The sequence below is a fragment of the Ascaphus truei genome, chromosome 2, assembly GCF_040206685.1.
Source record: "Ascaphus truei isolate aAscTru1 chromosome 2, aAscTru1.hap1, whole genome shotgun sequence".
Taxonomy (NCBI): domain Eukaryota; kingdom Metazoa; phylum Chordata; class Amphibia; order Anura; family Ascaphidae; genus Ascaphus; species Ascaphus truei.
In genome coordinates, this window is record NC_134484.1 from 101,954,327 (window position 1) to 102,098,505 (window position 144,179).

Below are 144,179 nucleotides of genomic sequence, written 5' to 3' on the forward strand. Positions count from 1 at the left end.
GAAAACACGTTTTCTTCTTAGAACTGATTATGTATAGATAGTGTTGTTGATTGCCATAAAATCAGTATACAGTATACGCTTTACCTAGAATTAGAGATAGTAGAACAACTATGGAATAGACCAAGATGTGTGCTGCTGTTCTCTGCTCATAACGAAAGGCCTATATGAAGCCTGTATATGAAGCTTTGCCTCTGCGAAATAAATACTGGAACTGCAAAAAAACTTGTCTTCAGATACTTTATGCAAAATTACTGACAGAAAGGATCTACATTTTCACATGGTCACCTGTCAAATTACACAACAGTTGTGTAATACATTTAGGGGCCTGATATTTTCCGAATAACATGCAGGTTGTTTACATTTATCATTCTAATTCATGGAACTGTAAATTGTGAATGTTCACGAAATGTTGGAGAATGTTATAGAAAATAACAATTTCTTAGTTGCACAATTATGATATACTGTAAATGAAAATATCTGCTAAATATCTTTGAGTTATCCCAATATTAACTAAACGCATTATACTTACCATATTTAATTTCATCAAAGTGTACATGATTCTGCAATAGCTTAGCTTGCAATGTTCCCCAATAGTCTTAAATAAATCCATGCCCCAAATTAAACATACATATAGGGGCCTATGCAGTAACTTGCGAGAAGGCTGAATTTGGCTGTTTTATTGCGAGATTGGCATGTAGTATGCAGTTGATGCCGGTATGTGTGCGAGTTAACTGAAAAACGGCATATGCAATTGTTGCCGGAAATCAAGCGCCGGCGGGGTGGCGAGAATGGCTATTTCGCCATATTAAGCAGCACTCAGAATTCAGTAGATGCCGAGTAAGATCTCGGGGGTGCGCGGGAGAAACTCCTTGCGAGAAAAGCGCCAAAAAGCTGCGGCAATACAAGAAGGCACCAACAAGCAGGCGAGAGCCGAAAATTTCAGCTGCTAGTGACATTGTTGTGTCATTGTACTGTTGCTGCTGGCAGCGCAGCTTCAATTGTATTACATGTCATTCAGAACCTGTTACATGTGTTGTTTATAATAAAATACATTATTAATGTTAGCCAAAGGTGTCTGTCTTGTGAATGACAAGAAGCAGGTATGTTCCTAAAACTATCTATTGAGGGACAGCGCTATGAAAGCCTTGCTAATGTCACTAGCAGCAAGAAACACAGTGAGTAACAGAATGTAAGGTCAAACTATCATGAGGTGATTTTTTCATGTTCAAAAGTTGCCGCCAAATTCTCCTTCAATACAGATACATGACGTAATCCCCCTCTTGCTGCATGCACGGGTTACTGTATACACAGCAACTCACTGAAATGTACTGTAAGCTTTGCAACAGAGTCCAACACACAGACACAAATGTACATGAAATGTTACAAGACACATGCACACATGTATCACCTCTTCATATGTCAAAGAACAGAAGACACAACTGTAGCACTGCACCAGGTATGTTTCTAAAAGTATCTAATTAGGGACAGCAGTAAAAGGTTTGCTAATGTCAGTAACAGCAAGACAGTCACTGCCGTGAGTAACTGAATGCTTTAAGCAAGAAGGAGGTTTTTTTATTTATGTGCAGAGGTTGACGCCACATTCAAGTGAAATACGGATACATGCAGTCATCCGCCACTGACTGCAGGAACGCGGAGCGCTGCGCCTTGTACTCGCAACATGTGCAACTCGCCAATTTCCCTCACAATCGCCATTTACTGCATTTAGCGGCAAATTCCCGGCAAACACAGGAGATTTAACCGCGCTGCCGACACACACATATCGCAAATTGCTGCATAGGCCCCATAGTATCTATTATTGACAAATAATTACCATAAGATAGTTTTTTAATTATGATCTGATCAATTTTACCCAAACTCAGCATGTCCTCCTTCAGGAAGAAGGGATGTCATTTATTGAGGAGGAGCTAAAGAGCTCATTGTAGAGACTTGCTCAACTTTCGATGCCACCGTTCTCTGAAACTGTATTAAAGCAGCAGTTTACCCCAAATTGAGTCGGAAGAAACGCGTAGGGATATCTGGCAGTGAGCCTACAGTGACAGGGCAGCTCCCAGCACCAGCGTGAGGAGGCAAGGACTTGCCTGAAGATTTTTTTCCGGTTTCAAGTGTGAGAAGAAAGGCTAAATGGCGGCTGCATGTGGAGATTGAGTGCTCACAAACACCAAGGATTACTCCCCTGGAGACAGCAGCTGACAGCAACATCCTTTTTGGAGCCAATACTGACACTCACACACAAAGAAGAGACCGAGGAGTCCTCAGTTGGTGCATGGGCAGGTCCCATAACATGCTTTATTTTATCAGACAAATTGTAAGTGTGCATTTGTCTTGTCCATGAGATATTAAAACTTTGTTCATCTGATTTTACACAAGGATCGGGCGCTTCTTTTCTCTTTTTCTCTAATATATATATATATATATATATATATATATATATATATCTTACCTGAATCAGCATCAGTGGTCCCCGAACATCCAGGTCCCTTCTGGTACCCCAGATATTTGTAGTTTTTAGTGCCAGCTTTGGTGACGTTTCAGCTTTTCTATGGCCCACCGGGCCGAGCTCTGATCCCACAGCCATATGTGTCCCACTGGAACTGGGGGAGTCCCCAGACTTCACATGTCTATAGACAGCTCAGAGGGACTCCCCGCTTCAGGTACAATAAAATAAAAAGTAAAAAACAGAAAATAGGCAGAATGGTATGCTGCTTTAAAGCAAGCCCATGGCAGCTAAAATTATTAAAGCAGTAGGCCAGTGTTTTTTTTAACCTTTTGTGATTGAGGAACCCAATAATTATATTGTGAAATTCTGAGGAACCCCAACCCTCTCTAATAGCGCATCTGAGATCAGATGCATTGTAAGGAGCCCCAACCCTCTCTAATAGCACGTCTGAGATCAGATGCATTGTAAGGAACCCCAACCCTCTCTAATAGCGCGTCTGAGATCAGATGCATTGTAAGGAACCCCAACCCTCACTAATAGCACGTATGAGATCAGATGCATTGTAAGGAACCCCAACCCTCTCTAATAGTGTGTCTGAGATCAGATGCATTGTATGGAACCCAAACCCTCACTAATAGCACGTATGAGATCAGATGCATTGTAAGGAACTCCAACCCTCTCTAATAGCGTCTGAGATTAGATGCATTGTAAAGAACCCCAACGCTCTCTAAAAGCGCATCTGAGATCAGATGTATTGTAAGGAACCCCAACCCTCTCTAATAGCGCATCTGAGATCAGACGCATTGTAAGGAACCCCAACCCGCTCTAATAGCGCATCTGAAATCAGATGCATTGTAAATTCTTCTGTATTTGGTACAATTTTCAAGTGACCTGAAAATTGCAGGGAATCTTTAGAGATGCTGAGGGAACCCTAGTGCTAGGTAACCAGTTTAAAATGTAAAAATCAGTAGAGAGGGGTTTATAAATAATAGTTTACTTGAGAACGACATACAGTATATCGCTTTTCACAGCTATGCACTGTGACTGACAAACCCAGCATATTTTCCCACCAGCTGGCAATAGAGTTAGAAAATGCCAACACAATGATAATCTCACAACTGAACGACTGAGGCATCAATAGTTTTTGGAAAGTCCCAGTTCTTATTTTTCTTCCAGTGATGCTTTTTTAGATCTCAATGTTACCACAACAATATTTTTAGACTCCAGGGGACATGCAGGTACAATTGAATACAAAGGCAATAATATTTTTTTTCTACAACTTTAAGTGTGACCACGGTCATTATAACATGCCTTCCTTAATTTAAAAATTAAAAATGAATACTTATATACATACATTATGTTACATGGATTTATCCCTGTTTAAATAAAACAGCCTCTGAGCTCTGAGAATCCAACAGAGAGGTAGTTGATTGCAGCCACTCAATTAACTTGTTTCCACCTGGACTAATGAGAGCTCTTTAAAAAGCCGCATTTGAGACACAGGAGAGAGATTCCTTAGCTCACATTTGGGCTGACAGAAGGAGAACAGAGAAGCCTGCACACAGACACTGTCTTGAGCACAAAGGCTGTGCTGAGATCAAGACATCCAGACACCCAGAGACCACAGAGGGTCCAGGAACCTGCCAGAGACTGATATGGAGGGCCACCTGCTTAAGGTAGCTCCTGAGACTTTGGGGTGATAGGCTGGTAACGGGAATATCCCTCCAGTCCTGCGGATGGGTCTAGGGAAGTAAGTTATCCCTTACAAAGGGATAGGGGTTTGTTATTTTGTTGTCTTTTGTATGTTTTGCCTGGATAAAGGATATAATTTCACCCAAATCGGTCTCCATTATATGAACTTCTGCACATATCTCTTACACAGTACATCATTTTTTAATTAATGTCGTTAAACAGAATCCTTGCCTGCATCTTACGATATTTGGCAATGGGCTAAAGCAAGTCATGGGGACCTGTGGAAGAGTTAATATACTCATTCAATATAAGCAAGATTGTTCAAGCGGATTTAGTAAAACAATTTAAGGTTATCTATGATCTTAAAAAAAGAAATGAATAAATGACCAAAAAATTGCATAGTTATTTACAATTGCGTTGTTTATTATATACTTACCGAGCAGCTTACTTAGATATTTCAAAGCTTATATCATCTCTCTTTTACATAGAGACCAAAGATGTAATTTAGTCATTACATTTGTTACAACTATAGCTTCTTCTTGCTCTCCAGATACTGTATGTAACAAAATATAACAATTCTGAATTTCTACATAAAATGGGCAAAGTGTTTCAAACTACAGTAAATATGTAAAACAAATTTGTGAAAATGATTGTTTGGTGATTATACACATAACTCATGTGATGGTGATGGAACAGAGGGAAAATAAAGGTCAAAGAAATAAATGAAAACGTTTGGACCATAGAAATAACAATTCCAGATGCGAAAAATGAGACAAGAAGATAGTGGGTGGTTTAGTAGAGACCAGGGAGGTTCAGAAGCATATTATAGATATTACAACAATCAATTACTTCCAAATATGTAATAAACTACTTTAATGCACAAGGCTGCTCTCCCTTACACCTCCTAGACACTTTGTTGGAACCTGAACAAATCTGTCTGGATTATTGGTAGTATTCCAGTTTTATATTACCTTGATTAAACCAGACACAAAATAAGTTATGGTGAATAAAAACAGGACAAAATCCTCCCCCATACATTGTACAGCAAATAGAAATATCACTTGTGAGCACATTCACATGTCTCAGACAGGTCCACAAACCTGCCTTTCCCCGTTATCTCTTAGCATACAATGCTTCCACTGCAGCCAAGGATTCTGGGTAATGACATGCATATGAGTACTCACATTGTCAATTTTTGCTTCTTGTCAATTTAATCATGGTTAAACTTATGCCTGACATATTACACAACTTTTCCAGCACAGCCTGGGTTAAAGAAGAGCATATCCAGTACACCTACTCACAGAGAGCTGTTTTGACCTTTTGGGTCTTACCATAACTTATTTTGTCTGGTTGTAGCCACTACAGAGCCAGAACCAAACATCACACTGATGAGGCCCAAAAGGGTGAAACAGCTGTCTGTGAGTAGGTTTACTGGCTATGCACTTCTTTATTTTGTGCCTACAATTAACAAGGCAACATGATACACATTTCTTGTTTTGCGCACGTACAGCATTCAATTTGACAGTCACTCGTTTCCTAGCTCAGTGTAGGAATGTGCAGAGCATTTTGTCAGTTTCCAGAAAAATATGTGCTCACTTTAGCCGATTATTCCCAGCAAACTCAAACCCCAACACCCACCACATCTCATATCTATAGCTATAGCTATATCTATATCTATCTCATATATATATATATATATATATATATATATATATATATATTTCAAAAGGAGTGCTACTGAGTGTGGCAAATGTTACAACAAAAGACAGAGGGGGGGTTTGAGCTTGCTGGGAATGTATGTGTTACTTCTATTTCTAACTGGCAACAATTGTTTGGAGGTAGATGGCCCATCCTCCCAGAGCTCACCCCTCCCCACCTGTTTAACTTGGGAGTTTTTTTCATTTTTGCTATATAGACAGGACCTACTATGGTTGTTCCCCCTCATACAGAGGTAAAAGGGAAGGTTCACAGTGTAGTGTTAGGACCTCAAATTTGGTTATACCTTGATGTTGGTATGCAGGCTTGTGACGCTTTGGCCAAAGGGTTTAACTAAAAAACCAAAATAATATTATTATTATTATTGAAGTATTTAACTTTATACTTATTACCAGATACCCTATTTCCTCGATTGTAAGACGCCATCGATTCTAAGACGCACCCTTGATTTAATAAAAAAAAATTGGGGAAAAAAAATCCCACTATATTAAATGTGCAAAAAATTTTTGTTTATTTTTTAACTAGCAAGGTCACATGACACTTCAATAACCAATGGGGAGAGAGAGGCAGACACAGAATGGGGAGCGACAGGCAGAATGGGGGGAGAGAGAAAATGGAGAGAATGGGAAGGAAGGTGGGAGAGAAAGGGACGGAAGGGGCGGGGGAGAGAATGGGAGGGTCGGGGGGAGAGAATGGGAGGGAAGGGGGGGACAGAACGGGAGGGAAGGGGGGGACAGAACAGGAGGGAAGGAGGGGAAAGAATGGGAGGGAAGGGGGGGAGAGAATGGGAGGGAAGGGAGGGGGATAGTGGGAGGGAAGTGTAACGGATCAAGGGACACGCGCCTCTCAGCGGGTCCCCATCACCTCTGGCCCCACGGCGGTTCTCTGCCCCGGTTCCCCGCTCACTCAGCCTCCTACCTGTCCCGCTCCCACGCCGAGCCATTCCTCCGCGGCGCACGCTGCATCCGCACGCACACGACCGGGGCACACGCACGGCAGCCTTACAAAGGGCGCAGGCACCCGATCCTCTTATCAGCCCATCCGCGCCGCTGGCGTCGCCCCCCATCGGTTGCAGGCAATTACCAGAAATCACACCCCTGTCTCCCTCCCTGCTCACCTGGACCTATCCCTGCGATCACCCAGTCAGGCCTCCACTCCACCCCTTGCTACCATTGGCCCGCCTTCCCTTTATAACTCCAGTCTGCCCTCTCAGGCCTCGCTCTGCATAGCTTCTCTGTGGCTCCTGTGTGCAGTGTCTTGCCAAGCTCTGTTCTCTGGTACAGCTCTTGTTCCTGTCCCTGCCCCTGTTTGGATACCCTTGGATTGATCTCGGCTCTGTTTGACTACATGTACCTCTCTACCCCTGGACTCTGCTTTGGACCTCACTACGCTGCTTTCTCCTGCCCCTGACCCTTGGCTCTTGGACATTACCCTGCGACTTCTGGCAACCCGGACTCAGCAAATATATCGTTAACCCTTTTCTCACCAGGCCCGGCAACGCATCTTACCACACTCCGGGCACGCCCTCACTGCTGTGGGTGCGTGTTATACCCTTACCCACCCCAGTACTGGGGACTGGCCAGGTCTGCGGGCATATAGGCATTACATTATGCAGAGCCCAACAAATGCAGACCCCCCTGAGGTGGGCCAAGGTGTCACTATGGATCACTGGCAATTTTTAAGCGACCAAGTTACCGCTGTGGCGCAAAAACTTTCTACACTCTCCCAGCGGGAATCTCCAGCTGCACCGTCCCCTCTGGCCCCATTACCTATGGGTAACTTGGAACCACGTATTCCACCTCCCAACCGGTATGCCGGAGACCCCCTTGCTTGCCGGGGATTCTTGAACCAGTGTTATGTCCAGTTCAAGATGTCCCCATCTCGGTTTCCCTCAGGTCGTTCTAAGGTGGCCTATGTCTATGCCCTGCTCACTGGTGACGCGCTCGCTTGGGCTTCTCCCCTCTGGGAACACCGATCTGACCTAACCCAAGATTACCCCAAGTTCCGGCGACAATTTCAGCTGGTCTTTGACACACCAGCACGTAGAGAGACTGTCGCTTCTTCCTTGTTCCATCTCTCCCAGGGCCGCAGGCCGGCTGCAAGATATGCGGTGGAGTTCCGCACCATCGCTGCAGAAACCCAGTGGAACGATGAGGCTCTTGCCGCGGCATACTGGCAGGGTTTGTCCGAATACCTCAAGGATGACCTCGCAGCTCATGTTCGACCCTCATCTCTAGAGGATCTCATTGCCCTCAGCATCCAGATGGACCAGCGCATTCAACAGCGACGCCACGAGCGCCAGCGCCCTCGTTTACTGTCTCCCTTGCCTGTTTCTCCTAGGTCTCCTCCCTTGGCTCTTCCTGCGTTGGATGCCCCCGAACCAATGCAAATCGGTAGCCAACAGCTTCGGGCCACTGAGAGGACACGCCGTCGAGACGAGGGTCTCTGCTTCTACTGCGGCTCCCCGGAACACCAACTACGTCACTGCCGCCTGAAACCGGGAAACGAGAACGCCCAGTAAAGGTAAAGGGGCTTCTACTGGGTACCATTTCTCCTTGCCCCTCTTCCCCCAAAGTGCTACCGAAGTGAATCCTTCTCCCCATCACTCTTGTGGGTCCTAATGTTAAGGTAGAGGTTGAAGCCTTCATCGACTCTGGGTCTGTTGGCAATTTTTTGGATCACAACTATGCCTGCAACAATCTAATCCCGTTAGTCAAGAAGAAGTCACCCATCGGCCTGGAGGCCATCGACGGGCGACTGCTTCAGCCAGCCTTCATTATTTGGGAATCTATTCCCCTTACCATGACCACCGCGGATGGTCATACTGAACTCATCATCTTCTATGTCTTTCGCTCCCCTACTGTCCAGGTCATTTTGGGACTGCCATGGCTCCAGCTTCACAACCCATGTATTGATTGGACCAACGAACTACCGATCCAGTGGGCTCCTACCTTGGAGAAGACGGTCACTCCTCCCGTTATCGTGCTCGCTGGTCTCAACACCACCATTCTTTCTCTCTCTTCCCTGCCAGAGATATACCACGACTTTTCGGATGTCTTTAACAAGACTCAGACTGAAGTTCTTCCACCTCATTGTTCGTACGACTGCCCCATCTAATTAATTCCTGGAACCATACTCCCCAAGTCTAAATCATATCCCTTATCTATGCCCGAGACCGAGGCTATGGCGACCTACATCCAGGAGAATCTTAAGAAAGGGTTTATTCGGAATTCCACCTCCCCCGCCGGGGCAGGTTTCTTCTTCGTGAAAAAGAAGGATGGCTCTTTAACACCCTGTATCGACTTTCGTGGGTTTAACAAGATTACAGTGAAAAAACGGTATCCTCTTCCTCTAATTTCGGAACTCTTTGACCGGCTCCAGGAAGCCTCTATATTTTCCAAACTCGACCTCAGAGGAGCATACAATCTCATTCGAATACGAGACGATGACGACTGGAAAACTGCATTTAACACGCGTTCGGGTCATTATGAATACCTAGGGATGCCGTTCAGCCTCTGCAATGCCCCTGCCGTCTTCCAAGAGTTTATGAATGATATCTTCCGGGACATTCTGGGAATTTTCGTCATCGTATATTTAGACGATATCCTCATTTTCTCCAAGAACCTGGAAGAACACATTCGTCACACCAGGGTGGTTCTCTTTCAGCTTCGTGCTAACTGCCTCTTTGCGAAGATGGAGAAACGTCTCTTCCACCAATCTTACACAGCCTTCCTTGGCTATATAATCCCCGAATGAGATTTCACCATGGATCCTGGAAATTGAAGTCTGTTCTGGATTGGCCGCTGCCGAATTCCATAAAAGCCGTTCAGCATTTCCTTGGTTTCTCTAACTACTATCGAAAATTCATCCGTAATTTCTCCACTATCGCTTTACCCATTACGGCTCTGACAAAAAAAGGTGCTGATCCTACAGCATGGTCCTCTGAAGCCATCAAAGCCTTTGAGTTCCTCAAAAAAGGGCTTTCGTCTCCGCTCCCATCTTTCGGCATCCGGATACATCCCTTCCTTTCACCCTGGAGGTAGACGCTTCTGATGTTTGAGCTGGGGCAGTACTCTCACAAAGATCTTCTCCACAGGAAAAACTCTATCCATGCGGATTCTTTTCCAGGAAATTCTCTTCGGCCGAGAGAAATTATGAAGTCGGGAACCGTGAACTTTTGGCTATAAAATTAGCTCTACAGGAGTGGAGACATCCCCTCGAGGGTACCAAAGAGCCAGTAGCCATTCTCACCGATCACAAAAACTTATTATATATTGAGGGGGCTCGTCGTCTAGGATCCCGTCAAGCACGTTGGGCACTGTTTTTCTTTCGTTTCAATTACACGATTTCTTATATTCCCGGTACTAAGAATATCAAGGCCGATGCTCTTTCTCGCCAATTCTCTACGGAGGAAGGATCTAACAAATCTTCTGAGACGATTCTTCCCGCGAAACTTATTATTTCTGCTAATAATTTTGATATCCTGGATGAGATCAATAAAGCCGAGGCTCATATCCCTAGGAGATTTAAGGTGCCAGAAGGATGTCTGTACGCTGCTCCACATTTTCGCCACAAGATCCTAGAGTGGGTGCATTCTTTGAGATCTGCTGGTCATCCAGGCTTCAAGAGAACAGTGGATCTTATTAAACAGAACTTTTGGTGGCCTAAAATGAATAAGGACATTTTTGATTTCACCAGAGCTTGTCCAGTCTGTGCTCAGAGCAAGTCCGCCCGACACCAACCTGCTGGCCTCCTCCTGCCTCTTCCTATTCCGGAACGGCTTGCAAGCATATTTCCACGGACTTTATTGTGGAACTTCCAAATTCCCAGGGGATGAATACGATCCTCGTGGTAGTGGACAGGTTTTCTAAGCACACACACTTTATACCCCTCAAGGGTCTCCCCAATTCAGCTACCTTGGCTGACATTTTTTCTAAAGAAATTTTCAGGTTACACAGCGTGCCACTTTCCATTGTTTCTGACAAAGGTACTCAATTCATCTCTAAGTTTTGGCGAGCGTTCTCTCAAAGACATCGCATTTCCCTTCTCTTCTCCTCGGGTTACCACCCGCAAACCAATGGCCAGATGGAGAGAATGAATCAGACCTTGGAGCAGTATCTCAGATGCTTTGTGTCAGAATCTCAAGACAATTGGGTGGACCTATTATACCCTGGGTGGAGTTCGCTATTAATTCACTGAAGAATGAGTCCACGCAAGAGTCGCATTTCTTCATTAACTATGGGTACCATCCCAGCAGTCTTCCCCTCTCCTCCCTCCCCTCTGGTGTTCCTGCAGCAGATACTCACGTATCCAATCTACAAAATTCTTGGAAAAAGAAGAGCCTTGCAAGGGTCCATCCAAAAACAAAAGACGCAGCAGATCGGCGACGTCAGGTGGGCCCAGTATACAAACCTGGAGTCAGAGTTTGGCTATCTTCAAGAAATATCAAGCTCAAAACTCCTTCCCAGAAGCTGGCTCCTAGATTCTTGGGTACCTTCAAGGACCTCAAATGGATCAACCCGGTAGCGTTTCGACTTTCGCTCCCTCCAACCATGAAGATACCCTCTGTGTTTCACGTGTCCCTTCTGAAACCCTTTGTCCAAAATATACACTTTCCGGACTGTCCTCGGAGACCTAATTCCGTCACAATACAAGGACAACAGGAATACGAAGTTCAGTCCATTCTTGATTCACTTTGGTCCAGGGGCAGACTTCAGTTCCTCGTTCATTGGAAGGGATATGGCCCGGAGGAACGCTCCTGGGTACCTTGTCATCATATTCATGCTCCAGCTCTTCTCAAACAATTTCGTTGGAAATTTCCAAAGAAACCTTGGGAGGATCGTTCGGAGTCCAATCCCCAAGGGGGGGGGGGGATACTGCAACGGTTCAGGGGACACGCGCCTCTCAGCGGGTCCCCATCACCTCTGGCCCCACGGCAGCTCTCTGCCCCTTTTCCCCGCTCCCTCAGCCTCCTACCTGTCCCGCTCCCATGCCGAGCCGTTCCCCCGCGGCGCACGCCGCATCCGCACGCACGCGACCGGGGCGCACGCATGGCAGCATTACAGAGGGTGCTTGCACCCGATCCTCTTATCAGCCCATCCGCGCCGCTGGCGTCGCCCCCCATCAGTTGCAGGCAATTACCAGAAATCACACCCCTGTCTCCCTCCCTGCTCATCTGGACCTATCCCTGCGATCACCCAGACAGGCCTCCACTCCACCCCTTGCTACCATTGGCCCGCCTTCCCTTTATAACTCCAGTCTGTCCTCTCAGTCCTCGTTCTGCATAGCTTCTCTGTGGCTCCTGTGTGCAGTGTCTTGCCAAGCTCTGTTCTCTGGTACAGCTCTTGTTCCTGTCCCTGCCCCTGTTTGGATACCCTTGGATTGATCTCGGCTCTGTTTGACTACGTGTACCTCTCTACCCCTGGACTCTGCTTTGGACCTCACTACGCTGCTTTCTCCTGCCCCTGACCCTTGGCTCTTGGACATTACCCTGCGACTTCTGGCACCCCGGACTCAGCAAGTATATCGTTAACCCTTTTCTCACCAGGCTCGGCAACGCATCTTACCACACTCCGGGCACGCCCTCACTGCTGTGGGTGCATGTTATACCCTTACCCACCTCAGTACTGGGGACTGGCCAGGTCTGCGGGCATACAGGCGTTACAGGAAGGGGGGGAGAGTGGGAGGGAAGGGAGGGGAGAGAATGGGAGGGAAGGGAGGGAAGGGGGGGGAGAATGGAAGGGGAGGGGAGAGAATGGGAGGGAAGGGAGGGAAGGGGGGGGGGAGAATGGAAGGGGAGGGGAGAGAATGGGGGGGAGGGAAGGCAGGAGGAAGGAAGGTGGGGGAGAGGATGGGGGGGGGCACACACAGACCAGAGAGAGACAGAAATGGCAGGGGCAGTGGCAGTGTGGGGGGGATTTTTCTTAACCCTTTTGCTGTCAGAGCAGCCAGCATGAGATTTCAAAGCCGTGAAAGAGGGGAGAATGAGAGAGCAGTAAGAACAGGATGGGTAGGAAGGTGTCCTGGTTAAATAAACACACTAGCCATTTACATTTAGTGGCCCTTATGATGTTACCAAGTACCTTTTTATTCCTGTACTCATTGCTTTCCTTAAAGTAAAAAGAACATGTTCTAACAATCTCCTATCTTGCTTTTGCTAGCAGAGAGAGACACACACAGACACACAGACACACACACACACACACACACACACACACACACACACACACACACACACACAGAGACACACACATACAGAGAGAGACACATACAGAGAGAGACACACGGAGAGAGAGACACACAGAGAGTGACAAACACATACAGAGACACACAGAGAGAGACACACAAACACATCCAGAGAGACACAGCTACCTCTGCACCTCCTGCATTTCACACAGGGATTCGGGAAGGGGGGCTCCGGGGCAATGTTGATGTGCCCTTACAGACATTTCCGATCCCTCTGCACCTCATGGGAAGGGGAGGAAAGGGGGGTGATCGCAGCCATGTGCTGTTCATGCACACTGTGAATATACTGGCCGGCATCTGCAGCAGCGCCCCCTAGTGGATGTTTTTTAAATACATTGATTCTAAAACGCAGACCTATTTCAGCCATGTGAAAATAGGAGAAAAAGTGTGTCTTAGAATCGAGGAAATACGGTATATATATATATATATATATATATATATATATATATATATATATATATATATATATATATATATGTATGTATGTATGTATGTATGTATGTATGTATGTATGTATGTATGTATGTATGTATGTATGTATGTATGTATGTATGTATGTATGTATATATATATATATATATATATATATATATATATATATATATATATATATATATAGGTTTTTTCATTTTGCTGTATGGACAGAACCTACTTTGGATATTCCACATCATACAGACGTAAAAGGGATTAAGGGGTTAACCCACTACCCACCCAGGAGGTCTAACCACCCTCCCTAGACAACTACCACCACCCTCCACCCATTCATTGGTACAGTGGGTACATCATGGTCATATAATATGGGCATGATTTACCACTATAACAATAAATGGTGAAGCAAACAAACAACAGGCCCAAAATAGAACACATTACAAAGAAAACTAAACACATTACAAATGCCAATAAACAAATTGATTGGCACAGTGGGTACATCATGCCCATATAATATGGGCATGATTTAACACTATCGCAGTCAATGGTCAATCTAAAAAGTAAACAACCACCAACAATATCCAATGTAATCAAAACAATTACCAAATAAACAACAATAAACAAGTAAACACAACAAAATTACCAGCAACCAATCAATAGTGACACTAAAATCAGCTCCCACATTAGTGCATTTTTTTCTCGTACTTTAAAAAACGGCCTGCACTTCTTAATGAAGTCCCCATCTGTCTCGTAGATAATCCGCCCTTCCCCCTTCTTGTCTTCCTCTTATAGGGGTGTGTGTAAAAAGGCCCGGATCTTCTAAAAAATGATGGGGTCTATCTCGTTGTGGTAGTGGGAGGGGAAGAAGTGATGTGGTATTAGTAGTATATGTTGTTTCAGATCTACTAGTGCTGGGTTCTGCTTCCAAATCACTAGCAGATGTTTCCCAATCACTTGAAGAGTCTCTGTCCTGTTGTGGTTTGTTAACTAGGTGACGTGTTCTATATTTAAAGATATTACTGTCTCTAAAATCTACAAAATCTCTTAGATATTTTTTGTGTTTCCGATCTTTAATATCCTTTGTCAATTTGTCTATATTTGTTTTTAGTTTCTTTTCCAAAGTTTCAAATTCTGGATTTTCTTGCCAGATATTGAGATCTTTGAGCAGTGTCTTTTTCTTTTTGAACTGTCTCTAGTTTGTTTGACTCAAACTCTATCAGCAATGTCATCAGTTGTGCTGAGCAATCTAATAATATCTTTTCCCAACTTGCAATAAACTTAGATTAAAGACATAATAGCACACCAGCGCCACCTATCATTACTGCAGAGTACTGCGACCAATGCTAAAACTCAATTTTTTCCGGCCACGGCGCACTCGCGAGTCAGTGGCGATCACCTTGCAAAACGTAAATAATTACAGCAGATTTAGATGCAAAAAGATTTGCCGGCTTGGATTGCTTCTATAAGTTGTCCATCAGCCTTCCCTTTTTAATACTTCATTCAATCTCCTTCACTAAAGGAAGGCAAAAAACTGTACACGGAAAATTGTTTTAACATCTTTAGATCTTAAGGCAAACTAATCAGCTGGTACACACAGAACACTTTCAGTTCGCATTTTGACAATTGTGAAAAGTCAATATGAATATGTATGTCATTATGAATCACCTGTTGGTGCAGTTAAATATCCAATTTTCATAAGATGTTTTTGTTCTTATACAAAAAAATGTTAATGTTGCTTCCTTTTTTTTACTTAATATTTCTTCAAAATCTGACAATTGGCCATAGGAAAAATATTATCTATCTCAACTGGCTTTTCCATTAGGCTTAGTGTAAGGGTTAGGATCAAATCTGTTATAATGTTAATGTCTGTGTGTGGCCTTTCTATCTTAGAATAGCTTATGCAATGTTATGAGTATTATTTATATTGTTATTTTTAAATATACTGTTATTATTGTGTAATGAACTGAAAAAAATATTTGCAATAATTTCCAAATAAAATGGCTAAACATGTAAACTTGAAATAAATGTACACTACATATATCCACATACTCATTTTTCTTGATGGGGTCAACTATCAATATATATCCTAACATCAGGAAAACATATTTGTCTCCTAATGTACAGTATTGTTGTAGCCATTCTATAGAATTTGTGTTCCAATTAGAAAAGACAGTTTAAACAGATGGTTTCAATTCCAACGTAATCTACCTCTCAAGTATCAAATAGCCAACTCATTTAAAACATCAGGAGCTCACCCCTTTCAGTGTCCTTTACAAACATTTCCAAGTAAAGCCATTTTATGGGCCCTATGAGACTGCAATGAAAAAACTAATGAATTTCTGGGAAATCAATAGGAAGTGCCTAAATAAGGATTCATAGAAATAGACACAGACTACACTATTATCACATTAAACAGAACGTTATTGATCTAGTTAACGTACTACAGCTGTGTTTTGATCTACCTGTTGGGCCACATGCTGGCATATAACTGTAATCAAATAATTATACTGTATCACCTAAAGTCACCTGCCAACATTGCACAAATACACATGGATAGATACTCGGAACCCTGTTTACCCTGCTTTTTTTTAACTTGTTGATTATTGACCTTGAGGTTGGCATAGAAAGCAAAGTCTCCATCTTTGCTGATGACATTACATTGTGTAAGGTAGTAAGCTCAGAACAGGGTTTAATTTCTCTCCAGAAGAACTTGGATAGCCTGGCAATTTGGGCAGGTAAATGGCAGATGAGGTTTAATACAGATAAATGTAAGGTTATACATTTGTGAAACAATAATAAATAGGCGACTTACAAATGAAATGGGGCAAAATTAGGAGAATCCTTGATGGAGAAGGATTTAGGAGTGCTTATAGACAGCAGGCTTAGCAATAGTGCCCAATGTCATGCAGTAGCTGCAAAGACAAAGAAGATCTTATCTTGCATTAAACAGGCAATGGATGGAAGGGAAGTAAACATAATTATGCCCCTTTATAAAGCATTAGTAAGACAACACCTTGAATATGGAGTACAATTTTGGCCACCATTCCTTAGAAAATACATTATGGAACTAGAGAGAGAGCAGAGAAAAGCCACCAAATTAATAAAGGGGATGGACAATCTAACATGAGGAGAGGTTAGCTAAATTAGATTTATTTACATTAGAAAAGATGCGGATATGTAGAGGGGATATGTAACTATATACAAATATAGTGGGGCACAGTACAAGGAGCTTTCAAAGGAACTATTAATCCCAAGGGCAGGACAAAGGACTCGGGGTCATCCCTTAAGGTTGGAGGAAAGGAGATTTCACCAACAACAAAGGAAAGGGTTCTTTACAGTAAGGGCAGTTAAAATATGGAATTCATTACCCATGGAGACTGTGGTGGCAGATACAAAAGATATCTTCAAAAAAAGGTTGGACATCTTTTTAGAAAGGAAAAGTATACAGGGATATACCAAATAAGTAAACATGGGCAAAGCATTTGGCCCCAAGGAGGCATGCATGGGAGAAAGGGAGACGGATTGGGATAAGCAGGTTGAGGGCCCAGCGGTCCTCAAGAGGAAAAAAGCAGCTGAGGCAAATGCTGTCCCCCTGACGAAGTGACTTCCGTCACGAAACACGTAGGGTGGTTATATTTGTACTTGTGGACTTGGACTGCAATAGCTCATCAATCTATAGAGCTGTCATTCGAGTGCCAAGAGCTATATTGGCTGTATTGGCTTCCAGGACCTTTTTGGCGTCTACGCGCTGTTCTGTGACGTCATCCGCTACCGGGTGATCAGCGGGTCTGTGAGCGCAGCAGCAGTGCCTGTCTGATCAGCACGGAGCTCCGGAGGACTCGTGAGACGTTCCCCTAGAGGTTCATACCTGAGGATGAAGGACACACATTTTATCGGCCTGTTATTTCAGCAAAGCTGTAAGAAGGATTCCAATTTTAACCCTACCGGATGCAATTGTTCTATCCATGCCACAAGCTACTATTTATAATTGTTTGTCATTTTTATTTATATTTACATTATTTTATTAAATTGTAATAACTATTAGGTTATTCTTTGTATGTGTTTGAAGTTTATTTTTTAGGGTTACACTATGATTTTTCTCCTTGTCTTTTTAAAGTGAAACTTCTTTAGTGGCACCTAGTCAATTTTAATGGAACAAAAATCCTTCATGAAGACGAAAATGTGAAACGGAAATGATGTCACGTAATGGCCGCCGTTCCCCCCACACGCCCGATGTCACATGCGGCGATAGCCGCCGGCGCCGCTCCTAACGGACGCCGCTCCCCCGACACACCCACTGACATATGTGGCGGCGGCGATAGACGCCGGCGCCGCTCCTAATGGCCGCCGTTCCCCCCACACGGCCACTGACATGCCACGCGTGCGCAGTAGTGATGGCGGCACAAGAGGCTGTTGGTGTGATGTAATTGTTGCCAGTAGAGACTGTTGGCTCGTGCACACACAGACCTGGGAGTTGGATGGATGCGCATGCGCAGATGTGACCGCTGGGTCCCTCATGCGCTAATGCGTCCATCGATACCAGCCAGAAAGCTATCTGTGCGAGCATGTGCACAATCGGCCGTTGCTGCGAGGCAGCGCATGTGCAGAGTCGCCCGCAGCATCCACTACATACGCCGAGACACCCGGCACATCCAACGCATGCACAGAGGCATGACCCTCCCCCTTTACATTCGCAGAGATGACCGTATCCTCATGCGCAGAAGAATACTCAGCCCAGTGCACAAGCGGGAGGTCTCTGGCGTGCATGCGCAGAGGCCTGTGGAGCTTGGCAGCATGTTGCGCATGGGCATCAGCAGCACCACAGGGGAAGAGGACATGGAGCGCTGACCACCCACCCACACCCCCTGTGTCACACACAGTCACAAGTCACACAGACACAGTCACATGCATACACACACATACACACATATACACACAGTCACACACACACACACACACACACACACACACACACACACACACACACACACACACACACAGTCACACACACACACACACAGACACACACACAAGGAATTCACAGTTATGCGCGGAAATAAAATTACGTTCAAAATAATCTCAAAAAAATGATCTCAAAAATAAAAATGGCTTAGACTAACACAGAAAGAGTGCGTGAGTATCGTGCTCGAACTAGAGCTACGAAAACACACATAGAAGTTTCACTTACTATGCGCATGCACAGCACACACAGCTTTTTTTTTGTTTTTTATGTCTGTCTGTCTGTGCTATGAGACATCAGTCAAGATCCTTCCAAGTACTGTTTGGTATCCGTGATTGAATCTCCAACTGGTCAGATTATATTCACTGTGTTATTTTATTATAGGCGCCAGCTGTTTGTTTTTTAATGAATGAAATCTGAAATACTATAAGAATGTCTCAGCCAATCCGGAGATAAGATTCTAATCGCCAGAACAGCAGCGGCAAATTTGAATGTACCCAAAGATGCTCAAGGAGAAATAGCAGCGAGTCGGCCAAGTTCTGAGAATTGAACGTAGCGGTCGCGGCTGGGATTTCAAGCTGAAAATAGTTCCAGGACATTTGGAGCTACTGTAGGTCGAGGTCAAGTTATTTCAACTCCTCCAAAGCAATGTAGAAAAGAAGAAGCACACACAAGGCTAATGGAGAGTTAAAGAAACTTCAAGCTGTATTAAATTATCAGAGCTAATGAACAGGTAACGTTTCAGGACTCAAGGTCCTTTCCTCAGACCCAACACCTCCGGAGCAGATCCAGCGGTGGCATCAGGAACTTCATGCCGATTTGAGTTCCAGGATATTTCTGGACGAGTCCAAGTCAACCAAAGACTTTATTATATGTTCTACTTAAGCTAGGAAAGTCTACTTTTCAGCCCCGGACCCCTAGTAAGTGTGTTCTTCTCACACACTGTTTCATTGTGCTTAGCCTACTTTAAGTGAACAAATGACAATTTATTTTACCAACTTGTTTTGCTCAGTGTTATGATCCTGGTATAAAAGGTGTAAATGCCTGGTCTCCCGTGACAAATGCACAGATTCTGGATTCAGCCAATAACTTGCACACTCTGAGTCAGTAAACAGTCTTAGGCCCCGGACATGTTTGCGGTGTGCTTGCGGAAGCATGCTGACGCACGCTCCCGCTCAGCACTGAGCCCCTACAGCCGCAATTAGAGCGGCTTTAGTAGGGGCTCACCTGCGCTTCCGCGTGCTTGCGGAAGCGCAGGTCTTGGGGGAATTTAAAATTCCCCCGCTTGTCGGTGAGACAGCCGGTCACGTGAGCGGTTCACCCAATGAGGGCGAACCAGCTCCATGACGTCACTGGCCCGCCCCCTGCCAGTGACGCGCCCGCCCCCGGACCGCCCCCTGACGGCTGCTGAGAGCGCTTGCGGTAAGCAACCGCAAGGCCAGGGAAAGCACCCGCTTTCCCTGCGCCTAAGCGCCTCAGCACGCCAGCAGGGACCATGGACTCGGCCTTAGAAATGTAATCAAAATGGGATTTTACTTAGCTTTGGTTATGTTCTCGGTTACAGCTTGCACAGCTAAACAGCATACGACAGGAAAAATGCTCCAAACACCCGGGGAAGCCCCAATCAGTTTAGTCTGGTCCCGAGACAAGCAAGATGAATTCTTGGCCAGGGCACCTGCATGGTCCATGGAGAATCTTCTTGAGCTATCCCCAGCCTAGGCTGTTATTTATAGCATTTTTTGTTAGGCTTCCTCCAATCTGTAAAGAAAAAGGAAAACAATACAGACCGGCGCCTTAAAGTCCAAATGGGAGATATAAAGTTCAATTGATGATTGGAATGATCAATGAATGTAGATCTGGTCAAGTGGACAGCTGGTTCCTCGGTATCAGAGGTGTTAGGACATGCAGGGGAGACAAGAAGATATGATCATAGTGCAACACTGTATGAAAATAACATATAACACATACACTTAAACAAACAGACACACACAACACTGAACAACACTAAACAATAGGCTGACTAATAATAACGATAGTTTAATGATCACAATAAAATAGCAGATGATTGGTGACGAGCAGATCAGGGATCCAGTGTGTAAAAACTGGAATCCTACTTACAGCAGGTCCCTAGGATATGCGCAGGTGAGGATAGTCTGAGTGTCCGACAACGATGTTGGTGGTCGCGTGCCACGTGCAAGTGCCTGCAGGGGCTGCCTTGGCTGGCTGCCAAAGATGGCGCCGTTTCCTTCTGCTCCTCGTGGCGTCCTTCGTTTGCGCCCGGAAGTACGTCACAGCGGGCGGGACGGGACACCAGGTAACACTTGCCGATACCAACTCCTGAACACTGCGGGCGGGACGGGACACCAGGTAACACTTGCCGATACCAACTCCTGAACACTGCGGCTCCAGGGACTGTTTGAATGGTCTGCTCCTCTACCAGTGCTGCTAATAAATGATTTCTCAATGGCCCAACGCATTTCGTGCGCATGCGCACTTCTTCAGGGGGTAAATGAGCACAGTCCATGATGACTTTAAATACAGACAGAGCGCTCCTCATTGGTTAAAAGAAGCGTCCCTCACAATTCATTCAGACAAGCTGTGATTGGATATATTGCCTGTCAATCATGTCCTGTGTATAAGTCAGCCTAAACATACAACTAGACAACATGTAAAAAATAACAAACATATACAGTACACCATAAAAACACTTAAAATTATTACTGATCATGCCTATTACAGCTTATTAATCAGAATCTAACCAATATTATATACACTTAGTGACATTTATAATGCATATTTTCATAGTGATGTGAACTCATTTGCACGCTATTGGCTTTTAAGATTGCAGCAGATAATATTGCTGGAGAACCCATTATTATAAGAGTATGTTAAAAATAGAAATATATTATATAAAAATATAAAAAAATATACATATATATTACAATTTATTAAATATAACTTAAATTTTTTTTTAATTCAAACATCTTATATAAAAATGTTTATATTAAAAATGATTCTAAAATAATCATCTTAAAATCACTTTAAAAAGACGCCTAGATCGAAATCAATGTTGAGACCGTTAGGTGATAGTGTCTTTCATTCGTAGATCCAGTAGGCTTCACGCCTACTGATCTGCTTCAATAGATTGCCACCTCTCCAATTGTTTTGCACAATTTCTATGGCTTGACATTTTAGACCCATTGGATTCCTATTATGATGGATATTAAAATGGTGTGACACACTGTGTGTATTGAGACCTCTTTTTATGTTATAAATATGTTCATACACTCTTCTTTTATAACATCTTCCAGTTCTACCCACATATTGCAGTCCACACGGGCACTGCAATAGAAATTACAAATGAGGAATCACAGTTAATTGATGTTTTGATGTTATAAATTTTATCTGTAACATTAGATTGGAAGGTGTCAGTGGTACTACTGAATGAACAAGCCATACATTTGGTGCATTTAAATAAAACCTTTCTATTGCTATTAATTTTGGAATTAGAATTGTCTAATGGACAACTAGGTGCTAGACGCCAAACATCAAGATGCGTCTAGCACCTAGTTGTCCATTAGACAATTCTAATTCCAAAATTAATAGCAATAGAAAGGTTTTTTGAAGTGAAACTTCCTTAGTGGCACCTCATTCAAACTAGGGCAAAAAAGAATTGTGGAGACAGAAATGAAACGGATGTGACGTCAGTGCTGGCAGTTGAGGCCGGGCTGTGTTCTGGCTCAGCCCGACCCCAACACTGACATCAAACCCGCTCCACAAATCAGATGCGGCGGCGGCGGCGATAGCCGCCGGCGCCGCTCCTAATGGCCCCCGCTCCCCCCACACGGCCGCAGACATATGCGGCGGTGGCGGCGATAGCCGCCGCCGCCGCTCCTAACGCTACTATACGTCCCAGTGACGTCAGGCGCTGGTGGGGGAACTCCGTCAGCTGTCTGAAGCTGCTCCGGTCCCACCGCTGTTATTCCTCTTATGTCAGAAGCATACAGACTCCTCTGTCACCCTGCAAGTCCCCCTGCCCCCGGAGCAAACACTCATGGCCCCGGCTTTGCACTCCTCTGTCACCCTGCAAGTCCCCCTGCCCCCGGAGCAAACACTCATGGCCCCGGCTTTGCACTCCTCTGTCACCCTGCAAGTCCCCCTGCCCCCGGAGCAAACACACTCAAACACACTGACACAAACAAACACACATAATTACATACACATACCTCCGCAGGTGGGCTTGCTGCCACAGGATACACGGGCTGGAGAGTCCTCTGCCGCGGGGCTGGACACTCCTCTGCCGCCGGGCGGGAGACTCCTCTGCGGCGCCGTTCCCCGCCCACTGCCATGCCGCGCGCCACGCATGCGCAGAAGCGGCTGGCAGCGGCGCCTGGGAATAGGGTGGTTTGAGCGCGCCGCCGGGGGGGGGGGGTGGGGAAGGGGGGAGCTTGAGCGCGCCGCCGGGGGGGGAGCTTGAGCGCGCCGCCGGGTTGTGGGGAAGGGGGGAGCTTGAGCGCGCCGCCGGGTTGTGGGGAAGGGGGGAGCTTGAGCGCGCCGCCGGGTTGTGGGGAAGGGGGGAGCTTGAGCGCGCCGCCGGGTTGTGGGGAAGGGGAGCTTGAGCGCGCCACCGGGTTGTGGGGAAGGGGGGAGCTTGAGCGTGCCGCCGGGGGGTGGGGAAGGGGGGAGCTTGAGCGCGCCGCCGGGGGGTGGGGGGGTATCTGCTCACAAGACTTAGACTGAGCCCCCCGGGTCCGCAGCTCCGTCGGGGGTGGGGGGAGTCAGGAGAGAGGGGGCAGGACACAGACAGAGAGACATACGGTACACACAGAGAGATACACATACACTGACAGACACACACACACTGACAGACACACACACACTGACAGACACGCACACACTGACATACACACATTGACTGACACACACATTGACTGACACACACACACTTACTCTGACGCACACACACACACTGACTGACACACACACACTTACTCTGACGCACGCGCACACACTCTGACGCACGCGCACGCACGCGCACACACTGACGCACGCACGCGCACACTCTGACACACACTGACACACGCACGCACACCCCAGTGATGTACCGAACACCGCCCCTGAATGATGTGCCTATTCCTTCCCCCCCACTGTGAGCTCCCCCACCCGCTCAACATTCATGATGCTGGTACTGCTGCCAATAAACACATACACACACACACTGACGCATGCACACTTTGACGCACGCGCACGCACACTGACTGTCACACATACGCACGCACACTGACTGACACACATACACTCACTGACCGACACAGAGAGACATTCACACAACACAGAGAGAGAGAGACATACACTCACACACACACACACACACACACTGACGCATGCACACTTTGACGCACGCGCACGCACACTGACTGTCACACATACGCACACTGACTGACACACATACGCACGCACACTGACTGACACACATACACTCACTGACCGACACAGAGAGACATTCACACAACACAGAGAGAGAGAGACATACACTCACACACACACACACACACACACACACACACACACACACACACACACACAAAATGACTGACACAAATACACACACTGACCGGTACAGATACATACACTGACCGGCACAGATACATACACTGACTGACACACACACACACAAACAAACACATACATACTCACTGACTGACACACTGACACATGTGTGCCGAGCACGCGCGTTATAAGTCAATTTCTGTGACAAAAGTCAATGAAGTTTCACTTACTATGCGCGTGCACAGCACACACAGCTTTTTTTTAAATGCACCAAATGTATGGCTTGTTCATTCAGTAGTACCACTGACACCTTCCAATCTAATGTTACAGATAAAATTTATAACATCAAAACATCAATTAACTGTGATTCCTCATTTGTAATCTATCTATTGCAGTGCCCGCGTGGACTGCAATATGTGGGTAGAACTGGAAGATGTTATAAAAGAAGAGTGTATGAACATATTTATAACATAAAAAGAGGTCTCAATACACACAGTGTGTCACACCATTTTAATATCCATCATAATAGGAATCCAATGGGTCTAAAATGTCAAGCCATAGAAATTGTGCAAAACAATTGGAGAGGTGGCAATCTATTGAAGCAGATCAGTAGGCGTGAAGCCTACTGGATCTACGAATGAAAGACACTATCACCTAACGGTCTCAACATTGATTTCGATCTAGGCGTCTTTTTAAAGTGATTTTAAGATGATTATTTTAGAATCATTTTTAATATAAACATTTTTATATAAGATGTTTGAATTAAAAAAAAATTTAAGTTATATTTAATAAATTGTAATATATATGTATATTTTTTTATATTTTTATATAATATATTTCTATTTTTAACATACTCTTATAATAATGGGTTCTCCAGCAATATTATCTGCTGCAATCTTAAAAGCCAATAGCGTGCAAATGAGTTCACATCACTATGAAAATATGCATTATAAATGTCACTAAGTGTATATAATATTGGTTAGATTCTGATTAATAAGCTGTAATAGGCATGATCAGTAATAATTTTAAGTGTTTTTATGGTGTATATGTTTGTTATTTTTTACATGTTGTCTAGTTGTATGTTTAGGCTGACTTATACACAGGACATGATTGACAGGCAATATATCCAATCACAGCTTGTCTGAATGAATTGTGAGGGACGCTTCTTTTAACCAATGAGGAGCGCTCTGTCTGTATTTAAAGTCATCATGGACTGTGCTCATTTACCCCCTGAAGAAGTGTGCATGCGCACGAAATGCGTTGGGCCATTGAGAAATCATTTATTAGCAGCACTGGTAGATGAGCAGACCATTCAAACAGTCCCTGGAGCCGCAGTGTTCAGGAGTTGGTATCGGCAAGTGTTACCTGGTGTCCCGTCTCGCCCGCAGTGTTCAGGAGTTGGTATCGGCAAGTGTTACCTGGTGTCCCGTCCCGCCCGCTGTGACGTACTTCCGGGCGCAAACGAAGGACGCCACGAGGAGCAGAAGGAAACGGCGCCATCTTTGGCAGCCAGCCAAGGCAGTCCCTGCAGGCACTTGCACGTGGCACGCGACCACCAACATCGTTGTCGGACACTCAGACTATCCTCACCTGCGCATATCCTAGGGACCTGCTGTAAGTAGGATTCCAGTTTTTACACACTGGATCCCTGATCTGCTCGTCACCAGTCATCTGCTATTTTATTGTGATCATTAAACTATCGTTATTATTAGTCAGCCTATTGTTTAGTGTTGTTCAGTGTTGTGTGTGTCTGTTTGTTTAAGTGTATGTGTTATATGTTATTTTCATACAGTGTTGCACTATGATCATATCTTCTTGTCTCCCCTGCATGTCCTAACACCTCTGATACCGAGGAACCAGCTGTCCACTTGACCAGATCTACATTCATTGATCATTCCAATCATCAATTGAACTTTATATCTCCCATTTGGACTTTAAGGCGCCGGTCTGTATTGTTTTCCTTGTTTTCACTAACTGTGTTTGGGTTAGTTTTTCCTGGCAGCCTGTTCACATTGTTCACTTTAATTATTCTCTACCACGTTGTTGTTGTTATTATTCGCACTGTTATCATTTGTATTGCAATTGTACACACTTTTATTTTTATTTTTATTTTTTAGCGCTAAAACACACCATCCTTTTTTTCATTCTTCCTCCAATCAGTGCTGAGTGTTGTAGCAAATGCATACTTAAACTGATGAGTCACACTTCCATTATAATAAACAAATCTATATATGGTAGCAAACACGTGAGAAGAGAGAGTTCTGCTTACCCGAAGCACATGTTATGGCATACTTAAGCTAATGAGTGGTACTTTCCCATACATGGCTAGTCACAAATTCATAGATATATGCAAAAAAAGTGACCTTAAATGATCACCCTAACCTGTAAAACCGAACTCTATTGCAAACTTTTTTGCTAGAATTTTGATAAAACTGTACAAAATGTGCCGTAAAGATGTTGCCAAGACTTTTCCAAATATTTAATCTATGTTTCCATATGATTTTTTTTGCATCTTAAACAACAAAGCTCAGCTGGAGGTATATACAGTAACAGTTATCTTCCATGTAGTTCAGATGTACAATTGCACTGAGAAAGAGGTGAGGTGAACAGGATTAAAAATAAATAAACCCCTGATTGTTTGACAATTTATAATAAAGTGTCAATTAATTTATACTGTCTTGTATTGTACATGTTTGCATTTTTGTCAGTTACAGTCAGACACTTTATTTTTCCAATGCACAATTATATGCCAGGGAAGGTTTAATGATAAAAACACAGAACAGCAACATTTATGCAGATAAGACAACTGTAAAAGATTGCACCATTTTATACATCAAAATAAAACATCCATCAAACTTCCTTCACAGAATGAGAGCACGCCACCAATAATGCTGGATACAAATGTTAGCCGCTTGAAAATTAGCTTGTAAGAAGAACATTATGTCAAGATTGTATGATGTTTAGAACTACTGTACCCATACATAGTTTATGACAAAATTACTCAAACTGTGTCTTACTTTTACACTTTGGGTTATGTTCTCTCATGACGGAAGGTTAAAAGAAAGAAAAGAAAAACCTACTGATGAATGAGAGAGGTGTTAGGGCACATATATTGTAAACTTCCATCCTTAATGAAAAATCACCTAAATCATTGAGTCTGATTTAAAGATATATTTAAGGCAAAATAACAAATTAGCACACATTCCATTCTGCTGAATTGACTTTGGATTTTATCTTCAATAATAATCATACAGCTCTATGTAGGAGCAAACTTAACTATGGTTAAACATTAGCAACTGATGTCGTTACAAAAAATATTATTTTCACTACTTTATGAAGTTATTTTGAAATAATTGTAAGCATGTAAATTGGGAGTAGCTTTAGTAACATTGTCTTCTGTTATTTGTTGGTTACTTCATGTAAATGATCAACTCTGCCTCATCCCTTGTTATCTGTAAATCTGATTATTTTATCATTCAGGTGGAAGCAACAATATATACAATAATCCTAAATGGGAAATCAGGGCTGGCTGGGAATATTGTGGGGCCCGGTGCAGAGATGTGGTGCAGGGCCTCTTACCTTATTCTTCACCATGTCTTCCTGCAAGGTCCCTCATCATGGCACCACGTTGTCAAATGGGGTCGCATTGCCGTGACAACGGTACGTCACGTGACATCGTGTGATGGCGCTGGGGCCCTGTTGCTATGGCATCACATGACGTCCGGTTGTCATAGCTAAGCGACGCCATATGACGTCGTGGCACCATGATGAGGGATCCTGCAGGAAGAGATGGTGAAGGAGAAGGTAAGAGAGTCACCGAGGCCCCAAGCTCTCCCCCGGCAATCAGTTACATTTTTTGTGGAAGAGCGCGGGGCCTCTGTAACTTCGGGGCTCGGTTCAGTGGCAGCGATGGCCCCCCCATCAAGCTGGCACTGGGACTGCACCTTTAAAGTGGTCTGGAGAATACAATTTAGTTATAAGACGCAAATGTAAAATAACTATTGACATTGCTTACTAATGTTGCCTATGGAAATACTATTTTTTCCAACTGAAACTGCCTTTATTATGCTTCGTAAGGAATGTCCTTGATATTCACTAGTTTATGAGTCTGTTTGGTAAGTACGGTAACTTTCTCCAATCAGTTGTGTTTTCTCATTTGCATTTGTCGGCTGCAGTACAATTGGGGTATATCCATCTGAAACAAGAGTACAACCATCAGTTTAAAAACATGTAACACATTAATAGTATTCTGTTTAAACATGTGAAAAATGCAAACAGTATACATTGTTTTGGTTGATAGAACTCAGCTTTAATAAGCTACTTAAAGTAAACATAAGATGTAAGTGAATATTTGTGCACCAAAAAGCATCACACCTGGCAAATAATTTAGCTAATGCAGCTACTAGAATGGCTACTATTGGGATGTAGCTGGAAAAATTTATTTACATGGTACTATTAACAAATTTAGGATTAACAAATATTCTACTAAATTCTTGTAGAATTAATTTTTTTGCAATGGAAAATAAACATGGTTATTTTAGTGTATATAACCTTGGGGGTGAGCATGCTGCTGATGTGGGCAGATTCAGATTACCTAATCGACCAGCTCTTGCTTATCACCCAATGACATCACACAAAAGGGAGCAGCCAGTGGAAACCAAACCCCTTCCAGGTATAACTTGAAACAATGAGAGATTGTCCCTTTAAATAAAAAAACAGAATCTGCTCCTATTGGGATTTCCAGCACATGAATGAGCCGGTGCACATGGAATGAGACTTACCATTGATCAGAAATAGACAGATGCTGATCACTCAGATCAGATGCTGGACTCTGAACAACAACTTTACAACTGTGAGAACTTTACTTTCTAAAAGCTGTGATTCTTTGAACTCTTCCTATCCTCCAATTACTGGGAAGTCTCTCCTCCTGTATCTCACTATGCCCTCCCTATTGCTTTTTCTGTTTACTGTTTCCTCACTCCTTTGTGAATGTCTCTGTTCTCTCCAACTTCCCCACTCCCCACTGCACCATTATTTATACACCTCTCTCCCAACAACTTCTTTACCCCACAATAAAAAACACCCACACAAATCCTCTATTCACACCCTCTATATACTCCTTCCTGCTGCTGGGGATCTCCCCTAAGCCTGAAGCCAGACATACACACCTGATTTCACCCACGCCTCCCTGCCATCTCTTCCCCTGTAAATGGTGTTAGCCTTTTCATTTTACACTGACTAACCTGAAAACACGCCCCACAAATCAAGCATCCCAATAGCCTGCACTCATGGCTATTGTCCCACAGTCACTTATACCACCCATTGTGGCCAAGCACACCCATCTACAGCACTTATTCCCTCACCTGCTGTCTCTGTAAGTTTCCCCTCAAATCTCTTAGATTGTAAGCTCTTCGAGGCAGGGATTTCCTTTCCCATTGTCTGATTTCGCTGCACTTATTGTATTTTAAAAATTCCCTGTACTGTATTCTTTGTGAAGCTCTGAGTACACTTTTGGTGCTATATAATTAAAGACATATGTAGCCCTGGTTAGAAATTGGGCTATATGTCTTTCCTCCTACTGGTATAAGCCCTGGTAAGGGCAGGCTGCCAGTAGTTATCATGGGTTTCCCCCACTTCAAGCCCTGCCCTGAGTGGTGGATGTAGGCCACCTGACTATGTGTCGAAGGCAAGAGACACAGGGGAGGGGCCTGCCAAAGTCATAAAGGGCAGTGCACAGCCTATTTAGTCTGTCTGTCTGTCTGTTCAGTTCTATTAGAGTGCGTGACTAGTTAGCAGTGCATGGAGTGCACAGCTGGAGGAGGAGATTCTGCGGCCTATGATTAGAGCTGCTAGAAATATAGTGCGCTATAGGTGGACCAATACCTCTCACACTGTTTAGGGGGTGAGGGACGAGCTAGCCCCACCCTGGGTGCCCGTAGTGGCAGGGAACCAAGATACCATCCTGAGGGAGAGCAGTTTGGAGGAGAAAGACAATCTGTACCTGACTGGGATCCTGCTGTTATCCCTGCTGCTGCTGTGACATTAAAGAGCTGCTGCTGCTTTTAAGAGACTGTGAGAAACTTGAATCTCTCATCCCTGAGTGGGGGACTCTCTGGAAGGATTCCACCCCTCATCCTTGGGGCTTACCAGAGATGGAGGCGTTGCACCATTAAATGAGACAGAGGCATTCACCCCAGTAACCTGGTCCTGTCTTCCCCCATACCATCGCGGGAGTATCAGACCCTCCTGTTGCCAGCAGGTACGCACCACACCTATACACGTAGCCAGACCCTAGTACAGAGGGGGGGCCCAATCTGCGATTGGCCCCGGGAAGAGGGGCTACATTGGAGGCGCTGCTGAGATCAAACAGGACAGGTTTTCAGCAAAGCAGAGCTGGAAGCTTTAAGTACACCTTCCACGCAAGTGCTGCAGAAAGTAGGGTGCAATTGCATATCAGGGGTAGTCAGGAGAGTATGACCTCTCGCACAGTACGCCCTGGTTGCCCTAAGAGGGTGTTGTAAATTTGGGTGCATGGCTATAGCTGTTCTAGTCCCTTGAGGCAGATAGTGTGAGGCAACTGGGGGGGGGGGTAGCCTGTTAACTAGTCCAGGGACCATGGCCCAGGGTCTGCACTATGAGTGGCCAAAAGTCCTAGACGCCCAGTACTTAGGAGATGCCTAGTACCCTAAACACACCACAGAGTACTTGTAGGAACCGTCAGCGAGTGCGGTGTACCAAGAAGGGGTTCTGCCTAGCCTGGGGTATGCCATATGTCATATTTGTGGGTTAAAGCACCAGAGAGCATTAGAGAGAACAGTCTGTGTCTAGGAACGTGTTGCACAGTAGACACTGAGAGTAGCGCTATTGTGGGCTCTGTGGGCTCATTAAAGATGGCGGCCGGAGATACATGTGCTCTGTGGGGCATGGAGGAGGTTAAAATGGCGACAGCAGCGTCATTCAATACCACACGAGTTGCATCCGATCCAAAATGGCGGTTCCCGCCGAGCCTAGATCGCGCACGTGCTGCGTGCAAACAGGCTGTGAGAGAAATGTGGTGAGAGATGTTCAGGGGTTTGGCGCCAAACCCAGATCCCCAGCAGACAGAGCGGCGCGAAAGCCGAAAGCATGCCCATCTGTGCAGTGACTGGCCAACAGACAAAGCCACGTCACGCAGAGCGAGAGAGTGCCCCTCCTCTTGTTTCCACCAGAGGGAGGGGGCACAACAAGAGCCAATCAGAGTTGTCCTCTCCAGAGAAAGGAGGGACAGGAAGTGAGAGCAAGGAACTTCACTTCAGTTTGACTATTGAAGGAGAAGGAGCGAAGAGCGAGCTGAACTACTCAACCCCCGCGCAAAAGATGGCTGATCTCAGTGTGACCACGTATCAGTTTCCAGGAGGCTTTCTGGTTTTGGAGGTTGATGGGCAAGAATATCTTCGGTGCCTGTGTGTACACTGCAGGACACCCGGAGCGGCCCCGAACTCGACCGCACGATGCCCCCAGTGCGGCACGTTCTATTTGTGGCCCGTCAAGCCATGGCCTATGCTGAAGACACCGCGAGGTGCTTCCCCAGGCACACAGACCGAGGTGGCGGAAGTGGAGGAGAAGGCTACCCTAGTTCCCTATGTCACCTCTGAGGTGGGGGCCGAGGCCAAGCCAACACTAGATATCCCGGCGGCGGAGAGCGCGACCACAGTGGAGGTACCGGAGTGGGCCCGTTTCGTACCACTACCCACTGGCGGTGCCGCAAGAGCTCAAGGTGACTCCCAAGTGGAGGAACCGTTAAAGTCGTCTTCGGAGGAAGGAGATGGCCTATCATCGGTTGCGATGCGCCTACCGGCGAACCACCCCAGCTGTAATAAAGATGGCATTCCACTTACTGGCAAGAAGGAGCAGACGAGTCTGGAGACCCCCCGACAACGAGCGCTGGTGCGGCCTGAGCCGCGTAGATGTCCCCCGGCCAGGTCGACTCCCAGTGCGAGATGGCTCCGGAGGAACCTACAAGCCTCAGCTGGCAGCGGAGCGGTAAGGAGACGCCTCCACCCCCTTACTCCCGCCAGGCGAAGACGGAACCTGCAGAAAGAGAAAGGCTTGCGGCCTACCTGCCCATCCGCGAGCCGGATGGTCCACCACCGCCCCTTCCGGTCCTCGACGCACTTCCGGTGCGAGACCACGGAGCGGATTGAGATTCCGCGGCCACCAGCGATGACGTCACTTCCGGGTCCACCTGGCGCCGAGGCCCGGAAGCTTTGTTCTCTTCAAGGAGAGCGGGAATGGAGGTAGTGTTCGAGACACTCAAGGCCCAAGTCGCCAAAAGAGGAGCGCGAAGCGCGGCGGTAAGGGCAAGTCATAAGATGACCACCGGTCGTGGCATTGCCCGACTCAGAGACACTTTGCAGGACATTGCTGATCCCCTGGTCACCATCCCTAGCGCCATTGCCCCGGCCACTGCCCCTGCCCCGTCACGTGTCATGTCACCGGGTCCTAGTGGGGATAGGCTGGAAAAGACGCCCAAATATTCCAAGGATTGGGGGGATTGGGAACTCAGTGATGAAGGGTCTGATGGGGAGATACCATATTCTAGTGTGATACGTTTGTCTAACCCTGTTGCATTTTCTCCTGTACCTAGAGGTAGGGCCCGAGGGTCCCAGACAACTGCTCAAGCGGGTCCTGTGAGTCGGGTAGTGCATAAAATGAATCCCACGATCTACACCAATATGATACGAGGTGGACACAAAGGCTCACCCTCTACTGAGGCCGTGACGTCAGGTGTGTCCTCACAGACGGAATCTGACACAGATATGAAGGTAGTATCCGGATACGAGCACCAAGATAAGTGGTGGGCACTGCTGTTCACAGGGTACCACAAGGGTATGGACCATACCCGGTTTTTGCTTATCAAAAACAGTACAGTGGATCATTGGTGGGCTGTAGGCACCTTTTCTCCCCAGGAGGTTGCTGATGAACTAGATAAGAGATACAGGGAGATTGAGCAGAAGATAATAATTCCCAAAGGCCCCGCCGTTTTGTATGATGATGTTGACCCAGAAGAGCCTCAGTTTTGGATACTGCCAAGCAGGGCAGGAGACCGAAGGTTGACAAAGCTAAGTAGAGCAGACAGGGCCATAGTGGCCAGGTACAAGCAATCCCATGGCTACGAATTTCCCTATGTACCTGAGCCAATTATGCAGGAAATAGAGGAGCAGAGAGATACCTGGCTCCGAGAAGCTGTGATGGAGTACCTACGGACTAAGTTTGGTAGGGCGCCTATTACAATGAGGATAGAGTATGCGATGTCATAAGAGCATGGCTTACCGGGCGAAGCATTTACATGAATAGTGTGGTGTAGGCCGGAGTATGGGTCGGTACAGCCCTATTACATTAATGTTATAGACCACAATGGGCGGGAAATTAGGAAACCTGACCCTCGTCATTATTATTAGTTGGGTCCTCCATGTTGGGAGGTACCTCATTATTGATTCGCCATCTGGGTGGACAGTCTGCTGTGTACACTAATTAACTTGTGTTTGTAATCCACAGATTGTTCGCCTGCAGGATGGTACGTAAATTAGGTCCAAGTGGGGACCATTGGATTCCACCTGAGGGAGAGTGTAGCCCTGGTAAGAAATTGGGCTATATGTCTTTCCTCCTACTGGTATAAGCCCTGGTAAGGGCAGGCTGCCAGTAGTTATCATGGGTTTCCCCCACTTCAAGCCCTACCCTCAGTGGTGGAGGTAGGCCACCTGACTCTGTGTCTAAGGCAAGAGACACAGGGGAGGGGCCTGCCAAAGTCATAAAGGGCAGTGCGCAGCCTATTTAGTCTGTCTGTCTGTTCAGTTCTGTTAGCGTGTGTGACTAGTTAGAAGTGCATGGAGTGCACATCTGGAGAAGGAGATTCTGCGGCCTATGATTAGAGCTGCTAGAAATATTGTGAGCTATAGGTGGACCAATACCTCTCATCCTGTTTAGGGGGTGAGGGAAGATCTAGCCCCACCCTGGGTGCCCGTGGCCTGGGGTGGTGGCAGGGAACCAAGATACCATCCTGAGGGAGAGCAGTTTGGAGGAGAAAGACTTAAATCAGGTAAACAGAGTTAACCCATCAGGTGCATCAGAAAATGGCATAGCAGCCGCTGCGTATGTATAATTGCTGTCATGAGGTAAGTAAGAACACAGTGTCAAATGGTATATGTACTCTCTCTTTGCAACTGGCCCAGCCTTGGGCACCAAATGTATTGCTCTGGTACAACTCACTGTTATGCAGACTGTGTCTCCAAATGAACCGCGTTGCACCGCCAACCCTCCCGCAACTGCACCGTCGCGGAGGGCGGTCACATGACCGGCGGTGATGTCATCCAAGAACGCTGCAGCTGCCCGGCGTGCTATCCGGCAATGAAGTACAGGAAATCTCTCCAACAGGAGACAGGAGCTGAGCACAGCCGTAAAGCCAAAGAGGACAGCTAAGGTGGTGACTAAAAAAGTTTATTGAACAACAGTATGCTGCTGATGGATCCTCTAACGTTTCAGCCCTCAGGCCTTTGTCAAAGAGTGATCCATCAGTAGTGAAAGTATCATACATATAGGCAGTGTAAACACAAACACCTCTACAAGATACTAATGAGCATCAGGTGAGGTGGGTAACAAGCCTATCCAGTCTTAAGCAAACCAGTTAAAATCAATATCAACTAGCGAGACATATATAAACTATATACAGTCCTAAGACATAGTATGAATAAACATAAAAATATAGATGAAGAACTGGTCCATATTAAAAACAATAAATGTAGCAGATATACTGATATCATATATAAATGACTGATTGAATGGGACATCCACATGGAGGATAAAATATCAATAAGCAACAACATGCACTTGATTGGTGGCATTAAGGTTAATGGCAATAAACCCTGAATGAAGTGGGAAACGGGGAAGGGGAAAAGGGAGGAAGAGGAGGGGGGGGGAGAGGGAGGGGAAGGTATGGGGGGGGAGGGGAAGGGAAGGGGGGAATGGGTGGGGGGTGTCAGAGAAGGATAAGCAAGTGGGGGGGCTGAAAACATATTAATCAAAAAGAAAATGCTTTAATTCCCACTCCACATTTAACCCATTGGGTTGTAAGGTGTTCAGGGAGAAAATCCACTGCATCTCCATTTTATTTAGACGATTTAATCTGTTGCCCCCTCTAATATATGGAGGAATATGCAAAATGCCATTGAATCTAAAATTCTGTAACCCACCAGAAGAACAGAGAGTAAAATGTTTGGATACAGGATGTAAAAGATCCTCCTTAATTAATAAGTATCTTGTACAGGTGTTTGTGTTTACACTGCCTATATGTATGTTACTTTCACTACTGATGGATCACTCTTTGACAAAGGCCTGAGGGCTGAAACGTTAGAGGATCCATCAGCAGCATACTGTTGTTCAATAAACTTTTTTAGTCACCACCTTAGCTGTCCTCTTTTGCTTTACGGCTGTGCTCCGCTCCTGTCTCCTTTTGGAGAGATTTCCTGGAGGAGAAAGACAATCTGTACCTGACTGCGATCCTGCTGTTATCCCTGCTGCTGCTGTGACAATAAAGAGCTGCTGCTGCTTTTAAGAGACTGTGTGAGACTGGAATCTCTTGTCCCTGAAGGAAGGATTCCACCCCTCATCCTTGGGGCTTACCAGAGATGGAGGCGTTGCACCATTAAATGAGACGGAGGCATTCACCCCAGTAACCTGGTCCTGTCATCCCCCATACCATCGCAGGAGTCTCAGGCCCTCCTGTTGCCAGCAGGTATGCACCACACCTATACACGTAGCCAGACCCTAGTACAGAGGGGGGGGGGGACCCAATCTGCGATTGGCCCCGGGAAGAGGGGCTACACATACAATACAATACACTCATCACCTCTGTTTCGAGGACGAATACTTCCAAGGGGTTAAAACTGTTATAGACCTATAAATAGTCCCCTAAATGTGCCCTACAACACTTTAGTTTTTGGATGAACAAGGCCACAGCTTTATTTAATATATTAGGCTTAAATTATTCGATTCATTAATCATAACTCCACTGCCAGGCTGTCCGACTGCCCAACCATAGTACAGGGTCTAACGGCATAGCCGTGACTCATTACTCGTGACTCCCGCTGCTACCATTCAATGATCGCAGAATTACCAACGAGCCCCACAGAGGGCATACACCTCCTAACCAACCTCCTTATTCCTGGGCTCCCTGCCTGCAGGGGTGGGCTAGCCTGGAGGGAGGAGGACAATTGCCCCCACCCCGCACTTAGCTGCTCTTCTGGGCTGGTCCTTTCTGAAGCCAGTCCTGTTGGTTCCTGCAGGCGAGTTTGTGAAGGTCAGTTAATGTGTGTTGGTCAACTCAGTTTGTGTATTAGTCTTTGTGTGTGTGTCTGAATCAGTGCTATTAAACACGTGTGGGAAGTGTGAGTCTGTGCTGGTCAATGTATGTCTGTGCTGGTGAGTGTATGTCTGTGAGTATGTTCTGTTCAGTCTGTGCCTGTGAGTGTGTGCTGGTCAGTGTATGCCTACGATTCTGTGCTGGTCAGTGTGTGCCTGTGAGTCTGTGCTGCTCAGTGTGTGCATGTGAGTATGTGCTGGTCAGCGCATGCCTGTCAGTGTGTGTCTCTGAGTCTGTGCTGGCCAGTGTATGCCTGTGAGTCGGTGCTGGTCAGTGTGTGTCTGTGCAGGTCAGTGTGAGTCTGTGCTGGTCAGTGTATATCTTTGAGTCAATGCTTGACAGTGTATGTCTGAGTCTGTGCTCATCATTGTGTGTGTCTGCTGGTCTGTGTGTTCTGTGAGTCTGTGCTGGTCAGTGTGTCCTGTGAGTCTTTGCTGGTCAGTGTATGTTATTGGGTCAGTGTGTGTCTGTGCTGGTCAGTGTGTGAGAATTTATTCTGGACAGTGTGAGTCTGCTAGTCAGTATGTGTGAGAATTTGTTCTGGTCAGTCTGTGTGTGTGCTTGTCAGTATGTATGAGAATTAGTTCTGGTCAGTGTGAGTCTGTGCTTGTCAGTGTGTGAGAGTTTGTTCTGGTCAGTCTGTTTGTGTGCTGTGCAGGCCGGTGTCTGTGCGTGTTTCTGCAGGTCAGTGTGTGTTTTGTGGAATTCATTAGGTGTGCGTATAGGGAAAGTATGTGGGGTGTGTATATTATTATGTGATTAGTTGTTTGCATGGGGTGAATGTATCAGTTGTGTGCGTGTTCTTTGTGTTTACAGTGCCTAAATATTCTGTTGATGTGTGTGGGGGTCAGTGGCTGCCTGGTTTTTGGGACGGTAGGGTACATTTGACCCAGTTATTAAAAATCTGCCTGCCAGCCCCTGCCTGCCCGCCAGGTCAACCCCAACAGCTGTCACAACAACCACCCAACCGTAATAACAAAACTTTTACTATAAATGTACAGCTCAACCCCCTTATAACGCTGTGCTTGGAGTCCAAAGAATCACATTGCGTTATAAGCGGATCGCGTTAGAAATAATGTACAATTGTATGTATTGTACAATAAAGTATTTAAGACACCAATAATCGTGTTATAAAGTGTTCATAAATACGAAAATTGGGAGCCACGCTTACATCGCGTTATAAGCGGATTCGCGTTGTAACGGATCGCGTTATAACGGGGTTGAGCTGTATATAGATTTTGTCTTTTTATATAAATGTAAACACAGAACATAAAAAGTGAACAGCACAATACAATACCCAAGCAATAACAGAGGGGTGGGGGGGGTGGGCATCTTCCACTTTGATGGGGCCATGTTGTTAGAGGCCCCTCCCCATCACTACCTCCCTTAAACCTGCCCGCCAGCATTAACCCCTTCCTTACTAAACCCTGCAACATATAGTTTTAAAAATTTGGGGGTTGGAGGGGGGGCGGGCAGAAGATCAGATCACTCGCCTTGAGCCCCCTGCCTAAGTGCATGGGTCAGCTTTATTAATGGAACAGAGTGGGACTATACGCTCAGATTATATTTGACTTTTTATTGTGTGTTAATATTAGTGCTTAAAAGTATTACGATCCCTTCCATAAAATGTGCATCGCATGTATAAAAGTTATGTGACTTCATACATATAATGCATAATTTATTGGTTGAACTTAATTTTGCCGCATTGTGTCATGTTGAATACCCGATTTTCAATTAAAACAGAATTATGTGCATTTTTTATTTAGTACTAGTGGTAGTAAATTTGAATTATTAGTGTAATATTTGTAATACCATTTTGGGAAAATAATACCTCTTGCTAACCTATATAATAAAACATCTGTGCTGCATCAAATACATTATTGGTGTATACATAGCAATTAAAGTCTGTACTCCTACTATAAGGAAACTTTTAATTATTTCCGACAGGATGATTTTGATGTATGTTCTAGATTTTTTTTAATACATAACACACATTTGTGCGCCAAGCGCATTCCAGTTCTGTGCACCAACACATTTGACTAAAATCGTTTTTGAAGCTTAAAGCACCTATGCCTTTGGGGGGAAAAAATGGTTTCTGCCCCAGGTGGGATGCAGGGGGGAACCGCGTTAATTTCCGGGAGGCTCTTCTCCCCGAGATACATGTAAAGTTGCTGCCGGTATCTGTTTAAAGGTTCCACATCACACGGGCCAATAGGAAGCTGCAAGGCATGATGTCACGGTTTCCTATTGGCCCCCGAGACGTGGGACCTTTAAACCGCCATATTGTCTGCCCAGTCGATATATGTGTCTCGTGAAGCAGGGGGTCCCAGAGCTCAAATCAATGCAGCTCAGCTCTGGAGACCCCTGCTTCAAACATAGTAAAAAATACAAAACCCAAGAGGTAATTGTTTGTTAAAGGAGCATTCCTACAAGTCAGCTAGTTGAATTTCTTAGGGGCCTCTGAATCGGAAAGTTTGTGTCCATTAAGTATTTTGTCTACCCTTATCCCAAACTGTTTCTGAGATCCAATAAGGATAAGGGGAGGTGGGAATGGGGAACTCTGGCTGTAGAAGTGCTTGCTGAACACACGTCACATAAAAGGGAGGAGCCAGGGAAACCCTCCCAAATCTAACGTTAAAAAATAAATAAAAAATACTTATAGATGTCCGATTTGAGTAATACATGTATCAATCACCCAGATCAGACCCCCTTAAATCTTTTGGTGCCAAAGGGGCCATGGCAGAAGAGTGCCACACCCCCTCTGGCAAATCCAGTCACGTGACTACATCTCAGAGATTACTTTATATGGAAGAGGAGTCACCCTGCATGTCAGAACGCGATCCCCCCTGGAAAACGAGCACAAAACGACATGCCTATGTCCTGGGCCACCTTAACGGTTAAACATTTCACTGGAAATAGTTTACTTTGGTCCTAGAAAGGGTTGCCCCTTTATTGGATCATCCCTTTTGCAGACAAGAAGTGACTTGCAGTGGACATTAAATTACTTTATTTCATATAGCTTTTTTCTCCCAATGGGACTTACAGCGCTTCACAATTACAGTATAGCACTGCGGTATGCAGCACATAGGAATTTTTACAGACCAGCTCCTGCCCAGAGGAGCTTACAATCTATTTTTTTGGTGCCTGAGGCACAGGGAGATAAAGTGACTTGCCCAAGGTCACAAGGAGCTGACAAGGGGGAACTGAACAAGGGCCCCCTGATTTAAATTCAGTGTTATTGTTTACAGAGTTAGTGTCGTTACTCACTAAGCCACTCCATTAGAAGTTACATTTTAAAAAAATTATACAGCTGTAATCTTACCTCTCCAATTATTTATTCTATGTTTCTCAAAGTCCAAAATAATCTGTTACAAAATCATGTAACTATTGTTTGTTTTTTTTATACTGTAGCTCAAATTTTATTAAAGTTTTTCGTCATTAAGTAATCCAGCTTTACATATTCATTTGCATCACAGCAATAATTCAAATAATAAACACATACAGTATGTATATAAAAGAAAATGTGAACCTAAATCAGGAATGGTGGTAAGGGTAGGGGGAAGGGGGTGGATAGTCCAGACTTCCACCTCCTCATTCCCTGAATCCAGCTTCATTTCCTCCGAAGTACTTGAGTATGTCTCCCACGTGGCCAGCCTCATCGACCTCCATCGAACTTGCTGCTCTAGGCCTCTTTAAGGATATTCCCCGTCCTATCTTTTTATTTTTCCAAGTTAATGTTAAGTCAGCGGAGAACGTGTTTCCCAAACTATCATTGCAGGATTGTGGGTCCATTGACTGCTGGGATGGCTGTTTGTGCTAGCCGTATAATCCAGACTTTTAGAAATTTAGCGCCAGTATCATTAACCAAACTCGTTAACTTTTCCATCTGGCATACAAACCAAATTATATTCCTAATTGTGGGAATGGTTGGAATTTCTGCTGTTTCCATAGTGCTGTGATCGCACACCTCGTCGCAGTTGCAAAATGCGCTATTAGTTTACCTAAAAGCCTCTGTGGCCAATCTTTAATTTGCTCCCATATGGGAGACACCCGAGGGCAGGACCACAGCATATGTAAAAGATCTGCCTCATCTCCACACTGTTTTGGGAACAATGGGGAGTGTCCTGGAACGTATTTAGATAGTTTCTGTGGGGAGAGGTAACACCTCATTAATACTTTATATGTGTTCTCCCTTAACATTGTACATATTGAACTTATAGCCGCAGCAATAATTATTTTGTTCCATTCCTCTTCATCTAGCGTTTCCCCTAGGTCCTGTTCCCACCGTGATATTTATGGCTTAGTTTCTTTGAGTGTGCTACTCCTGAACAGACCACCTCTCCATATAGTCGAGATATGAGTCCCCTAGATTCTGTTTTTAATATACAGAGTTTCTCAAAATTTGTCAATTTGGGTCGGGGCGGAAATTTGTTAGAAAATGCTCTAATGTGGAGGAATCTAAAAAATTCTGTATGCCGGATGTCTTTTTCTGACTTAATTTGTTCAAATATTTTTATGCTGTTTCTCCCTTCCAGATAAGTAAGTCTAAAAACACCTTTCTGTTTCCAAATTAGAAAATCTAAGCTGTTTAAACCTGGAGCGAAGTCTGGATTCCCATATATTGGAGTCATTAATGAATTCTTTGTCGTCTGTGAGCATCTTTTTTAATGCATGGCATTCCTGGAAGAATTGAGGGCACAGTGAAGTTAAAACAGCAGTCCAAGCTGCCAAATATATCCAGTCACTCTTTATAACTACTGTATTCATCAAATTGTAAAGGATACTTTTCTTAACCTCAGTGTGCAATGACTAAGAAGTGTTTTGTGAGACATTCTGAAAATACATATGACAGGGCCTATGTACTGTATGGACTATCTGCTTGCCATCAAGTCTTTGGCAATTGTTAAATTGTTAAGTACTGTAAAGTTTTTTGTTCACTAGAGAAAAATAAGTTACTTCCATCTAACAGCAGGGAGCGAGACAGCTTTGTGACCCCTCCGTCTGGGAATATACAGATGCAGCGGCCGTTATTCGAACATTTCACGTGTTGTATACCTCAGAATACCCATGTCATGTCGTGTGATTTCTTCCAACCTTACCGCCTTAAGACGCGTGTTGACTCGTTTTTATCGAGTGAAAAAAATGGCATTTTAGTGTTCTGGTTTTTAAACACCTGCAAATTGGCACAGTAGCACAGTACTGTACACATTAGGCCGAGTCCATAGAAGGACAGGCCGCGCTGAGCCGTGCGGACGCTCCGCGCTGAGCCCCTGCATCCTCAATGAGGATGCCTTGAGATGGGGCTCACGCGAGCGTCCGCAGGCGTGCTGAGGCGCTGGATTTTTCAGCCGACAGTCAAGCTGTTTTTCAGAGCGCTGTCGGCTGAAAACATCCAATCAGCGCGGAGTAGCGTCAACGTTACGGCGCCGTGACGTCGGTGCCAAGACGTTGACGTCGGTGCGTCGCGGGCGATTGGCCCAGCGACGTCACTGCCCCGCCTCCCTCAGTCTCCCCCCGCCTCCGATCGCGCCCGCTGCTCCGGGCATGAAATCGCGCAGATTTCAGCAGGCGAGCCTCAGCGTCAGCACGCCTCAGCTCTGCTACCCCCTCTATGGCCCCAGCCTTACAATTCACTCATTTCTGCCATGGATACACGAAGAATTGCACCCAAAGAAACAGAATCCATGAAATTCAAACAAATCAACCGCGGTAAACACAGGTGTGCCTGGTGTGATTGGTGGCGTGAATGCCGCATGGAATACAGCAGAGCACACGAAAACGGCTCCGTGAAATGTTCGAACAACGGCCGCTGCCTCTGTACTGCTGGTTCTAACGGTATCACGTTTTCAGGGATACTGATCAGACATTTAAACAAGCTAACGCCTGTACGTATATTAATACATTGCATCAGTGACGCGTATATATTGCATACCCTTGCTGTTATCACATGCATTTTTGCTAACGTGTAGTAGACCAGCATGTTATACTAGCTAGACACTCGTCTCATTATATGGCTCAGCTGACATTGTTATTATAAGTCTCTTGTACAGTACTAAATATTTGTACATGGATTACACTGCATAACAAGCACGTGATTGCAGATTCTAGGCATTCCAGAGACCAAACTATCAGCGGCTAACTGCTATCCGTACCATACAATACCCTTACCGATCGGGGTTAATTTGGGCTTATAGGGGTTAAATTTGGTATATGTCCGTTATTAGCTCTCCTTTATTTTAAATGATTTTATATGTGTGTTTTTTTCGTTGTTATCATATACCTGATAAAAGATTTTAAACGTGATACCGGAGTGGCTATATGGGATACAGTTATCTCACGGATTGAATGTTTCCGGCCACAATACCAGATGTATTAATATGGTTAATATTGAGTGCAGTCAGGTGTCTTTTTTGGTTGATTCTCTCAAACTTTTTCTGCATATATTGACATATCCCTTGTGCACCTATTAACCTCTACTGTCTAAAATAGTATTAGGTGAGCAATAGGTACCCTTCTTGTATAAACATCTCATCCAATTAGATTATAAGCTCTTCGGAGCAGGGACTCCTCTTCCTAAATGTTACTTTATTTCACCATTGTTCTGTTTTTCATTATCACTAAAAACCTGCAAGCAAAATAGCTCATAATCATACGCTTATCATGCATTCATAGTAAATAGAGTGTTAAATGGGTGATAATATTTGTTGTGTGTTTTTCAGTAAGCCAAATATTATCGTGTATTTAACAACTTTTAATGATTCCAGTCTTTTTAGTGGGTTAGGCGACTCGATAAAACTACCTTTACCCATCCAGTTGAGTTAACAGTGTTTCTTCTATGTTATATCCCTGCTTTGGCTGAATGATTTTATTATGTTTTAATTTATCTCCTAGAGACTTACATTTTACCTTTAAGTAAATAATTCTGCCGATATTCTGGTGGGCATTATTGTCCTTGACACAAACCTATCCTCAGGAAACCCCAACCACACCAGGTTTTAAGGATAACCCATGCAATTTCTGACAGGTAAATGCACCTAATTTGTATATGAATAGAAGGATGGGTGTTTGCCTCACAAACCTGATGTGACCAAGGGGTCCATGAGGAGAGGTTTGGGAACCACTGCTGCACAACGATTGGCTTGCACAGTCTTTTTACATGTCAAATATGTCATATGGCAAAAAAGCACAGAATCCTTTGGTTACCCAAGAAGTCCCGGTCGTGGCTCCTAAATCTAGATGAGAGGAGCTGTAAAGCACAAAAATGCTTGAAAACTCAAAATGACATCACAGAAATAATCTGATCGGTAGTAACTGGCAAGGAAACCTGGGTATTTTAGCTACTCTTAACCATTTCACTGCCAGAATGATGAAAAGGGTTAGAATGCGTTGTGCATGCCCTTCTAAAAATAAATTCACTTTTTTTTTTACACCACCTGATTCCATGTCTGTCCTGATCTGCTCCTCCAAGTCCTCTGGGGACACATAGCATTCATAATCTTCTCCTCCTGCTGATTTGGGTTTACACTTTCCAAAGCAGCAGTTACAGCAGCAGCAAAGGCAGCAGCAAAAGTAACAGCCAGTCAAGAGTCCACAGATAGCAAACAAACCCTAAACAAGAGACAAGGTATATACTGTAACATCATCACAAAACATTGTAACTTGGTATACTTTGCACTTGTAAATTGTAGCATCAGTTGTGTTCATTCATTAAGCAAACAAAAGAACGTTTATGAACAATATTATATACAGTATGTAACGGTATTTCTGGCCCGGCCTGACCCACCCAATCTCACATTGGCCCCTGTGGTCTAACCGGACCCCATTACAGTGTAGATATGCCTGATGGTGCACCTGTTGGCTACAGGACTCCTGAGTCTCCCGCATGATGGTGTGTGGGGAGGACCCGTCCAGACAGGCAGCTGAGGTAGTGTGCTGAGTCTCACCTAGTTCCAGTGCAGCGCCTCCACCTCACCAGGGTCCCTGCGTCCGCAAGGGGATGATCCTGGCGAGGAACTCCTCCATGGTGCTCCTCTCTGTACACTCATTCCAGATAGATACACGAGAGGGTTTCTGGCTGAACTCATCTTTATTGACACGGCAGGGCAACTGCCCTCCACAAGGAGTATCTTCAGCCGCTCATCTCGCCAGTGCTCCCTTTTGATAGGTATATCACCTAGATCAGGGATTCACTATTCCCGCAGGAATCACTGTCCTGTGCCAGGTCCCTGGACACAGCCTCCCATGGAGTTACTATAACATAACTGACACTCTGATAGAACTTGAACTCCTTCCTCAGCTCTGACAAGAGCTGGAACTCCTTTCTCAGCAGAACAACTAGCAACTCAGGTAGAACTTTCCAGCAACTAACTTTAGAACACAGTGCTGTGCCTTATGTAAGCTTCTGAGGCTGACACACCTCTGACATCACTAACCATGGAGTCAGAGCATGTGACCAGTCCCAGCCATACACAGAGCACCCCACCAGGGTGTGAGGGAAAACCTCCATGATTACTGCTGGCATGCCCACACTTACCAGGCCTTACTGCCAGCAGGAGAGATGACTGTAGGCATTTTACATGACCGCTACATTCTCCCCCTGGTGAATCCCATCGTCCTCGCTGGGACCTAAATTTGCATACCTCTTTCCAGGAAGCACTGCAACACAAAACATAATTAACATCACACAAATTTTCTCATAATGCAGTACAAATGAATACAGTACATATCTCCATCATAAACATTACAGATACATCCTAACATAGATGTATAACAACCAGGGTTTCTCCCTTATGGAGTATCCATTAGTGGTACTACCATACCCTCTTACGGTGGCTTGCGCACAGCATGGTCCACGGGTCTTAAAGCAGCAATGCTGTAACCCTCTGTGCGACACTTCTCATGTAACCCGCCAGGATCCCAATCTTTCTCCCCTGATCCTGCCTCCTCATCAGTGCCATATCCCCTATCCTCACCAGTGGAACCCATTTTAAACTCAATTTCTCCTTCCATGAGGGGTTCAGGGACATACAGGTACTCCAACCTGTGGGGCGCTTTGTACTTAGCTATAATAGCCCTCTCGGCCCGGCTGCTCCTAGTCAGCTCTGCGTTCCCTGCCCTCCCTGGCAACACCCATGACAGGGGCTCGTCTGTGTCCACAGGGTCAGATAATATCCCAGGCCCCATAGGCTCTATATTATGCTGACCTATCTGAAACCATCGTTCCTGCATCTTCCTCTTCTTCTGGGCCGGTGTAAATTCCCCCACCGCCCACCATCGGGTCTCCTTACATTCCTCAGACCCCCACTCTAGTGAGTTCCCTTCCTCTGCATTCCCCCAAGAAGATATCCCCGCGGTTCTTTCCGAGCGAGGCTTGGACCATAGGTATGATCCCGGTACCTTTTCCTCTGCCGAATCGGTTACATTAGGTACCCACCGGGCCATTGATGCCATACCCAGTTGCCCTCCACCCCTGGAACCCCCCTCGGAAGCATAACTGTTCAGTCTCTCCCCAGTCCGTTCCTCACCGGTTCCCTGGGACCCTCCCGACATTCCCAAACTGGACGTGGACCCACGGGAAAAGGTGACTGGGACAGGGGCTTTATCTAGGGCACGGGTTTGGGCGCAGGGACAGGTAATAGGCATCCGCGGGGTTCCGACCCGCTCTCTGCCTTCGGATAGTCCCGTATCATTGTGCGGACGTGCCGCTGGTTGGGCCTCACCCGTCTCAGCTCTCCTCGCAGCCTGCCAGCTCTGTGTTGACACAGGTGATCGGGAAGCACTGCACGATCGCCGAGGCGTTGTGGTTCTCTCTCTGGTCGTTCCGCTACCTCCGCCGGAAGTGACGTCATCACCGGAACCGGATACTCCGCCATCTTGCGATGGATCCCCAAGCGGGATCTCTTCCTCCACAACGACATCCGCCGCCGGAAGTGATGGGTCTGCTCTCCGCTCCGCTCGGGCCTGGGCTAGGCCTTCCTCCGCCGTTGCCACCACCGGCGCCTGGGAAGGGTAAGGATGTATCTCACCACTCCGTCGGCTCGGGATGGAATCCTCTCCTCCTTCCGCGCTGCAAGTCACCACGGCCGTGGGACTCCGCCTCTCGGGTTGATTCTGCACCGACGACACGAGACTCTGCTCCGCCGCGACACAGGTAAGTGCCGGTTCTTTTCCAGCACCGCTGAAGTGGTCCGCCGGTAGGCGCATCACCACCGTCGTTAGGATCGCTTGTTCCTCTTTCGAGGAGCCGAACTCCGACTCTGGGAGTGGCACTCCCGCAGGGGACCGACGGTGAGGTTCCGGGTTCTCACCACGGTTGTAGACCCCTTTCTCTTCAGGCTCCGTTCTGCTCGTTAGGAGCGATCCCCATTCTCCGGGATCAACTGGTTCGGTGCAGGCCGCACGCGGGGCTTCAGCCGTCAGCATGGCTGTGTCCGCCCCCGCCTTGACTACCAGGGAGCCTCCTGGCAATAAATAGGGATATACCCCAATGTCCATCTCGCTCTTTGTTGTGCTGGTTACGGGAGACACTTTGCACAAGGGTCTCTCCTGTTCACCAGCTCGCAACTGTGGGACAGGAAGCTCACACCCAGCTCCTCCCTCAGACAACTCGATCACAAAAGTACACCTCCACCTCAGTGGCCTTAATACAATCCTGGTGGGCGCGGTCTGCGTTTTCGCGCCAGTTTCCTCCTCAGAGCTGGAGTCTTTTCCCGCGGCTAGTTCCCGCCTTCTCCTTGCAGCAGCTTTTTGTGCAAGGTACCCTTCTTTTTTGTAAATCACCTCCGCGGCCGGAACTACTTTTTGTAGTGGCGCCGTCTGGATATCAGTCCCTGGGCCCAGTGGGTGCATTCCCACAGGCCATAGTTGATAGTCACTCCCCCTGGTAGAAATCAGGGGAGGGTCCCATAAACTCAACGGTTGACTCAGCACAGGGGCTGAATTAGTCACTGTCCATTCCGGCGCAGCCATAGCTTTCGCGCCATGCCCCCCATCAGGGCGGGGCTCTGCTGTTCGCGCCATTCCCGGCCAGCTCTGTGCAAGTCCTGCAGCAGCCATTTTTTCTGCGCCTGGCCCATGCGGTTTCCCTAGCAAGCGGGAACCGCCATTTTGGTTGACTTTTGAGCCCACAAAGTCCATCTGTTTGCTCTCCTCACGGGGTTCTCCCCCAATTATTGCAATGTCCTCACACTCTTCAAAGGTGGCCCCTCGCTGTCCCAGGCAGGATAAAAATGGGGCAGCCACGGCCTTTGCTCCGCTCCAGAGCAAACTCGTTAAGGACAATTCAGCGACAGTCTGCTCTTCAGTGGGTTGCACGCCACGGGTGCCCTCCCCATCAGACTCTGTCCGCCATTTTACGTTCTCCGCGCCACGCGGATCCTCCACTCTCTCATAACAGTTGTCGTACATGAGGCTCCACTCTGCGGGGCAGCCACCACACCGGTACAATAAAGATTAGCTCAGATGCACCACCACATGTGTACCTTATCTAGGTGTGACCCAGTGTTGCACTACCTCAGGCTAGGCTCACTCTCTCAGTGTCTGCTGTGACTCCTTCCTCCCAGTCTGTGCTCCCTACGGTGAGTGTCTGGAATGGCTAGGTACTCTGGCTGGCTCTGCCATGCAGTACTTGGGGCGTCTACCTGTCTTGGTCAGCCTAGCGCAGACCCTCTCCAGGACTCCTGACCAAGTTAACAGGCTGTCCCTTCTGGCATCCTACCAACTAGCACTGCCTCAAGGTGACTCGGTCAGCTATAGCCCGCTCCAGACCCCTCACTCCCTTCAGGCCCCTAGGTTGTCCCTGCGAACTGACAATATCCCGTCAGCCCCCTGACCACCCCTAGGTCCGTCCCTACTCAGCACAAAGTGGCAGCAGACACTCTCCCTGTTTCCAAGTGACCTAGCTAAAAGCCTGTCCTGTTGACGGATCTGATCTCAGCAGCTCGCCTCCAAATGTAACGGTATTTCTGGCCCGGCCTGACCCACCCAATCTCACATTGGCCCCTGTGGTCTAACCGGACCCCATTACAGTGTAGATATGCCTGATGGTGCACCTGTTGGCTACAGGACTCCTGAGTCTCCCGCATGATGGTGTGTGGGGAGGACCCGTCCAGACAGGCAGCTGAGGTAGTGTGCTGAGTCTCACCTAGTTCCAGTGCAGCGCCTCCACCTCACCAGGGTCCCTGCGTCCGCAAGGGGATGATCCTGGCGAGGAACTCCTCCGTGGTGCTCCTCTCTGTACACTCATTCCAGATAGATACACGAGAGGGTTTCTGGCTGAACTCATCTTTATTGACACGGCAGGGCAACTGCCCTCCACAAGGAGTATCTTCAGCCGCTCATCTCGCCAGTGCTCCCTTTTGATAGGTATATCACCTAGATCAGGGATTCACTATTCCCGCAGGAATCACTGTCCTGTGCCAGGTCCCTGGACACAGCCTCCCATGGAGTTACTATAACATAACTGACACTCTGATAGAACTTGAACTCCTTCCTCAGCTCTGACAAGAGCTGGAACTCCTTTCTCAGCAGAACAACTAGCAACTCAGGTAGAACTTTCCAGCAACTAACTTTAGAACACAGTGCTGTGCCTTATGTAAGCTTCTGAGGCTGACACACCTCTGACATCACTAACCATGGAGTCAGAGCATGTGACCAGTCCCAGCCATACACAGAGCACCCCACCAGGGTGTGAGGGAAAACCTCCATGATTACTGCTGGCATGCCCACACTTACCAGGCCTTACTGCCAGCAGGAGAGATGACTGTAGGCATTTTACATGACCGCTACAAGTATATATACTGTATATACAAGATCATCAACTTAATACCTTCTTACAGACAGAATCGAGGACCACTGTAAAGTCGGACCTGGAAGTATTACTGGGATACGAACAGTATTAATGCTGTTAAATAAGGCACAGTTATTAATCTACTACAGTTCTTTAAAGTGATTTTATAATAATCCCCAGTTCATTATGCCCCTTGTGGGTGACATTCAAGTATCCTTAGTTCTTTTGCTTCTACAGTATGAAGACCAGCTTCTTACTACTTACATTCTAAGCTCTTTAGGGCAGGGACTCCTTTTCCTAATGTTACCTTTATGTCTCAAGCGCTTATTCCCATTATGTGTTATATTATTATGTCATGTGTATTACTCCTGGGAAGCGCTATGTACTGTACACTACATGGATGGAGTGAAAGGAGTAATCACTTATTTGATTGATTTTGCATAGCTTTAGCTAGCTGTGGAACAAGTGGATAATGGGCCCTAGTGGCAAAAGAATGATTGGTCCCTGCTGTTTCATCCACATCCATTCTGGATCCCTGCAGTCTCCCTCTGGCTCATCAACCATAGAGTGCCAGTGTAACACTATGGATTCTGGAGTATGGTGGAGCGAGGAGGAAGAACCCAATTTAGTAGTTTCTCCAGTTGTATACTGGTACAGGTAGTCCTCGCTTATCCAACATAATGCGTCCCGCAAACCCCTGTCGGATAGCAGATTGTCGGAAAGCGGGACCAGATTGTTGGAATCGCCGGTGGCGATTTCCATCAGATACGTGAAATTTGCGGTGGATAATGTATTTTTTTTATTGCATTTGCCGCCGTTGGAAAATGCGTCCGACGGAAAGTGAAACGTCATAAAGCGAGGACTACCTGTGAATATCCCCTCAAAATAACTTAATGAGAGATTCCTATGCTAAAAAAGAAGCACACCTGAGGTACCCTGGGAGATATGCAAATTATATGTAGCGCACTTTCCCCCACCCCCTGGGAGATATGGTGGCTAGTGTGTGTGCGCTGCTTTACCTGCATCTCACAGGAGGCCTGAGCCTCCACTGCTGGGAGCCTGGGGTGCACCTGAATCATCTCTTGGTAGTGCCTCTACCTGTACAGGATCCTACTGTGTGGGATAACCCCATGCAATAAACACACTCAATGGTAAAAGTAACAGTTTACTGCATGAATGAAATAATGAACATATATATATAATATACCATATGTATATATATATATACCATAATACTGAGTTAAGTTATGGTGAGTAAAAAAAGTGACAAAAACCCTCCACAGGAAAGCAAATATGCAAATACAACTGTATGCTCATCTGCATGTCTTAGGCAGGTTTGCAATGGGGAAAGGCGGGGTTGCAGACCTGCCTAAGACATGCAGATGAGCATACAGTTGTATTTGCATATATATATATATAAAACCACAACCACCCGGTCACGCACGACCGTACCCTCCATCACCCTTCGTGTCCCACACTTGATATGCAGTCCCCAAAGTACTTAGGGCCCTTGGGCACCCAACCACCCTGGTGTCCAGAAGAAGCCACCCACCCCAGTGTGTGAGACAGTGCTGCCCCACTAAGGTGTATAGTTGGTGCACTTGATGAGATGAGGTTGCTAGGTGGTCCCACACCCGGTAACGCCATGGCAGGAGAAAGGATCTACTGATCCAGCGACGGTTGTGGTCAGTGATGAGTCCGCTTCCGCGTTGGGTGATATCCAGCTGGAGGGTCCCATACTGAAGACAGTCTCTTATAAGTAGCTGCTGGTCTGGTCCCAGACCAATGTAGGCCAGGATGCAGCTGCGTCCTGTCTGTGTCCCTATGCTGGTTCCAAAGGGGCAGTATCCCTAACGGATGGGCCTGTCCCTGCAGCAACCACAAGCTGTAATGAGTCGGGCCTAGATGGGGCCTTAGGGCTTCTCTGGCCTAGTACAGGGGTCACTGACACCCTGCACACGCAACCTACCCTGACCTTGTCCAAGCTTCAACTGGCGTGACTGCAGCTTGCGAAAATGTATCTATCTCCCCCTGCAGAGGAAGTTGCAGCCCTATTGGCTGTTGCGCGGCATGTGACTGCAGCCCCTGGGGCTGCTGGGGGTTGTAGTTCCCCATGTGGAGCCTATTTCCCTATTGGCTGCCGCTACTGCTGCTCTGTGCATGCGTGCGCAACTTAAGATGGCGGCCCCCGCTAGCTGGGTGTGTCGCGAAGCTCCAATCGACCGGCTCGCCTCTGTATGCCGTTTTGTTCTCCAATGCAACTACAACATACATCACTGCGAAATGCTCAAAGAACTAGATTGGTCATCACTTGAGTCTTGGCGCAAAGTTCATATTTCCTGTCTTGCCTTCAAATACTTTCTGGGCAAGCTTCCCACCTATCTGAACAAGCTCCTCACCCCTACCACATGCAGCACTTATCATCTGAGATCTGACTCCAAAAGACTGTTCATGGTCCTAAGGCTCAACAAAGTATCTGGCCGCTCCTCCTTCTCTTACCGTGCACCCCAAAACTGGAACAACCTACCAGAGACTCTCACATCCACCACCAGTTTAAGTTCTTTCAAAACTAAGGCTGTCTCACATTTTAATCTGGTCTGTTACTGTTCCATACGCCTATAATATATGTATATAAAGTATACCTTGTTCACTGATGTAACTGTATTTGTAACCTTGTATTCTTTGTCATCTTAACTCTATGCCCAGGATATACTTGAAAATGAGTGGTAACTCTCAATGTATTACTTCCTGGTAAAACATTTGATAAATAAATTAAAATACAGTATACAATAAAATACAAATTAAAATAATAAATGTTTCACTTACCTCTGCCAGGATGAAGGCCATCCTCCTCCTCCTCTATTTCAGCAACATGAAATAAAGGGCCTGGTGTGTTGGAGGTAGAGGGTGTGGGTGAAGGGGTAGTTGCCCCAGGATGGGTGGTTAGGCCTACCGCTAAGGTAATGAAGGGGTTAACCCCTCCCACTACCCACACGAGAGGCCTGACCACCCACCCGGGGCAACTTTCCCCTTCACCCACCTCCTTACCCCTAACAACCTCCCCCCCCGCAAAGGAATGGTCAAATGCCCTAGCAACTAAATATTGCAAATTGCGCTTTTGCCCATTCAAATACAATATACAGTACAGTAAAGTACAAATTAATTTAATAAATGTTTTACTTACGCCTGCCAGGATGAAGGCATCCTCCTCCTCTTCTTCACCAACATGGAAGGGCCAACACCCAACACCCAACCAATAAACACCAGCAACCCCTAAGTTACCTTAGTAGTTACTACCGCTAAGTTAATTAAGGGGTTACTGGTGTTTTAATGCGGTGGGTGAAGGGTGTACTGTAGTTGCCCCGGGTGGGTGGTTAAGGCTCTCGGGAGGGTTGCTGGATAGGTTAACCACTCCTTCTATACACCGGGAGATGAATGGAAACAGAGGATACCTCCGAGTTACCCAGATCAGCCCAGCATGCTAAGCGGTCACTCACATATGGCCATGTGAATGGTATTTATTTATTTATTTATATAATTCTCCAACATTTACCCCCAACGATTCACCCATCGTTTGCCACCAACCTCGGCCATCTTTCTATCTTATGGTTAGATATGGAAGGTACGCAGAAATCCTGTGGCAGAAAGAAGTGGAAGTTCAACGAGCTACAGAGCATCATATACCCTGCTACAGATATACAGTACAAGCCACTCGCACATGGCCATGTGAGTGTTATTATTATTATTTTTATTATTATTATTATAATTTATTAATTTATTATTTTCATAAAATTTATTATTTTATAGCCTTCCATCTGGAGGTTAAAGCCTTGTACTTTCTTGTACTGTAATTTGTTCTTGTACTATAATTTGCAAAAGCTCTGCGACAGTCCACCCTCCAGGGGATTCCATCAACACCTTTCTCTTGTGTTCAACCACCTCAACTCCAAGTCCAATTACTGGGATCTTGAGTTTTCTGCACAGTCTCAGGCAAGGAGCAATGTCAATGACATTCAGAAGTGCACAATTCAGGCAACAGCATAGGTATTGGTACATAGTACATGTATTAAAACCTGTGATATTTTTCACTTTAATGGTTTCTTACCTTTGCCCACCAGCTTGACAACATGAAGTACGCATTAACATTTTCTTCTCCAAACTGTTCCGCCACATATAATCCCAGTGAACCATATTTGTCATAAATATTCCTCTTTGACAAGTCATTCAGTATTGTATGAGCATTGTTGATCTCTTTGAAGTTTTCGGCAGCGTGGGGATTATCTGGATTTTTGTCTGGATGATGTTTTAGAGCCAATTTTCTTTAATAAATCAAGAAACAAAGACACAAAGGAGTTGTGATTGAATGTTAAATAAAACTGGTATAACTTAAACAAATTCCTTACTTACATGTTTGATTAGATAGAGTGGAATGAAGGAAAAAAAGAAACTATAGTTATTGTGGAAGTTTATTTTATAAACAACATTAAAAAAATAACTATTCCATTCTATTTATGTAGCTAGGGGCATACATGTGAGTTTGTGCACAATTTTATGTGTGTAAATATAGACCCATATTTATTAAGCTGTCTTTTGCTATGACACCTTCCTGCACTGAAAGACTCCTTATAGCCCATTGTCATCAATCTGGAACAATCTGGCCCCCTGCAGCTACCGGGCCCGGGACACATGTCCCGGCTCTCCCCCCTGTCGGCGGCCCTGGTAGGATTAATCTATATGGCAGTGTGTGGAAGTGCCAGAAAAATATATTGGTAAAATGAGATGACAACTTAAACATAGGGTTCTAGAACATATTGGTTCCATCAGAAATAACTTGGATCATCCCATCACAATACACGTTAATGAATGCCATAATGGAGATACCAACACACTCCATTTTTTTGGTATTGACCATTACTCCCCTGGTGCGAGAAAGGGTGACTGGGACACATAACTTCTCAAAAAAGTCACTTTGGATCTATACTCTACAAACCTTGCCACCGAGAGGACTCAATTAAGGTTTTATTTGTACTCCTTTCATTTAGATACTATATCCCCTTTAAATGTAAAGGGGTGACTAGACAATGCCATTCGACAATTGAATTAATCTCACTAACATCCCAACTACTGTTCATGGATTTGGTTATTTCTTTGACAATATATGTCTCCCTAGGGCCTTTTTGCTATACGCCCTATATAAGGTGTAGGGATCCACTGTTAAGATTAGATCCGATACTTATCCCTTCGTTTCATCTATTATTTTATTTACCTGCCATCAGACAGCTATATTAACCTTGGACATATATATATTCATCCGTCACTTTCTGAGAAGAGCACATTTTTTTCTGCAGATATAGCTCATTAGTAGCCTCACTCCCTTTCCACGTACGGGCTATTAGTTCAAGTCCAACGGGGCTGACAGATCATTACTATTGTATGGTGAAAACATTCTTGAAAAACAATCTACATTTTTGAAAGTGTTAAAATACATATTTGAATAATTTTGTTTGCATATCAAAATAGACTAATACGCACTTGGCTTTATTAAAGTTGGAAAATACATTTGCATATTTAGCATTCTGAATAACAAATCTACTGAAAACAATTTGAAATATGGGATGAGACATGAAATAAATTAACGCGTACAAAAATAAAGATTTGTAAATGAATAAGCCCTTTTGCACAGATGCACCTATATCATCCAAATTAATTCCAAATTAGACAGTGTGCTGTAAGAAATACCACATTCATTAACAATGATGGGGTTTATAATAAATGATAAGAGAATTTGGTACCAAACTACTGAAAACTATTTTGGTGATATTTTTAGATATTGTAACAACAAATTTACAAGTATTAACATATATTAATTAAAGCTATCAGAAGGGATGAATCATTTCATCTTGCAAACAGTTTCAACAATTCAGTTCACCAATAATTCCCGCTGACACCTACTTAATTCATAAGTGCTTTTTAATTTCCTCATAATTACTAATAATGATGGGGAAACACTTTTGTCAGTTTAACAGACATTGCTATGTAAATATTCTTTATTTGCCTCTTATATAAAACGGAATTTTCCTCACATTGTGTTATTCTGGGACAGCTTTCATCTTCTGGACTAAACGAGGCATTTTCAGTCATATAAAACATTTAGAAGGAAACTTTTATATATAAAGTGTGGGACCAGTTAAGGAAGCAAAATGTACTATGCCATGTCAAAAATAAAAATGAAGTTCTGGCTCCTTTCAAGATTAATTTGTCTCATTGCATCAAGAAGTAAGGATGAGATTCTCGGTGAGTAAGTAAGTGGCAGACTGCAGGATCAAGTAGGATAATCAGATAATTGCATGTCAGTAGGAACAGGCAGGTTCTTTTTGTAGATTAGCACATTTCTGAAGAATATTATGGCACAAGTAGAGATGTCATCAGCAGACGGCAAAACTAATAACGCATTCAGCTAATGTCGAAAGGATATGCTAGTCTCATGGTATGTGTACCAAAAAAAACAACAACCTATATTTTAATATCAGAAAAGCATTTTTTGTGGGCAGGTCTACAAAGGACAGAATGCCTTCTAACTATGGTTGGAAGAGGGTTTTTTTCGGTGGAAGCAGTGTTTGAGAGTGGAGGTATGAGAATCAAACTTAAGGCCTGTTGTTTCTTATGTACCAAAATGCTACCTTGAGAACTTTTGATATGTATAGCCCCCTTATCCCAGTCCCATTATCTACCAGGTGGAACAGTGTGTCTTTACCAGGTTGGTCCTGCCTATTGAAGATTCAAGGGTCACTCAGTGCTTAAACCTCTCTATTCTTGCTCCAGAGGGGAAATGTCACTTCCCTCTAACCTCCCAAGTGGCAGAAAAAAACAATAACAGTTGTAAGTGTGGAAGAAGACCTGGGGATATATGTGGAGGCGCATTAAGGTTTTAATGCCAGGGCAGGATATGTGTTGTGGCTGAGTTTAGTGTTTCCTTTTTATTTATAGGTATGTTATATGATTTAGAATTCATGTTTATGGTAATGTTTTGGGTTATGATTGACCTTAAAATTAAGAGTTAAAAAATAATTTTATGGATAATATGTCAAAATGTTTCATCAAGTAATATTTACTCACAATACTCCTAAAAAATCAATAATTATAAATATTTTATTTCTAATGTAATGTATTATATATTTAGCAGGGGTTTTAATTTGAAAGCACATACTGTACTGTATGCTTGTACTAGAATGGCAGCATTTAATGTAATATACTGTTAGAGATCTACTGTACCTTACTGACTCAATAACCTTTATTCTATTTGCTATGAAAAAGTCATCCCATTCCTTGGGTACTCATCAATGTTCCTTAGCAAAGGTATAGCGGCTTTACAGCATATTGAATATGGGCAAGTAAGGCAGTGATTATTGTGCAGGTGCGTGCAACGGAGAGCAAGGAATCTCGCGCGCCTGTCACCCGGGCGTCCGTGAACTCTGATGGGGAGGCAATGGGGAGGCATGGCCATAATGTCACAAGGCTGGTTCGCCCTCATTGGCTGAACCGCTCATGTAACGTGGCCGTTGCGCAAAAAAACCCGAAATAATTTGTCTCTCAAAATTCTGCCCCGCGGTCGCACTTCCTCCAGCCTGATAGAGGTATTGTATTTTGTTCGCACCGCGCGCGCCGTCGGACCCTATAAATCCAGCCTAAGAGTGCAAAGGCAAAAGGAAAGCTATTTGTTCAATAGTCTGTGCTGCCACTTCCCTGTGCTGAAGACGATCAGCTCCATTGAAATGGGGACTAAAATCCTGTTTACGTATTCACTAAGGTCAGGAGTCAAAGCTATCATGCACAAATTGGCGATACATGCCATTAAAGTCAATGGCAGACATCACCAATTCTGCCGCGATAACACATCTTGCTTTGATGACTCACGACCATTAGGTTTTATGACGTGGAGTTTTCTGTGCCAGTACTCGACTAGATGTTTCTGGAAAAAGCTATGGCAGGTGTATGAAAAACCATAATTTAAAAAGTATAATGCATATTGTTCTTCTGTTAAAAAGCCATCATACTGTACGGGGATCAACACTGGATAACAGTGAAGCAATCAAAATATTCAGTTTTAATATATATATATATATATAAAAATTATATATATGTAACGGGTATTCCCTCCCCCCCCCCCCAATCGCAGATCTGATGTGGGTGCAAGGAACATACGGTGTTACCATAGGTGTGGTGCATTACCTGTTGGCTCGCAGGAGGGCTGAGCTTCCACCACAGGGAACCTGGGGCAATTATACTAGGGGTAACCACTTACTCAATTCAGCGCCTCCACCTGCGATGGCTCCCACCAGAGGGGGAGTGGTTCCTCGCAGGACAATCAATAATAACATACACGGTGAGGTATAATAACTAAAGACTTTACTAACATGCAAACAACATATCACGGCAGTACCACAATATAACCTGTGTCCCTCTCTAGAGGAGACACCTACTGCGTCGCGCAGGACGCTTCCCCAACACCAGGTGATCCCACCCAGTGTCCAAAGAACCCCACCCAATGTCCCGCACTCTTGGAGAGAACGTGGGTGACTGCGCAGTCACAGTTACACTAAGGGGCCCGTTGGTGCACTTATGACTGTATGGTACCTGCCGAGCACTCCGGTACTCGGATCAGCAACTGGCTTCGCAAAGGGTCAGACGTGTGATGAATCCGTCTGATCCTCCAACCGAACTCCTTTGTACGCAGACCGCCAGGGCGGTCTCACTCTGGAACAGTCTCTGCGGACCCCAACGTGGGTCCGAACCGCTTCACAGGAACCGCAGCGTCCGCTGAGCCCTAACTAACACTTGGTACTAACGTGACAGGAACCCTAACCTAGGGCCTGTCCCTGTGGTACCGCAACCTAAAGTGGCTTTGGGGAAAACTCCTAGGGGCCTAACAGGGGTTAATAACCTGCCCCACTCCCTTAGCTCTTCCCAGCCTGACTATGCTCAATAACACTTAACGAGTCCCAGTGCCTACAGCAGCAAGCTGTAGCTCACTGGATGCTGCAGCCAACGTGCTGCGCAACAAGGTGCCTGCCTGTCATTCCTCACAGCACTAACAGCCGTGACTTTGACAAGGCAGCACTCTACACTAAGGGCAGCGTCCCTATCTTGGGCCTCCCTAAGCATTTACCCACTAAGCTAGTGGGGAGTTGGGGCCTACCTGGGGTGTGGGTACCTATACGGGGCAGGAGCTGCACTCGCTCCCCGCACCCTTCCTTCCCTCACAGCTCCCTGACTCCAACTCTTTGTAACCTTCCTTTCCCAGCTCCCACTAATGTAAGTGGCAGGGTCCCTAACCTGAGGGCTGCCCCTGGCAACACTCACCTTACTGGGGCCCTTATCTCGGGCCCTGGGGGTGCTGGCCTAGTACAGGGAGTCCCCGACTCCTGTACCCTACCTCCTTCCCTGGGCTGCTCCGGTCTCTGACTGAACTAACGTGCTCTAAGCCCGCCAAATGTATCCACTTGCTCCAGGACAATCCTTCAGCCCTATTGGCTCCTATGAGGCACCTGATGCCTCCCTCGCTATGCTCCATGGGAGTTGTAGTCCCATAGAGCCTATCCTGGCATTGGGGCCGCGTGCGCACTTGCCCTGCGCATGCGCGAGTCTTTGGGGGCCGCCTCAACCTTTCCCTACTCTGCTCTGGCACTCGCGCGACTCTCCCTGACTCTGGGGTTCCTCCCGCGCCTGCGCGATCACGGCGCATGCGCGAGTGGCTAGGCAATGGCGGCGCCCTCTTCGCCGGCTGCCGGGACCTTAGAGACGCGACCGCGGCCTTAGCGACGGCCCGATCGCGTCCCTGGCAACCAGCCCGCTCGCGGAGAAGAGGCGCTGCTCCCTCCTTGGCCCCCACCCTCCGGAATGGCCGTCGGGTCTGCCGCTGGCCTCTGGCAGTACCCGACATCAGTCCTGGCCATGGAGGCTCCCTGGGAGGTCGCAGGGGGCAACAGGTGACCTGGCTACATATATATATATATATATATATATATATATATTTTAAAAAATTATATATATATATTTGCGACACATACTGTATAAACAGATGTACCAGAATACATTTGTATTTAAACATATTTTTAGAAAAAAAGTTATAGGCAAAAATATATTTTTTATTTTGCTCTTTAAAGCAGCAAAACATGTAGCACAGGGCGATTTTCTTTCTTTTCTTTTACCTACAGGTTTAAAGCAGGGAATCTGTGTTAATTTCAACTTTAGGGACCCCAGATTCCAGAGAATGTAACCTCCGTAGGGCTGCCGGTACCTCTGCAGCCAGGGAACTTGTGTGCCTAACTAAATGGCGGCTTAAATGTCCCGTTTCAGATTGGCTAAGACAGAGGTACGCAGGTCATTTGACGCCCATTGCCATGGAGACGCTGCGTCAACTGACGCTGTGGGAGGCCACAATGGGGTGCAACACTGTGGCAGAGCAGGCAGGAGGGGCACACTGCAGGAAATTTGTGCACCCTTTGGCTAAAATATACTCCATTGCAACTTCCTATTGGCCTGCTAGACATTTAAACTCCACAGTGATACTGGCACCCCTATGAAGGTAAGTATTTCTGGAAGCAGGGGGTCCCCGGAGCTGAAATTAACACCCGTCTGCTTCAATCCTGTAAAAAAACAAATGTAAATAAATAATCATGCAGTACTAAATGTTTTGCTCTTTTAGCGTAGCAATCCCCAACAAAAGGAAGTATTGGGATTTTTTTTAACCTTGTTTGACCTGCGCCACACAAAGCTCTGGAAACCACCCAAGACAGCCAAGATATGTAATATATTACTTTTCCCAATACTTGTGTAACACAGCCCCCCCCCCCCTCTCTGTGGGATGTACTACTGGTTACTGCTGTTTGTGGTGCTTGCATACCTGTGAGGGTCCAGGAGAGCTGAGCAGTCCGCGATGTGGTGGGGAACAGGACAGGCTTTTGGTGATCTTTAGTCTTCACTCATGGGTGTCAGAGCCTCCAGCTCCAGTGGGCTCCAGGATTCCCAGAGACAGTCCCCACCAGAACAGACTTCTGTCACACCCCTGCCCAATAGGCTGTAGACTCAGGCAGGGATATATAAAACAAAAGCCTTTATTTGGGAAGTCATTGCAGATGGTATACAGAGGATGCAGATGGATGTCAGAGGGTCCCAGGCTTCTGGATGGTGCTGGGCTCTCTGATAGTCTTGAGGCCTCTGATCTCTCTTTTACCAGCCAGCCCAGGAGGGAATGACTGGCATGTCTCTCTCCCAGCCGGGATGAGCCACATACACATCCTCTCCCAATTAGTGTGGAAGAAGACTCCCTATAATTTGGTATTTCCTCTCTGATACTACAGAAGGGAAGGACACTAGGTCTGTACCATGATTGGCTGTACACAGACTCTAAGTCACCACCACTTCCGTCACTCAGTGTCAGCATGAAGGGGGGGGGGTCAATGCCCCTAGGATAGCCTGCCACAGCCTGTAGCTATCAGGGCTTACATGACAGGAGGCAGAGAGGCAGTCTGGACAGTTATGCTACACTCTCCCCTGGGTGGAAAATTCCATGTCCTTACTGGAACAAATTTGATGCACCATCCATCACTCTGGAGCCTGCAAGATAATAACAGGTTACTCATATGATGGTACAACATAACCTGAAGAAATATATGGACTGCAGGGACCCAAATCAACCACTGAGTACAGCGATGATATACTACTTCTTCCAACATGAAGAATAAGGATTACTACTTGTAATATTTGGGATAGGGCTTTTTGATTACCTGTCCCTCAAAATCCTTTACCCACACAAAATATACCTTAGGGGCACCAGCCTCCTGTCGCACTTCTACCCGGTCCATAAGAATACAGGTCCCTATCATCCATTTCCCCATGATGGTACATTTGAGAGACTCGGTGATGAACTCCTTCATACTGGTTTTGGCCCTAAGATTGGCCAGCACGGCTTGCTTGAGCCAATCATGCCTATTCTCCTCTATCTCCTGCATGATCGGCTCGGGCACATAGAGGAAATTGTACCCATGAGACTGACGGTACCGGTTTCTTATTGCCCTGTCAGCTCGACTAAGTCTTAGTATCTTGCGGCCATCTCCCTGGCCAGGTAAGACCCAAAACTTAGGTTCATCAGGGTCCACCTCCTGGTATAGAATAGAGGGGGCCTTAGGGACTCTTACTCCAAAATGTATTTCTCCTAGCCATTGACGTATGGCTTCAGCTGTATCCTTTGGGGAGTAGTGGCCCTCTCCCCACCAGTGATCCACTATAGGACCATCTACCAGCAAGAACTTGGTTCTATCCATGCTGGTGACAAAGCCATGGAACATGTCCCACCACTTAAGGGGTTAGCCGGACATTGGTTCAGGCCTGGGACTACTTAGCCTGGTGAACACCTGGGAAGATACTCCAGAAGTATTAGACTGCTGAGATAGTGACCTGGAAGACTCCCTGAAAGACCTGAGAGCTCCCTGAGATGTAAGCCTTTTGACACAGCTACACATAGGTATATCACCCTCAGATTCATCAGAGTTACTATCCTCCCTCCCAAAAGACCAATCCAGTATATCAGGGGATAACCCAGGGGACACATTATCACTTGGGAACCTGGATAGTACAAATGTGGAGGTGGTAGGATCAATGGTAGTGGCCTGGGCTGGGACAGGAGTGGGCAGGGCAGATGACTGGGGCTTAGCAACGTCCATGACCCATCCATGTAATGTGGGCTTACCCCTAACCCAAGGAGGTGGTATTGGGGCGGCATCAGGGATCCGGTGACCCCTTCCATTGCATTGGACCACATAGCAGAGGGCATCGGCAGGTAACAGTCCCGGGCTCACCACTGTTAGAGCCAGCGTCAGCTCAGTGGACTCAGAAGGCTCCACGGATGCCATCTTGATGACATCAGTCTTCAGCGGCAGTCTCGGGAGGCTGCCAGGCAGCCTCGAGTTCGGTGGCGGTGATGACGCCACATACGGTTGAACCGGAAGTTCATCACACCGCGGCACACTGAACAAGACCCCGTCTGGCTCCTTGTTCAGGTAGGCCACACTGGATCCTGTTGGGGGTAAGCGGCAGGAGTCTCACCATACAAAGGTATGGGATGGCTTCTGGCTCCACAGTTCCGCTACCGACTGCGCCTTCACCGCTCCGGCGTCCTCCTCGGGCATGGGGCTCCTCCGGGGCTCCGGATGGACCACAGTCTTCTGGATATACACCTCAGGAACGGGACTCCGCCGGCGACTGTAGGTAGGTGATGGTCTTTCCTCCGCAGGACTTTGACAGCTGGGCGCATCTTTTTCTGGGGCAGGAGAGGACGCCTCAACCAGGCCGCGATGTCGAGGGCATCTCACCCTCCCTGGAAACTATTGGCATGGGGCTTGCTGGCCCCCTTGCCACCAGGGGAGGCACACCCAACACCCCCGGGATAGTCGACTCACCCTTCTGGTCATCAGGCACAGTTGATACCCGTTCCGGTCCTGGAACCATCAGCAACGGGAACGTGGGAGTTATCTCTGACACCAGACCACGGCTGCATCTGGGCACGCTGGTTAGGGTAGAAGGGCCTATGACATCCTCCAAGGCATAAAGGTCAGGGTAGACCAGAGTAGATGAAGCGGCAGGCCCAGCAACAGGGGCCGCAGTAGGATGTACCGTAGGGGCCTCACCGGCCGGTGTGGAGGCCCGATCAATTGGCACAAACATGGCGGGAGCCTCAGGGCTGGCAGGCCGCATGAAAAAAGGTGCCACAGTGTTGGCACCACGTATGAAGGCTGACATGGCCTCCGGGTAGCTGGCAGTGCGGACAAACGCACCGCAAGTGGGTTACAGATACTTTGTCTAAGCGCTTTTTAATCTTTGAATACAGGGCAGTTTTAATAAAGATTTAACTAAATACTCTATTTTTGAAAGCTTTGCAGTATCAGAACATGAAATGTTGTAGCTTTGTCCAATTGTTTAACTGATTTTAACTTTTATTTAAAAAACTTATTGGGTTTTCAAATTATAAATGGGGAGGGGGGTACAGAAAACAAGAGAGGATAAGGGGGTCAATCATTTCCATATGGCAATTTATTGACAGACATACTTAATAACATACAGCGTTATAGTTCCAAAAATAGTACCTAGATCAACATACACACCTTAGTGCTATTGTCCAGCTATCCAGTTTGATTTTGCTCCCAATATGTCACCCAGGGATCCCAAATTGTCAAGAATCTGTTGTATCTGTCCTGAATTAAACTATCAAGTTTTTCCATGATCATTATGTAGTTTAAAACCAGAGACAGAACATAAACGTGTTAAATGTTAAACTAAAAGACCATTTTATTTAATATATATCTATACATATATATTTAGGCACTGTACCGTGTATGAGTTTCACTGGATGTGCACTGAGCTCTGTCTGTGTTTTATGTTCTGTCTCTGGTTTTAAATATGTATTGCCATGCTCAGTAGCACTCCTCTGTGACACTTATATGCTTATATATATGTTGTGGTTATTTTGGGGGTTCAATATGAGCTTGTAGTTGTCCTGTATGTTTTACAATTCTTGTTCAGTTAGTCTTAGCTGATTGGAGGGTGGCAACCTCCTACCTAATTTAAGCTCACCCCCTCCCACATTTAAATGGTTAAAAGCTCACTCCATAGCATCTCCCACTCTCAGGGGAACTTGCTTGCTTGCAGTTTGATTGTGACAAATCTAATACAGAGTGCTTTTCCTGGTAATGTACAGGTTAATAAAAGCGTCATTCAGACTTAGAACTATGCAACTAATTTTGACAGATTTATTATAAATCATTCTTCCTGGTAATGCACAGGTTATTAAGAAATTATATTAGTGTTAGGGACCCTTGAGATGTGGTCTGCCGTGTAGTGGCTCAGGGGCTTACAACAATTTGGCCAAAATGTTAAACTAAAAGACCATTTTATTTAATAGATATCTATACACAGTGTTCGACAAATCACCCAAAAATCTACTCGCCCAACCAAAAAATCTACTCGCCACCTAGTCCCGCCCCCAACCCCGCCCCCAACCCTAGTCCCGCCCCCCAACCCCGCTTTAAAATAAAATATATAAATAAAATACATTTAATAAATTCCTAGTCAGAACAACATTCATTTTTGACATAAATGTATTTATTGTATTACATTATACTACAATTAGTCCTTGTTACGTGTGTGTGTGCGCGTAAATTTCAGATCTAGAAATAAAAGCCAGGTGTGAATGACTAGTTTCCTGAACCCCTTAACCAGTGTCTGGACGTCCCCGCTTCACAATATCTAAAGCAGTAATCCCGCCTGGGATCTTACCTGATCCGCAGTCCCTCAATGTCCAGGTACCTCATTCCCGCAATGTTTTACATTGGAGGGGATGTGTTCCCTACCTGTCTTCTGGGTTAGGGAGGGTTCCGATGTCTTCCGTGTGAAGCTTGAGTCAGATCTGGAAGACAGCAGTATAGGTTATTTCGGTGTAGTATAGGGCAAGTAAGATATATAGGGTAAATAAGAGATCCAGAGTGTGGGGGGGTTAGAGAGAGAGAGGGAGAGAGAGTGGGGGGGAGAGAGAGAGAGAGAGAGAGTGTGTGGGGGGGGAGAGAGAGAGTGTGTGGGGGGGGAGAGAGAGAGTGTGGGGGGGAAAGAGAGAGTGGGGGGAGAGAGAGAAGAGAGAGAGAGAGTGGGGGGAGCGAGAGAGAGAGTGGGGGGGGAGAGAGAGAGTGGGGGGGGAGAGAGAGAGTGGGGGGAGAGAGAGAGAGAGTGGGGGGAGAGAGAGAGAGAGAGAGTGGGGGGAGAGAGAGAGAGAGAGAGTGGGGGGAGAGAGAGAGAGAGTGGGGGGAGAGAGAGAGAGTGGGGGGAGAGAGAGTGGGGGGAGAGAGAGAGAGTGGGGGGAGAGAGAGTGGGGGAGAGAGAGAGAGAGTGGGGGGGGAGAGAGAGAGAGTGGGGGGGAGAGAGGGTGTGGGGGAGAGAGAGTGGGGGGGAGAGAGAGAGTGTGGGGGGAGAGACACAGAGGGGAGAAACGGTGGGTGACACACACAGAGGGTGGGTGATACACAGAGAGAGGGTGACTGACTGACTGGTGGGGTGACTGACGGGGGGGGGTGACTGACGGGGGGGTGAATGATTGGGGGGGTGGTGACTGATTGGGGGGTATCTCTGGTGTCACACACATACACTTGCTCCCATACACATGCTCCCATACACATACACACATACACTTGCTCCCATACACATACACACATACACTTGCTCCCATACACATACACACATACACTTGCTCCCATACACATACACACATACACTTGCTCCCATACACATGCTCACACACACATGCTCACACACACATGCACACACACATACACACACACACACACACACACACGGGGGGGGGGGGGAAGGAAAGGCCGCGACCAGCTCCACCACCACGCTCCTCCCCCACCCACCCGCGCCCATCTCCCGCTCGTGGGGGGGGGGGGCAGGCCGACACCCTCCCCCCATACCTCACGCGGGCATATTGGAAGCTTTGGGGAGGCAGGGCGGGTGGGAGGCACGTGGCGAGGTATCCCCCAGGGGACAGTCAGCCCCGCAGTGGCCGTCACTAACCTGCTCCCCTCGCCGGCATGTCTTCACAGTGCGCGGCCAAGCAGCTTTGCAGACTGCTTCTTCCCCCCAGCCCGCGGCGGCATGAAGCTAGCTGGCGAGGAGGCGGCAGGGTAGGTGGGAGTCACGTGGTGAGGGCCGAGGGCCGAGCCCCCCCGCACACCAACCGGGCTGCCAGCAGTGGGGACCTCCCGCCCCGGGCAGCGATCGGTGGATCGAGGGGGAAGGGGACAGGAGCAGGGCACAGGAGGAGGGGAAGGAAACAGGAGCAGGGGAATGGAGGAGGGGAAGGGGACAGGAGCAGAAGAAGGGGACAGGAGGAGGGGACAGGAGGAGGGGAAGGGGACAGGAGCAGGGGACGGGGACAGGAGGAGGGGACAGGAGAGCTGCCGCGGTGGGGAGTAGGGAGCTATGTAGGGACCAGGGGGATCGCAGGGAAGGAGCAGAGGGGCCGCAGCATGGCGAGTACTTACTGTACTCTTGATGTCCGGGCAGAAAGAATGGCCGCTCGTTGGGGGCGGGCTCATATAGAGCCTGTCCGCGCGCCCACAAAGCCTGGGAGCGCGCGCCAATCAGCAGTCAGGTAGGGAGTTTTTTTTTTTGGTTTTTTTTACAGCGCGAGCAGGGAAAATTTGAGCGCGAAAGGGGGAAATTTAAAAAAAAAACACGTGTGCTGCTTGCGCCAATAGTTACTCGCCCGGGGGTTAAATCTACCCGCCTCGGGCGAGTAAATGTATAGGATTGTCGAACACTGTCTATACATATATATTTAGGCACTGTACCGTGTATGAGTTTCACTGGATGTGCATTGAGCTCTGTCTGTGTTTTATGTTCTGTCTCTGGTTTTAAATATATATTGCCATGCTCAGTAGCACTCGTCTGTGACACTTATATGCTTATATATATATATGTTGTGGTTATTTTGGGGGTTCAATATGAGCTTGTAGGTGTCCTGTATGTTTTACAATTCTTGTTCAGTTAGTCTTAGCTGATTGGAGGGTGGTAACCTCCTACCTAATTTAAGCTCACCCCCTCCCACATTTAAATGGCTAAAGGTAGTGGCTCAGGGGCTTACAACAATTTGGCCTAAATGTTAAACTAAAAGACCATTTTATTTAATAGATATCTATACATATATATTTAGGCACTGTACCGTGTATGAGTTTCACTGGATGTGCACTGAGCTCTGTCTGTGTTTTATGTTCTGTCTCTGGTTATAAATATATATTGCCATGCTCAGTAGCACTCCTCTGTGACACTTATATGCTTATATATATATATATATATATATGTTGCGGTTATTTTGGAGGTTCAATATGAGCTTGTAGGTGTCCTGTATGTTTCATTATGTAGTTTACCTTGTGTGCAACTACTGTGATAGTCGGGGGTTCAGTTTGTTTCCTGTGTCCTGCAATCACTGCTTTGGCTGCCAACAGAATCTGAGTTATCAAAAGATCTACATTTCTTTCCAAATCCTCCACCGGCCTCAGTATCAGCACTGTTTCTATGTTCCATGGCCGATCTAGCCCCGTTACTTTTTTGATCATCCTTCTGACCTTACCCCAGAATAATACAATCTTGGGACATGTCCACCAAATATGTTTAAATGTGACTATTTGGCCACAATTACGCCAGCACAGAGGGGAAGCTGTTTGGAAAAATTAGTGGAGGAGGGCAGGGGTGTAGTTCCATCAATGTAGGAATTTGAGATTGATTACTCCAACTGCTGAGCATCTAGATCAGTGTTTTTCAACGAAGGTTCCTAGGGCATCCCTAAAGGGTTCCCTGCAATTTACTGGTCATTTGAAAATTGTATCTAATACAGAAGAATTTACAATGCATCTGATCACAGAGTTACTATTAGGGAGCGTTGGGGATTCCTCAGAATTACACTTGGGGTTCCTTAACGAAAAAAAGGTTGGAATTCACTGATCTAGATGATCTGGCTATTCTATCATAAATATCTTCCCAATCTCTGTCCTCCAAGGGGTTGCCTATATCTTTTTCCCACTCTAATACATTTTTATTTGTTTGTAGTTTGGCGTTTGATAATAGGATTTGGTAGATTTGAGCAATTGTGCCTTTATGATTTTCTCTGGCCCTGTATAGATTCTCAAAGGCGGTTAAAGGTCTATTTATACTTCCTTTTGTCTGGATCGAGGAGACACAGGGACCTATTCACAAAGAAGTGATAAAATCAGTGCTTTTGCGTATGACTATGCATTTTTTTTATCACGCTATAAGACATGAAGCCAAAAGCGGGATTCACTAAAAAGTAAAGGCCATTTTTTTTAAGGCCGATAAAAAAAATGCATTATCGTCCGACCTGTTTTTTGTTTCAGTGCCATCGTGCTATAAATTCTATAGCACGACAGCTGCTAGAAAAAAATTAAGCCTGTAAGAGCTGCATTGAGACGCTGCGTCTTCATGCACGGCTCTTACAGGCGATTGTGCCTCTGGGATCCCCTACTTCCCGAGATACAGGCCCCGATATGGGGTGCCAGCATCCCATGTGCTTTAAATCTCCCGCGTCACTTGACCGGGGGATTTAAATCCTTCAGTGGGATACCGGCACCTCATAATGGGGCCTTTATATCGGGAAGTAGGGGTCCCCGAGGTGAAACCAATGCGGTTCAGCTCAGGAGAAACCCTGCTCATGTACAGGTGCGCCGACGAGTATTCTAAAACTTGCCATGGAAAATCTGGGGCAATCACCAACAATACCCCAGTAATGCTGCAACATTTTCTATGACATTTGTGCAGAAAAACTAATGGCCCATCGGATTAACACAGCAGGGGTCCTAGGCAGTCCCATTCAGAAATTTCACTGAAATGTTGGCAGCATTACCTGGATATTGCCCCAGAATTTCCAAGGCAAGTTTTAGAATACTCGTGGTCGCACCTGTACACTAATATCAAAACCCAATAACAATTTTTACAAATCATTACCGTAGCGGATATCCGCTATGGTAATGAAGCAGCTTTAATTTAATTTTTATTAATAGTGTGCAGGAGCAGGGGGTCTCCTGAGATGAACCGCATTGATTTCAGCCTCGGGAATCCCCTGCTTCCCGAGTTACAGGCCCTAGCATGGGATGCCGGTATCTCCTCCGGTATCTAAATCCCCTGGTCACGTGACGTGGATGATTTAAAAATCGCGGGGATACCAGCACCCGATGCCCCATGCCAGGGCTTGTAACTCAGGAAGCAGGGGGTCCCTGAGGCAGAAATCAAAGCGGTTCAGCCCAGGAGACCCCCTGCTCCCGCACACTATTAATAATATTTACATTAAAGCAGCTCCATCACCTTAGCGGATAGCTGCAAAGGCAATGAAGGGGTTAAGACACAATAGTAGGTTCATTGGATGCAATTGCCCCCAATAAACATTGCAATATGTACTACCCACCAATACACAACCCACCCCCTGTGCCCCCAACAACCCTTACACCCCCCTAACACACATGAAAGCAATTTTTTGTTTTTATGCACAGGAATGATACCAGAGGCTGGTGGGATGTTTGGGGGCACTCGGGTGGTCCCTGCAGGTGTCCTCGGGTGGTTCCCATGGGTGCCAGGGGTCTTCGGGTGGTCCCCGTGAGTGTCCGGGGGTCCCCGCTGGCCTGCGTTACCAATCCTGTGCCTAAAAAAAAAATATGCATACATTCAAATAAATACATCCTCTCCACCCCCAATACATACAGTACAGTAATGGGCAAAATTACTATACAGTAATAGTGCATTTGCACATTTAAAATAAAACATTAACCAGCAGAAATAAAGTAAATAGAACTTGCACTTACCTCTGCCAGCCTACATGATGAAGGCCGTCCTCATCCTCATCACTGTCCACGTTCACTGTTGCCAGCAAGAATACAATAAAAAATACAATCTAATGGTCACTAATCTAATGGTCCTTTAATCACCTTAGCAGTTAGTAACTTCTAAAGTAATTAAGGGGTTTAGCCATCCTCCCCCACTACCCACCCAGGAGGCAGAACCTCCCTCCCAGGCAACTACCCCCAACCTCCACCCATTCATTTGTACAGTGCGTACTTCATGCCCATATAATATGGGCATGATTTAACACTACAGCAATAAATGGTAAAGCTAAAAAAAAGGCCCAAAATAAAACACGTTACATAGAAAAATAAACACATTACAAATGCCAATAAACCAATTGATTGGCACAGTGGGTACATCATGCCCATATAATTTGGGCATGATTTAGCACTATAGCAGCCAATGATCAACCTAAAAAATAAACAACCACCAACAATATCCAATGCAATCAAAACAATCACCAAATAAACAACAATAAACAAGTAAACACCACAAAATTAAAAGCAATCAATTAAGCAACTACCAAATCAACACCAGAATTAACCATTACAACAACAACAAAAATCAATAAATAAAAGAAAACTCAAAATAAATACCATTATTAAAAAGCAAAAGACTAAAAATAAACCATAATTAAAATGCAAACAACAAAAAAGTAACAGAAATAAACAATTGAAAAGACCACAAAAATTCCCATCATTAAAAATCAAAACACAAAATATATAGCAGAAATATTTCAAAGTAAAGAGCCAAAATACATTTAAAAGAAATAAAAGCAAGCATTTGCCAAAATAGTATTGCTTTTTACTGTATGTATTGTGATGCCCACACCACGTTGCAGTCTTTTTTATCCAGATCAAAGGCAGGGAAACATAGTTTTGGTGCACAGGAGGGTTTATTTGCCAGGTACAAAGCAGGAACATGTTTAACTTATAACATAAAACAGAAACAAAAACCTAACTCCTTTTCAGAGTTCTGACTAACACAGCTTAGTCCCTAACTAACAGTGGGGGAAACAAAGCTCTTTCCCCACTTTAGACACTGTACCTGCAGCTTCCCTTTGCAGTATCTCACAGGGCTGTCTGTGTGTGTGCCTTCAGATCAGCCCAGCAGCAGCCCAGGAAGCTGTCTGTGCTGCCTTTTAACCTTGAAGCTCATTAATTAGGGCTCAAGTGAGAGTGAAGGGAACACACCCTGGAAGGTGCTGGTTCTATGTACCTCCCCTCAAACACCTTTTGCTTCAATATATCACATATCCCCCCCCTTTGCTCAATCGTTATCGGGTGAGCACTTGAAAATAGGGAGGTGTATACTCGGGACAATGCATCAGCATTTCCATGTTTGGAGCCTGGCCTGTGTTCAACTGTGAACTGGAACCCCTGGAGACTCAAAAACCAGCGGGTTACACGAGCATTCTTTTCCTTATTTTGTTGCATGTACTTTAAGGTTGCATGGTCCGTTATTAGGGTAAATTGTCTCACTAACAAATAATATTTTAGAGTCTCTAATGCCCATTTGATGGCCAAGCCCTCTTTCTCAACTACGGCATATCTCTTCTCATGGACAGTTAGCTTTCGGCTGATATATATGATGGGGTGTTCCTCCGTTCTGACTCTTTGTGACAGGACCGCTCCTATCCCTACATTGGAAGCGTCACACTGAACCTGAAAGTCCCTGGTGAAGTCCGGGGTGATCAGTACGGGATGAGCACATAAGGCGTCTTTTAAGCTTTGGAAAGCTTTCTCCGCCTGGTCAGACCACTTCACCATGACCGAACTCTTCCCTTTCGTTAGGTCGGACAGAGGGGTTGAGAGGGTGGCAAAGTCTGCTATAAACGACGGTAGTAACCGGCCAGGCAGAGGAAGGCTTTAACCTGTTTCTTGGTTACTGGTCTCGGCCACTCCCTAATTGTCTTCAGCTTTGCCACCTGCGGTTTCACAAGCCCTCTACCAACCGTATACCCTAAGTACTTGGTTTCTTCTAAACCGATGGCATACTTAGCAGGGTTTGCCGTCAGACCCACTTCCTCCAGGGAGTCTAGCACTGCCTGTACTATTTCCAGGTGAGAGTCCCAGTCATTACTGTGAATGACCACATCATCCAGGTAGCTCGCGGCATAGTCTGTATGGGACTTCAACACCAGGTCCATTAATCTCTGAAAGGTTGCTGGAGCCCCATGTAGACCGAAGGGTAGGACCTTACATTGGTATAGTCCGCCTGTGTGGAAAATGCCATTTTTTCTTTAGTAGCCTGTGTTAGAGGTACCTGCCAATACCCCTTAGTCAGATCAAGGGTAGTTAAGTATCAGGCATCACCTACCCGGTCTATCAGTTCGTCCACTCGTGGCATAGGGTATGTATCAAATTTGGAGACTGTATTTAGTTTCCTAAAATCATTACAGAACCTGATCGAGCCATCCGGTTTCGGAACCAACACGATAGGGCTCGACCAGTTACTGAATGATTCCTCGATTACGTTGAGGTCCAACATTTTCTGTACCTCCTCTTTAACGGCCTGTCACCTAGCCTCAGGTAATCTATAGGGCTTAAGATGTATGACCTTCCTAGGTTCTGAATGGATGTCATGCTCAATAACCGAGGTTCTCCCGGGTACAGGGAAGAATACTCGGGCATTGCGCACAAGAAACTCCTTTACCTCTTGTTGTCAGCAATTTTCACCTCAGGAACAGATGGTTCCCTAGATGGTACAGTCCGAACTACAGTAACCAACGCTTCCCTCTCTTTCCAGGGCTTTAAGAGATTCACATGATACAACTGTTCTGGCTTCCTCCTCCTGGGCTGTCTAACTCTATAATTTACCTCTCCTACTCTTTCTAGGACTTCGTAGGGTCCCCGCCTGGTGGCCAAAAATTTACATTCTACTGTAGGTACCAGCACTAACACTTTATCTCCCGGCCCAAACACCCTAAGTCTGGCATTCCGGTTATAAGAGTTCTGTTGTGAACTCTGGGCTTGCTGCATGTGTTGTCGCACAATCGGCAACACTGCTGCAATGCGATCCTGCATCTGGGAAATATGCTCGATTATGCTAAGGTGGGGTGTTGACTCTATTTCCCAGGTCTCTTTTAGCATATCAAGTATACCTCGTGGGTGTCTCCTATACAACAACTCAAAAGGGAAGTAACCTGTAGATGCCTGAGGAACTTCTCTTACGTCAAACAATAAATACGGTAAGAGAAAATCCCAGTTTTTACCATCTTGGTCTATAGCCTTCTGTAACATATGTTTAAGAGTCTTGTTAAACCGCTCCACTAGGCCGTCAGTTTGCGGGTGATAGACCGAGGTGTGTAAATGTTTGATATTCAACAACCTGCATAGCTCTTTCGTAACCCGGGACATAAAAGGGGTTCCTTGGTCTGTTAATATTTCCTTGGGGATCCCGACCCGAGTAAACAACATTCATTCTTTGGCTATGCCTTTAGCGGATGTATTCCGGAGGGGAACCACTTCCGGATATCTTGTGGCATAGTCTACAATGACTAGAATGTGCTGATGGCCCCATGCTGACTTTGGTAATGGGCCTACCAGATCCATTCCGATACGTTCAAAAGGAACTTCAATAATGGGCAAGGGTATTAACGGACTACGGAACGATTTTACTGGTGAGGTCATTTGACACTCTGGACATGTCTCACAATAACGTTCTACGTCTTTGTGTAGACCAGGCCAGTAAAATCGCGCCTTTATTCTATCAGTGGTTTTCTTTACCCCTAGGTGTCCTCCCAGGATATGGCTATGGGCCAGGTCCATTACCTGACTTCTAAAGGGCTTTGGCACCAGTAGCTGCTCAAACCTATCAGGGTCTTCTATTTCTACACTATAGACTAAGTCATTGTTGTAGACAAAGTAGGGTGGTGATGGCGTAACCTCAGGGTTAACTGGTACCCCATTTATGCTCACTACTTTGGCTTTGGCGTTTACTAGCGTCAAATCGTCTAGTTGGGCAGAGGCAAACTTTACGGGAGCAACCTGTAAATCCTAAAAATCTAGTTCTGGGGGGGTCCTCAACCTCAGGTCCTTCACCTGCCATAACCTCTAACAGAGAACCAGGGTCTACTGCATCTGGAACCTCAGACCTCAAGGGCACATCCTGAACACAATCAGACTTCCTTTCCCACAGTTCCCAAAACCACGGGAAATCCTGACCCACTAGTACCTCATACATCAAATTCGGCACTACCCTGACCTGATGATGTACTGGGCCGATGGGGTTTTCTATGTACACTCGTGCAACCGGGTAAGTGCGATCATCCCCAAGGATACATGTTACCTGTAAGGAGACCCCTGGTAGAAACCAAGACTGGACTAGACGTGCAGCGAACAATATAACTGTACTACCAGTGTCAAGCATTGCACTTACAGGTATCCCATCTATTTTGACTTCACACATCCTATTCCTCTCTAAATGACCTTTCTCTATAACAGTCTGCTTAACAGCAAGAACCCCGCCCGAAAAATACCCCACAGAAATGTTACATTGCATCCTTGATAAAGAACGCTGTGACGTTCGAAACGCGTTGGATGGGTCTCATGACACTTTAAAGTGCCCTTTTATTCATTTTTGACTTTGGGTCCTTCCTGCTCCATTTGGCTTGTGCGCTCCGTTCATCGTTTTCACTTCTGGTATATCATCATTGGAAGCAGCACAGCCTGTCAACCACACCAAGGATATGTGAGTACTTGCCATCATTCAGGGGAACCTGCCAATGAGACTGATTGTGGGTGGGCTTGCACTACCCACCATCTGTCTTCAGGAGGATAGTACCCATTTGGTTATTATACATTACCATCATTATTACTCATTACAAATACCTTTGGAATGAAGTGGTCTTGGCTATATTATATTTAGTTTTTCTTGGCATTGGAGCGCTTTTGCCAATTTTTCTATCTTCCACATTGCATTCGGTCAAGATTCATAGGGCAAACTGCTGCCACATGTCCAAGTTCATGACGTTTATAGCACTCAGTGTACTTCCCAAAACTGGGTCGGGGTTTTTTCTGCATTCTATTGGAATGAGTGGGGCTAGAGTCCCTTCTATGGGTTGTGGGATTTCCACCTCCTTTATGGGAGTCTATGAGTCCCTGTGGCTCACTAGGCCAAGGAACAGTCTTACCGGACTTCCTTATGTGCGGGGACCTGCGACCGGGAAACTCGTCGGGACTTGAATCCCGGGCCATCTCCTCAGCAGCAAAGTGGCGTTCCACTAAAGCGACCAACTGCTCTGCGCTTTGGGGGTCATTCTGGCTGACCCACTTCTGGACGGTGCGAGGAAGACCCCGCAGGAACCAGTCTATGACGACCCTTTCGACGACGGCGGTGGCTGTACATTCGTCAGGCTGGAGCCATTTCTGCACAAAGTGGATGAGGTCGTAGAGTTGGGAGCGCGGAGCCTTTTCTGCATCGTAACGCCAGGAGTGGAATCGCTGGGCCCGAACTGCGACAGTGACACCTAGCCGTGCCATAATCTCAGCCTTCAGGGTTTCATAGTTTTTCGCCTGCTCTGGCTCCAAGTCATAATAGGCCTTCTGCGAGTCCCCCACCAGGAAAGGAGCAATTATTCCAGCCCACTGCTCAACTGGCCACCCTTCGCGTACTGAGGTGCGCTCGAAAATTGACAGGTACGCCTCAACGTCATTGTCCATCGTAATTTTCTGAATAAGGTGCGATTTTACCTAGTTAGCGACCTGAGGGGCCACGCTAGTCTGGGCCGTAATTTTCTCCCCCGAGACTCGGAGCTCCTGGTGTAGGCAAAGTTGCGCCTCGTGTTGCTCTTCTTTTAGCGTCTGATGTAGGGACAGCGCCATCTGCTGTACTAACGCCACAGTACTTTCAGTTTGTGACTTTGTCATCTGTTGTAAGCTCTCATTATTGGATTTTGACATCTCCTGCAAACCCCGCAATAGGATAGCAGCATTTTCTGTTTGCATGTACTGGAGCGAGGTTAGAAATGCCCGCATTCTCCACCAATTGTGATGTCCACACCCCATTGCAGTCTCTTTTATCCAGATCAAAGGCAGGGAAACGTAGTGTTGATGCACAGGAGAGTTTATTTGCCAGGTACAAAGCAGGAACAGGGTTAACTTATAACATAAAACAGAAACAAAAACCTAACTCCTTTTCAGAGTTCTGACTAACACAGCTTAGTCCCTAACTAACAGTTGAGGAAACTAAGCACTTTCCCCACTTTAGACACTGTACCTGCAGCTTCCCTTTGCAGTATCTCACAGGGCTGTCTGTGTGTGTGCCTTCAGATCAGCACAGCAGCAGCCCAGGAAGCTGTCTGTGCTGCCTTTTAACTTTAAGCTCATTAATTAGGGCTCAGGTGAGAGTGAAGGGAACACACCCTGGAAGGTGCTGGGTCCTATGTACCTCCCCTCAAACACCCTTTGCTTCAATATATCACAGTATGTATAGCCCTAAAGGGGCATACATAAATACATTGGCAATAAATGGGAAATAAAACAATTACAATAAAAAATATACAATGAAAAAACATGTAAAAGAAAACATACATTCAATGTTTTTTCTTACCTTTAGATGTCGTCACCCTCCGATTCCCGTGGTCTCAGCAAGTTCTGTTCCAAAACAGCAACGGGCCTCAGGAACAGTCCAAAGTCCTTTTCTTCTTTCTTTATCTTCGTCTGTTAAGTGTAATCAATTTGGGGGTTCTTCTTCTTCTTAGAAAATTCAGGTAAATCGATTACAATCTCTACAATTTTACAATCTCTACTTGGCCAAAATGTTTTTGCTGGCAAAGTAATGCATATGGGCTGAATTTTTTCCCTGCATTTTTCTATGGCCTTGTTAGGAACATCTAACCCAAATCTCCCTGTTAGATTGATCGGAACTATGAAAGATGATCTGGTAGTATGGCAGACATTTCTGTCTAGGTACAATGGGAAATCAGCTTGGCATATGGAATCTCAATCTAATGTTCAATTGGAAATGTTAACTGACGCATCTGCCAGTTGTGGTTTTGAGGCCTACATTAAGGGATAGTGATGTGGGCTGCTTTGTGGTTTCATTCAGGGTTAGCACGTAACATGACTTTGCTGGAGATTTCCCCCAGAATGGTTGTGGTTGAAGTTTGGGGGAATTTACTTAAGGGTAGACATGTAGTCTTCTGGTCAGAGCGTGGTTCAAGCGATTAACATGCATTCAGCAAATCCCCCTCCTAGAATGATTTGCGGCACCACTTAGTTCTGCCCTGCCTGGATTATAATATAGGGTTTGGGGCAAATCATGTCAAAAACTTAATCGCTGACCCTTTATCTTGTTTACAGTTTGATTTTTCAGGGAGCTTGGTGCCCGGGCACAGATGTATATTCTGCATCTCCTTCCTTCCTTTGGAATCTCATAGGTGAAGGGTTGGTGAATTGCTTAACCATTGCATAGACCCTTCCACTTGGTCGGCATATTTGCACGCCTGGCAGGAATGGAGCTCTTTAAGGGGCTAGTTTAATATTTCTGGTGTTAGGCAATTGGTTTGTGAGTAATTATTTATTTTATTGTACATATCAGTCAGCTCTTAACCGACACTTATTTGGCATTTCCTTATTTTGCAAGTTGTATAGGGAATGGGATGTTATTTAGGATTTTACAATTAAGAAGTTAGTTAAGGAGTTAAAAAAGGCTAGTTTTTTTTTAATTAGTATACCCTGCTACTACAACTAATTTTGTAGGAATACATAAAATTATGAGTGCAATTATTACAATCGTTTTCTTTCTCCTTTTTGCATCACAATACTATTGAGTCCATGTACTGCCTAAACTAAGAGGCTTATAATTTACTGTCTATTTAGATCTAGAGCTAGACCATTTTTTGCTACTTTGCTGTGCCTGCTTACATTGACCTAAAGTGCTTTATATGTTTGAAAATATCTTGTTAAACCACGATGTTTGATGTAGAATGAAAAAAACGACAGAGTGCAGATGTGTTTGTGTGTTCTACAGCAGGGGTGCGGAAACTTTTTTCTTTGCGCCCCCCTGCTGGCTCTCCCCCCCTGCTCGCACCCCCCCCCCCCATACCTGGTTTCAAGCGTCAAATGACGCAGCGACGCATCAACGAAGCCGACTGAATCATTGTAATTGAAGTTGCAAGGGCCTCGCACGGTCCCCCGGCATTTAATTTAAATGCTTTGTGGAAGAGAGTGGGGCCTCTACAACCGTCGCGCCCCCCCCCCCCAGTTTGCGCACAATTGTTCTGCAGTATTATTTATATGGATAATTCAAAGTGAATCAATTACTAAATGCTTTAATTAGAACAAATTATCTTGACTGAATATTCCTGATGTTATTTAAGTTTGATATATGACGTAGTTCAAATTGCTTGTAGTATATTGGTCCTAGAGAATGTAGATTTGTTGCGATACTTTTTATGGAACCAACATTTCTTCATAGTTATCAGAAATGTTTTTACTGCTCTAATACCTTACTTTGGGGGCACAATTATTTTCTCTAACAAAGTATAACAAATTATATGTATTGGTTTTCTTTCATCTTTAATTTAGTCAAACTATATTTTTATCCCAAGAGGCAAAAACACAAACAAATCTTTATTCTGTGGGTTATAGCTGTCCTTTAAGAAATGACCATCCTGCTGGCTCTCACTCCAGCCATTTTGTATTGTACTGTTATAGGGTAAACAGAATTATATTTGGTAAGGCATATTTTGGGGTGTAACTTGAGGGGAACTGAGCTTATTTTGTAGTCCTGACAACTTTTACAGGTGTAAAATATTAGGTCCCTAAAGATCTCACAAACTGTTTCTCAGACAAATGCTAGATGTATAGTAGTGCAAGCATATACAGTAGCAGCTTGAGGTGATATTCACGATCTTCGCAATATCAGCTTTCTTGTTTACACCAACCTCAGAAAAATATGAATACTTGATTACTGGCCCAACCTTCTGTCCTTCTCCTGACTCCTGCCAAATATTCATATGTAGCCTTTGGCTGAACACGGTCCAGTCTGACAGGAAACAGGTTCATCTTCAGATGACTGCCTTGAGGTGACTTTACTGTGCCATGCATTTTCCCTAAAGTAATGATGGCATAGCCCATAAATGGTGTTCCTAAAATGGGATATGCTTCTTGTGATACAGTCAAAAATATGAATATTAATATTTTGAAAACTTTTAGTGCCAGAGGATCTGCAATGCAGTATTTCGCTCCCTGCACCTTTAAAGGGATCAATGTAACATCAACCAGATTCTCTGATAATTGCAGTACATGTTACACATATTTATTCCTACTGTTTCTGTATAACTCCCATCATCACATTAGATTGTAATGAACAAATTTCCCTTTATTCTTGTACTCACAAGTATGTTGATTCTTACGACATCTTACTTAATATGCAGTATAATTTCCTATATTTTAATTATCTACATTTTTCTATAGTAAAGTACTGTACATGATTGGCACCATATACAGTATTAAAAAATAATAATAAATAGGTCTAGAAAATATTGACGCATTTCTAGCTATTTAAGTCTCATGGAAGAATTCTTCTTAGGCTCAGGCATTACTCATGCTGCCAGTCTAGGTGTGCCATTTATACTCCTATAACATATATTATTATAACATATATTTAAGTAATAATCCCCTCAGAACAGGGCATTACTGGCCAATAATGCCCTGGCTGGAAGAGTTGAAGGCCCGAGGCGAAGCCGAGGGACTTTAACTCAGTCATGGACTTATTGGCCAGTAATGCCCTGTTCTGTGGGATTTATTACTATTATAGGCTAAATGTAGGGTTATTTTTATTTTATTTTTTAATTTTTCATAAAAAAGATACATTTTTTAGTCATATTGATTTTTATCAGCATGAATGTCTACATTCTTATGCTTTTACTGCAAGTTTATTAAAAGGAAATTGTACATACACACAGCCCCCTCTACACACACACACACAGCCCCCTCTACACACACACACACACAGCCCCCTCTACACACACACACACACACACACAGCCCCCTCTACGCGCGCACACACACACACACACACACACACACACACACACACACACACACACACACACACACACACTGCAACCCCCCCTCTATATACACACACACACTCCCCCTATACACTGTGCTGCCCCACTCCTCTACACCTACAAAAAACACTGCAGCCCTCCACCCTCTGCACTCACAAAACACACACAGCAGCCCCCCTCTACACCCACAAACACACAAAACTCAGAAACACACTACAGACACACACACATACCAAAACACACTCTACAGCCCTCCTCCACCACCTCCACCCACTGACACACACACACACACACACTGCAGCCCCCTCTACACCCACAAAATACACTGCAGACACACACACACCAAAACACACTCTGCAGCCCTCCTCCACCATCTACACCCACTGACACACACACACACACACACACACACACACACACACACACACACACACACACACACACACACACACACACACACACACTGCAGCCCCCTCTACACCAACAAGACACTGCAGACACACACACCAACAAAACAGACTGCTGCCCCCTCTACATCCATAAAACACACACCAGCAGCCCCCCATCTACACCCACTGCAGCCCCCATGTAAACCCACACACTGCAGACACACACACAAAACACTCTGCACCCCTCCTCCAGCCACACAACACACACACTGACGACACACACAGTGCAGCCCTCCCTCTACACCCACAAAACACACACTGCAGAGATACACAAATCAACAAAACAGACTCTGCCACCTCTACATTCACAAAACACACACCAGCAGCCCCCTCCCTACACCAACTGCAGCCCCCTGTGAACCCACACACTGCAGACACACACACCAACAAAACACTCTGCACCGCTCCTCCACCCAGAAAACACACACTGAAGACACCAACAAGACTCTGCTGGCCCCCTTTACACCCAAAAAACACACAACAGACACACACCTTTCTCCTCACTCCTTTGCGGAGCTCTCTGTAGCCAGGGTGGGGGAGGAGTCAGTTGCTTTCTGTCCAATCACCTCCCCCTGTCTAAGAGCTAATTTCACTCTTTGTAAATGAAAACTGAAAGCTGATTGGCTGAAAAACTTGGCATGGTGCCAAAAATTCCGGGCCATTACTGATTGGATAATGCCCGGAATTTTAACCAATCAGAGAGCAGGGATTTCAATAATGCCTGGAATTTACCAGCTTTAGCCTATAATTTCTCTTACTGTGCATGGAATGTCTTTTATATAATGTATAACCCTGCTCACTTAATGTAGCAATGTATTTGTAACCATGTCTCTTTCATCATAACTGTGCCCAGGACAAACTTGAAAACGAGAGGTAACTCTCAATGTATTACTTCCCGGTAAAAGATTTTCTAAATACAATAAATACATGTATGACCTCCCTCTTTTCTCTTTATCAATTTTTTTCTTTGTTTATCTCTCTGTCTTACCTTTCTCGCATACTTTGTAATTCCTGTGTCCAATGCTAACCAGTGAGGATACAACTACTGTCATTGGAGGCATCTATATGCAGGAAATGTGATACTGTATCTATCATCAAAATAACCATTTGCATATATTGAGGCATGTGATAGATTGGTTATATAAATGAAGTTTGAAACATTTAGGAAGAGTGAACAAATTCATTATAGTTCATTAGAATCCTGTCTGTTAAGGAAAGCATGAGCTTACAGTGCTAACTTCAACAACCATTCACTTGCTCTAGAACTACACACAGAACACGCTCTCGTAGAAAAGGAGATTGCTCTAAAGAGCTTTACCCTACCAGATGCCAGCGATCCCCTGCCCCCAGGACCCTAGAGATATAAAACGTAGGGAAACCGTGCGGGGGAGGATAGGGAAAGATAAAAAGGGATAATAAAAATGAGAGAGGAGAGAGAAGAGAGAAGAGGAGAGAGAAGAGAGCCACTGAGCCTCACCACCACCCATAAGGGTGTTTATAAATGAATGTGACAGAGAAACCAGACATTTACTGTAGTGTTTTCACATGTGAAACTACAATATTCATGATAGAAAACCTTCATTTAAATTCAATACTAAAAGCAAAATCTTTACTAAGCAAAATATCAAATGAGCAAAGAAGTCTATTACCTCACAGGTGTTTCGTAATGTAGTGTCATGGCAAAAATTATGAATTATTTAAATGAAGTAGCTTTGGCTTTTTGTGTATTAGTGTTTCATTCCATACTAATAATTAGAATTTGCATTTATATAAGAAATTCCATCTAAAGAGGATTCCAATTTGCTTTTCAATCAGAAGTCTTTACAACCTCCCTTTTCTGCAGTGAATAGATCAGCTACCAAAGGGATGGCTGGACAGCAGGATTCCAAGAGAGAGGGAACAATACTGTAGCTTCCTTTGTACTGTAGTTCATTGGACAGGAGAAATACTATGCACAGGAGAACTTTTCCATGCTGTTAGCCGGTGTGCTAACTCCAGTCCTCAAGGGTTACCGATAGGTTAGGTTTTAAGGATATCCCTGCTTTAGCACAGGTGGCTCAATCTTTGACTGAACCACTGATTGAGCTACCTTTGCTGAAGTAGCGATATCCTGAAAACCTGACCTGCTGGTAGCCGTTGCGGACTGGAGTTGGCTAACCCTGCCTTACAGCACGGAATAGTTCTCCTGTGCATAGTCGAAGACAGCCACTGATTTAGCCACCTGTGCTGAAGCAGGGATATTCTGAAAACTTGACCAGTTGGTAGCCTTAAGGGCTGAAGTTTACCACCCCTGCTCTAAGCCATATGGAGTGTAGTACAGATCTACAATCTATTAAATCTAGTGTCAGCATGTGATCTATGCTTACTATGAAGATATTTAAGGAATTGTTTATAGATGTTTACTACTATAATATGTCAAGTTATAAATAAACTATAAATAAATGATATAGCGCATGTTTTGTAATGTTGGGAATGTTTTGTTCTCCCTCCAGCAGAGGTAAATGAGAATTTTCACAGGTAGTGTTAGGACACTGATGTCTGCTCATTTGTATCTTGTAATGTGTAGATTTGCATTTTCCTGAGATTGAGGATTTACATGCGGATTAATTAATTTATGCCTGTTTAAGGGACCTCATTTGTAAGGTTTAAATATTTGTGTGCTTTACTCAGAGATATTAATCCTGGTAGTTGACAGTACACCAGGGTTAGTTGACTTTAGTATACAGCATGTATTATTTGACTTCGGTCTTCTTGCTGATTTTTTGAGGGATGTTTAGGGGAGGGAAATTACCACAGACTATTTTAGTTTGTGGGAACGGGCCTAAGGAAGGGGAATCTTTTTCCACGAAACGGTCGTTGCCCCCCTATAATATATCACCTTTACCTTACCGTATGTTATACGTCACCCGTGTTTTTCTCTTTTTTGTCTACTGCTTTTTCTTTTCCCCCTATGGTTGTTATTCCCCACTTTTTTTTCCCTCACCGCCCTCCCTCTCCAGACTTGTGATTTTTTGTGTAGCCCTCCTTTTTCATGTTAGGCTCCCTCCTAGCCTATAATAGGGTTGGCTTATGTTATCCATTTATTGTTTCAATACATTACTGTTAGTTTTCTATTGATGTCTTTAACTCTGTAAAAATGCTTCTAGGTGTGAGTCGCCTCCCGCATCGACACCACCGTTGTGGCGTCACCCCATTATTGGCTTAGGAAGATACAATATATCTGGGAACGTAGACATTATATCAGGCTATTATGCTGCAGTCATTTGTTAGCTGACCTACCATAGCAAACACAGACAATTTACTATACTAATATTGTGTCATTGAAACAACTTCCACTTAAATGTGTTGTTTACTTATAATAGCCACATTAGTATCTACCATGCCTGTGTGGCCTGAGATATATTAGTGACTTATGTGTTTATAGCCATCCTATACCAGTTGCAAATCTCCATCTGATATTTATTTCCCATTGATTTAGCATGATGATATATTTTGCTTCTGTGTGGATATATCTTTGACTACCGTATTAGCGATAATATCTAGAGACATTATTTGGTATTATCCAATACTGTAGTGTTAATCTCTAAGTCGCCTATCCCGGGGCCTTTTAATAATCACTGTATATATTTTACCACATGCGTCGTTGTTTAGTATCAATTAATAAAATGTTATTATTTTCCATATTATGTTAAGGATATTTTGGTACTCTTAGGGCCTCATGCAGAGAGCAGCGCTATTTAAAATTGGAGAGGGGAATAAAAAGAAGCTTTAATGGAGAGTTTTTTTCTCCATATGCAGAAAGGTCCGAAAACTGCATTTAGAATCCTTTCTGCATATGGAGAGTTTCAACCAGCGATATGAGCGCTGTTGAAACGTGTTGAAAAAACAACGCGTTTTTTTTTTTCTCCCCTACCGGCCGCCGAGCTCCAGCTTCATGCCAAATTTTTTTGGCGGAGGTAAATACAGAGTATTTCTCTCCATGTTATTAGCGCGATCAGCCACTAGATGGCGATCGCGCCTTTCTGAATAGGGATATTTTTTCAACAGGGGAGATTTAGGTTCTCGCCGGTAGAAAGGCGAGTTTAAAAAAAAAAAAAAAAAAATGGCGCGTTTTCTCTAGCTCGCCATTTTCACCTGTTTTTTGCGCGATTTTCGCGGGAAAATGGCGAGATTTCAAATAGCGCTGCTCTCTGCATGAGGCCCTTAGTCGTTTTTTCCTAATTTTTTTTTGCTATTTGAGCATGACTTATTAAATTGCTATATTGAGAATATTAGGATTCTATGACTTACTAAGTCTGATAAGATAATTTTCACACCTGAGTGCAGTTGTGAGAGCGAACAAGTGCAAATTCTTCTATTTTGCACTTTATGGGTTATAGATATGAAATACTGTATATCACAATTCATAGTGCTTAGTTAAAAATATACACCTTGTAAAACGCAAATAATGAATAACCATTCATTGGAAAGTATTATTAAAAGTGATATTAAGATAGTTGAAGCGATAGAGGGAGTGATCTGCATGAAGACAGAGATTATTAGGGATACAATGACCACATGATGCAAGGTGCACATAGATAACGTATCGCTCGTACACCCCCAAATAGATGAAGGCCCCTATATCTATGTCCACATTTAGACCCAATGGTGTCAGAGTTTAAGTCAATATATCCAAAAGGTCACACCACGGAGTTCCCCAGTTGAACAGCCCTGAGGACAGGCGAATGCTGTATCCCACAAGAGGAGGGGGACGTCTGTACATCAGAGACATATTTGGATACTGACTCACACTTGGCCGTGTGAGTGCATTTGTATTAGTCCTTTATCCCCATCCCATTGAGGCTTACACATCGACTTTTCCAGCACATTAGTACTGTTATGTATTATTAATTGTAATTTTATTTTTTGCGCTCCGAGGACTCTTTTCCTATTGTTTACGAGGATCACAGGAGGATGTTCCATTGGATCGAGCTGCAACAATTGTCGGGCCAATATTGTACAATTTGTTTTATATGTTTAATAGACTAACTGTCAGACACTTTTTCTTTGACATACCATAGAGGGTAGCGCCTCACCTGTATGACAACCAGCTGTGTTGTAGCATATACAATAAAGTATTGATGTAATAGCACCTCCCGAGGTCAGTGTGAACAAAACACCTGAAGGTGCGAGAATGGAGGATAGAATGTGTTTATTGTGTAATGAGCCCGGCTCCACAAGACAGTGTCCCTTCTGGAATGAACGTTGCTATGTGGCCCCCAAAAGAGAGCAGTATCAGAAATGTTTATGGTTTAGGGAGCCTGGTCACACGGGACAGTGTGTCCCTTCAGGCCTTATGATGATGAGGATGACCCCCTATGTGGCCACAGGAAAAGAGCAGCATCAGCAGCAAGAGGAAAACAAATTTCCAGCGAGCCAAGCAACTGCGGCAGCAAGCAACTCACTGTGGATGCAAGAAAAATGCAGAAGCTTTTAACAATGAGTGTGTGCTCAGCACCACTGATGCATCAAGAGTCTTTCAAGTGTAGCCCCATCTGGATTTCCCCTCGGTTTCCCGGTCCCCTCGCTTACCTCCGTTACAGCGGCGGACCTTGCTGGCAGTCAGAGAGGTTGAGGCGGCGGATGGAGAGGTGAGCCGGTTGGCGGGAGCTTTGCAGCGCACCCGGCTACCGGGGCCACTATCTTGAATTAAGTGCGCATGCGCAGAACGATTCCATGCACGGTGGCCATTATAGCGCTTTGCGCATGCGCAGAAGGGAACACCGTGGCGGCCATTACCCATAGAGGTCCGCAAGGGAACTACAACCCCCATGATGCCATGGGGCATAGCACCACATGATCTGTGGCAGCCAATAGGGCTACAGTTTCCCTTGCAGGGGGAGATTGATACATTTGGTGTGTCTGGGAACACACCAGTCAGAAGAGGGACCTCTGAGGAGCAGGTAGGAAGTGCTCCCCTGGACTAGGCCAGAACTTCCCCCTTAGGCCCCAGCTAGGCCCCGACTCACTGTAGCTTGTGGCTGCTATAGGGAAAGCCTGTAGTCAGGGATCTTTCCCCACTAGCGCTCTATAGTCGTGTATAGCACCGGTGAGACGCCACGCGGTGACTGCGGCCTGTGGTCAGGGACCAGACCAGTGACGCGGTAAAGACGGTAGGGTGATATTATCCACACCGGAATTCACCCCCACATGGAGGTGGACGCTATCACGGATGACAACGTTGGAGCAGACGGATCCTCCAAGTTATTCTGCAACACCCGGGTGCTGGAGCCCCGGGCAGGTACCTAACCAAGTGCACTAACACTCCACGGGATTGTGCTATCTCCAACACTTTGGGTGGGCCTTGACATTGGGGATGGACATCAGGGAATTGGTGCCTGGCACCCAATGTACTCTGGGGACACACTGTTGGTTTCAGGTTGGGGTCTATATTACTGTGTGGTACAGGTTACCAATATTATTGTGTGCAGTAAAGGTTGTTAGCATATATTTGTGTGCGTGTTAATTAGTATTGTTCCTGTAAGAACATTATCGCACCCCGTTGGGATCCCTTGCAGGTGGAGGTGCTGTCACCTGACGAATCAGGTACACCCCAGGCCCCTAGCGGCGGAGGTTTAGGCCTTCTGTGAGCCACAGGTAACGCACAAAACACACAGTAGCCACCACATCTTCTATAGTTCTTGGGGGGAAAGTGTGCTACACAAGGTAAAGAGGAAGAAAGAGAAAAAGCAAATAATGTTTCGACTTACAGAGGAAATTGCAGAAACATTTAACATTGTTGTTATTGCCACATCTTCAGCAACTTTACTTGCTAACATAAATTCCACTTCTACTGGTTAGCAATGCGGTGCCATCTGTTTGAGTCCCATTTTGAACACTGTGACGGCTTCAGACAGATGTACAAGAAAGAGGGTTAGCTAATACCTTAAACAAATTATTTATCCAGCAGTAAAATACCAGGCAAATAAAAGCTAATTATAGGAGAGACGTTTATGTGCCCAGTGGAGCTGTTAAACAGTGGTTTTTAATTTAGCTATGCTTTGTCTGCTGTTGTCGTTGCTATTCTCATTAAGCTTCCTTATAAATCTTAGTGTATCAAGCAACTAAGGAATATGAATGTGTCAATTAGTCCAATGTGAAAACCTGGCTTAGCATGCTGATACTCTAATCAGTAACTATATATATATATATATATATATATATATGTATGTGTGTATGTATATATGTGTGTATGTATGTGTGTATGTGTATATATATATATATTTATATTATTTTAAAAGTGTGGCAAGTGGCGTGTTGAATTTTAATGGGTGAAAATACTATTAAATACTATGTAGCTGAATAAACATGGTTTCTTGTTAAAAATATATATATATATTTTTTAAATTAAGCACATTTATAAAATAATAAGGAAGCTTCTATTACTGATGAGTATTAGCCTCATGCATTAGCTTAACTGACCCAAAAGAAACATTCATTAAAAACTATACACGAACATTGTGAAATAAAAAAACACACATTTTTTTCTCGCTAATATCATTTGAAAAAGTGCCTCTTGAAATGTATGTGTCTGATGTTGAGGAATAATCGACGAAATATTTTGGATGGTGTGAGGATATAAAAAGGCATCTTGTTAAATATACCAAGAGAGAATAGTAAATGATGAGCTTTATAATAGTTGTGCTCTTGTTGCCGCATTCATATTGTACACATTGCTGTGCATAATTACATTTACATTGTAGTAAGAAGTATGTTAGAAGATACCAACGGAAGACCATACCAGTGAAAGATTTAAACCAGTAAAGGTTTACATGAGCTAGCAATATAGAGAAGCATGGATCAGAAAGCACCACTCAGATCAAATAAATAGGAAATAAAGTATAGCTATCAGTGCACAAAGACGATGGGAAGCCCCCAATTCCAGAAAAGTATAAATCAATAAAGAAAGGTGTCACTGGACAAAGGACTCCACTGGAATCCAAAAAAGGAAAGAATAAGTTGTAATTAGAAAAAATACATTATTTTAATATATACACAGTTATAGCATATGAGGAGTGGATAGGCCAATCAGGTCTAATTGTGGTAAGCAATCCCAAGCAGAATGTGACTCTTACCATAGTCAGGTAGGACAAATAGATAAATACTTATGTATGTATGTCTTTATTTATATAGGGCCATTAATATACATAGCGCTTCAAAGTAGGAATGCACGTGACAATCATATAAATAACAGACCACTCCAGTAGAGACACGAACAAGTAAATGTGCAAAAATAGACAAAATAAAAAAAAGGAGGGAGGGGAGAAACGAACGGGAGTTGTGAAAATGAAGTGAAAATACAGGGAAGGCAAGTGAAAAGACAGACAACAAGAATAATTTAGCCACAACCAAAAAGGAGGTAAAAAACATAAGGGCTTTGAAAACTAAGTGAAAAAAGGGGGCAATGTTTCTGGGGAAAAAAACCTTCTGGCATGTTCCCACACGCCCCTATGGGACCGTGGTACTTGCCTTTCTGATCAAATTCGCAAAAATCTTTATTTCTGGTAAAAAGAAAAAAACACTTCAGAAAGTCCACCTGCAAAGCATCAAGCAGTCAGGAATGGAGTACGTACTGCAGCCTTTCTCCTCGGCACGGATTATAATGATCCATGTCGTCTGATATCCTCCAATTACTCCTCATGCCCATACCGGTCTTCAGAATAACCCCACTTCTCCCTAAGAATCATTTCTCTGCATTGCTTCTGTTAGTCTCGTTTGGATTTCACCTTGTTCTCTTGTGTACTTCAGGTTTTGACCCGGCTTGGCTTTCGACTCTCTCTCTGGCTCTAGACCCCGGCTCCCTCCTCACTACGCAGTCTCCCTTGTCCCTTGATCCCGGCTTGTACCTCGACCTCCCGGACCTCTGGTATCCTCGACCCCTGGCTACAACTACCAACACGATTCTTCTATCTCCGGATTCTGCAAGTACCTTTGTTTCTATAACTAAAGTCTCCTGGCCTGGCTACGCAATCTACCACATTCCGGACACGCTTCCTCTGCTGCGGGTGTGTGTTACTATACGTCCCACCTCAGTAAAGGGATGGGTCTGGTCTGCGGGCAGCACTACCGTGACACTGTCTGATTAGCCAGATGGAGACTGGTTAATTGTCTTTAGCTGCAATTAACCAGCTCCCTGCTGGATTCCTCAGACCAATACAGGCTTTCTATAGAAGCAGAAGTATAAAATGTAATCGAGCGCTCCAATATACTGGATAAATAGAGACTATAAATTGTAAAATACACACTAAACAATGTGATATGTAAGTGAACAAATTTTAAAGTGAACTCAGGTGAACAAATTCTAAAGTGCAATTAAACTTATTAAGTGAACAATCTAAACCAAATCAAACACCATCAATAGTGCAAGTGATACATGTGAAAAAAATATGTAAAGCAGCTCTAGATAAACCCTCTGTAGACTGTCTTGTTTTCTTCCAGATGAGGGGAGTGCAAAGTGTTCATAGCGTAAGAAAAACTATAGAACAAAATACTGCGACCAATGAGGTAAAGTGAGTTTCTAAGTGAATATACTGTAATGTCAATTCACTCACAAATTTCCTCTTGAATTAGAGCACGTTAGAGTCTCAATCTCTCTCTAACTGGAGCCAGGATAGGAATGGACATCAATAAGGTCTCCCCCAAAACAGTATAGGTGATACGCTTGTGTGGCTCAAGGATATATAAAGAAAACTCTCATGGTGTGGTATATTCCAAATGTATTGTACATCACAGGATATGAAGGTATTAATACACTCACATTTGAACATGTGAACCGGGCATTGTATGAGTGATGAGGATTTCGTCTCTGGCGTCGCAATCTCTTTCACGCGTCTCTCTTCCGGGTCACTTTCGGTGACGGCTCGAGTATGGGCGGAAGTGGTAGGGACGCGCAGATACCGCTTGCCAGGACTCTTCGTCTCATTGTCAGCATTGCATGGATAGGTTCTACACGTTTCACTCACGGCTTCCTCAGGAATCATATCCTATCTGTTCCAAGCTTGATATTTATAGGCTACTAGCTCTTTGTATTGCATTGTATTGTATGTCTTTATTTATATAGAGCCATAAATGTACATAGCGCTTCACATTAGTAATACATGATGTAATCATATAAATATCAAATAATATAAATAACAGGTCATGGGAATAAGTGCTTCAGACATTAAAAGTAACATTAAGGAAGAGGAGTCCCTACTCCGAGGAGCTTACAATCTAATTGGTAGGTAGGGGAACATATAGAGACAGTAGGAGGGAATTCTAGTAAGTGTGTCTGCAGGGGAGCAAGCTTTATGTATCATGTGTCCAGGATTATCCAGTGCTATTCATATGCTTCTTTAAGAAAATGTGTCTTAAGTGGGTCTTAAAGGTGGATAGAGAGGGTGCTAGTTGGGTATTGAGGGGAAGGGCATTCCAGAGGTGCGGGGCAGAAAGTGAGAAAGGTTTAAGGCGGGAGAGAGCTTTAGATACAAAGGGGGTAGAAAGAATCCATTCTTGAGAAGAATGCAAGGGTCGGGATGGTGCATAACGAAAAATTAGGGCTGAGATGTAAGGAGGGGCAGAAGAGTGTAAAGCTTTAAAAGTGAGGAGAAGAATGGAGTGTGAGATGCGGGATTTGATCGGAAGCCAGGAGAGGGATTTCAGGAGGGGAGACACTAAGACAGATTTAGGAAAGAGTAGAGTGATTCTGGTAGCAGCGTTTAGGATAGATTGTAGGGGAGACAGGTGAGAGGCAGGAAGGCCGGACAACAGGTGGTTGCAGTAGTCGAGACGGGAGAGAATGAGGGCCTGAGTCAGAGTTTTAGCAGACGAGTAACAGAGGAAAGGGCGTATCTTTGTGATATTGCGGAGGAAAAAGCGACAAGTTTTAGAAATGTTTTGAATGTGAGAGGAGAATGAGAGAGAGGAATCGAGTGTGACCCCTAGGCAGCGTGCTTGGGCTACTGGGTGAATGATCGTATTTCCAACAGTAATGTGGAAGGAGGTAGTAGGGCCAGGTTTGGGAGGAAGTATAAGGAGCTCTGTTTTTGTTAGGATGTCATGTTAAGATTCAGTCGGCGGATTGCCATCCAGGATGATATTCCAGAGAGGCATTCAGAAACTTTGGTCTGTATAGCAGGTGTAAGGTCAGGGGTTGAAAGGTAAATTTGTGTGTCGTCAGCATAGAGGTGATATTTAAACCCAAAAGATGTGATTAGGTCACCTAGAGAGAGTGTGTAAAGAGAAAAGAGAAAGGGTCCCAGCACAGAGCCCTGGGGTACCCCCACAGAGAGATCAATAGAGGAGGAGGCGGTGTTAGCAAGAGAGACACTGAAAGTACGATGGGAGAGGTAAGAGGAGATCCAGGATAGAGCTTTGTTACGAATACCATTACTCTTTGGAGTAATTGGCTTAGGACGATGTTCAATCAGTCTCAATTAGTCAGAACTGTGCATATGCATGTATAAATAGGCAATACTAGCTGTATGCTGTAGTTAAACATGTCACTCATAACATAGTGGCATTCCAAAATGAGGGCTATCATATAAATGAGGGCTTTCTGTATGAATAGGCAATCGTTTATATGATAGCCCTCATTTTGGAAAAGGGGGTAGTTGCCACAGGGTGGGTGGTTAGGCCTTGGGTTGGAAGTGTGAGGGGTTAACTGTTTCACTTCCATAGTGGCTACTACCGCTAAGGTAATGAAGGGGTTAACCCTCCCGCAACCTGCCCGGTAGGCCTAAACACCCACCCTGGGGCAATTACCCCCTTCACTCACCCCCTCTGCCCCAATAAACTTAGTAGACTGCCTTAACCCCTTCATTGCTTTAGTGGTTAGCTAAGGTATTTTATTTTAATATTACAGTATTGTAGCAGAGGGTCTCTGGAGCTGAACCGCATTGATTGGAGGTCCGGGGACCCCCTGCTTCCATAGTTACAGGTCCCGTTATGGGGTGCCGGTATCCTTCTGGTTTGTTTAAATCCCCTAATCACGTGGTCCGTGATATGGGAGAATTTAAACATGGCCACCGGGATACCGGCACCCCATAACAGGACCTGTAACTCAGGAAGTAGGGGGTCCCTGGACCTGAAATCAATGTGGTTCCGCTCCGGAGACCCCCTGCTACAATACTGTAATATTAAAATTAAATAAAACCCCCATGATTGCCTGTTAGAGGCGTGCAAGTAGAGTGACTGATTCAGTCTCTCTCTTACTGCGCGCCTCTTACAGACAGGTAGAACCCAGTAGGATTCACACAGCAGGGACCTCCGCTGTGTTAGTCTGCTGGGCCATTAGTCTGCTGCGGTCCACCTCGCGAGGTATTGTGGCATTTTGCGGTTTTTATCTCGAGATGTGGTTGAATCTTGGTGGCTGCATCTGTATATGGTGTGACCAGGTTGCAACATTTATTCTGCCCAGATAATGGGGCAAAATGTTGGCCACGACCCTGGGTATAAAAGGAGGGGATCCACCATTTTGTATTCAGACCCCAGGAAGGATCTCATTAACATCAGGGAAGACCCCAATTATCAGGAAGATACCTGTACCATCTAGGAGGATTCCTGGGAGGTCTCCAGGCTCTTCTAACCTTTGCTAGGGCAAAGTTCCCCATGTAAGGGGATGGTGGGGGAGGGGGGCCGGGCGTTATGGAACAGTGATCCAGTAAGCCTACTCTACAGTAGGGAGTAGATCCCCATCTTAGGGGTTTCAAGAGGAAAGTCCTAGAGGGGTCTGCTAGGAGTTTCAATGGGTAATTCCCTGATCTGTCCTGGGCCGGCAAGAGGCTCTCAGGGAGAGTGAGCACTACAAATCTCATAGTAAGAGGAAACTGGACTCCAGAGTCCTAGAGTGCTGAAAACCAGTTCTGTTTGTGATGCCTAAGGCTGCGATTATCGTGTCAGTGATGACGCGTGGGTCTGCAGACCTCTTCTCTATGAGGCCGCCCATAGAACGCTCGACAAAGCGCCACCGCAATTCTCAGCCAGGCAAGCAAGTCTGTGTTTGCCGTGCCACGGCCGGGCCACGTGCGCGGTTCAGCGAATGGGGTTGAACCGCTCACGTGACCTCACGGCCATGCCTCCTCCACGCATCCCCACCGCGCGTGACATTGTAATTGCATTGTGCATGTTGCGTCACTCGCTCCGTCGTGTGCGCGCGGCCACTATAAAACACAGCCTAAGTTTGCTGTTCTAATAAATCCAAGTTAAAAGTTCCTTGTGCCCTCTTTATTCATCCCCACTCCTCATACAAGCCAGCACGGATCCAGCTGCTCTGAGAGGATCCTAAAACCTGTCCTGTTGACAACATCAGGTGAGTCGCTGAGCACTGACATCAATGTAAGCAGGTCCCAAAACTGTTTAAAGCTACAGATACTGTTACCAACACTCCCTTTTCCCTATACACTCTATCGGTCATGCTGGGGTGGGATAGGGGTGTTACAATAGGATATGAAATGACAACATTTTTGGCAAATTAAGAAATTATAATAATCATAGAGAATATTTCAATTAAAATCTGTCTTCATTATCTTTTCTTAGGCCACACAAGTTCTTACAATAAATATAGACAAGCCAAAATAATCCCTATGAAGCTATCTGTAATTAAATATGACTCGTGCTAAAATAGGCATTCATTAGTAATTCGTTTCCTGACAGCCACAGTGGTTAAACTTAATGAACAGACTGATCATTTAATAACTTAGTTGCTGCTACAGTTTCCCATTTAAGCTACATATGCCATCTCTGGCTTCCTTGTAACCCATTCAGGGTTGCTGTTAATTGTTGGTATTTGTTAGTTAGGTAAATATTTATATACAGTATACTATATAGTGTCTCTGTGTGCCGAGTGTTGGGTTATTCTTTGCCTCTGCTTTTTTAACCATTTGTAAGCAGTGCTGGAAAGAAGCCATTCATATAATTCTCTCTCATAAAGCACATATTATCAGAGTTTTCAATAAATAGGCACATTTATGGTAATGTCAGACCATTTCCAAATTGTTGCCCCAGGTATCAAACTGAGTCATCTCCAGGTTGATTTTTTTTTTAAAGAAAAAAGTTACATTTATCTTGCATTGGAAATACATTTTTTTTTTAATTGAAGAAGTGTAGAAATACAGTAAGAGCTTTCAGAACTACACATGATATCAAGTCTACATTTTAAACATCAGTATCACTTCTGTCCAATGGCATCATCAGAATTTGAAGGGACGGGAAGATACAGTACATACCTGTAAGATTTTTTAATTTCATCATGAGTTGCTCCTTTTTCTAGACCAAGAGTTTGATATAAAGCTTCACCTGAAGTTGACAAAGAACGTTGTCTGTGTTCAGCCATCTTCTTAGAATTCTAAAAAGCTGGAATAGGACAGGACAGATCACACCCACCTTCACAATAACAAACACTAATTCATTTCTAAGAACAACGTATGATATACAGTGTATGGCTTGGATTCAGTAAACTGTAATGCAGGGTATTGCACCCTGATCTGACATGCAAATCAATAGCAGTTAATGTAGGATCTGGGTATGACTCATGCAACTTGTTCTGTCCTTCATTTTGTTCTCCAGAGCCCCAACCACCTTAAACTTATTTTCAATTGTCGCCTCTACTGCAGTCCATTAACATATTTGTCTGGTACCTACAGTACAATCCTATTTACACCTTAATCGAATCTGGATAGAGTTCTCATTTCTCCACATATCTTGTCATCTCTTACTAGTATTGTCTTCATGGTTTCACCCACACATTAAAACCTACAGAATGCTGATATCCTGATAACAGAAGAGATACAGAAAACTGGATGATGAAGGTATTCACAAAATGGATTATATTTTTGCTGACATGGATTTTTCTGAGGATATGAAGAAATTGATATTAGATCTTTTGAAGGTTATTTTGTATGATAGCCATTTCCTATTCTGAAAAGCAAACCTACGTAAATAAAAAAATTAACGTGGTAGACAAAAAAGATCTAACATGATCATGTTATCTTGTTAAATAAGCTCCAATGCTCTGGAATAGAGGAACATGCTTTAAATTAGTTTCATTCCTACCTATCAGGTAGATCCCAACATGTGTCTATCTCTTGCACTAACTCCAACACCTTGAATGTCCCCTGTGGTGTCCCATAAGGCTCTGTTCTGGGGCCCCTACTCTTTTCAGTCTTTATTAATGATCTAACTACAGCTTGTAAGGGAGCTTCAATGCACATGTATGCGGATGACACAATCTTATACTGTATGCACACAGCCCTAGCCTCTCTGACCTTGGAAACATGCTTCAATCTGATTTTTCAAAATTTGAAAAATGGATTTCCCCAAACAAACTGTTTGTAAACACTGACAAGACTGTAACAATGGTATTTGGGACCAAGGCAACATTTCTAAAGCTACCAATGATGGAGCTTCAGATCAGGACAAACTCTAATACCATCCTTGCCCCTGTCACTAGCATTACATTTGGGCATATGGTTTGACTCCCATTTAAAATTTGGGTTGTACATTGATACCCTGACATCCAAAAGCTATGCCAAACGTACATTAAAGGAACAAATCCTTCCTAAGTCCGCTGGTCCAAGAGCGAATCAATCAGAAGATGCTAATGCCAATTATACACTATGGGGACATAGAATATGGTACAGCACCCAAAACTCACCTTAGCAAACTAGACACCCTCTACAACACAATATGCAACTTTGTCCTGTAATGTAACTACTACACACACCACTGCGAAATGCTCAAAGAACTAGATTGGTTATCACTTGAGTCTATGCGCAAAGTTCATTTTTCCTGTTTTGCCTTCAAATACTTTCTGGGCAAATTACCTACCTATCTGAACAAGCTCCTCACCCATCCCACACACAGCACTTATTACCTGAGATCTGTCCCAAGATTCAACCAAGTATCCGGCCACTCCTCCTCTTACTGTGCACCTCACAACTGGAACAATCTAGCTGAGACTCTCACTGCCGCCACCAGTCTAAGTTCTTTCCAAACTAAAGCTATCTTACATTTTAGTCTGGTCTGTAACTGTTACATATGCCCATAACATATATTATCTTTAACTGTTCATAAAATGTCTGTAAATATAATGTATAACCCTGTTCATTTAATTTAACCATGCATTGTTATCGGAACTGTGCCCAGGACATACTTGAAAACGAGAGGTAACTCAATGTATTACTTCCTGGTAAAACATTTTATATATACATAAACATTGCACCATCGGTTTTATGGATAGTTTAAGAAAACCGTGCCGGAAGTAGAGGTGAATCATTGCTGATGATTTCTCTGCATGTAGAGCGAGGTGACTTACTGTAATTGTTGACTTTCGTCAACAGATTGAAAAAAAAAATACACAACCTACCCTATGGTTCACTCTGGACTATGGCAGGTGTGGACTAAGAAGCTTTTAATGTGAAAAAAATGGAATAATGAAATACTGGGGAGAGATATCTACAGAAACTCTACAGAACCACAAAGTCTCTTAATAGAAGATAGCTTTCTTCCTACAGGAACAATGAACTGACTTTGTATTGTATTGTATGTCTTTATTTATATACCGCCATTAGTGTACATAGCGCTTCACAGTTCTGGTAAGTGCGTCTGCAGGGGGCCAAGCATTATGTATCGTGTTTAGAATATCCACAGTGCTATTCATATGCTTCTTTAAGCAAGTGTGTCTTAAGGTGGGTCTTAAAGGTGGATAGAGAGGGTGCTAGTCGGGTACTGAGGGGAAGGGCATCCCAGAGGTGTGGGGCAGTCAGTGAAAAAGGTTTAAGGCGGGAGAGGGCTTTAGATACAAAGGGGGTAGAAAGAAGACATCCTTGAGAAGAACGCAAGAGTCTGGATGGTGCATACCGAGAAATTAGGGATGAGATGTAAGGAGGGGCAGAAGAATGTAAAGCTTTAAAAGTGAGGAGAAGAGAAAAGGATGCGCATGCGCGGCTGGTTGAGGATGGCTGCATAGACACACAGCTCCTCCAACCGCCGGCACAATAAAGCAATTAAACAATAGCAAAACCAGCATTTTTGAGAAAAAAAACATAGCGACGGCTGCCTAAACCCTTCCCAGTTAAGATAATAAACCCCAAAAAAGGATGGCAGCTACAAGACAAAAGACTCGACGAAAGTCAGATGTCAGGGCCTACTTCACCGGCCAAAGCAAGGCAGGGACTGCAGAGATGTCAGCAGTATCTGACTCAGACTCAGCCCAGGATGCAGAGGGCTCCAGAGCGGCTGCAGAACAAACAAAAGTCATCAAAAAAGAAATATCAAGACTATTAATTGATCTCAAATCTTTCTTCAGAGGAGAGGTGGAGGGGCTCAGACATGATCTGGTACAGATAGGGACGAGGACCAACGACCTGGAGGAGCGCATGGACGTTAGCTCAACTGCCCACAAGGAGACAAACTCCCGGGTACAAGCGTTGGAACAGAGAGTGGCAGAGTTGGAAGCCAGACAAGAGGACGGGGAGAATAGAGATCGAAGAAATAACCTCAGAGTGAGGGGGATCCCAGAAGAAATTCTGGACCCAGAAGCTTTACTCTCCCGCTGGATGGCCTCAATATTACCAGGCAGCCCGGCCTCAGACTTTAGGATGGACAGATGCCATAGGGCCTTACGATCCAGACCCGTGCCCTCCAACCCCCCTAGGGATGTGATCCTCCGGCTCCACTACTTCTCTGTCAAAGAAGAGGTGAGCAGAATAGCCCGTGCCACCCCACACATTACCTTCGAGGGGATTACCCTGTTGATCTTCCAGGATCTGTCCCCGCTGACACTGGCCAGACGGAGAGCTGTGGGGCACATAACTAAGGCCCTAAGGGACAATGAGGTGCGCTACCGTTGGGCATTCCCATTCGCCCTAGTAGCCATCAAAAACGGCAGACCGCAGGTGCTCAAGCACCCCTCAGAAGGGGCAGCCTTCCTTAAAAAACTGGGTGTGCGGGGACCACAGGACAATGGAGCGGAGGGAGCCCAGCAGGGGAAGAGGACGGACTCCCCGACAGGAAAGCAGGGCACCTCTCCCACGCCGGAGAGGAGAATCAGCAAGGAGGGGGGCAGAGGGAAAAGCCCGTAAAGGAGAGACTCTATAAAGTTCAAGAGCTGCAGTTGCGCCCGTTGCGCAGTTTAAACACACCCTGCCACACAGGCTACACCAGACATCCCCCTACCGTGAGACTGCCGAGGTTCCGGAGTTGTCCCGAGTCCAAAGATGACGGCATTCAGCAGATGGCCGCAGCGCATGGGTCCCCAAAATGGCGGATATGCACCTAATGGTGAGGAAGAAGGACGGAAGGGCGCGAGATCTCCAATGGCGGCGGGGGTTTCGGCGGGAAGATCTGCTCTGCCGGATGGACCCGCCCAGGGAGCCTCCCCCGATCCAGCCCTCTCGTCTCGGCAGTCCACCGCAGAATGAGATCAACACGCCCACACCGGTGATGTCATGGATCCCGCTATCACGAGAGTTGGAGGAGAGGCGCGGCGAAGAGCCCGGGCGGACGCCAGGATGACGTCAGATGCGAGGCGACCGGCTGGGAGTACAGCGATCTCCTCTGGCGGGGGCACGCGAGCTCCTCCGCCGGGGAGGCGATCACAGGACAGGCGGAGTCCCGCAGAAAAGACTCAGCGGTGCAGAAGGAGGTTGCCTGGCCGCTCGAGGAGGGGACATGCCCGGGCGGGAGGGGGGAGGGGGGGGGAAGAGGTAGCACAGGCCCCCATCAGGGACAGGAGACAAAGGGGGGAAGACAGCATAGACAAGCCTAATAGCCATAAACAAAGCAGAGTACAGGGGCAAAGTATCATGTACAGAGTAAGTATAGCATAGAGTAGATAGCGGACAAAAGAACATGAGTGAGAACATAGGGGTACTGGAGCGGCGCAAGCGGAGGTCTCCCAGGAGAGATAACAGAAATGCGGCAACGAGGGACCCGGCAGGATCCTAGAGGGAGGGGGGGAGAGGGAGAGCACCCGAGCCCGGAAGCAGGGAGGAATGCATGAGGGGAGGTAGAAACGGTCAGCGGTTAAAAGGGCAGGCAAAGAACAGGGTGGGAAGTTGTAGTTACAGTTTTAGATAAAAGGGAAGAGCTCATGATTCGAGCTCAAGGTAGTTAAACGCTTAAGTTTGGATTAATAAGAGTTAATAAAATAGATAGAAGAGAAGTTAGTTGTTAGGTTTTGTAACGCACAGAGCGGCCGGCGGGGAGGGGGGCAGCCACCACTCTTCCTGCAGGCATGTGCGTCTTCGCCAGGAGGGGGGTCATATCCCACCTACCTGGTTCTGACCCAGAGATCTGTGGCGAGTTCTGGAAGCCACAGAGAGGGACCAAGGGGGAGGAGGGTCCAGGGAGAAAATCTCTCCTCCGGGCATTGAACCCGAGGTCTTTTCAGACCAATACGGTTCTCATGATGTATTTAGGTGTTTTATGTGTGTATTCCCCCCTCATGTTTTTTCCCTTTCCTTCTCCAGTCCCAACAGGCGGTGGGTTGAATAGGCGCTTCTGGAGTCTACACCACAGAGTCCATGAACAGAACATGTCCAGGGTCAGGGGTAAGATCAGACCGGCTTACATTCTAGGTCCACACAGACACTACTACATAAAATGGAGGTAATTTTCATCTCGCAAAACGCCAAAGGGCTCAACAGTCCACGTAAGCGGAGAGTCGCTTTCACTGAATTCAAGAGGAGAGGGGCTGACGTGGTCTTCCTACAGGAGACTCACTTCAGCTCGCGTAATAATCCGAAATTTCTTGACTCTAGCTTTCGTAAGTTCTTTTTAGCATCAGGGGCAGAGAAAAAGAAAGGTGTAGCTATCCTATTCCAAAATCACACCCCCTTCCAGGTTGAAAAGATTAAAAGGGACCCAAAGGGAAGGTATCTGGTGCTGGTCGGGCTCCTTAAGCAGGTCAGAATGACATTAGCGTGTATATACGCTCCAAACGAAGGTCAGCTAGACTTCTACAACACATTCTTCCAGAAGCTGCAGGTATGGGCTGAGGGACAAATAATTCTAGGGGGCGACTTTAACACAGTCATGAATGCAAAGGTAGACAGATCTACGTCCCAAAAAAATAATAAGAAAGAAGGGAATAGCTCATTACTGAAAGGCCTTAAACAGACTAGCCTGGTGGACATATGGAGAGAGCAGCACCAGGGAGACCGCAGTTATTCGTTCTACTCCCACCCACATGACAGCTACAGTAGGATTGACCACTTCTTTGTATCGGGCAGAATGGTCCCACAAATTTCCGACACAAGCATACATGATATTACTTGGTCGGACCATGCATCGGTAGAGCTAAGATGCACCCAATTGAGTAATGCCAGCCCGGGAGCAAACTGGAAGCTAAATGAATCAATAATCAAAATCCCGGAGACCCAAAACAAAGTGAAATCTGAAATATCAGAGTATTTCCGGATAAATAGTGGCAGTGTAGAATCCCAATCACTGTTATGGGAGGCTCATAAGGCCACGATTAGGGGGGTTTTAATCGGTATAGCGGCAAATAGGAAAAAGAAAAAGGAAGCCAAATTAGCCCAGCTTTATCACAGGTTACATGAGCTCTCTACTCTACATAACCAGATAGGTAGAGATGTTGATCTGAGGGAGTTGAAGGATGTTAGAATTCAGCTAAACCTCCTCCTTACTTCCCGAGCGGAGAAAGACATGAGTTGGACACAGAGGAAGTTCTATGAGAAAGCTAACAAACCGGACACTATGCTAGCCACCAGACTCCGTAATAGGAAACCAAATTTTAACATTCATTCTATTACGACCGCAGGAGGCCAGAGTTCCTCAAACCCTAAAGTCATAGTAGGGGAGTTTGCGAAATTCTACGAACAGCTGTATAATGGAGAGAAGGTAGTTCACAATGCTAGGACAAGTAGTAATCTACAGAAATTCCTAGCAGACGCAGCCTTGCCACAAGTAAACAGAAAGGAGCGAGAGGCTCTGCAACGAGACTTCACAAGGGAAGAACTAGAGGCGGTTGTAAAAAACTTAAAAGCATCAAAAGCCCCAGGCCCGGATGGGTTCTCCAATCTGTATTACAAAAAATTTATCGGAGTCTTAGCTCCACACATGCTCCAGCTGTTTAATGGAGTATTAGCAGGAGAGCCCTTTCCGGGACAGATGCTCCAGGCGTCAATCTCGGTAATTCATAAAGAGGACAAGGATCCCACTAGCTGCCAAAGTTACCGGCCAATATCATTAATTAACACAGATGTAAAAATCTACGCTAAATTGCTGGCCAATAGATTAAATGTAATCCTGCCGGGGCTCATCCACCCGGATCAAGTTGGCTTCATTAGAGGTACTGCTGCGGCCAAGTTTATTCGAGCATTTGCCCGTTCTTGGCCGCAGCAGTAGCCTGGCGCGCGCCCGAGTGTGACGGGCGCGCGCCGAAGCAGCGGAAGAGCGCCCTCCGATCGGGGCGCTCTCCCTACCGCTGCCGGGTCCGCCGGGTCCCCCGGAACCCCCTGCCGCTGTCCCGCGATCGCGGGACACCAGGGCTCCCTCGGGGAGCCCCTGGACGCGCGTGCAGGGGGCGCACGCTCCCGAAGGCACGCCGAGGGGCGGCCACTAGCAAGCCGGGAAATCTCCCGGCTTGCGGTACCGACCACACTGCAATAAAGTGTGTCGGTACTGTAGACAAGCGGCCGACAACACTAGAAGAATTGTTGATATAATAGATTTCATGGGAGCCAACGAGATTCGGGGTGTGGCCCTAAGCTTAGACGCGGAAAAGGCCTTTGACAGGATTGATTGGCCATACCTGGAGTCCACGCTTGGCGCATTTGGGTTTGGAGGCAAATTCCAACAGGCTGTCAAAGCACTATATACGGCACCATCAGCCAGAGTAGTTCACCAGGGATTCCCCTCGGAACTATTCCCAATTAAAAGTGGGACGAGGCAGGGATGTCCGCTTTCGCCCCTGCTATTCGCCTTATGCATCGAACCACTCGCAGCATAAATTCGGAGTAACGCTGATATCGCTGGGGTACAGATCCATTCGCAGGAGCACAAAGTGGCTCTGTACGCGGATGATATCATTCTAACCCTTGCCAAGCCGCTTATCTCGCTGCCTAATCTGTTCGAGCTTCTAGAGCGTTTTGCCCAGATCTCTGGCTTCAAAATAAATCAAACTAAATCAGAGGCCTTAAGCCTACACCTGCCAAGAGAAATGGAGAAGTTGATAGAACTCAACTTTGAGTTCAGATGGCGTCCATCCGCCATGAAATACCTAGGAGTGCAGATCACAAAAAAGGCGAGCTCCTTATATTCGGCGAACTATCCCAGACTGCTGAGGACTCTCAAAAAAGAGCTGCAGGAATGGAAGGCATATGGTATTTCTTGGTTGGGGAGGATCTATAGTGTCAAGATGAACATCCTTCCCCGAATTCTATACCTGTTCCAAACTCTCCCGGTTGCCGTGGTTAGAGCAGACATTGCAGGGCTCCAAAAGGCTATTTCCCAATTTATTTGGAAAGATAAAAAACCACGGATTAAAGGGAAAATTATGCAAAAATCCAAGGAAGCTGGTGGCCTGGCAGTCCCGAGCGTCTTATCCTACTATAAAGCGGCACAATTGTGTCAAATCACGCAGTGGCATGGGGACCCGGGGCTCAGGAGGTGGGTGGCACTGGAGAAGGAGGTGTGCGCCCCGCTTGAGCTCAGGGACCTAATCTGGTACCCGAGGACACGGGTGAAGGATAAGCTCATCCCACTATCCTCTGTGCTCAACTCACTCTCGGTCTGGGAGGCTTCTAAAAGTAGCTGCTCTCTGACCTCCAAACACACACTGATGGCTCCTTTATTTGGCAATCCGGACTTTGCTCCTGGGCTGGCGGAAAAATGCTTCCCGCGCTGGCGGCAATTAGGGATTAGTCGGTTGAAGGACCTGGAGGTTAAAGGCAAGATCAAATCTTTTGAACTATTACAGTCAGAAACGGGCGTACCTAACACTGATTTTATGAGGTACCTCCAGGTCCGGGCATTTTATAACGCACACCCGGTGAGACCACCGCTGACCAAATTCGAACAGCTCTGCGTGCGCGGAGCCGACACGCAGGGACTAATCTCTGCGTTGTACAGAGAGGTGGTGAATACTGACTCAGACAGGACAGTCAAACCCAGTTTTATGACACAATGGGAAGAGGATCTCCAGACACAATTAGAGGACGAGGACTGGGCTGCGGTGTTCAAAGCTGCGGCCTCGAGCTCCATATGCACGACATTGAAGGAGAACTCATATAAGGTATTATTAAGGTGGTATCTCACCCCAATCAGATTAGCTAAATTTGTCCGGGGGGCTTCCCCGCTCTGCCCCAGGCGGTGCGGGGAACAGGGGGATCTGGTGCACATGCTGTGGTCTTGCCCAAGATTAGTGCCGGTCTGGACCCAGATCCGCGATTGGCTGCAGAGGATCTTTTTAGGGCTCACAATACAGCTGGACCCGTGGCTATTTTTATTAGGTAAACCTACAAACGAGGTATCTAGATCGGGTAACAAGCTGATAGCACATTTTGCTACCGCTATGAGGTGCGAGACCGCAGCACTGTGGAATCAGAATGCAATTCCGTCTATTGATAAAATTAGAAACAGAATTTGGTTCATTTGTAGAATGGAGAAGTTAACGAGTTTAGTTAACGACTCAGCCGATAAATTTGAGAAAGTATGGTCATTATGGCTTGCCCAGACTGATATTCAGGGGATGAATGAGGCCACAATATGGCTCTGATAGAGATAGATGGGTTCTCCTTGGATGTTGGGTTGGGAGTCGGACGGGACGATCGGACAGTAGGGCTCCCCCCGAGGTACAGTGGTGAAGAGATTCACCGACTCATGAAATCCTGATGTGTTCCGGATCTGAGCTCCTCTGAGAGGCGAACTGGAGCAGAACAAAGGCAGCAATGGTGAAAGACCCCGGCGAAACGTGGAATCAGCGCTACTACCAGGCCGCTCCCCCCCCACCCCTACCCCCCCCTCCCCCTCTTTTTCCTTGTCCTTAGATGTTGTCAGTCTGTCTGCGTCCTGTCCTGCGGTCCCCCCAATGTTCGTCCGTTACTTGTAAAGTTTCCCTGTAAGTTAGGTGTATACCTGATACAATTGACAACATCCTGCATTCTTTGACGTGTATGCACAAAAAACTAATAAAAACAATGTTTAAAAAAAAAAAAAAAATGAGGAGAAGAATGGAGTGTGAGATGTGGGATTTGATCGGAAGCCAGGAGAAGGATTTCATGAGGGGAGATGCTGAGACAGATCTAGGAAAGAGTAGAGTGATTCTGGCAGCAGCATTTAGGATAGATTGTAGGGGAGACAGGTGAGAGGCAGGAAGGCCGGACAGCAGGAGGTTACAGTAATCAAGACGGGAGAGAATGAGGGCCTGAGTCAGAGTTTTAGCAGTCGAGCAACAGAGGAAAGGGCGTATCTTTGTTATATTGCGGAGGAAAAAGCGACAGGTTTTAGAAATGTTTTGAATGTGAGGGGCGAATGTGAGAAAGGAGTCGAGTGTGACCCCTAGGCAGCGTGCTTGGGCTACTGGGTGAATGATCGTAGTTCCAACAGTAATGTGGAAGGAGGTAGTAGGGCTAGGTTTGGGAGGAAGTATGAGGAGCATGGGCGTCCGCAGGGAGGGCAAGGGGGGGCGCTTGCCCCCCCCCCCCCCTGGATCACTCGCAGTCCTGGCCGTGCCCAATGAAGTCTCAAAAACAATTCCCCTGCCGGACTCCCCCCCCCCCCAACCTGATTGGCTGGCGCTTTGCCAGGATTTTTTTTTTTTGGCTCGCAGCCAGGCTCTGAGCTGTGAAGCCGCCATTTCTTCTAGAGCAGGTAAGCAATGTCCCATGTCCTCCCATGCTTCTCCCCTGGCCTCCTTTGGCCCCCTCACTGGTCTCCCCTGGTCCCCCCATGGTCTCCCCTGGTCCCCCCCACGGCCTCCCCTGGTCCCCCCACGCCCTCCCCTGGTCCCCCACGGCCTCCCCTGGTCCCCCCACGGCCTCCCCTGGTCCCCCCAAGACCTCCCCTGGTCCCACCATGGCCTCCAGAGGTCCACCCACGGCCTCCAGAGGTCCCCCCACGGCCTCCCCTGGTCCCCCCACAGCCTCCAGAGGTCCCCCCACGGCCTCCAGAGGTCTCCCCATGGCCTCCCCTGGTCCCCCCACGGCCTCCCCTGGTCCCCCCACGGCCTCCCCTGGTCCCCCCACGGCCTCCCCTGGTCCACCCACGGCCTCCCCTGGTCCCCCCACGGCCTCCCCTGGTCCCCCCAAGACCTCCCCTGGTCCCCCCATGGCCTCCCCTGGTCCCCCCACGGCCTCCCCTGGTCCCCCCAAGACCTCCCCTGGTCCCCCCACGGCCTCCCCTGGTCCCCCCAAGATCTCCCCTGGTCCGCCGACGACCTCTCCTGGACCTCCTCTGGCCCCCCACAGCCTCCCCTGGACCTCCCCCTATGTCTCCCCTGGTCTCCCCCCCTGTCTCCCTCTCTCTGTCACCCTGCCTTGCACTCTCTGTCACCCTGCCTCGTGCTCTCTGTCACCCTGCCTCGCTCTCTCTGTCACCCTGCCTCGCTCTCTCTGTCACCCTGCCTCGCTCTCTCTGTCACCCTGCCTTGCTCTCTCTGTCACCCTGCCTCGCTCTCTCTGTCACCCTGCCTCGCGCTCTCTGTCACCCTGCCTCGCTCTCTCTGTCACCCTGACTCCCTCTCTCTGTCATGCTGCCTCGCTCTCTCTGTCACCCTGCCTCACTCTCTCTGTCATCCTGCCTCGCTCTCTCTGTCACCCTGCCTCGCTCTCTCTGTCACCCTGCCTCGCTCTCTCTGTCACCCTGCCTCGCTCTCTCTGTCACCCTGCCTCGCTCTCTCTGTCACCCTGCCTCGCTCTCTCTGTCACCCTGACTCCCTCTCTCTGTCATGCTGCCTCGCTCTCTCTGTCACCCTGCCTCACTCTCTCTGTCATCCTATCTCGCTCTCTCTGTCTCACACTCTGGATATCTTATTTACCCTATATATCTTAACTGTACCTATACATGTACCTATACTGTACCTACACCAAAATAACCTATACTGCTTTCTTCCAGATCTGACTCTCAAGCTTCACACAGGAGAAAGCGGAATTCCCCCTGACGCAGAAGACTTTCTGCACTTAAGCGCCAGAGTGACATGGCAAGTTCTACAGGCACCCACCAGATCCGGCAACCCTGAGTAGCTGCTCTTTTTTGATGTCATAACTACACTTTCACAATTGCTTTATTAACCTGCTTTCTCAAATTTGCTTGAAAATGCACCATTTGCACACTTTTTTTCAAAATTTTCTCGGGGGGGAAAACCCCCCTTATGCTGGTCGGGCTCGCTCGCCACGGTGCACTCACCACCACTTTTACGCCGGGCACTGGCCGTTAAAATTATGCCCCCCCCCCTGAAAAAATTTATGCGAACGCCCATGATGAGGAGCTCTGTTTTAGCCATGTTGAGTTTAAGGCGGCGGAGGGCCATCGAGGATGATATAGCAGAGAGACATTCAGAAACTTTGGTTTGTACAGCAGGTGTAAGGTCGGGTGTTGAAAAGTATATTTGTGTGTCGTCAGCATAGAGGTGATAATTAAACCCAAAGCTGTTATTAGGTCACCTAGAGAGAGTGTGTACAGAGAAAAGAGAAGAGGTCCCAGGACAGAGCCCAGGGGTACCCTCACAGAGAGATCAATAGAGGAGGAGGTGTTAGCAGAAGAGACACTGAAAGTACGATGGGAGAGGTAGGATGAGATCCAGGATAGAGCTTTGTCCGAATACCAAGTGTATGGAGAATGTGAAGGAGAAGAGGGTGGTCCACGGTGTCAAATGCTGCAGAGAGGTCGAGTAATATGAGCAGAGTGTAATGACCTCTGTCTTTGGCAGCATGGAGGTCGTCAGTTATTTTAGTGAGGGCTGTTTCCGTGGAGTGAGCAGTGCGGAAGCCAGATTGTAGAGGGTCTAGGAGAGAATAGGTGTTGAGAAAGTGTAGCAAGCAAGAGAATACATGACGTTCAAGGAGTTTAGAGGCAAAAGGCAGGAGGGAGACAGGTCGATAGTTAGAAAGACAGGTAGGGTCAAGCTTGCCTTTTTTGAGTAATGGTATGACTGTTGCATGTTTGAAGGAGGATGGAAAGGTTCCAGAGCAGAGGGAGGAGTTAAAAATGTGTGTGAGCGTAGGGATTATAGTAGGAGCAAGAGGTTTTAGTAGATGGGAGGGAATGGGGTCAAGAGGGCAAGTGGTAGAGGGAGAAGAGGCGATCAACAGCGACACATCCTCCTCTGAGACAGTGGTAAAAGAGTCAAGGAAGGCAGGTGGATAGTTAGGAAGAGGTGTAGGATGGGAGGAAGAAACAGAGGGGATGTTCTGACGTATGGATTCCACCTTTTCCTTAAAATAGTCAGCAAAGTCCTGAGCGGAGATGGAGGAAAGAGAGGCAGCTGAGGGTGGTTTGAGTAGAGTATCAAAGACAGAGAACAGTCGGCATGGGTTAGACTTGTGCATGTTGATTAGTGAAGAAAAGTAGGCTTGTTTAGCTTGCGAGAGGGCAGATTTGAAACAGGATAGCATAAATTTGTTGTGAAGGAAGTCTGCGAGAGTATGAGGAACGAGTGGAGGAACGCAGCATGCACGTGTGGGAATTTAACCAGGGTCTAGGGTTAGAAGGGCGAGTGCAGCAGAGAGAAAGCGGGGCATGTAGATCAAGAGAGGAGGACAAGGTAGAGTTGTAGTTCCTGACCAGGTTGTCTGGGTCTGTAGCAGAGCTGAGAGAGGAGAGGGAGGAGGGTAAAGTGGACTCAAGGTCAGGTAAGTGAATAGAGCGCAGGTTTCTGCAGAACTGGGGAGTAGATGGAGGTGGAGAAGGGGAGAAGCGAGATCGAGAGAATGAGATGAGATGATGGTCAGAAAGGGGGAAATAGAGAAATCAGAGAGAGAGAAGTTTTTAGTGAAAACCAGGTCTAAGTAGTGGCCATCCATGTGGGTGCTGGCTGCAGTCCACTGTTGAAGGCCAAAAATAGAGGTTAGAGAAAGAAAGCGGGAAGCCCAAGGGAGAGAGGGGTCATCAATGTAGCAATTGAAGTCCCCAAGGAGAAGAACAGGGGAGTCTGAGGAGAGAAAGAAAGAGAGCCAGGATTCAAAGTGAGAGAGAAAGGCAGAAGGGGGATGAGTAGAGGTAGGTGGGCGCTAGATGACCGCCACGTGCACAGGGAGAGGAGAGAAGATCTGGACTGTGTGAACCTCAAAGGAGGGAAAAGCAAGAGATGGAGGAATAGGAAGAGTTCGGTAACGGCAGAGACAGGAGAGCAGGAGCCCCACACCTCCACCCCTGCCATCAGGGCGCGGAGTGTGGGAGAAGGAAAGGCCACCGTAGGAGAGGGCAGCTTCCAGAGCAGAGTCAGACTGAGTGAGCCAGGTCTCAGTTATAGCAAAGAGAAGCAGGGAGTGAGAGAGACACATATGTCAGATACACAAGTTTAAAGCATTCTCCTTCTCTATTGGGACATTGTTTGCTGTGATGCCAAAACTGAGCCAATTTGAATATTAAAAAATATATTTTTCTGCAAACTAACAACATTTCAGGGTTATAAAGTCTTAATCAAGGCAAATATTGGGGGCTTTGAATGAAGTAAGGTTTCAAGTGAATTCCAATGTATGGGCCGTAAAGCGTTTTGAATCACTACTGCAAGGTGTTTCATGGTAGAGCACTGCTCTCTAAGTATGGATCATATTCTATTAATAAGATATGATTAATTTGATTAATAACAACTCTTGAAATCATGGTATATTCAGATTTTAGGAATTTAGTCAACATTGTATATTACACAATGATGTCAGTCAGGTGGATACAAATATAAATTACTTAGGAAGCCGTAAAATTTTTAGGAGCCAGTGTTACACTACGAGGGAGGGTGGGAGGGGGCTCAATGTCAATGTGTGCAGTGGGACACGCTGAGACACATACACACACGCACTGTGACACACTGACGTACCCTGTGAAATCTGACACAAACACACTTTGAGACACACACAGACAGACTCTCCTCCCGCTGCCAAAGTGTGATATAAGAGCAGGGGCGAGCAGAGTTCTGGATCACTATGACGTGAACTATTTCGCATCTAAGGCTGCGTCCATAGTAGAATGCACGCACTATGTGCATATGCATTGGTGTCCTAGTGTTTGTTGCAGAGCGAGCTATGTAGCTTGCACCGTATCCTGCACTATGGACGCAGCCTAAGCTAACCACTCGCGCTCCAACTTCCCAGTCCCTCTGCCATTCCTCCTATCCCCTAACTCCACAGTAAGCAGCGCGGCAGAGGTGACTGAGTGAGCATGCCGGCAAAGCAGCACCGGGTATGGAAGCTGTAGAGTGATGTTGCTGTTCATGGCGATGATCAATAGGTCAGTTAGAGTAGCGCTAAGCACAGGTGCCAGGAGATACATTTTAATCGCCACAAGGGATATTTTCTACCCTTGATCACAATGAGAAACATTTTGTGGCCACTTCACCTCTAGTTAACTCTAGCTTCTAAAAAAAGAAATGAATCTCTCTTGACGAAACAAATCTTCTTGACAAAACAGATCATGTTGTTTACATGCTACAGTGCCCTTGTCATTTACAGTTTGTACAGTATGTGGGAACATTAGGCCATTACGGATGAGGATACTTGACCATGTACACAATATTGATATTGGGCTGGAGTCACACACTGTGTCTCGCCATTATAAACTTAAACACGATTCTGACCCAGCTAGTCTTCTATACATGGGTATTGACCACGTGGAGGCCTGTGGGAGAGGTGGTGAAAGAACCCAAATCCTCTCTGAGAGAAACACTGTTGATCTACAGTACAAATTGAAAACACTAAGCTCCTTGGGTTTGAATGTGGAGATAGATTTGAATTGTTTTTTTTTTTAAGGATTAGACCCACTTTATGTTAAGTATCCTGATTTTCAGCTGTTAATCCAAGTGTTTATGATTTTCTTGTATCTTTCATTGTGTCTTATTGATATTATAGTCTAATATTTTCAATTATATTTTTAAAAAATATATTTCTCCCTGTTTATTCAACCACTGATTTTAGGTATTATATTATATAGCCCCCTCTCTCTTATAACATTTATTTATTTTATATACATTTTGTTCTATATATACACATGTTCTGCTATTTTAGTTTGTCTATATTATATTAAATGGTGTATTTTATAGACTACTATATAATTATATGGTTTGTATTTTTTGTACATTGAATACTTTATACACTCACATATTGCAGTTTATAATATGTTTTACTGCTTGAACATCTCATTTAGTTATTAAGCATTTAAATATTGAGCAGAGACACTGCTATTTACAAGCTCCTGAGGAAGCTGCAATCAGCAGTGAAACTCGGATCACTGGATTCATTGGATATTGGATCCAATATCATTGGATATTGGATCACTGTTCAGAGTACCTGTGGGAAGGCACAACATGACGGACAACCCGCATGGAAGCACCTCAACCCTTTCTGGTGTGCGCACATCGGACAGAGGGAAGTTTGATCTATGAGGAGCCAGGAACACATAAAATGGAGAGTCTACTGGAGCTGTGCTACACCCCCAGAATTCTTTGACATGCTTGAAACCCACAGATATTTGTGAAGGATTGTAATCACCTGTTTTGAACCAGTAAAGTATGTTTGTCTCTTTGAGGATTTTTGAAGCACACCAAGTATATTCATATACTTACCTTGTCTGAGTTGTTGCTGCATTTGCCCTATGAGGATTCCTGCGCCCCAGGCCTGTTCCAGCATCTATTAAGCATAGCCCTCACACCTATTATTAGCCATAAATTCTTCTTTTTGTATGAAATTCCTCCTTTCTATGGGGCAGATCCACAGAGCTCCATTAGTGACTTAAGTTGTCTGGTTAAGTTAACGTCTCATTATGTGCTAACGGGAATCTTTAAAGTTCACTAACAAAGCGTCACTTAAGATGGCCTGGCATTACAGTTACCATTAATGCAGGTCTTAATGCTGGGTTAGTTTAGGTCATGGCTATACCTGGAAGCTTGGTTGGTCAAAACAGTGATGTTATAATAGGCGACAATCACATGGTGCAGCAAGCAATCTGATTGGTTGCTGTACTATGTGATGCCATAAAAAAACAGTGATCTCACAGAAGACCGGAAGTTTGAGCAGAGGGTCACATCCGGTGGCTGAAGAAAGAAGAGAGAAGACATCAAGAGGAACAGATAAAAGACGAAAAGAAAGATTTAACAAGGAATACTTACAGATGAAGACTCTTCAAACAACATTTTATTAAGACCCAAGATAAATAGAATGTTTACTTTGCCCAGAGAGAATAATTTCCTTTTTCAAAAAGTTCACTGGAAGGTATGCATAAGGAGTGCACCACAGATAGGATTTCTGTCTCTCTCTTGATACAAGTGTGTGTGTGTATATAGCTATTTCCATTCCTATGTAGCACCCCACTATTATATAAATGTTGTGATTATCAAGACATAAGTAGAGCGATGTAACCTCTCTTTTCACCTTCTTATTTAATTAGAATTTTGCTGACAAACGGCAACCTTGAAACACTGAGCAGAATAAAAGATGGTGGAGAAATGGCTACAGTACACTTCATCTCTGATAACCTTCTTTGAATTTGTTGCCTGAAACATGTTTTCTGTGAAGGCAAGATCAGAGCCACAGAGAGCTGCTGCCAGCCGCTCACAGCTTAGTTCAGTGGCTCTCCATGGTCTTTGTTCTTTTCATTTTTTCCTGTAAAAGAATCTGAATTTGCTACCTCACACAAAAGGACAGCAAAGTCTAAGCTGCTTTAGATAGAAGGCAGTATTGGAGTTCCAGGCATAAGCATGTCCCAGCAGATTGCAGCTTTTGTCCCCAAGCGAAGGGATTTTATTTGTGATGGGAATTGAAAAAACTTTTTTAGGCATTCCTAGGCCATTAATAACCATAGTATAAGCCAACCAAAGAGCTAGTATTCTAACAGTTGTACATTTATTTACCGTATAATATGGCTTTTAAATAAACACACCTTGTGTAAATTGTATTGTCCCAGTATATATTTCAATAAACAATATTCGGAAATGCTATTTGTCACATAAACTATTAGGTCTTTGTAAAAGGGCTAAAGGAAGCACCTAATAACATGTAAAGGCTTTGGGAGGGGTGAAAAATGGAAACTGGACCTGACTGCACAAAAAGAAACGTGACATGAGGTGTTGGGCAGAGTTGGACAGGGCATTGGTGGCCTCATATGGCGACGTTTTATAGTACTGTATGGTGTGATGTGGTGGCTACTGAGTGTGTGGTGCTTACCTGTGGCTCACAGGAGGCCTGAACCTCCGCTGCTGGGAGCCTGGGGTGTACTTGATCCATCTGGTGACAGCGCCTCCACCTCTGCGGGATCCTAACTATGGGCCATCTGCTATAAACAGCGATAAGCAGCTTATCACCAAAAAAGCATACAGCGATTCAGTAAGCCCCGATAAGCTGTCAATAAGAGCAAAAATCGCTGTTTTTTTACCCGGAAAAAAAAAAGCCGCCAACCGCTCGGCGATAAGCCACTTTTCGCCGCTCACCGCCAGCTTTTCAAACTCCTTGTATTCTAGTAGCCCCCACCAGCTTGTTGCAGCTGATCACCGCTCTAGAATGGAGATTTGCTCTCCAAATCGCCTCGCCACAAAAAGTTGGCAAGGAGGTGGTGAGAAGCTGCGGATGAGCGGGGAGACAGCACTTACAAAAAAATCAGGCATTTTTCCTGCATCGTATTGATGCTGGGGTCTCTGGAGCTGAAATCCATTAATATCAGCACCGGAGACCCCCAGCATGAATCAGATGCCTGAAAAATGCATTTAAAGCCCACTTCATTACCTTAGTGGCTAAGCGCTCAAACTACCACCAACTTCTGTCGGCACACCACTGAGGATTCTACCTGGAACCAGGAAAGTCCATGAGCCAGGATATCCTTATTAATCATATGGACTTCTATCAACTTAAGCTTGTGAGTGCAAATCTGTTCAATTTCAATGCAATTATTTTTAACAGTATCACACTATTGTTCTCTTTTACCTCTAATTCAAGGGATTTCATTCCAGTATCCAGATTTCCACCTACTGTTTAGTGTAAGGCATTTCTCTTTCTCACATTTTTCACTATTTGTTTGGTTTTGTTTGCGCCCCATATTTGTTATTTTTGTATGTTTCAGACACAGGGGCTGTGTCTTATTGGGAGCTGCACCACTGCCTCACACTTATTCACAATTGTTGCATATAATATTTGTATATTAATTAATTTGTCCTTAATACACCCCCTTTAACTGACACGAAGGCCTGTACCTCGGGAAGCAGGGGGTCCCCGGACCTGGAACTAATGCGATTCAGCTCCGGAGGCCCCCTGCTTCAATTCTATGTAATAAAAATAAAATAAAAGCAGCGCGGTCACCTGTTAAAGCTGTGCAAGGAGAGGGACATCTTCTGTCTCCTCTCACTGCACAGCTCTTCCAGACTGGTGGTGGCCCAGTAGGACTAACACAGCGTGAGTCCCATTCAGAAGCAGGGAGGGGGACACCTTCTGTCTCCTCTCCCTGCACAGCTCTTCCAGACTTGTGGTGGCCCAGTAGGATTAACACAGCGTGAGTCCCATTCAGAACAGGGACCCTTGCTGTGTTAATCCTGATGGGAAATTCCTGCTTGCGCTGCACTTGGCTGTGATCAGGCCGCACTGGGGCTGGGGTTCACCCACTCCACATACACGGCAGGGTGGAGGTGCTCACCTCTAGGGAGAGTCTCCAGCAAATAATTGTACATTTAGGCTCAATGCCATGGCCATTCTTTCCCAAAAACATCTTTCCCAAAAGAGATACTGGGGGTGATGGGTCAATGTCCCCCCCCGGCTTCAAAACATTAGCAAATAATATGCAGCAGATATATTAAAGAAATAAAATACCATGCTATGTTTCCGTTGATATATCTGGTGCAGTTGTTTGCTTGAGATTTGTATCACGAGAACAGCTGGGAGACTTCAATCGATTTCCTCCTTCTTACTTATTTTAAAGTCACAGTTATAGGTGATGTGCCAAGATAATTATATGCTCCCATTAAACCCACAGAACTGGCGTACACATTTATTTGCTGTCGTGCATCCCTCCCTGCAGTGCCGTTCCCATTTTGCTCACTATATGAAACCTTGAGGAATTATGCTGCTGTGTGGTTAACAAGCTCTACAAGGCAAGTAAGATCTGGAAGACCCTAAACACAGCACGGAGAACTCTACACGTTATTATAGGTGATACAGTTCACTATTCATTTCCTTGTTTCTGTTCTATTAATCAGTTTCCCAGCTTAAACGTTTTTATATTAATTCAATTTCTGCTGCATCTTCCCCATTGCCGTCACTTAACAGCAATAGTGTTTACTGAAGCCAGCCATCCCACATGTTTAAAAAGACATCTATTCCTTATTGCTGTTTTATGAAAGGCAATAATAAGCTTGGCCAAGTCACCAAACTTCTTCTCATGAATACTATTATTGAATATAAAGGACTTTACATCACATAGGCTTTTGCAGAGCCTCTTTCTATGGAGAACCTCAGGAGTAGAAACAGATACGCTTCGATGCATATTGTATATGGGTTTTTTGTATGACATTTGTCATATACAGTTTGCAGACATATTTTAAATGTGACTACTGTAATATTTAGTATATATTTGTAGCGTTATTATGCCACACGTTTGTCTACTTTAACTCGTTCAGTACCATAGGGGTCTGCACCCCATTGCTCTGTATGTTGTGGGAGCAATGTGTAAAGATCTGAGTGTACAATTTATAAACGCCCAGCAACTTCTATTTTCTTCTGTGGGAGAAACATTATCTAGTCACTGCTCATTTATAATTGATCAGAGGTTGGTATTGGGCAACATGACAATACGATATTTGTACTGCACAGTAGTTTTATTTTGTGTCAGCCAGTGAACGCAGCACTTTTACAGAAATATTATAAGACACAATACAGGGAATAACAATGCAAATAAGCACATCATACATAAAAGTAAACATTAGGGAAAAGGAGTCCCTGTCTCAGAGAACTTATAGTCTAACTGGTGTACTGGGAACATACAGAGGGAAACATGGAGTACATGGAAGTGTACATGTTTTAAGGCAAAGTCAAAAGGGTTAAGCAGTTTTCTAAGCAGTGCTACTCCATGAGACACCTTTTCCTGCTCAAAGACACCTTAAGTCCCTATAATAGGTTGAACTTGATGGACATACTGTAAGTCATTTTTTTAAACCTCATCTACTATGTAACTATTCAAATGAATGGGCCACAAATGATTTCTGGGGCAAACCAATTGTAAATTTGTTCCAAATAAAAAAATCCTATAGAGTATGTGTGACTTTTTTTTTTTTTACTTCAATGCCTAGTGCAAGTGTTTTGCCTGGATACATAGAACAGTCGGGGGCACGAGAACCCTCAGATAAACACTGCAAGTAATATGGCTTTGTAGAAAATAATCAAATTATTTTTTGCTAATTTGAAAACTATCGATACACAGTTTGGATTTTCCGATGTGCTGTTGTTCTGTAAGACATTTTTCCTATATTCATAGCAAGACTTTGGTTATTTTAACCTCAAGAGAACAATCAACAGCTCCACTGCCTTAATGTTGGTAATAACAATTCACACAGCTGAAGGATTTTCACCATTTCAAACATGATGTGCAGAATATACCAATATATTGGAAGTCATTAGAAGAACAAATAAAATATTTTTTTTATGTAACAAAAAATGTTTAGTTTGTTATTAGTGGACATGTGTTCCGTATCTTTTTAAAGGATAATGACCATGAAAGGTTAGATCAAAGGTTCCTAACTCCTGTCCTCAAGAACGCCTAACAGGTCAGGTTTTAAGTGGCTCAATCATTTTGACTGAATACCCTGTCCTGAAGCAGGGATATCTTTAAAACCTGACCTGTTGGAGGTTCTTGAAAACTCCATTTGGGAACCACGGGGCTAGTTTGTTGTCTACAAACTGAACATTGCAAATGTTGTATCTGGTAATCTTTTTAAATTAAAAAAAAAAGAAGAAATAGGACAAAATTCTTACCTGGCACAATATTCCCAACAAGAACGCTCCAGCTTTTAGTCTTTCTCAGCTAGGCTGCAGGGAATCAGTGGAGCGAATAGGGTCATATTACTTTTTTGTTACATTGAAACCCTATCCATCAACTCTCCTGGTATCCTAAGAAGCATTAAAACATTCATGGACACAGAGGTTGCTATTGTGATGTCACAAGTGTAATCAAAATGTATTAGAGATGTTTCATCTTATAGCAAGTAAAGTACTAATTACAAGTTTAGTAGATCTGAAATACCTTTATATTAATTGGATGCAGTAGCATTTTATTTAAAGGCAACTTAAGTATTGGATATAATGGAATAAGCATACCAACATCCATCTCCTGCAATTGCATAATGATTCAAAGACAACGCGCAGAACAAAATTGCTCCTTGTATGCAAGTCACAGAAAAATCTGTAATGTTAAAAAAATATTTACATAGGTGGTACCATTGACACAAGTAAGTGCAAACATAGGGGCAGTTGGAGCTTCAGGACAGAAATGTGTGTCTAAGAAAAACGATAATGCGCTGTTAATGATAATTCTCTCCATAAAAATGTGGTGTAGGGAAAACCTTTTGATAATTCTTGTTTAAAGAAAAGGCTCTGGTGTTTAAAACTAGGGGGATGTACACAGAGCAAATGTAAAGTAATACATTATAACTGGGCAGTGCACCTACAGTACAGATGCAGCCATCATTATTAGAACACTTGCCTTGGAAAATCTGGGGCAATCTCACAGTAAATGCCTCAACATACCTCAACATTTCTGTGATATTCTTAATGGCCCATCAAACTGAATGGGACTGCAGGGACCCCCTGCTGTGTTAATCCGATGGGCCATTAAGAATCTCACAGAAATCTTGAGGCATTTACTGTGAGATTTCTTAGTTTTTACCCAGGCAAATGTTCTAATACTGGTGGCTGCATCTGTATTCCCCTTATCAAATTGAAAAACAAACAAAAAGGAAAATCTTAATATGGGCACTCACCTTCTCCACATTAGGAAAACCACAACGTCAATGATTTATCAAAACATCAATTATTATTTTATTGCTTTGAAAGCTCTACAAAAATCACTATCCTCTCCATATTTCGCTATTTACACACATCATAAAATACAAGGAACATCTAATGAAACATCTCATCAGTATGGCCATTCCTGCATGCTATATACAATGATACCTCACCCTCAGTACACTGTAAAAGTACTTTTCTTATCATTAAATGTTGCACAACCTAACAGCAGTACATGCTTATGGTCGTGGAAAGCCTCGTACTATATATAACCTGGAAGAATTTGAATTAATAGAATTAAAGAACAATATGACATTAAATTCATGACGTGGGAATAAGCCCATTACTGAAAAGAAAGCAGAAAAATGGTATGATCGTGTATGCTTAATGTATTGTATTTGTATTGCATTTTTATTTATATACAGTAGTGCCAGCTAATGTACTTTAAAGGAAACCCTCATTATATTATATCTTCAGGGAATGGAAGAAGTGACCTTGCATCACGAAACGCGTTGGAGTTTTAATATTGTGATCTGATAAATTTATTGGGTCTACGGATAAATTTATTGGGTCTACGTACAGAAGCTCAGTTGATCTTTTCTGGACTTCTATTCAACATTATATGCTTTAGTCTTAACGCTGCCTGACCGCATTGCTGTGCCCGTGCAGAGACTGTGCTGTCTCCCTTCTGTGATCTGTGCTGAGATTGGCTGTGACGCAGATGACGTCATAGTGTGGTGCCGCCCATTAACATATGGAGCTCCTTCCCTGTGCTGTGACGGTCGGGGGTAAAGACACGCTGTGTCTGCGAATGCAGCTGCTGGATTGAGCGGGTTCCGATTGTCGTTCCTCCATCTATCTGGCTGGCCCTGACTGCTCCGGATAGGAAGGTGGTGTTGAACCACTGCAGCCATAAATCAGCCCGTAAGAGAGGACCTGGCACCCACTGTGGTTCCTGTGCGACAGACAGAGAAGCATACAGTTCTTTACTGGTTTTTATACCCACACGCTCATTTAATTTTCTATTCTGTATGTGCATATTTACCTTTTTTACATAAACTTATTTTTTATATACTACCCTATGTGGGTTTCGCTCTTTCTTCTTCTTTCCTTCTCTGCCGAGGTTACAATGTAACTGGTGTATTGGGAGACCAACAGAGACAAAGAAGATACAGTACAAGGAAGTGCAAATTGTATAGGGCTGCATGAATAAGTACAAATGCATTGGTGAATGTGCTCCAGTTGCACACCTATGAAGAAACTTCAGTGTAAGGATAATTTTTCTAGCGGATATTACATATGTAAAACCTATTTCAATATGTTGGTTGAGATTTTCAGTCGATTCAAAAGTACTACAAATCTTATGGTAGATATCTACTATAAAATGTATGTATGTCTTTATTTATAGCAACAAAAGAGACGTACCAGGGCCCTGTGGATTTCTAAATAGAATTTATTACTTCATTAACACACAACGTTTTAACCACAAAATGGGGTCTTTCGCAAGTGAAGAAATCTTCACTTGACAAAGACCCCGTTTTGTGGTTGAAGCTTTGTGTGTTAATGAAGTAATACTGTAAATTCTATTTAGAAATCTGCAGTGCCCTGGTACATCTCTTTTGTTGCCTACCTTGGAGTTTTCCACTGACAGGAACTCCCCTGGACCGGAAGCACCACCGGTAACAGCAAGTATTTTTGTCATTTATGGTGTGCTGCATTATACTTGTATATATTTATTTATATAGCGCATTAATGTTCACAGCGCTTCACAGCAGTAATACACGTGACAATCATATAAATAACTTATAATACAAATAACACATAAAGGGAAGAAGTGCTACAGGCATAAAAGTAACATTTAGGAAAAGGAGTCCCTGCTCCGAAAAGCTTACTATCTAATTGGTTGGTAGGAAGAACGTACAGGGACAGAAGGAGGGCATTCTGGTAAGTGCGTCTGCAGGGGGCCAAGGTTTATGTATGAGGTGTAAATGATCAGCCACGGAGCTACTCATATGCTTCGTTAAAGAATGAGACCAAAGATTTCAGGATTAACTAGTTAAGGACATTTCTGGGATATAAGCAGAGGTATTGAATACCTTCTTTGCCTCAGTGGATACCAAAGGGTAACTGCCATCAGAAAAGTCACAGAAAAAAGAAGCCCCACCTCAAAATTATCTAACATTTGTGTTCAAGTGTGAGAAGTGCAAAAGCTACTTGGAAAAAAAAAAAAAAAATACCCCCAGCTTGGATGGCATTCACCCCAGCGTTAATAAGGAATTCATCATAGTCAAAGATACCCCATTAAACTTAATATTCAAGTATTATTTCATTATTGATCTAATAGGCATGCTACAAACCCTTCTCGAGAACAAACGTAAAAAATGGCCAAACATCTTACCCTAACTTACATACATATTCATATATAACAACACCATACAGTACATTGTCCTATAGGTTAAACACAGTATTGGTTAATGTATGGCCACAATGGAAGACTTCTCCTCTACCTAGCGCTAGGTGTTTGCCCTGTGGAAGAATCCATAAATACACTTGAGTGTGATTGGGTGGAGAGACATCAATGTAGGATACAGGATGCAAGTGAAATTGTGAGTTGCCATATGAACAAAGTGTGCCAATATCAAGAAACATTCTACAATGCTAAAGTGTTAGCTGCACCAATGCAGGTTGGTCACGGGTCTTGTTAAAACGGACTTCCCAGTGCAGCAAGCTGGCCATGAAGTGGGAGCCAAGTCCCTATACTATTGTAGCGATCACATATCCCCATTTATCCATCGATAAAATGCAAAAAGAAGAAGAAATCTCCACCAAAATTGTGCACAAAAACCTCTTAAAACCTTGCAAATTTGGTGATGGGGGGGAGATGGATGCTGATACTGAAGTTGGGTAGAAGACCGAGGTCAAGAACACATGTAACTTATTTGTAACAGAGACGTATCCCTACTTAAATAAACTTCCTCTAGTGGTCTGAGAAATCAAATCAGAGAGCTGGTTAATTGCAGCTAGTCAATTAACCAGCTCCACCTGGGTAATCAGAGGAGGGTAAAAAACCCTTGCTGTGGACATACCATAAGACTCCTTAGCACAGACACACTGTGGATTACTGTGTGCTGATTGCAATAAACGAGGGGAACAGACCTTTCTTCCAGGGTGCAGCAAACCCAGGAACCAACCAAAAGGCTGGCCCTCAACGAACCCCTACTCAGAACCAGAGACTGACCTGAAGATCCACCTGCTTTTAGGTACCTTTCAGACTTTGGGATGATAGGCTGGTAAGGTGTTTTTCCTCCCAGTCTTGCAGATAGCGACTGAGGAAGTAAGTAAGCACTTGCAAGGGATAGGTGTTTGTTTCCTTTGTATATTTTTGTTTGCTGTGCACTGTTGAAAATGACAGGCTAAATAAAGCCATGTTTTAATTTCCCCAAACTGTCTCCTTGTGTGTACGTCTTCACCTGCCTCTTACAGTATTGTTTCCACTGAGATGGCCATGTGCCCCATGAGTATTGATGCCTGCTCCAAACTACCCCACAAATGTACAGGAACTAGGGAGGTCTGGGGAACCGAGCACTAGGACGTAACATTACAAAATTCTCAGAGAGTTACTTAGGGGTTTACTCCACCACAGTATATGCTGGGGGCTGCTCAAATATATTGATATATAAACATTATTCTGATTATGTTTTATGTAAGTGTTGTGTTTTATTGATAATTTCTTTGGAAAAAAATGTTTTTATGAAACAGGATACATGGAGACATATATTTAAGGGGGCATTATAGAGCCCCAAAAGTATATTTATCTGGGAGTCAGGGGTCCACAGTGGGGGCATGCCTCTGGGGGGCTGCTGTTGACAGAGCAGGCAGAGCCTGGGCACCATGAGCTTCAGGTGCTTGCATGTGCCTGCTGCATGATTTAAAGGGCAGCTCGGGCGTGCTGTCCCTTTGAGTGAAAGCCATTGAGGAAGGGGTGTGTGATGCCAATGTTTGTGTATTCAAGTGGTGGCACTGGGTCATTGTGGTACCCATGAGTAAGGTCCCTTTGGGGATTGAAATGACAGGTTACCTTATGATGTTCTATTGAATAAATCAACATGATATAACTTTGAACTACTCTAGTGTTGGTAATATTTTCTTTTTATGTTTTCTTGGATATATACTGTATATATCCACTTGAAGAATTGTTCAAGACATTGAATTGGGAAGAAAAATGAATCAAAATTCACAGTGAATAGTTCAGTCAGCTACAAATATGCGAAGGACATTGTTGTTGTTGCCACAAGTCCAGAAGACCTCCAGGAACAAATCAACGAACTCACCAAAGCAAGTAAGAAGGTGGACCTCCGTATATGACATTTAGCAAGACCAAACTGATGTTCAACAAATGTGTCTATGCTACAAATATCAAAATAAATGGAATAGAACTAGAAGACTTTCCAACTTTTGATTGAAATCAGTAGGAGAATGAAAATCGGATGGAGCACATTTGTAAAAAGACAATCTTTCAAGGGAACTTTCCACTGTGCCGCAAAGAAAAGTGACGGTCCAGTGTGTCCATTATGTGTTCATTAATGATCTTCCCACAGCTTGTAAGGAAGCCTCAATACACATGTATGCAGATGACACAATCCTATATGCACACAGCCATAGCCTCTCTGACCTTCAACACATACTTCAGTCTGACTTTTTGAGACTCGAAAACTGGATTTCCCAAAACAAACTGTTTTTAAACACTGACAAGACTGTAACAATGGTATTTGGGACCAAGACTAAATTTGTAAAACTTCCAGCGACTGAGCTCCTGATTAGAACCAACGCTAACACAACCCTAACCCCTGTCAATAGTTTTAAATACCTGGGCTTATGGTTTGACTCCCACTTAACATTCGGAATGCACATTGATACCCTGACAACCAAGACCTATGCCAAACTAGGGGTACTTTACAGGAACAAATCCTCTCTAAGTCTCCTGGTCAGAAAGCGTATCGCACAGCAGATGCTAATGCCAATTATTGACTATGGAGACATAGTATATGGCTCGGCACCTCAAACCCACCTTAGCAAACTTGACACCCTCTACAATTCAATTTGTCGTTTTGTTCTCCAATGCAACTACAACACACATCACTGCAAAATGCTCAAAGAACTAGATTGGTCATCACTAGAGTCTAGGCGCAAAGTTCACCTTTCCTGTCTTGCCTTTAAATTCTTTATGGGCAAGCTACCCAGCTATCTGAACAAGCTCCTCACCCCTACCAAATGCAGCACTTATCACCTGAGATCAGACTCCAAAAGACTGTTCATGGTCCCAAGGCTCAACACAGTATCCGGACGTTCCTCCTTCTCTTACCGTGCACCCCAAAACTGGAACAACCTACCAGAGACTCTCACATCCACCACCAGTTTAAGTTCTTTCAAATCTAAGGCTGTCTCACATTTTAATCTGGTCTGTAACTGTTTCATACGCCCATAATATATATTTTCTTTAACTGTGCATGCAATGTCTTGTATATAATGTATACCCTGTTCATTTATGTAACTGTATTTGTAACCATGTATTATTTGTCTTAACTCTGTGCCCAGAACATACTTGAAAACGAGCGGTAACTCTCAATGTATTACTTCCTGGTAAAATATTTTATAAATAAATAAATAAACGTATCCATAGGAAATTTGAAACCTAAAGTTGGTACTCGACTGGATTCCAAGGCATATCAAAAGACCAAGACGATAGCCAAAATGAGATAGGAGGATGACATCAGAAAATTTGTTGGAGCAATGTGGAGAAGAGAGACTTGCAACAGCGGTATCTGGAAGATCATTGGGTAGGCCTTTATTATCGACAGGGGCTGATGATATAATAAGATAGATATAGATGTATAACATTAATAATAATAATAATAATAGAAAAGTGCATTCACTTACTAGATAGATGAGAGAGAAAAAAGAACTAGCAATGGGAATATAAACAACTGGAGGTAAAGTGCACATAGTTCAAACAGGAAAATGTACAATGACAGTTAGGGTGGACATAGTAGACATTCTATTTGAACATTATGGTCCCTGTTTGTGGTGCTTAATTCCTGCCATGGTCCATGGTGTGTTACATGATCCAGCTGTTCTGTTGTTCCTGCAGCTGTTAGCTGGGTGGCAGGGCTGGGAAATCACATGCTACTCTGTATTCACCACTGGTCTAAGTTCTTTCAAAACTAAAGCTGTCTCACATTTTAATCTGGTTGGTAACTGTTTCATACGCCTTTAGCATATATTATCTTTAACTGTTCAAGCAACGTTTTTAAATATAATGTATAACCATGTTCATTTAATGTAACCATGTCTTGTCGTCATAACTCTGTGCACAGGACATACTTGAAAAAGAGAGTTCACTCTCAATGTTTTACTTCATTAAACATTTTTTAAATAAAAAAACTAAGCCTGAACTTCAATTCTCTTTGGATAAGCTATGTGTGATCTCACTAACCTCCTGCACATTAATTTATCTACCACTGCTTATTTAAACGCTGGTAAAGGCATATATATATAGGCTGAATCTCTAAATACAGTAACGTAACATGGCAATGGCCACATCTAGAAACTATATTACTCCTCGGAACTCCGAGATTTTCATTAACTAGACACGAAATTGGGAAGATATTGTTTTAATAGTAGTTAATCTATTTAATATTTATCTAAATCCCAGTGTTATGTTCTTGGGGTCTGGCACCTGCTGTGTTTAAGGATCTGTAGGGTTTAATCTCTCCCCAGTGGCTGCTGGTTGACAACAGCAGAGAACAATAGAACCCCAAACTTTCATATTACCCAATCACTTGCACATTACAATTCCCATAAGATTGTCTCAGCAAAATGTGATCCTATAGATACTGTACATCTGATTTTTTTTTCACTCTCACATATTAGTTTCTGGAGGCAGAATGTAAAACTTACTGGTATTCATTTTTCCTTTGCTTTAAACAACATATAATGATACGGCTATTTTTTTATTTAAATTACAGTTTTCTTATATGTAACCCATGTTCCCCCCCCGGTCGCAGACTGGAACCCGTAGGGTGTAGTGAGGGCTGGATACGTGTCTTTTGGTGGTGCGTACCTGTGAGGAAAAGGAGGGCCTGAGTCTCCCGCGATGGTATAGGGGACAACAGGGACAGGCTTCTGGGGTATATGCCTTCATCTTTAACAGCAACGATGCAGCGCCTCCATCTCTGGTAAGCCCTTAGGATGTAGGGTGAAATCCTTCCAGAGAGCCCTTTGCTTCAGGGCATGAGATTTCAGTCTCACACACACAAGTCTTTTTTAAAAGCAGCAATGTCTCTTTATTCTCCAGCAGCAGCACACAGCAGCACTCAGATACAGTGTACAGGATCTTCCTCCTCTCCTTCTCCTCCAGGCTGTACCCCTTCAGGTTGGGCTGTATGGAGTTCCAATACTCCCGACACTCACCCCAAGGTGCAGACCTTGAGGTGAGGCTAGCTTTCCCCCCTCACTCCCTGAGCAGGGTGAGGGGCATTGGTCCACCACACTATCAGCTATCAGCTCTAATAAGCCTGGCCTTAGCTTCTCCTCCAAATATACGCCTGCATTCTCCTGCCTCTGATCCCAGGGCAGGCCTCACTCCTATAACAGGTCTCACTCTAATACTGACTCTGGTCAGGCACTCCAACACCAATTAACTGCCACTGACAAGATCAGGAAACTAAATTTAGACAGCCCCACCCCTCATGATGTCAGCAGGCCCCTCCCCTGTGTCTCTTGCCTTCCAACCAGAGTCAGGGGGCCTACCTCCACCAATCAAGGCAGGGCTTGAAGCGGGGGAAACCCATGATAACTACTGGTGGCCTGCCCTTAGCAGGACTTACACCAGTAGGAGAAAGATATATAGCCCAAAATCTTACCAGGGCTACACTCTCCCTCAGGTGAAATCCAATGGTCCCCACTTGGACCTAACTTTAGCAGCACCATTCTGCAGGTGAACAACCTAGGAAACAAACACATTGTATGTTAGTGTTGATACGCAGACCATCCACCCAGATGGCGTAAAACAAACAGTACACAGTTACTCCCAACATGAGGAACCAACTCAGTAATAGTGTCTCGGGTCAGGCTTCCGTACTTCCCGCCCATTATGATTTGTTACTGTTATATAGTATGGCTGTACTGACCCAGACTCCGACCGCTACACCACACTGTGCATGTATATACATCTCCCAACACTCCAGGCCTGGACTACATCACTTATTTTGTCTTCATTGTGATAGCCTGCCTTCCCAAACCTCGTTCGCAAGTACTCCATCACTGCCTCCCTGAGCCAGATATCTCTCTGCTCCTCTATTTCGTACATTATTTTCTCAGGCACATAGGGGAACTCGTATCCGTGTGATTGTCTATACCTATGTAGTAAATAGGGGGAGGGGGAGAGAGGTGGGATACCCCGCTCAGCCACTGGGGTATAAGAGTGGAGACTGGAAGTGGTGCTATCAGGGATAAAGGAGAAAAAGAATCCCAAAGGATGCACTCACTAATGTATTGGACTCAAAATAAATACATTTTATTAATGATAACAAGAAAAAACACCCTAATTAAAACCTAAAAAATGAGCGCATGTTTGCCTCAGCGAGGTATGGAGTGCTAACTGTAAGCCTATTCCTGGGTATAGACACTGTGTTAGTGATCCAGGAAAAGGACTAAAAGTAACCTGGTGGTGATAGTGTGGTATCTGCTCAATGGTGTATTGTATATACCTCACAAACTGATAGTTAGAGTTATCACAAGTGGATCATATGTGAGGTAAGTACACCAAATGAAGTGCTAGTGTACTGCTCAAGGGTTCAAGGTTATATGACCGAGAAATTCCTATGTATGAGGGAGGCAGGTACACAGTAAAGCAAATGACACTGCAACCGTAGTGTTGCTGTACAGGTCATGTGCTAGCGTCCTGCTGAGTAGTTCAAGGTCATTTGCCCAAGAAACTCCTATGCATAACTGAGGCAGGTACAGAGTGAGGCAAGTGACAATGCAGCCGTAGTGTTGCTGTGCAGATAATGCCTATGCCTGCTAGTCGGTGGACATTGAAATCTGTTGTGTGTGGGTATGAAGGGGCAACACAAGTGCCCCGCTGTGTCAGTTCATAGGAGGGAGCAACAATGATCGTCATAGGCCGTTTTAAGCCAAAGGCGGTAAGTCATTAACCCCCCATATCCCAGGACACAGTTCGGAGAGAGTACCTGAAACGTTGGAGGAAATCATGCAGGGATCTCTCACCAGGTATGAATACAAACAGTCCTAGTTCTAACTAGTGGGATCTTCGTGGCTGTGCAATCCATCACCATCCTTCATTCTCCTATATCCAGGAATAGGCTTACATTTAGCACTCCATACCTCGCTGAAGCAAACATGCGCTCATTTTTTAGGTGTTAATTAGGGTGTTTTTTCTTGTTATCATTAATAAAATGTATTTATTTTGAGTCCTATACATTAGTGAGTGAATCCTTTTTAGATTCTTTTTCTCCTTTTTCATTGTCTATACCTAGCCACTATGGCCCTGTCTGCTCGGCTCAACTTGGTAAGTTTCCGGTTAATTTCCCTGCTTGGCAGTACCCAAAACTCAGGCTCCTCTGGGGCAATATCATCGTACAATATGGCAGCCCCTTTAGGAAGGATGTTCTTCTGCTCTATCTCCTGGTATCTATGCTCTAACTCATCCACCACCTCCTGGGGAGAAAAGGCACCTACCGCCCACCAATGGTCGACTATGTTGTTCCTGATTAGCAGGAACCTTGTACGGTCCATAACCTTGTGGTACCCAGTAAACAGGGGTGCCCATCACTTGTCACGGTGCTCGCACTCTGACACTGCACTGGAAGTACCTGTCTCTGACTCTGTTTGTGATGATACACCTGACGTGACCGCCTCAGTAGAGTGCGAGCATCTGCGTCTACCTCTTGTATCGGTGTAGATGGTGGGGTTCATTTGATGGACCACTTTGCTTACCGGCCCTGCCTCCACAGTAGTATTGGACCCTCGGGTCCTCCCTCTAGACACAGGAGAAAAGGATATAGGGTTAGACACACGAATCACATTGTCATATGGTACTTCCCCATCCGATCCTTTGTCACTCAATTCCCAATCCCTCCAATCTTTAGAATATTTGGGTTTTTTGCTTAACTTATCCCCGCTAGGTCTCGGTGTCATGACTCGTGACGGGGCAGGGACAGTGGCTGGGGCAATGGCGCTATGGGTAGGGACTGGGGCAGCAGCAATGTCCGCAAAAGAGTCTATCAGTCGGGCAATGCCACGACCAGTGGGCATCTTTCTGCTCTCCCTCCCCGGCGTGCTTCGTGCTCCTCTGTGAACGCTGTGGCGTTCGAGGGTGGCCAGTGCAGCTGCCATGGCTGCTCCTCTTGCCGCAAATATGGCCGCCGGGCCTCCGTGCCAGCTGGAACCGGAAGTGACGTAATCGCTGGTGCCCGCGGATTCTCCATCCGCTCCGTGGTCTCGCACCGGAAGTGCGTCGAAAACCGGAAGGGGCAGTGGATCATCCGGTCCGCCCTCTGCAGGTTCCGTCTTCGCCTGGCGGGAGTAAGGGGGTGGGGGTGTCTCCTTACCGCTCCGCTGCCGGCTGGTGATCTCTGGTTCCTCCGGAGCCATCTCGGATCCCGTCTCCGCCGCACTGGGAGTCACCACAGCCGTGGGACTGCTACGGGCCTCAGGCCACACCAGCGCTCACTGTTGGGGGGTGTCCGGACTCGTCTGCTCCCTCTCTCCGGTAAGTGGACCGCCCTCTTTCTTACAGCTGGGGTGGTTCGCCGGTAGGTGCATCGCCACCGATGGGACGCCATCTTCTTCCTCCAGAGACGACTTGCTCGGATCCTCCGCTAGGGAGTCACCTGGGTCTTTTGCTGCACCGCCAGTGGGTAGTGGTATGAAACGGGTACCTCCACTGCGGTCATGCTCTTCTCTGCCGGAACATCTCTCAGCTCTGTAGTTGGCTAGGCCTTGGTTCCCACCTCAGCGGTGATGCAGGGAACTAGGGCAGCCCCTTCTGCCGCCTCCACCACATCCGTTAGGGTTCCTGGTGAGGCACTACGTAGCGTCTTTAGCATAGGCCATGGCTCGGTAGGCCACAGGTAGAACGTGCCACATTGAGGGCATCGTGCTTTCATGCTTGGGGCCGGTCCGGGTGTCCTACAGTGTATGCACAGGCACCGAAGATACTCTCGGCCGTCGAGCTCCACTACCAGGAATCCTCCTGGGAACTGGAAGGTGGTCATATTTTATTCTGACATTGTTTGCTCAGGGGTGGAACAGTTCAGTTTGTCAGCTCCTTTCTCCGTGAATGTCAGGCTAAAGTGAAGTTCCTCGCTCTCACTTCCTGTCCCTCCCTTCTCCGGAGTGAACGCTTCTGATTGGCTCTCACAGTGCCCCCTCCCTCTGGTGGAAACAAGAGGAGGGGCACTCTCTCTCTCAGCGTGACGTGGCTTTGTCTGTCGGCCAGTCACAGCATAGGTGGGTGGGCTTTCGGCTTTTGCGCCGCTCCGCTCCTTTTGTAGGGGATCTGGGTTTGGCACCAAACCCCTGCACATCTCCCGCCACATTTCTCTCACAGTCTCTTTGCACACCTCACGTTCGCGATCCAGGATTGGCGGGAGCCGCCATTTTGGGACGGCTGCTAGCTGCTGGGCCGTGAATGACGCTGCTGTTGCCATTTTCAACTCTTTCTTGCTCCGCGGAGCACATGTAGTGACGGCCACCATCTTTGATGAGCCCTCCAAATGTATGATCTCACTATTCTCAGTGTCTAGTGCATAACTCGTTCCTAGACACTGACTGCTCTCACTGACACTCTCTGATGCTCTCTGCATAATCTCTCTGAATGCTTTACCCACTGAAATGATGTTGGCATACCCCAGGTTAGGCAGAACTCTTTCTCTGTGCACCGCACTCGTTGACAGTTCCTGCAAGTGCTCTATGGTGTGTTTTATGTGGGTGCTGGCTAGTGTACCGGGCATCTCCCTAAGTACGGGCGTCTCCAACTTTTGGTCACTCATAGTGCGGGCCCTGGGCCATGGTCCCTGGACAAGTTAACAGGCTAACCCCCCTCAGTTGCCTCACACTATCTGCCTCAAGGGACTAGGACAGCTATAGCTCCACACCCATCTTACAACACCCTCTTAGGGCACCCAGGGCATACTGTGCGAGAGTCCACACTCCCCTGACTACCCCTGGTATGCATATTTGCCCTACTTTCTCCAGCACTTGCATGGAAGGTGCACTTTACTCTTCGAGCTCTGCTTCGCTGAAAGCCTGTCCTGTTCTGGATCTCAGCAGCTCGCCTCCAAATGTAACCCATGTTCCCCCCCCCCTGGTCGCAGACTGGACCCCTAGGCTGCAGTGAGGGCTGGCTACGTGTCTTTCGGTGGTGCGTACCTGTGAGGAACAGGAGGGCCTGAGTCTCCCGCGATGGTATAGGGGACAACAGGGACAGGCTTCTGGGGTATATGCCTTCATCTTTAACAGCAACGGTGCAGCGCCTCCATCTCTGGTAAGCCCATAGGATGTAGGGTGAAATCCTTCCAGAGAGCCCTTTGCCTCAGGGCGAGAGATTTCAGTCTCACACACACAAGTCTTTTTTAAAAGCAGCAATGTCTCTTTATTCTTCAGCAGCAGCACACAGCAGCACTCAGATACAGTGTACAGGGTCTTCCTCCTCTCCTTCTCCTCCAGGCTGTACCCCTTCAGGATGGGCTGTATGGAGCTCCAATACTCCCGACACCCACCCCAAGGTGCAGACCTCGAGGTGAGGCTAGCTTTTCCCCCTCACCCCCTGAGCAGGGTGAGGGGCATTGGTCCACCACACTATCGGCTATCAGCTCTAATAAGCCTGGCCTTAGCTTCTCCTCTGAATATACACCTGCATTCTCCTGCCTCTGATCCCAGGGCAGGCCTCACTCCTATAACAGGTCTCACTCTAATACTGACTCTCTGGTCAGGCACTCAAACACCAACTAACTGCCACTGACAGGATCAGGCAACTAAATTTAGACAGCCCCACCCCTCATGATGTCGGCAGGCTCCTCCCCTGTGTCTCTTGCTTTCCACACAGAGTCAGGGGGCCTACCTCCACCAATCAATTCAGGGCTTGAAGCGGGGGAAACCCATGATAACTACTGGCGGCCTGCCCTTAGCAGGACTTACACCAGTAGGAGAAAGATATATAGCCCAACATCTTACCAGGGCTACATATAATAAGTGTTGATTTTTTTTTCAGTATATTTATTCTCTTTTGCAAATACAATAGGGCTTTATTCTGTTGTGGGTTTCTCGCCATTCCTCCCAGTTCCCCCAAATAGACTAGTGTCTGTGTACATAGACAACTTATAATCAGTACTACAGTACCTCACAGTGCAACAAATGGAATAATAGTAAAATCTATTATAATGGTCAGATTTACTAAAGGGGCATGACAAGACCAGTGTGAAATGTCAATTTCCCATAGCTGTGTTTACTAGAACTCCAAGTGCAACCAAACAGTGTCTTATGTAAATACATGGAACGTACCATCAAACATTTTTCCCCTTTTCCTTCTTCCCCCCCCCCACCCCTCACTTTGTGACATGCCCATTTGTGATACTGGTTTCTGCAAACACATTTGATTTATTTCTGGTTCATTTTATTATTAAATGTTTATTCTACATTACAACTGTTTTCATCATTTAGCTATTAGACAGTGAGTGCTGGTACTTACGTAGATTTGTTAGTACCATCAAACATGACCTTGCCCACATCATAAAAATACAGTAATATGCCTTCTGGAAGGCTCCTTCTCTGACAGTATATACTTTATTGTTTGATTGTTGGTTTTCAGTCCATTTTCTAATTGTAATCTGGCATCAGCCATAATTGCAAAGATTGCAAACCGGGATTGCAACTGTTTAAAGGGTATATACGAAGTGAAATGCCTACTCTGACCAAGTGCGAATTATAAAGCACATATGCAAGAGCCCAGATATAGCGCAAGTGTATATTCAGCTGGATGCTTAGTAAATTCCCTTACATTAAATTGTTCACTAAATAGTCTACTTTTAAGATGAGCCCAAGAAGACAGCTTTCTAAACGCAGGTCATGCTAGTCCTATTTTTGTTGCTGTTTTACAATCCATTTTAAATGTGCCCCTATATTTGATAGGATTGTTTAGAGACATGATGCTGTATATAGTTCTCTGCTTATTGTAACCGACACAAGCCTGTTATTTTAGTTGTGGCATCATGGGTTGCAAGTGCTCCGCAGTATCAGATTGCTATTTAAAATGCAGTTCCTTTCTAATGACAATGTAAACCAGTGACTGTATCCTGTGTAATTGGCTATGGTTTGGTAACTTGTGCCTTTTTAAAATCAGTATAAAGATCCTGAATTTGTTTTTGCAATTTAATGATGGATCATGATTTCCCATGGTAACGTGAAACCTGGTAGGCATCTTCCTCCTGTTTGTGTGACATCCCTGTTTGTTAAATAGAACATTCCTTAATATTCCGCAAGCAATGTGCCCTCAGGTCACTTGCCCTTCCTGCTCTCCTCTTCTACGTCTGGTAAAGAGGGAGGAATGAATAATTGTGATGTCATCATCAAAAAGGTGGAGGCAAATGGACAGAGGAGGAGACATTGTCAGGCAGACTGAAGGGGCTCCAATAAAAACAAGAAAAATCAGGACTAGCACATTTAAAGAATGCAATTACAAATTGTGCTAGTGCTCCAAAAGTTATGAGAAAGTATAAGAGATCTACTGTATTACACAAATAAATAAATGAGAAAAGTAATATGGAACAGTAAATGAATGGCTAGTTAGATAATGAAACATGAAAAAACATATATAAATGAAGTAGTTAGATAAAAGGCCATGTAGATAGATATAGATCATTAGATCAATCTATACATCAATAGATAAAGAAACATACGCAGCCATCAAAAGGGAGGGAGAGTTGAGACAACTGCTCCGGGCCCGGTAGCTTTGTGGGGCTGATGCTGAAATTTGACCCTGGCCAGTAGTCAGACTTAACCTCTGTGCCCAGCTGCTGGGCCTCTGATTGCTGCCTGGTCCTAGCTCTCTGCAGATGCTGGGGGCCTCCCTCTCCCTTGCCGGTGCGTTCCGGAAGCTGAGCCCAACTTCCAGGTCTGCGTGCGGACCGGAGCAGCACTAGAAGCCCGAGACCACACCAAGGTAAGTCTGTCTGTATATATTGTGTGCAGGGTATTATTGTGTGTATTGTCTGTATGGGGGGTGTATTATTGTGTGTATTGTGTAGGGGGTATTACTATTATAATTATTGCTTATTTGTGAAGCCCCAACATATTCCGCAGCGCAGTACAATGGGGTTCACAGTTATACATATTACAAAATATATAAACAGTTACATAAAAGTGAGGACAAACATGCACAGATACAAGAGGTAATTAAGGCCCTGCTCGTGAGAGTTTACAATCTAGACGGAATGAAAGACAGTGTAGAAACAAGGTAAGGTGTCTGCTTATTGTAGGATAAGGTGTGACTTACTGTAGGTTAGAATATGGCCCAATCTGACAGCTAAAGCCATTAAGGGGGGGGAGAATGTTACGTAGGGTGGAGATTGATCCAGCCACATGGCTCGTCCCAATGGGGATGGAGGGGAGGGGGAGTTGGATGTTAGAAGTATGGCGATTAGGCTGTCTTCAAAAAGGTGAGTTTTCAGGGAGTTTTTAAACATCTGAAAGTTGAAAGGGGTCTGATGGTACGTTGTAGGGAATTCCAGAGAGAGGGGGAAGCACAGGAGAAGTCTTGTAGGCGGGAGTGAGAAGGGATAAAAGGTGGGAGGAGAGGTGGATGCCTGCTTTACTTGAAAACAATAAACACAAATATAATACTTTACAACCTCTTTGTCTACTGAAGGGTTAATAGTCCTCAGACACTAATACTACCCTAACAACCCATCCCTTGCATGCCAAAGAGACTAGTAAAGCATTGTATGGAAAGGCCATAATAACTCCAAGGAAATCTACCACACCCCTCAGATGTCTAACCATGTACCCTGGAACACCTGCCCAGTACAGAACCCTTCTGTCTCCACCTCACACGTAGCCTTCCCTATTTGCCAGGGCCTATAGGCTTATTAGAACTTTTTTTTCCTTTATTGTTCTTTGTTCTTCTGTATTGAAAAGGGAGCCATCCTCAGAGGTCTTCTCCTAGCTAAGCAGGTTTAACCGTTTAATCATGGACTTTTACATGATTATCTACTACATGTAATGGGGTCCCATAAGAAAGTAAGCAACCAAGCACATGTGCTGCCTTTATTGTTGATGCATCCTGTCTAGAGACATTTTTCAACACGTGACATCACACATTCAAGATGGGTTGAACCACTTGTACCTATGTGGACATATGCCATCACATCCCTAGACATCAAATGTCATCAGGCAACAATTCAAAGTCTGAGTGTTACAGGAAAGATGTCAAAATATGGCCAAACCATGCAGTTTATTAGATCATATGCAGAGTAGAAAAACAATCACTACGTTATGGGAAGACCACTCCTCTTCGTCAGGTACTCCTCACTTTCAACAAATAAAGAGAGTGCTGGCTTATATGAATTACTATTAAATGTCATCAGCAGGGGCCTCAGACTTTACAGGAAGTTGATAATCGTTGTGGTTGGAGAATGTATGTAATCTTTATTTATATAGCACCATCCAGGTATATAGCGCTTTACAGCATTAATACGTGTGACATAATATTGTAACACAATGGGAATAAGCGCTTAAGACCTAAAACAATAGGAAAAGGAGTCACTGTCCCGAAGAGCTTACAATCTAAGTAGTCATAATACAGTGGCATTAAGTAAATCTTGATCAAATGTTATACGAGTGTATAAGTACAAGTGTTCTTCTAAAAAAAAAATTAAAGTCTGTTTCTAAATATTAATTTTTCTTTGTTTAATAATATTTTGTGTGTGTATGTGTATGTACACTAATTCACAAACAAAATCATTAACCATCAATTGTGCTTTTCAGTCCCTTGTCTGGGTTTTTCTGAAGGGGTCTTATTTTCATGATTCAATTTCTACTGCATCTTAATGCCAAGATGTACTGTATACAGTAAGCCTTTGTGTGACGGCAGGGGTAGCATGGCACCCAGAATAAAGGTTAAGCCCACATGCGTCCTCTGTCTGTCAATAGGGCAACCGTGAGGTACTGTAGGGTTAACATGCTATTCTAAGGTTGGAGAGTGGACCAACCCTATGTATAAGTTATATATTATTCTGTGTGTAACCCCCTCTTGGTTGGCTACTGTTTGCCAAAAGGGGTTAATAACAAATAAAGGGATAACTGTATGGGCTCACCATGTTTCACCCCTCCCCTCAAGCTACTTTGTGATCTGTGATGTCAGCACCAAGGGTACACCCTTATTCGAGAAGTAGGTTCTTCAGAGTTCTGAATGGCGTCCTCATGTACGTCCTGTAAATAGTTTGTATATGTGACTTGTATGCAGCCCTGCGATTATTTGTTATTTTACAGTTTAGTAACATGCTCTGTTCATTTGTAAGCGCCTGTTTGAGGATCAGAAAGCATTTACTCATGGGAGAATCATGCAGCATGGTTCTTATAGGGTTGCCCCACTGTAAACTGAACGCATATTGAATTGGCCAATACTGAAGGTTCCTAATGCATCACTGCAACACCATAGGAGTTGTTTTCCATTTTCGTTTGGTAACACAAGATAAGTATCTCCTCTGGATTGAACCGGAAACTATTAGAGGATGATTCCACTCAAAGAGTATATTTTGCAACATGTATTGAGTCATGTTATCTGTGCATATTTACATGAAGTGTTTCTGGACAGCGTTCAGTAAACACACTTTGTTTTATAAAAGTTCATGGTTCCGACTTCTATTTCACACTTTTATCCATGCCCAGCCAGCACTTACCCGCACCATCTATATGGCTGAGAGACTGAGCATGTATCTGATGTGGCACCCTTCGGAGCGGAGGAAGGGGGGTTAGATGGGGATTATAAAAACTGTTTGTATTTATTTTGTGTGACTCATTATATGCCTGAGCCTGGGACCATTTCTGTGTATCAGCCATACATTGAGTCAGGGGCCTAGTTATTGTGTGGGCCAGGTGCTGTGTCCAGGGACAATGAGAAACTAGGGAACGACGTGCCCACCTGCTGGGAGAGTACACACTCCAAGACCAGAGTTCTCTCCCCCTGTGGGGTTCTTGGAACTGATCTTGGAGACCGCCAATCGGTAAATCAAGGGGAATCGGACCTTCTCTCTCCCCCCCCCCGTCCTCCTCGTGACCAAAATGTGTTGAGCATAATTTGCAGGCCTATGACCTTCTTGTGCTTTTCCATTTTAGGGATGACTTGTGGAAAAGATACAAAGTAACTGGCAATATCTGCGGAATACATGCACAAGGCAAACAAGACCTGCAAAAGCACAATATTACTATGACAATTTTTACCAAAATACATCAAATCCAGCAAACGTCTGGAAGGTCATCAGCAATATATTCCAGCCTTCCAGTCATCAACAACTATCTAATAGAAAAAAGGATGATACTAATGTGACAAATCCCACTGACATAGCAAACGCATTCAATGATTACTTTGTGGGGTGTGCCACTAACTTATTAGCAAAACGCAACCCAAACCACACACATGAACCTCATTCTGAGAGTACCCCTATAGACCAACCCTTTCCCAACACTGCACACAATTTTCAATTTATCCCAGTATCCGAAGAGATTACACAAGCGCTCCTCAAATTAAAACTAAGCAGCCAATGTGTACCTGACTTACTGCAATCTAAGTTCCTAAGACTTGGTGCCCCAGCCATTGCCAAACCAATTGCTTCCATAGTCAACTCTATTCCGTCTACAAGCCATACCCCAAAGAGCTGGAACACTGCCAGAGTTGTTCCAATCTTCAAATGTGGAGACAAAAATACTGTCTCTATTCTCCCAATATTATCCAAAGTCATAGAAAATTTTAAATAGAAAATATATGGTTCCTAGCACACAATAGAGAGAAAGAGAATTAATGATGAGCAAAAAGGTATATATTTAATGTGTATACAGATAAATACACAAACAAATGCTAAGGGATGGAGAATGCAAATGTAAACACTATTATAGGTGCGAATAACACTTGAGGGGAAAAGGTACACTGTAGGCTAAGGAATGTAGACAACGAGGGGAGGGAAAACAGAAGCGTGGAGGGGGGATGGGGTTGGGGAAGGGAGGGAATGAAAGGGAAAAACAAAGAATGTGGAGGAAACAAATTAAATACAAGTAGAGGGGGCAACGTTTCGGGAAATAAACCCCTTCTTCTGGCCCATTCCCTACAGTGTGAGTGACCACAGGTACTTCCCTCTCCCTTGATCCAAACCTCCAGGTAACGCTACACAAGTCAACACCCGGCTAGCTAGGTTAAGGACACATGGGATAATGACCTTGGTCAGGTTTACTCCTGGCAATGAGAAACTACCATCGAGACTTCCTACCAACACTGAGACACTAGACTCAACAGAGAGTGATTCATCAGCTGGCACAGTCCCTCGTTTTTAAGAACAATAACCCCTAAGAGGCGGTACAAGGGGTCGACACGGAAGGCGGGGCGCAAGCACCGCCATAACTGACCAATCACGGAGGGGGATGCAGACCAGATCTCACGTGTCTTGGTGGTAAATATCTCAGATAAAATCCTCTCTGACACTCAGTTACAGGTTTTAAACAAGGGTCTCTCTTTTGTCCCAACTAATGCCATGAATCCTTTTGACATGGACATCGACTGAGCCAAATTTTTTCGCAATATCAGATTAAAGGCTTTCTTTCCCAGGGTCCCACGGTCACCCCATGCTCCCAGCTTAGAAGTAGATGAAACTATGCCCTTTCATCTAGTAACTAAGGAGTGTAAGGTTAAAGGGACCTTTAATCCCCCACCCATGAATCATGTTGTAGAGACATTCATTAATCTGGGACGCCAAGATATTGACCTTCTGAAAGTGTTATCCCCGAATATTCGACCCCAAACTCACCTTAGAAAACTAGACACCCTCTACAACTCAATATGAAGCTTTGTCTTACAATGTAACTACAACACACATCACTGTGAAATATTCAAAGAACTAGATTGGCTATTACTTGAGTCTAGGTGCAACGTTTATTTTTCCTGTCTTGCCTTCAAATACTGGGCAAGCTATCCACCTACTGTATCTGAACAAGCTCTTTACCCCTACCACATGCAGCACTTATCATCTGAGATCTGACTCCAAAAGACTGTTCACAGTCCCAAGATTCAATAAGGATTCCGGCCGCTCCTCCTTCTCTTACTGTGCTCCTCACAACTGAAACAATCTCAAAGCTGCCTCTGGTCTAAGTTCTTTTAAGGCCTCGTTCAGGGTGTCTGCTTCGCAACGTGCGTGCACACGTCCGAAACAAAGTATTTCAACTCAATATCTGTTGTCAGGGTAGCAGCTTTCCTTGTCTCCGAAGTACGGAATTGACGCTGCAACAGTTTGCACAAGGCCTGGGACATGGTGCAGGGAGCGGTGCTGGGCAGCGCTGACGCTCATGCTCTCCTACTCACGCAGGAGATTTTTCTTGTCCCTGCATGAGCGTCAGCGAGCGCGCTTGTGTGCAGGGTGGGAGGCGGGCCGGGAGGCGGGGCTAGGGCGCCACGTCACGGACTGCCATTGGCTTCTGGCAGTTACGTGACCGGCCCTGCGCTTGCATGAGCGGCAAATTTCAAACTTGCCTGTCTCTGCAAATTTTCTCAGCCTCCGCAAGTATCCGCACGCATGCGGAAGCGGCTGCTAAAGCCACACTGATGACAGATGCAGGAGGTAAGTGCATCTGCTCAGCGCGGCTCAGCACGGCTCAGCAAGGCTCATCCTAATATGTCCCAGGCCTAAACAACTCAAGTTGTTTTTTCAAGCTGCAGCAGCATCACTGGTACTTCGGCAGCCAATGAAATCATTCGGGAAAGTGTAGTAAGAAGAGCAACACCCATCCCTAACCTCAGGTCTGTAGACCTGCTTCCTGAACGCTTGAAAAGGTCTGCTGGGGATGATGAGCACACATCACCCAGCAGACTGATGCGCACACATGTGGACGTGCGCCCTCCACCTCCTGTCTCTGCCACCCTGAACGAGGCCTTAGACTTCAGCTGTCTCACATTTTAAGCTGATCTGTAACTGTCACATATGTCTATAACATGTAGCCCCCTGTAAACAGCACAGGCTATAGCTATCTTCCTCCTACTGTGGTAAGTCCTGTTAAGGCACCAGTAGTTATCATGGGTTTTCCCCCTTCCTAGCCCTGCCCTGAGTGGTAGACGCAGGCCCCTGACTCTGCTGCAGGCACGAGACAGAGGGGAGGCTCTGCTGACATCATTAAGGGTGGGGCTGACTCTATATTTAGCAGCCGCTCCTGTAAGTGACGAGTCTGTTAGTACTGGGCGAGTTCGAGTCCTGTTCTGTCCGAGGAGTTGGAGGAGACAGGCGGTCTCACCTGTGCCGTCGTGCAGGAGCAAAGAGAGGAGCGGAGAGACTCAGCCACTTTGAGTAGAGCTGATAGTATCATAGACCCGGTGATCCAATGCCCCTCACCCTGCTGCTGGGGGTGATGGGGAGAATCTATTCCCCACCCCGAGGATAACCTCGGAGGTGGGCTGCGGGGTATTGACGCCCAGCCCAGACCATCCTGTCGGAGGAGAGACTTGGAGGGAAGGAGAGGAGGAGAGTGAATAATGGGGCTTTGCTGTTGTTGTTGTTGTGGCTGCTGGTCGCCACTACATTTGGAGTCGCTGATCTGACCAATAAAGAGACTATACTTTTATACGAAGACTGTGTTGTGAGTTTGGAGCATTCAACCCCTGGACCAGGGAGGTTCTTCTGTACGGGTCCTATCCCATATTCCTGGGAGTATAGAAGATGGAGGCGCTGCACCACTAAGAAAGCATGGAGGCTACCACCCCAGAAGCCTGGTCCTGTCTCCCCAATAACAACGCGGGAAGCTCAGGCCCTCCTGTTCCACGCAGGTATGCACCACCACTACGCATGTAATCTGCCCTCACGCACCCTAGGCACCACCGATGAGTCTGGGGGGGTGGATTAGGGTTACAAACATATATATTATTTTAAACTGTTCACGAAAAGTCTTTAAATATAATGTATAACCTCTATTCATTTAATGTAACCATGTATTGTTATCATACTTAATAAAAATTAAAAATGTCAGGTAACTCTCAATGTATTACTTCCTGGTAAAACATTTTATAAATAAAATAAATAACTACGGTCTCCCCAGGCATATACCTTCTCCTCCTCCTCATGCCTTCAAATCTAAGAAGCAGGCAACCCCCTTCCCCCAGAGAACTGGGGAGGGGTCTACTCCTTACATTTGTCCTGGGCCCAATGATTTCTGCTGACAGCCCTGTTCCCAGCATTTCTTTTGAGTTCATGCAGGCAGCCATCAAGAAGGGGTTTACCTTTAGCTGCAACCAAATAAGACAACACAATCTGTACCATTTTATTGTTAACTAATCTCTTCCCTCACTTTGATCCAAGTAGCATATTGTTCATTACAAATAGATCCCCATTTACTGTATATTACGGATTCATAAATATTTATCTTTCTGCATATGCACAAATTAGGATTTCGTTTTTTTTATGCAACTGGTCACATTTTGTATGATGATAGTTCCCCCTGGTGGTAAAATTGAGAGTTACAATATACTGTATGTCTCCCAGCCATAGCAGACTTCTTCCATTCATTACTTACTTTACTCCAGATTCCTCAGTCTCTGTTATGTGTTTCCTCTCACTCTGCCACATGGAGAGGCACCTGTGTGCAAAAAGGAGAACACCTGTGAGATAAGCTAATAGGAGTCATTTTAAAATCCTTTGAAATACTGGAGGGAGCTAATGCCACCTTTAGGTATGACCTAGGTAACGCTTTGTTAAATCCCTGTATTAACTATAATAGAGCTCTGTGGGTAGATATTGTTAGATGAAACACCTCTTTTGCATATGTAGCACACTTTCTCCCACCCCCTGGGAGATGTGTAACTTCGGTGTGTGTAGGGTGCAATACCTGGTGGCTCACAGGAGGCCTGAGCCTCCGTTGTTGGGAGCCTGGGGTGTATCCTGGAACAATGCTCGGTAGCGCCTCCACCTGTACGGGATTCTATCGTGTAGAATAACCCCGCTACAGGACCCACATACAATAAAACACGCACTTAGTGAAAAGATAACAGTTTTACTGCATGAACTTCTATTAACTGTATATATATATATAATCAAAAAAGTAAAAAAATAAATAGATGATACCGTTCTGTGGCTAACGAAATGCTTTTATTTGTGCGAGCTTTCGAGATACACTGATCTCTTCTTCCGGCGATGTTACAATGAATGAAGCAAAAGGTAAACTTAAAAACAGTGTCTCTTGGAATGTTATCTGTGCTGTTCCTTCCCCCGGTGTGGATGTGTTTTATGGCTGGAGGTGTTAAATGGTAACTGAAAGCAAGTGAAGAAAGAGTGTGTACGTGTATCAGTGTGAATAAAAATGAATGGAGAGCCCACAGTATATACAGTGCTTTACACAAGGTGTGTGTGGAGTGGGACTGGATATAAATGGTGTGGGTGGGTGTGGAAATGTGAGAGTTAGTAGCACAACTAAAAGTGTGTGTGGATACTTAGTGGTCCCTATTGGTGTATAGGGATGGAAAAACAAGGAGTATTTGTATGTGTGAGAGACAGCTGTGTGTGCATACATATAGCACAGTATGTACAGATATGGCCTTTAGCGCTTATGGGACGAGAGTTCACTACTGTCAGTAATGACTCATAAAATTTCGATCTCTGTTTAGGCCACTGCTAAGTGTCCCGAACAGTTGCATAAATTTGGCAACGCGGTGTCAAATGACGTTGCGGGACCATGTGACGTGATGTTACATGACCCTTCACCATTGCAATGAGGCGTCAAATGACGCCGTGGTGTAATGGCGTGACGTCACATGACCCTGCGGCATCCTTTGATGGCAGAAAACAAGGTAGGGGGTGCGCAAGCACCAGGGGAAGCAGGCAGGGGAGGGTGCAGCGCCACTAGTTTGCACACCCCTGCAATAGAGGAGTCACTTCCCTTACCTGCTGCCAGCCGGATCTTCTGCGACGCGTCGCCATGGCAACACAGCATCAAATGACGCCGTGAGGTCATGTGACGTGACGTCACATGACACGCGACGTCATTTGACGCTGGGTTCTAAGCCAGGTGGGGCTCGAACGCTGGGGTTCCCAGGCAGGGGGGCACACTCCAAAAACTTTGTGCACCCCTGCTCTTAAGTATGGTGGGGACCCTATGGAATGCAGGGGATTTCTTAATCAATGTTCAATTCAATTTTAATTACAACCGTCTATGTTCACCCAGCACCGTGCCAGGGTGGCCTACATTGTTTCGCTTCTCACTGACAAGTCACTGGCCTGGTCCTCTCCCCTCCTGGAGACGGCTTCGCCCCTTATCAGTGATTCCCCTGCCTTCATCCATGCCTTCAAGTTGGTGTTTGATGCTCCAGGCCGAGTATCTTCAGCATCAGCTTCACTCATGCGGATTCGCCAGGAAACTCGCACGGTAGGCCAATATGCCATTGAGTTTCGCACCCTCGCGACTAAGACCAGCTGGAATAATGAAGCTCAAGTAGCGGCCTTTTGGCAAGGACTATCGGTGCATTTAAAAGATGAGCTGACCAGCCGGGACCTCGCTAGGGACCTTGAGGTGTTCATTTCTCTTGGCGTATGGATCGATATCAAAATGCAGGAACGCCTGTCCGAGAAGTGCCGTGCTGTTAGGAGCCCGATTACTCGGTTGGCCCCAACTTCGTTTCTCCGCCCCCTCCAGATGACGAGCCTATGCAGCTAGGTACTACCAGACTGTCAGAACAGGAGAGAAGCAGGAGGCATACCTTGAGCTTGTATTGTGGGTCCCAGGACCACCAGATTCATGACTGCCGATCATTGCGGGGCTGGGAAAACTCCAGTGTCCAGTGAAGTTGGAAGAGCAATCATTGGACATCACTACCATCCCTCTGTGCCTTCACAGATTCTTTTGCCGCTTTACCTCTCATGGGGTTCGGCCTCAGTTTCTAGTCAGGCCCTCGTCGATTCCAGAGCAGCTGGTAACTTATCGATCTTTCGTGCACCAAGCGGCATGCAAATCCCCTTTGTCCTTTCGAGATTCCGTTATAGATTGCGTCGATCGACGGAAGACCCCTGTTACTCGGGAACATCACCCAAGAGTCTATCTCCCTGAAAATTAACAACGGAGTTCTACATATGGATCTACTCCCTTTCATGGTAATCCACTCACCCTCAGCACCAATAGTATTAGGTCTTCCTTGGTTACGTTCCCACAACCCTATAATCAACTGGGTAACTGGACAAGTGACTGCTTTGGGCCAGCAATGTCACAGGATTTATCCGACTACACCTCTTCCCAGCTCTGACTCACCGCTGTCATCCGTGTCTCTCCCTGTAGGTCTTCCCCTCGTCTACCAGGCTTTGGGGGATGTTCTTAATGAGGAACAAGCCGAGGAGTTACCACCGAATCGGGCATTCGATTGTACAATTGACTTGATCCCAGGAGTCATTCCACCATCTCAGATTATTTCGGCCGTTTCATCCACTCTATTACAATGGATATCGAATAACAGACCGAGGATCCTAGGCCTACGTCCCTGCATATATCCAAGTTTTTTGTTTCTCCCCAGTTTCGTAGTGAGGTCTTGCAGTAGGTCCAGCAATCCGAGCTGGCTGGTCACCCAGGAGTTAGGAAGACCTGGGATTTCATAGAACACCTCTTCTGGTGGCCAGATAGTTGCAAGGACGTTAAGGACTGTGTAGCCACCTGTGCTGTCTGCACTCAAACAAAGGTACCTAGGACTCTGCCTTGTGGGTTCCATCCCTCGGCTCTCCCAGCATCCGTCTTTCTTTCTGGAGTTCCTGCGATGAATGACATGCTCCAGGAGCTATAGTCTCTGGGGAAGAGGATTCATGCCACTTTAACTAAGGCCTCTCTTCTGCAGAAGGACCTTGCGGACAAGTGTCGGTGGCCAGCTATGCAGTTCCAGGTGGGAGACCATGTCTGGCTGTCTACTAGGAACATCCATTTGAAGATTCCTTCCATGAAGCTCGGACCCAGGTTTATAGATCCCTACAAAATTACGAAACAAGTAAATTCAGTCGCGTTTAAATTGGAACTACCAGATACCGTAAAGATTCCTCTGGTCTTCCATGTGTCTCTACTACAGGCAGTGGTCTGCAACAACTTCTTTTCTGCTCCCACCCTTTCAGGACCGGTTCTGGTGGATGGTCAAGAGGAGTATGTAATTCGTCGGATTCTGGATTCCCGTAGATCTCAAGGTGGTCTCCAGTACATGGAGTCTTGGAGAGGATACAATCCAGAGGAGAATTGTTGGGTGAAGGCTGATGATGTCCATGGGTCCTCCTTGATCCGAGAGTTCCACTGGACATTCCCCAACAAGCCCGTCTAATTTGTCCGGAGATCGATTCTGGACAGGGGGGGAGGGGGCGCACTATGAGGTTTGGCAAAATCCTTTCCGGGTTTTCAGATTCCGGTTCAGGATTTTGCTCTTGCTCGCTATCTGTGGCCGAATCGTCCATCTTTGTCTCTGGAAACTTCCTTTAAATGGACAGTCCTCTGAGCAGGAAGTTGCAGAGCAAAGTTCCAGTTTCATGACATGATACAGTATCTCCCTGTCGCACCCCCTTCATGATCCTAACACC

General features: G+C 45.3%; 1 protein-coding gene across 1 annotated transcript; it reads right to left on the reverse strand.

The window, feature by feature from the left end:
- Nucleotides 1-27,825: 27,825 nt before the first annotated feature.
- On the reverse strand, nt 27,826-94,514 carry DNAJC5B (DnaJ heat shock protein family (Hsp40) member C5 beta). The gene is made up of 4 exons (XM_075584018.1): nt 94,402-94,514; nt 53,340-53,553; nt 43,881-44,055; nt 27,826-28,245 (listed from the first exon to the last, which is right to left on the reverse strand). The coding sequence occupies exons 1-4, from the start codon at nt 94,506-94,508 to the stop codon at nt 28,151-28,153; spliced, it is 591 nt and encodes a 196-aa protein (XP_075440133.1). The 5' UTR covers nt 94,509-94,514; the 3' UTR covers nt 27,826-28,150.
- Nucleotides 94,515-144,179: the final 49,665 nt, after the last annotated feature.

Coding starts and splice junctions, on each gene's coding strand:
- DNAJC5B (XM_075584018.1), bottom strand. CDS start 94,508: ATGGCTGAACACAGACAACGTTCTTTGTCAACTTCAGGTGAAGCTTTA. Junction 53,554..94,401: donor GAAATTAAAAAATCTTACAG/GTATGTACTGTA, acceptor GATTTATTAAAG/AAAATTGGCTCTAAAACATC. Junction 28,246..43,880: donor CAGGACAGACATGGAATCAG/GTGGTGTAAAAA, acceptor CTCTTGTTTCAG/ATGGATATACCCCAATTGTA.